General features: G+C 43.4%; 1 long non-coding RNA gene across 1 annotated transcript; it reads left to right on the top strand.

Moving 5' to 3' along the window:
- The first annotated feature begins 75,317 nt into the window (after nt 1-75,317).
- LOC140194706 (uncharacterized) lies at nt 75,318-112,821 on the top strand. The gene is made up of 3 exons (XR_011885271.1): nt 75,318-75,419; nt 103,339-103,419; nt 112,744-112,821. It is a non-coding gene; the product is annotated as an uncharacterized lncRNA (long non-coding RNA).
- The last annotated feature ends 31,358 nt before the right edge of the window (nt 112,822-144,179 follow it).

Here is a 144,179-nt window from a genome sequence, read left to right as displayed (position 1 = left end):
GGCCCTTCAGCCCACAATGTTGTGCCGACCCTCAAACCCTGCCTCCAATATAAGCCCCCACCTTAAATTCCTCCATATACCTGTCTAGTAGTCTCTTAAACTTCACTAGTGTATCTGCCTCCACCACTGACTCAGGCAGTGCATTCCACGCACCAACCACTCTCTGAGTAAAAAACCTTCCTCTAATATCCCCCTTGAACTTCCCACCCCTTACCTTAAAGCCATGTCCTCTTGTATTGAGCAGTGGTGCCCTGGGGAAGAGGTGCTGGCTATCCACTCTATCTATTCCTCTTATTATCTTGTACACCTCTATCATGTCTCCTCTCATCCTCCTTCTCTCCAAAGAGTAAAGACCTAGCTCCCTTAATCTCTGATCATAATGCATACTTTCTAAACCAGGCAGCATCCTGGTAAATCTCCTCTGTACTCTTTCCAATGCTTCCACATCCTTATCTATAGTGAGGCGACCAGAACTGGACACAGTACTCCAAGTATGGCCTAACCAGAGTTTTATAGAGCTGCATCATTACATCGCGACTCTTAAACTCTATCCCTCGACTTATGAAAGCTAACACCCCATAAGTTTTCTTAACTACCCTATCCACCTGTGAGGCAACTTTCAGGGATCTGTGGACATGTACCCCGAGATCCCTTTGCTCCTCCACACTACCAAGTATCCTGCCATTTACTTTGTACTCTGCCTTGGAGTTTGTCCTTCCAAAGTGTACCACCTCACACTTCTCCAGGTTGAACTCCATCTGCCACTTCTCAGCCCACTTCTGCAACCTATCAATGTCTCTTTGCAATCTTTGACAATCCTCTACACTATCTACAACACCACCAACCTTTGTGTCGTCTGCAAACTTGCCAACCCACCCTTCTACCCCAACATCCGGGTCGTTAATAAAAATCACGAAAAGTAGAGGTCCCAGAACAGATCCTTGTGGGAGAGCACTAATCACAATCCTCCAATCTGAATGTACTCCCTGCACCACGACCGTCTGCTTTCTGCAGGCAAGCCAATTCTGAATCCACCTGGCCATACTTCCCTGGATCCCATGCCTTCTGACTTTCTGAATAAGCCTACCATGTGGAACCTTGTCAAATGCCTTACTAAAATCCATATAGATCACATCCACTGCACTACCCTCATCTATATGCCTGGTCACCTCCTCAAAGAACTTTATCAGGTTTGTTAGACACGATCTGCCCTTCACAAAGCCATGCTGACTGTCCCTGATCAGACCATGATTCTCTAAATGCCCATAAATCCTATCTCTAAGAATCTTTTCCAACAGCTTTCCCACCACAGATGTAAGGCTCACTGGTCTATAATTACCCGGACTATCCCTACTGCCTTTTTTGAACAAGGGGACAACATTCGCCTCCCTCCAATCCTCTAGTACCATTCCTGTGGACAACTAGGACATAAGGATCCTAGCCAGAGGCTCAGCAATCTCTTCTCTCGCCTCGTGGAGCAGCCTGGGGAATATTCCATCAGGCCCCGGGGACTTACCCGTCCTAATGTATTTTAACAACTCCAAAACCTCTTCTCCCTTAACATGCTCCAGAACATCAACCTCACTTATATTGTCCTCACCATCATCAAGTTCCCTCTCACTGGTGAATACCAAAGAGAACTATTCATTGAGGACCTCGCTCACTTCCACAGCCTCCAGGCACATCTTCCCACCTTTATCTCTAATCGGTCCTACCTTCACTCCTGTCATCCTTTTTTTCTTCACATAATTGAAGAATGCCTTGGGGTTTTCCTTTACCCCACTCGCCAAGGCCTTCTCATGCCCCCCTTCTTGCTCTTCTCAGCCTCTTCTTAAGCTCCTTTCTTGCTTCCCTATATTCCTCAATAGACCCATCTGATCCTTGCTTCCTAAACCTCATGTATGCTGCCTTCTTCCACCTGACTAGATTTTACACCTCACTTGTCACCCATGGTTCCTTCACCTTACCATTCTTTATCTTCCTCACCGGGACAAATTTATCCCTAACATCCTGCAAGAGATCTCTAAACATCGACCACATGTCCATAGTACATTTCCCTGCAAAAACATCATCCCAATTCACACCCGCAAGTTCTAGCCTTATAGCCTCATAATTTGCCCTTCCCCAATTAAAAATTTTCCTGTCCTCTCTGATTCTATCCTTTTCCATGATAATGCTGAAGGCCAGGGAGCGGTGGTCACTGTCTCCCAGATGCTCACCCACTGAGAGATCTGTGACCTGACCCAATTCATTGCCTAGTACTAGATCTAGTATGGCATTCCCCCTGGTCGGCCTGTCCACATACTGTGACAGGAATCCACCCTGGACACACTTAACAAACTCTGCCCCATCTAAACCCTTGGAACTAATCAGGTGCCAATCAATATCAGGGAAGTTAAAGTCACCCATGATAACAACCCTGTTATTTTTGCACCTTTCCAAAATCTGCCTCCCAATCTGCTCCTCTGTATCTCTGCTGCTACCAGGGGGCCTATAGAATACCCTGAATAGAGTAACTGCTCCCTTCCTGTTCCTGACTTCCACCCATATTGACTCAAAAGTGTATCCTGCTACATTACCCACCCTTTCTGTAGCTGTAATAGTATCCCTGACCAGTAATGCCACCCCTCCTCCCCTTTTTCCGCCCTCTCTATCCCTTTTAAAGTACTGAAATCCAGGACTATTGAGAATCGATTCCTGCCCTGGTGCCAGCCAAGTCTCTGTAATGGCCACTACATCATAATTCCATGTATGTATCCAAGCTCTCAGTTCATCACCTTTGTTCCTGATGCTTCTTGCATTGAGGTACACACATTTCAGCCCTTCTACCTTACTGTCTTTATGCTCTTTATTCTGCTTCTCTTTCCTCAAAGCCTCTCTATATGTTATATCTGGCTTTACTCCATGCACTTCTTTCATTGCTCTATCGCTCTGGGTCCCATCCCCCTTGCAATTTTGTTTAAACCCTCCCGAACCATGCTAGCAAACCTACCTGCAACGATATTGCTTCCCCTCGAATTCAGGTGCAATCCATCCAATCTGTACGGGTCCCACCTTCCCCAGAAGAGATCCCAATGATCCAAAAATCTAAAACCCTGCTCCCTGCACCAACTTCTCAGCCACGCATTCAACTGCCATCTCCTCCAATTCTTACCACCACTGTCATGAGGCGCTGGCAGCAATCCTGAGAACGTCACCCTTGAGGTCCTGTTCTTCAGCCTTCTGCCTAGTTCCAGAAACTCACACTTCAGGACCTCATCCCTCTTCCTGCCTATGTCGTTGGTCCCAACATGTATCACAACTTCTGGTTGCTTTCCCTCTTGTACCAGGATGTCGTGCACCCGGTCAGAGACATCCCGGACCCTGGCACTCGGGAGGCAACAAACCATGCGGGTGTCCTTCTCATGTTCACAAAATCTCCTGTCTGCTCCCCTGACTATAGAGTCTCCAATGACGACAGCTCTCCTCTTCTCCATCCCACCCTTCTGCACCACCGGGTCAGACTGAGTGCTGGAGGCCCTGCCACCGTGGCTCACACCTGGTTGGTCGTCCCCGCCAACAGTATCCAGGACGGTAAGCCATGTGCTATTTCTTTTGAACCCCTGACATAGTGGCCCAACAAATCTGAGAACATGACCAACAAGGTGTACTGGGCAGGTCAGAAATGGGCTAATATCACTATTCTTCATTCTTATAGCATGTGGACCACTGCGGAAATATATGGGGTGCCTGGGATAATGTGGACTTGTGGATCAAGAGACTACCAGGTGATTTGAAAGGTATAACTCATGTATTGGAACATATGTGCCAACTATGAAATGAAATATAGAGGCAAAATTCTCAGGCTTCTCCTAAGGGCTGGGATTTCATTAGATGGATTAAATCAGTAGTTGTTGATGGGGTGTTTGCCTGGTTACAGCCCCTCTTTTATGGATTTATTGCCCTCATTTGCTTGGCAGTAGTTATTTGTTGCACCTTGCAACTGTGTATTTGACCTGTACCCCTTCCCAGTCAAAGACAAAAGAGACTGTCGCATTACTGTTGTGAAATTTGTTAACTTAGCGGCAGAAGTACAATGCAGTACATGATAATAGATGTAATGCCCTGGTTAAGGTTTCTATTGTTATGCTGTGAGGTAGCTTATATTAGCAGTTTTCTGTAAAAGCCATGCCAAGTGTTGCATGCTGGAAAATGTGTTTTGGCTTCAGTTAAGATAAGGACCCTTGTTGTCCAATTTAGGAATGTGAATCAACCAATCAGGATTGTGGGATTTAAGAGGAGGTTGTAGAGAGTTGTGGGAAAGAGTTTTCTCAAGACAGCAGTCTGGTTTGGGGTCTTTGGTGGTGTTACGTACCCCGTAACTGGGTTGCCAAACCAGCAGAAATGGATCACTCAGTTGGAGTCTGGATTACTAGAACTAAGGAAGTTTTATTAAAGAACCAAGCAACACAGTACTCTAATCAAAAGGATAATAAATGCAACAGTTCAGCAATGATAAACACACATGTACACAGAATTAAGTTAACAGGATCAATCAAGCTCTATCGCTGTCTAGGGGTAAGTGACCAGTTTCAAAGTGACGCAAAGTTCAGTTCAATTTAGTTCAGTTCAGTTCGCAGTAATCGCTGCCGTGGCGATGGACAGTGGGGGGGAGGAGAGAGAGAGCAAAACGAATGAATATTCAAAACGGCTTCCACACACAGACCTTCGCAGTCAGCTTTTGGGCAAGTCCTTTGTGAAGTCATCTGAGGTCACCAACCGTGACCCCCTCCGTTTCCAGATACGATCGTTTCTCTGCAGTGAACCCAGCACCCAGGCAAGGGTGGACACACACCAGGTTCCCACCGATCGTGTCTTTCCACCCTGTGCGTCTATGGCCCGGTCCCGCAACCGGCCTTCCAAAAACTTCCCACCGACTTGTGAGAGTCGCACCGCTTCCAGGGTCTCGTTACCTCGGGTGTCATGTGTGCTGCCTTAGCGAACCTGTCCCTTTTTATCCCCCTGCTGGGGTATCGCCTGTCCATCACTTCAAATAGTTCAGGGTTCAAAGGGGGAGCCGATCTTGACAGCTCTCCTTCCCCTTCATTAACATCTCCAAATGCTGCTCCATTGTTTTCCTTATCTCTCTCTCTTCTGAAGACAGGTGGCAGACCAACTGCTAATCCCACTGGTGCCAGCACAGGACGGCTACATCTTAATCTATGTGTATTCTCGTCACACTTCCCCCCTTTAAGGATTTTTACTAGGGGTAAAAATTACAAACATGAATACATTATTTGATACACACAAATACACATCTTTATCAGCTATTTGGTTAATACAGCGAGTTTGAAGTTGTCAACACCTGACAGACAGTCAGCCATCACATTTTCTGTTCCTTTTATATGTGTTATTAATAATCCCTTAGACCAGGCTCCAATTTAGCAAACTTTATAGTGGCCAAAAACACTGATGAATTGCGATCAATGTAACCTCTCATTGGGTTTCGTCCCGGACCACAATAACAAGGGTCGTCCCATTCCAACCTAGGTTTCTCTCGCAAGGGCTTAGTAGGAGGGGGAGGGGTAGTAATCGCAGAGTTATTGCAAAACTTCCTACAGTACCCCACCATCTCCAAGAACCTTCTGAGGGCCCTCTTGTCTGTCGGGGTTGGGATGTCAGAGATAGCCTGCACTTTAGCTTGCATCGCTGCCAGCTGCCCCTGTGTCACCACAATTCCCAGGTAAGTGACCTTCGTGTGGCCGAACTCATTTTTTTCAAGGTTCACTATCAAGCTGGCTTCAGACAACCGTATTACATCGTCAATACACACCTTTGTGTTCGTCAGCCCTTTAGTCACTGAATTACTCATTCTATAGGAATGTTGCTCACTATGCTGACCTAGTGTAACAGACACCACCCAACTTCCCAGTTCTTTGCATCACCTCGGGACAATCAAACACATGTGTGTGAGTCGTTTAATTACTTCTCCTAAAGAGTCGCTTTGTTTGGAGATTAAGGGAGAGACCTTATCAGCAGAGCTGGCCAAAACATTAGCCTTCTCCCATCTGGTCAATACCATACTCATCTTTTCAAAATGTTTTTTTTTCTCTTATCAGGGGGCCCCTAGCTTCATTGATTTCAGCACTAACACCGACTAGGTTTGTTAGCATATCAAAAGCCTGTGACCGTCTTAGTTCGCGTCGGTCATAATCAATAAAATCCTTCCTCCTGGGCAGCCGGTGAACCTCTTTCATGATTCCACCAACTGTTTCCTCCAGCACCGCAAAATGTTCACCGGGGGGTACCTTGTGGGCCAGGGTAAAAATCTCATCCCCATAACTCTTTTTCACCACCCCCCATTCCTCATCTGTGGGTACGGTACTTGGTTTCCCTGTCTTCCTTAGCACTTCCTCCTCCACACAATAGCCTACTAGTTCCCTTGTTAATTCTGCGTCAGAGAGAGCTGTCTCTGCCAAAACCATCAGCCCCTTGTCTCGCTCCTGCGCCTGCACAAATTCCTTCCTGGCTAATGCTAAGTCTGTCTCCGCTCCCTCACTACCTCTTGTTTCACTGCACTCCTTCTTTTCACTTTCTACCCCCTTCTCGTACAAGGCTGGCAGGAACGTCTCAGCTAAATTTACTACCGCAGTCCCGTGATGATCCTGTGAGTCCATGGGTGGGGCCTCAACGCTGGCAGGCTGACCTGTCAATCTCACTGCTGGGAACACGATTCCCCCGGCGAGGTCATTACCAAGCAGGACTTCCACGCCTTTCATCGGTAATTCGGACCTCACCCCGATCGTGACTAGTCCAGAGACCAGGTTGCTTTGTAAGTGTATCTGGTGCAAAGGGACTGTCTCTGTTCCTTCCCCAATACCTTTGACCTTGACCTCCCCAGTCTGGGTCTCTGAGCTAAGCTCTAATACACTCTTCAGTATTAGTGACTGACACGCTCCCGTGTCTCTCCAGATCCGCACTGGAACTGGTTTTAACCCCTCCTTCACCGACACCAATCCGGCCGAGATAAACCTCTCGTGCCCTTCCTGAACTTTGGCAGACCTGTCCTTCCCAAGCGGTTCATTTACCAGCTCGATACAGCCAGTCAAAATCGCCATTTTTCCTTTTCCCATCTCCTTATTTGGGGCAAAGCACCTGGACGCAAAGTGTCCGACTTTCCCGCAATTATAACAGACGACCCCAGGAGACTTCCTACCAGACTGCTCCCGGTCTACCTTATCCTTCTCACTAGTCCCCGGCTTACTTTCTGACTTTTCTGGCGGACTCTCCCCGCCGTCCTGACTACCCTTCTGGTAGCCTTTACTCGGGGCAAACTTCATTTTATGCGTCAACGCATACTCATCCGCTAACTTGGCAGTTGCGGCTAACGTGGCTGCCTCTTTCTCATCTAGGTAGGGTCTCATACCCTCAGGGACACAACCTTTAAATTGCTCAATCAGGATCAGCTGTAGCAGTCTGTCATAATCCCCGTCTACCCCCTTCGAGGCACACCAACACTCACAATATGTCTGCATCTCACGGGCAAACTCTAAATACGTGCGGTCCCACTGCTTCCTCGCATTCCGGAACCTCTGCCGGTATGCCTCCGGGACCAACTCATAAATCCTGAGGATGGCCTCTTTCACCACCTCGTACCTCTGGGCATCTTCCACTGACAAAGCTGAGTAAGCTTGTTGGGCTTTCCCTTTCAGTACACTCTGAAGCAAAACAGCCCACTTATCCCTCGGCCAGTCCTGACTTGTAGCAACTTTTTCGGAATGGAGAAAGTACCGATCCACGTCGGTATCGTCAAATAGGGGAACCAGCCTAACCCCCTGGGTCACTGGAACCCTCTACCTTGGTTCGGCACGGGCCCCTGCTCTGCCCTTATCCTTAACTTCTCCAGCTCGAATTCCCTTTCCCTCTGTTTCTCCTCTCGCTCCCACTGTCTCTCTCTCTCCCTCTCTCTCTCCTGCCTTTCTAACTCTTTCTCTTTCTCTTGCTTTTCTAACTCTCTCTCTTGCCTTTCTAACTCTTTCTCTTTCTCTTGCCTTTCTAACTCTCTCTCCTTCTCTTCTCGCTCCAACTCTCTGTCCCTCTCTTTCTCTTCTCGCTCTAACTGCCGTACCCGGAACTCGTGCTCGAGTCTCAGTTTTTCAAGCTGCACCTGCACCGCGTCTCCGGCAGGTTTTTCAATAAACATCACCTCCAGCTCGCCTTGGGGAAACACACCTTTAGATACATAGTGCTCTACAATAGCTCTGTGTATCTCCTCTCTCCTCATTGTCGACTTCCCCTTAGCAAGATTCAACCGTTTGGCCACAGCTACCAGATCCGATTTCCTGGCATCCTCTAATGCCTCCAAGGTCGGTGCCTTTATAATTTCCTCAGCCTCCATTTCTGCTGTTTGTCTTTTCTTTCTTTCGGGAATTTTGACCCAATCAATTTACTCCGTCCCAAATTTAGCGTTCAAAATCGCGGACGAGAACCCCACTTATGTTACGTACCCCGTAACTGGATTGCCAAACCAGCAGAAATGGATCACTCAGTTGGAGTCTGGATTACTAGAACTAAGAAAGTTTTATTAAAGAACCAAGCAACACAGTACTCTAATCAAAAGGATAAGGGTGGACACACACCAGGTTCCCGCCGATCATGCCTTTCTGCTCTGTGCAGCTATGGCTCGGTCCCGCAACCGGCCTTCCAAAAACTTCCCACCGACTTGTGAGAGACGCACCGCTTCCAGGGTCTCGTTACCTCGGGTGTCATGTGTGCTGCCTTAGCGAACCTGTCCCTTTTTATCCCCCTGCTGGGGTATCGCCTGTCCATCACTTCAAACAGTTCAGGGTTCAAAGGGGGAGCTGATCTTGACAGCTCTCCTTCCCCTTCATTAACATCTCCAAATGCTGCTGCATTGTTTTCCTTATCTCTCTCTCTCTCCTGAAGACAGGTGGCAGACCAACTGCTGATCCCACTGGTGCCAGCACAGGACAGCTACATCTTAATCTATGTGTATTCTCGTCACAGTGGGAACTGCAGAGTGGGGCACAAGGGAAGATACCGCAGAATTCCATCGGAAGGGAAGTCCCCACTGCAAGAAGTGCTTTGTGCAGATGAATGGCTCCAAGGAGGAAGGGCCAATACTCCTGAGAGAGAGCCAGTTCATTCGTTATGTGCACATTGGACTGGTTTAACTGTAATGGGCCCTTTTATTTTCCTTTTCTTTTTCTGTAACTGTTTGTTAAAGTTGACAATTTGGTACATATACATTATTTATAATTTTATGCTGGTGTACGATCTGTTATTTCTGTGCTACTGATAACTGTGTATGACCAGCATTTACACAGCATTCGCTCAGATTGAGGTTCCTTTAATCAGAACATCATGACATTCATGTATGGTTGAACCCCAAATCATACTGACACTAGGTTTATATTACTTATGAAAGGTGGCCTTCTCATCACTGACTCATGTGGCTTCTGGCAGAATTAGCTAATGAACCAAGTCTGTATATGCAACCCAGTGAGAGGGTTATATCTGTGGGTTGCCTGTCCGGACTTTGGGAATGCTGTGTGAATTCTGTTTAAGGATTGATTCAGCAGTTTATTTGTGTATTTAAGCCAGTGTTTAAACCAGTGTTTGTGGAAAGTGAGGTGCATCGTAATTAAGGTACTTTATCATGGACGTTGGTACGTGGCCAAGTGGTTAAGATGTTTGTTTAGTGATCTGAAGGTCGCTAGTTTGAGCCTTGGCTGAGGCAGCGTGTTGTGTCCTTGAGCAAGGCACTTAACTATACATTGATCTGCGACGGCATCGGTGCCAAGCTGTATGGGTCCTAATGCTCTTCCCTTGGACAACGTCAGTGGCATGGAGAGGGTTGACTTGCAGTATGGGCAACTGCTGGTCTTCCATACAACCTTGCCCAGACCTGTGCCCTGGAAACCTTCCAAGGTGCAAGTCCATGGTCTCAAGAGACTAATGGATGCCTATATATAAATATCATGGATGCCCCGGGGATTAAGGTTTGGTGCAATTTGAAAAAGATATCCATAAGTAACTCTTGTGTCTTGAGCAGGGTGGATGTCAGCATTGCTGATGAATTGCTACTGAGAGTGTTGAGCTCTGTAGAAGTATTGGGAAAAGTTGCATTGATTGAAAGGCATTTTGACCAACCAGCTGGTAAGGATGTCGTGTTAGTCCAGGCTACAAGTGATATATCTGAAGTCATGCTCCCTGATGGGAAAGGGGCACCGGGAGAGGCTGGGCCAAGGGCAGTTCATATTTTTAGAGAAGTAGAGAATGTAACTGAGGGTGAAGACTTTAAAGAGAAGTTTTTCTCATTTCTGCAAGATGAGGGAATGGAGTTGTCTAATGGGTCCTTCAGTGATTAATTTAAATTCTGAGCTGGTTTCAGCTATTACATCGCTGGTTGATAAATGCCAAAGTATACCTGTGGAAAGCCAAGGTTATTGTAGGCTGGGAGTGTTCTCCAGAGTCAAGCCCGCACCTGGTGGGGAAGAAGAATATGAGGCTTGGGCAGAGCAGATATCTCAGTTACTGGACGAATGGCAATGCTCAGATAATATGAAAAACAGAGAGGGTTAGAATTCAAAGAGTCCGGCGGCTGATATAGTGAGGTTCCTAAAGGCCGAAAGCTGATTAGCCATATCTGCTAATTACTTCCAAGATCTGGAAGATGCTATTGGCATTGCTGAAAGTGCAGCCAATCTTAGGATGAAGTTTAGGCACACATTCCTGGAGGAAGGAGAGAAGTTGTCTGCCTACCTTTTCAGGCTGGAGAAACTGCTGCATTGTTCGTGCTACAAAAGAGGCATTCAACTGTCTGAGAGAACTTGATTGAGGATGGAGCAAGCTGTGAAGGGTAAGGTGTCACATGACATGATCGCTCTACGTATTCGAATGACCTGCCCTCCTCCATCTTCTACCAGGTAGAGAGGAGGAAAACGTGATTGAGAAGTGGAACATTTCCAAAAGCCAAATAGTGTCTTCAGTGGCCTCTGCTGCTAAATTGACGCCTGATCCACAGAGACAGAGCTTTGAGGGAGGCATGAGGTGGGAAACCTTCAAGTTGAGCTGACTCGATGGATGTCTGCTAATGTTTCAGCTAAATGTGACGTGTCCGATGGGAAACCTGACCCACCTGTAGGACTTACAAAGCGGAAGAATGCTGCTGAAAAGGATCACTCGCCCGGAGAAGCAACCAGTATTTTCTGTTACAAATGTGGAGAAGATGGACGTTTCAAGCGACACTGTGAGGGACAGGAAAATCATTGAAGAATAAGTCAGCAGTTAATAAAACAGAAATGAAAAACTATGGAGGGACCCAGTAAGGGAACAGGCTGGCATCTTGGAGAGGATACATTCCCATCAGTGTATCAAGGGAAATACTAAAGTCCAAAGCACTATTCTTGAAGGCTTAGTGGGACCGAGCTCTGATGTATTCATACAGATTGAAGGTGCTTATGCTAGAGCCATACCTGACACAGGTTCTCAAGTTATTTTGCTTTATAGGTCCTTTTCCGACCAGTATTTGACACATTTGCCATTGATGCCACTCAGTGCCCTTGAGCTTTGAGGGCTTAGTACTGATGAGTACCTGTACGATGGTTATTTGTTGTTAAGACTGAAGTTTTTGGAAGTAGATGTTGGAGTAACTGAGACTATTGACACACCAATGTTGGTCTGCCCAGATCCAGTTGGAAAAGGTGAAGCTTCCATTCTTGTGGGAACAAATACATCCACTGTGAGCAGGCTCGTGGGAAATTGCAAGGAGAGAAATGGAGAGAACTTTTTGAAAACATTGTCCATTCACCCTGTGTTCGGAGCTGCTTTTAAGAAAGTGCAAGTTTCTCCTAAGCGGGATGATAAGCAGATGTGAGGATCTGTGTGTAACACCCAGTCTAAACCTGTTATGTTACATCCTGGAGGAGTAGCTAGAGTGACAGGAATCCCCAAGTATGCTGGAACGCCCAATGCTTTGGTCATCCAGGTGGATGCTCCTGATGATCAGGAGGAAGAGTCGCACTTACCTGCAGGATGTGCTGGTGAGACCTGAAGTGCAGAAACCTTCAGCTGCCTGTGCAAACCGGATGATGGTGATTGTTAGGAACACCTCAGAAAGAGATGTTACCCTCAGACGTAGAATGCCGATTGACCATCTTTTTCCTATGATGGCGGTGTCTAGTTCTCCTGGATCAAGAAAGTTGACATTGAATTCATTCAACTTAAGAGACTCACTGATACCTGAGGAATGGAAAAGGAGATTAACTGAGAAGACGTTGGAACGTGAAGATGGCTTTTCTACTGACAGGTTTGATGTTGGTGGCTCCAGGATTACTTGCCATACTATTAGTGACAGAGGACACACCTTTCCAAGAGAGGTCATACCAGTTAGCACCAGTGGAGATTGAACATATTTAGCAGCACCTGCTTGAACTGAAGGAAGCTGAGTTCAGTCACGGGGCAGGGGGGCCTGAGCTGCTGGAGGGTACGAGTGATAGACAGGGGGTGGCATCCTCTGGTAGACAGAAAAGCTCACAAGAAGGTGCTAAGCAACACACATAACAGTTGCTGGTGAACGCAGCAGGCCAGGCAGCATCTCTAGGAAGAGGTACAGTCGATGTTTCGGGCCAAGACCCTTTGTCAGGACTAACTGAAAGAAGAGTAAGTAAGAGATTTGAAAGTGGGAGAGGGAGGGGGAGATCCAAAATGATAGGAGAAGACAGGAGGGGGAGGGATAGAGCCAAGAGCTAGACAGTTGTTTGGCAAAAGGGATATGAGAGGATCATGGGGCAGGAGGCTCAGAGAGAAGGAAAAGGGGGAGGGTGGGAAAAACCCCAGAGGATGGGCAAGGGGTATAGTGAGGGGGACAGAGGGAGAGAGAAAGAATGTGTGTATATAAATAAATAATGAATGGGGTACGAGGGGGAGGTGGGGCATTAGCGGAAGTTAGAGAAGTCGATGTTCATGCCATCAGGTTGGAGGCTACCCAGGCGGAATATAAGGTGTTGTTCCTCCAACCTGAGTGTGGCTTCATCTTGACAGTCGAGGAGGCCGTGGATGGACATGTCAGAATGGGAATGGGACGTGGAATTAAAATGTGTGGCCACCACGAGACGCTGCTTTCTCTGGTGGACAGAGGTGGACAGAAGGTGCTGAGGCTGAAGAAACTGACAATGAGCTAAGAAGGTCTCAGTGAGTCAGGAGACCCCCAGATAGGCTGGCATATGATGCACTGGGGAGACCCTGACTGTTGTGTCCATCCCAAAAGTCCATTTACAAACAGATTGCGGCTCCTGAAATCACAAAATTCATTTGATAATGGTTCAGTAAGTTCCAAAGTCATGAGGATATGACTATTTTTGGTGGGGGGAGAGCGTAATGTCATGGTTAGGATTTCTACTGCTATGCTGTGAGGTAGCTCATATTAGCAGCTTTCTGTAAGAGCAGTGTGGCACGTGGGAAAGTGTGTTTTGGCTTCGACGAAGATAAGGACCCATGTTGTCCAACTTAGGAATGTGAATCAACCAGTCAGGATTGTGGCATGTGCGAGGATGTTCTAGAGAGCTGTGGGAAGAGTTTTCTGAAGGACAGTAGTCTGGTTTGGGGTCTTTTGGTGGGAGCTGCAGAGTGGGACACAAGGGAAGATCCTGTAGAATGCCGTTGGAAGGAAAGTCCCTATTGCAAGAAGTGCTTTGTGCAAATGAATGGCTCCAAGGAAGAAGGTCCTATACTCCTGAGGGAGCCAGTTCGTTCACGATAGTCTTCGAGGGGAGTTCTGAATGTGACAAGTGCTTTCACGATGACCGTGGGTCCAGCACGTGAGTAAAGAGATACACCATCAACTACTTCATTATGAGCTCCAATGTTATGTGCACATTGACCTGGTTTATCTGTACTGGGCCCTTTTGTTTTTCTTTTCTTTTTCTGTAACTGTTTGCTAAAGCTGAAAATTGTTAAATATACTTTCTTTATAATTTTATGTTGATGTTCAATCTGTTATTTCTGGGTTACTGATAACTGTGTATGGGCAGTATTTACACAGCATTCACTCAGATCGAGGTTCTTTTAATCAGAACATCATGACATTCATGTTTGGTTGAACCCCAAATCATACTGACCCCGGATGTTTATTGCTTATGAAAGGTGGCCTTCTCACCACTGACTCATGTGGCTGTTAGCAGAGTTGGCTAACAAGCCGAGTTACTATACGAGCCCCATTGTGAGGCTTAAGTGTAGAAAAATAAAGAAGTAAATCTATAACAGAAAGTATATATATGCATATTAAATAGTTAAATTAAAAACATTGCAATAACAGATGTAACATTAAAAAAGTGAGGTAGAGTTAATGGGTTCAATGTCCACTTAGGAATCGGATGGCAGAGGCTGTTCCTAAATGGCTGAGCGTGTGCCTTCAAGCTTCTGTACCTCCTTTCAGACGTTAACAATGAGAAGAGGGCATGTTTTGACTGATGGGTGTCCTTAATAATGGACACCGCTGTTCTGAGGCACCACTCCTTGAAGCTGACTAATTTTACTACTTTCTGTAGGTTCTCTCAATCCTGAGCAGTAGCCTGTCCATACCAGACAGTGATGCAGCCTGTCAGAATGCTTTCCACGGTACATCTTTGAGTGTTTTAGGTGACAAACTAAATCTCCTCAAATTCCTAATGAAATATAGATGCTGTCTAGCCTTCTTTGTAGCTGCATCAATATGTTGGGACCAGGATAGATTCTCAGAGATCTTGACACCCAGGAACTTGAAATTGCTCACCCTCTCCAGTTCTGATCCACCTATGAGGATTGGTATGTGTTCCTTCGTCTTAGCCTTCCTGAAGTCCACAGTCAGCTCTTTTGTCTTACTGACATTGAGTGCAAGGTTGTTGCTGTGACACCACTCAACTAGCTGGTATATCTTGCTCCTGTACGCTTGTCCATTTTTGTTCTGAATGCTATTTTGCTTTCTTTTATTGCTTGCTTGTTTTTCTTTTCTCATTGAGTGTTTGACGGTCATTTTTATTTGGGTTTTCTTGGGTTTCTGCCCAGAGGAGAAAATTTCAAGGTTGTATAATGTATACATACTTTAATAGTAAATGTACTTTGAACTTTAAAAGGTGAAATACCTTCAGATGATGAATCAATCTGACATCACACTTGGAGCTGCAGCTGTCTTTGAGAAATTGTAAACCCTGACTAAGGTTTTTTAACTTTGTCTTTTCTGAAGAAGTGTGTATTATTCCAATGAGGCATCATAATTTTATTTTAATTAATACATGAAAAATACTCAGTTAAAATTACTTTGGCAATGAGATTGATTGGTGTGTTCTATTTTATGGAGGTCACTATTTCAGAGTACAGCAACCTGTCAGTAAGAGAGATACCTAGGGGAATTTTAATTTACCCCAAATACCCTCATCACTATCCTGGCCTCTTGTTAATTTTTTTGGAATTGGTGTTAATGTCCTGTTTGATCTCTTGAGATTAGTGTCTTTTAAAATATGTTTTATTTCCCTAAAAGTTAACTGAATCCACTTTAGTACAGGATTTAGAAGCATGTAAAATAGGCACATGGATGATAAAAATGGATGGTTATGCAGGAGGGAAAGGTTAGATCGATTTTAGAATATGTTAAAAGTTCGGCACAACATCACGGCTGAAGGGGCTGTACTGTGCTGTCATATTCTGAGTTCTCTATGTTCATGTAGTTAGCATTGGAAAATTCCACTGCATTTACCATAAATGAGTCATTTTTTGGCCTTTGTGTAATAGAAATAGTGACTGCCAATGAAAGGCATTGGAGAGAACCTTTATCCAGCACACACAAGCTGACAGTATTTGGAGACACACTGGAGAAAGGCTCTCTGACTCAGCATTACATCACTTTTTTTATATGCTAAGGATCAAAGGTAATAACAGGATAATTTCTACAGTTACAATGCATTGATATTGCTTCCTTTTTGAGTTGCATATAATTTTCAATCACCTAGATATTTACACCAACAGCCCCAAAATGAGTGTTAATCACTGCTATCTCTGAGCTGATGCACACATATTCAGAGGGATAGATAAGATAGAAGTAGGAAAGTTGTTTCCATTGGTAAGTGAGACGAGAACTAGGGGACATTGTCTCATGATTCAGGGGAGAAGATTTAGGACGGAGATGAGGAGAAACTGTTTTTCTCAGAGAGTGGTGAATCTGTGGAATTCTCCGCCCGGGGAAGCAGTTGAGACTTCTTCACTAAATATACTTAAGAAACAGTTAGATAGGTTTTTACATAGTAAGGGAATTAAGGGTTATGGGGAAAAGGCAGGTAGATGGAGCCGAGTTTACGGACAGATCAGTCATGATCTTATTGAATGGTGGGGAAGGCTCGATGAGCCAGGTGGCTTACTCCTGCTCCTATTTCTTATGTTCTTATGTTCTCTGCTGTCAAGTCCCAGTCAAGGATTTCAGATTCTGAATAAACCAACAATTGCAGGCTTCAGGCTTTCGAGCTACATAGGATTTCCTGACTGAAGGCACAACAAGGCTTTTGTCCACCATCTGAATCTTGTCAAGCAAGTAACCTCAGGGAAGCAACAGCTTAATTGTTTATTGTTCCTCTTCAGATGTGGGCTAGATCATGAGACCAGCTTCCTGATAATGAGTGCTAAAGCTCAGAACCATTAATGCTTCTGAGCTGGCTGGTCTACACATAGGGTAAAATTCTTAAACTTGCAGACCATCTTACTTCAAATCAGTTCATCAGTGTGAACTGTAATAGCAATTATTTGCAATTCAAGTTGAGAGTTTAGCAAAATTTTGAATTCTGGTGGGTACTTAGAAAGATATTTATAAGCAATATATTTGAATACTAGAAATATAAGTTGTAGGATTATCAGAGATGTTTGATAATGATTGCTACTCATTGCACACAATAGATTCTGCAGATGCTGGAAATCCAGAGTGACATTAATTTCTCTATCTTCCGGTAATTTCCCCCACCCCTCCTTCCCTCTTCTTTCATTCCCCACTCTATTTCCCCTTTTTCCTCTTCTCTCCTCCTTCCCTGCCTATCACCTCCTCTGATATCCCTCCTCCTTCCTTTCCTCCCATGATCCACTCTCCTCTCAGATTTCTTCTTCTTCAGCCTTTACCTTTCCCACTTATTACTTGCAGCTTCTCACTTCACTCCCACTCCCCCACCAACTGGGCTTCACCTTTCACCTTCCAGCTTGCATGTCGTCCATCCCCCTAGCTTCTTGTTCTGGCTTCTTCCCCTTTCCTTTCCAGGAAGGGTCTCAGCCAAACATGTTGAAAGTTTATTCCTTCGCATAGGTGCTTACCTGACCTGTTCAGATCTTCCAACATTTCAGACCAAAAGACCACAAGACATTGAACCCATCGACTGTGCTCCACCATGCTTCTGTCATAGCTGATTTATTATCCCTCTCAATCCCCATTCTCCTTCTCCCTATAAACTTTGACACCTTGACAAATTAAAACCCTGTCAACTACATTAAATATACCCAATCACAGCCTGCACTGCTGACTGTGGCAAAGAATTCCACGGATTTACCACCATCTAGCTAAAGAAATATTTCCTCATCACTGTTCCAAATGGACATCCCTCAATTCTCTGCCTGTGCCTTCTGGTCCTAAGCTCCACCACTATAGGAAACATCCTCTCCACAACCAACCTGTTCAATATTCAATAGGTTTCAATGAGATCCCCCTTGATTCTTCTAACCTCTAGCATATACAGGCCCAGAGCCATCAAATACTCCTTGTATGTTAACCCTTTCATTTCTGGAATCATACTCATGAACATCTTCTGGACACTCTCCAATGGCAGCACATCTTTCTAAGAGGCCCAAAACTGCTCACAATACTCCAAGTACAGTCTGGCCAAGGCCTTATAAAACCTCAGCATAACATCCTTGCTTGCGTATTACAGTTCTCTCGAAATGAATGCTAACATTACATTTGCCTTCCTTACCAGCAACTGAACTTGCAAGTTAACCTTTAGGGAATCCTGCATGAGGATCCCAAATCCCTTTGCTCCTCTGATTTTTGAAGTTTCTCCCATTTATAAAATAGTCCCTGCCTTTATTTATTCTACCAAACTGCATGACCATATACTTCAGTACACTGTATTCCATCTGCCACTTCTTTGCCCATTCTCTGAATTGTCTAAGTCGCTATGAAGGCACCCTCCTTCTTAAACACTACCTGCCCTTCCACCTACCTTTGTATCATCTGTAAACTTGACTACATAGCTATTAATTCCTTCATCTAAATCATTGACGTACAATGTGACAAGAAGCGGTCCCAACACTAAACCCTGCGGCATACTGCTAGTCATGGGCAGCTGATCAGAAAAGGCCTCCTTTCCCCCAATTTTTGCTTCCTGACAGTCAGCCAACCCTCTACCCATTCTAGAATCTTTCCCAGAATACCATGGGCTCTTACTTTGTTAAGCAGCCTCATGTGTGGCAGCATGTCAAACGCCTTCTGAAAATCCAAACAAACAACATCCACTGACTCTCCTTTGCCTATCCTTCCTGTTATTTCATCAAAGAGTTCCAACGGATTTGTCAGGCAAGTTTTCCCCTTTAGAACACCAGCTGACTTTGCCCTATTTTGTCACGTGCCTCCAAGTACCCTGAAACCTTATCCTTATTAATGGACTCCAACATCTTCCCAATCACTGAAGTTAGACGAACTGGTCTACAACATCCTTTCTTCTGCCTCTCTCCCTTCTTAAAGAGTGGAGTGACATTTGCAATTTTCTGGCCCTCAGGAAACATTCCAGAATCTGGTGATTCCTGAAAGGTCATTACTAATGCTTCCACAATTTCTTCAGCAATCTCTTTTAGTACCCTGGGGTGTAGTCCATCTGGTCCAGGTGACCTACCTATCTTTAGACTATTCTGCTTCCAGACACCTTCTCCTTAGTAATACCAACTTCTGCCCCATGACACTGTCACATTTCTGGCATTCTGTTAGTGTCTTCCACAGTGAAGACAGACACAAATTGTAAGTTCCTCTACCATTTCTTTGTACCCCATTATTCCTGCCCTGGTGTCATTTTCCAGTGGTCTGATATCCACTCTCGCCTCTCTTTTACTCTTTATATATCTGAAATTTTTTTTGTATCCTCATTGGCTAGCTTATCTTCATTTCATCTTTTCTTTATTTTTAGTTGCCTTTTGTTGGTGTTTAAAAGCTTCCCAATCCTCTACTTCCCACTAATTTTGGCTATATTGTATGCCTCCTCTTTTGCTTTTATGCTGTCTTTGACTTCCCTTGTTAGCCATGCTTGTCTCATCCTCCCTTTAGAATACTTCTTTATAATTGTGATGTATCTTCCCTGTGCCTACTGAATTTCCCCTAGAAACACCAGCCATGGCTGTTCTGCTGTCATCCCTGCCAGTGTTCCCTTCCAATCAATTTTGGCCAGCTCCTCTCTCATGGCTCTGTAACTCCTTTTACTCCACTATAATACTGATACATCTGATTTTAGCTTCATTTTCTCAAACCACAGGGTGAATTCTATCATATTATGATCATTGTCTCCTAAGGGCTCCTCTACATTAAACTTCCTAATCAAATTTGGGTCATTACATAACACGCAAACCAGATTTGCCATTCGCCTAATGGGGTCAACTACAAGCTGCTCTAAAAGACCACCTCGTAGGCATTCTACAAATTACCTCTCCCCTAATCCAGCACCAACTGTATTTTCCCAATCTAACTGCATATTGAAATCCCCCATGATTATCGCAACGTTTCCCTCTTTACATGCCTTTTCACATGCCTTTTCTATCTCCTGTTGTAATTCATAGCCCACATCCTGGCTACTGTTTGGAGGCCTGTATATATGGTAACTTCTGTCTTTTAATCATTGCAGCTTCTTAACTGTACCCACAAGGATTCTCCACCTTCCGAACCTACAGTATGTCACTTCTTTCTAAGGATTTGATTTCATTTTTTTTTTAACCAACAGAGCCACTGCACCCCCTCTGCCTACCTGCCTGTCCTTTTGATACAATGTATGTCCTTGGATGTTAAGCTCCCAACTATAACCTTTCAGCTACAATTTGGAGATGCCCACAACATCCTAACGGCCAATCTCTAACAGCACAACATGATCATCCACATTATTCCCTATACTGTGTGCATTCAGTCCTGTATTCATCACCCTTTTTGATTTTGGCCCCCTGTTACACTTTAACTCATTTCACTAATTGCAATTTTGCCCTATCATCTGCTTGTCCTTCCTGGCAGTCTCTCTAGACACCGCAACTTAGGGGTAACTACCTCCCTGTAGCTCCAATCTATCACCTTCTCATTCTCCTATATGAGCCAAAGGCCATCAAACTGCAGTTCCAGTTCCTTAACACAGTCTCAAAGGGGCTGCAACTCAATGCAATTCATGCAATTGTAGTTATCAGAGAGACTGAAGATCTTCCAAATTTCACACAGCTCACAAGGAAATTACCACAACCTCTGATCCATTCTCAGTTCACCATATACTAACAGAAAAGAAAACTTTAGAAACTTTCTTTCTTACTTACTTAAACCCTCTGCCTGCGCTGGCTCAAGCCTGTTCTCACCTAACCATTTTGAGCCAAAGCTAGACCACTCTAATAGTGCCCCACTCCAACAATGGCAGCTCCTCTCTCACCTCCTTTCTTGTTTTTGGCCCCGTGCTGGTTGCTGCCCTCTGAAAACAAGCCAGAAAGTACCCAAGTTCTTTTTAACCTAATGCTGCATCACCAAGGTACAGCCTCTCACGCTCATTGCTGCCCACTGAGAAAAAAGCCAATAAGAACCTGTGCTAATTTTAAACCTTGCGCTATGCCATCAATTAACAACCTCTCAAGTTGATTGCCACCTGCCAAGAAAATATTTGTATGTGCTACTGATTACGACTGCTTCAATATCCTCTTTGAATCAAAAAATCCATAGCTAAATAACTATGCTTTATCTGTTCCCTGGCAATAAATAAGCTTCTAATCCAAATACGTTAGATCTGAGTGATTTTTCTGTACCTTGAGTATGCTATCCTGTAGAGGGACATCAATTCCTTAGAAGAGTTTGATAACTTTTGTTATAAATATGCAACACATTGCAACCTAGTTACAATGATCAACTACTTACTTCCATCTGATTTCATTATTGTTATTAGAGGGATATGATTATTTCTTCCAATCAGCAAGTATTGTTAACATTCAGTCAGTGCTTTAAACTTGTCAAATTAAAGACACTGCTTTAAGCAAATAATTATTCAATTCATCACTCATTTGTCCGTCTTTGATTCAGAATGTCCTTCAGGCTGTTCTGGTAGAAAGTTACTATTAATAAAGTAAAACCCGCTAACTATTGCTTACTATTTGTAAATGCTTTGGTATGTAGGAGCCTTGGATTTAATATTGAAATGGTACAATAAGCTGAAACAGACAGATTTTGGAAGTGCAGTTGATTTGCAATGAACTGGTAGCTATTGATACACAGTTGAAAGCTGGCGAGGAAACAGTTACCTGGCAGAGCAAAAATTGTTGGATCTACGTTATGCAATTGATAGATATGGTATATGATGACAAGTCGGGTTCAGAAGACAGAAAGAAATGTGGCAACTAGAAACTTACTGTTGAAAACTTGGACTGAATGCCCTAAGTTTACAAGGAAAGATACCTAATAGGATCCTTCGATGAACTTGGACACCAGAGAAGACAAAGTAGCCAAACGTTACAAGTTGGTGAGGGAGTCTGAAGCCACAATACACAAATTAGTTAAGGTATGCTTGAAACATGATTTGATAAGTATGAACATACATGATTTCCATCTACAGTGCTGCTTTCGAAGTTATTGGGTGTGCCACAACAAAGGACAAATCCATGATTTAGACACCCAAGCAAATACTTGCCTTTGTAGGAAATTTAAATAGTGGATTCTGCAGCCAAAAAATGGGAAGGATAACATATCAGTAGATTTGAGGTTACAAAAGCTGCATATTTTACAAAGAGTAATTATCAACTCTATTTAAGAAATGAGAAACCGTTGTTGCCAGTTCAATACAACGCATGATAAACGTGCACCATACAATGACTTTGGAAAACCACTGTGCTCCTTTATAAATCACAACTGAGACGCACAACATTATTTCAATCACTTAACTCTGTGCTTTCATAACTCTTAATTAATTGCACAACTTTCACAACTTCACAACGTTTACTTTCACAGCTTCCAGTGCTCACAACTTGTATTCAGATATTAGCCACTCTTGATGAAGGACTTCTGAGTCCCTGACTCAGGGTTATCTTCTTGAGTGGTTGAATTCTGGAGGCACTCTTGCTGGTCATCTCATAAAGCAGGTTGTTATAAGCAGTGGATTATTGGCACCCAATTGCCCACCATTGAGAACATCTACCATAAACGCTGCCTGGGCGGGGTGAAAAGCATTATCAGGGATGCATCTCACCCTAACCATGGACTTTTTACTCTCCTCCAATTCAGTAGGTGCTACAGGAGCCTCCGCTCCCGCACCAGCAGGCACAGGAAGAGCTTCTTCCCTGAGGCTGTGACACTGCTGAACCTCTCATCACAGCGCTAAGCAGTATTGCATCCATATTGTACTGTCTCAGTACTTTTATATTTGTGTGCTGTAGCACTTTTTTATTCACAGTTATTTTGTAAATAACACTATTCTTTGCATTTCTGGTCAGATGCTAAATGCATTTCATTGGCTTTGTATCTGTATTTGGCACAATGGCAAGAAAGTTGAATCTAATCTAATCTAATCTTAATGTTCTTTCACGCACCTTCCATACATTGTTTAGTTCTTTATTGCTATTCTGCAGCTTTAATTTCAATCCTTTTCCATAGGAGCCTGTGTTTCCTTAAAATCTTCAAATTGCTGTGAGCTGAATCCTACAATTAGCTACTTGGATCGCAAGTTACCAGAGAGTTTATGTGAGATTTGTAATCTATCAAACAGTATGATCCCACAATATGTCAAGTTCCAAACACCCCGATCTGTTTGTTCTCTGTTCCAGAAAGCTAACAGAGCAATCTTTATAACCTCTACAGGGCTATAACCGTCTCAGCAATATTATCACTTGAGGCTGACCAAGCATAGATTGCACAAACTTCCCTCACTGTGCCCCTTTGTTCTGTTGTTTCTGACATGTCTTCCTGCGCAGCAGAGTATCCACCCATCTCCGGGCAGGATACTTGACGTCGCCCTGGCTGCTGAACCATTTTGCCTTCAGTACTTTCTTTTGTTAAAAAAAAACATTCACGTAAACCCAGTGGCCACTTTATTAGCCATCTCCTGTACCCCTGCTGTTGCCCAGGCGCTTCAAGGTTCCACGTGTGGTGCATTCAGAGATGCTCTTATACACACCACCGCTCTGACACATAGTTATTTGAGCTACTGACTCTGGAGACTGTTGTAGATAAACATCTCCGGAGATCAGCGGTTTCTGAGATACTCAACCCATCCTGTTAAGCACTAACAATCATTCCATGGTCAAAGAACTTCTACTTTCTACTTCTAATAAAATAGCTACTGTGTGTATTATTAATCTTTGATTCCAATAAACAGTTACAGGGAATATAACCCTTTAATTCCTTTTTAATAGAAGTGGATTTGGTTGTGTACTCTGAGGGCTCTAAGTTTTTTTTACCTTTGTTTGTATTCTCTGTTTTTTTAATTACAACTACCTGTGTTGTTGCGCTTCGGTTTTTACGTTAAAAACGTGTTATTGTCAGTTCTTCTCTAGTTTACATTTAAGCTACAATTGTCCGTGATTTCTTCCAATTAATTCTCCGCGACCCTGCAGATGTCTAATTAAGCATCCTTGGACTTTTGCCTCTCATCAGAATAGAATTTCGTTAATGATTCTGGGGTTTTATCAGCTGGGCGCAGATTCTTCCGTGCCCTGGAATTTATTTAAAGGGCTATGCTAACACTTGCTTATTCAGTCGTCTGATTCTTGCCTAGTGTAGTTCTGATCGAGTTATCCAAGGTGTTGTAAATGTAACTGTTTTAGTTCAGTAAGATTCCTAACCTTTCCGAGTCCCTATGTGATCCTGAGCTTGGGTCCGAAGATACAGCGTGACTTTATGACCGAGACACCCTTGGATCTAGCAAGATTCAACATTTGGTTGATTGTGGCACAGTGCGGTAGCCAGTCGGCACGAAGAGATGCTGTAAGAGGTGGCTGTGTCCGTCAATACCTTTTCAAAGATCTGCAGAGCCGGGTGATTCAGGGACATCTCCAACTGTGCTAGAAGGAGTTGAAAGGTCACCCAACCTATCCAGGCCCTAGCGCTTTGACGGGGACCTTCCTGTGGCTTTCTAACTGCTCTTTGCTCTTCGATCCTTTCAAATTTCCACTGATCGGAGCAGGGTACCAGATATGATTTCCCTCCTGTCGGAGAAGTCTCTGGCACCGTGGGAGACAGATGCTCCGGAATGTTCGACACGTTCGTGGGTTCCTTGAGAAGGATCTCCTACCAGCCGGTCGGGTGCCAGCAGACGGCTGGCGGACTCCCTTGTATGCGACAGGGGTTGCGGAATGTGGCCGAGTTCCGGACACTGGCACTTGAGAGCGGATGAAAGCAGCTCCCGTCGCCATGTTCCACAGAGGACTGAATGAAAGGATCAAGGATGGACAGGCCACCCGTCAACGGGCTCATGAGCGTGGTGGACTGACTGACTTGGCTATCCGACTCCAATATCGAATGTCGGAGCGCCACAGGGAGCATCGCGTGAGTTCCCCAGATCTGGCTCCTTCTCCCATCCCCGTTCTTCACCCACATTTCCGACCATTCCAAGTGAGTCATCGTAAGCGTTCCCACCCGCAGCCGAGCAAGACCTGACTCTCCCCTGCTGTGCGGGACAGGAGGATGGGGGAGAGGCTTGCGCCTATTTTGCGGAGAAACGGGGCACTTTCAACCTCCTTGTCCAGAGGTCAGGGAACTCCAAGGGCCTCGAGGAGAGGAAGGTTTGTGACGGTCCGGGAGGTACCTCCTAATCCCACGGCCTTTAGGGTACATGTGCTCTCTTTATTGGCCTGGGAGGACGAGGCCCTTCGGGGATATACAGACACCGACTCCACAGGTAATATTTTGGTTCTGGAGATGGCCCGACTGATGGAAATCTTGGCAGCGACCGCTCTTGATGGTAGACCACTTCAGCCAGGAAAGGTTTAGAGCCCCTTCGTTTCCTGATAGGCGACCATTCTCATTTCACCTCGTCTATTCCCCTGGGATTCTTTTCATCTGGTTGTCACAGCACGGCCCCCGTTATAGACTGGTCTTCTGGTAGTATCCTGGGCTGGGCTTCCCAGCTGCCATAAGGTCTGCCGCTCCAAGCTTTCCGCGTTACCAAGCCTGTCGCCCGTGTTTCCGAGTTTGAGACCCATCTTCTCAAAGAAGTCTCGTCTTCTCTCCCCGCATTCCCCCCTCCCTCCTCAGTATCCCGACCTACTTGAGTTTTTGAGTGAACAGATACCGCCCCCTCGGCGCTTATGATTGTGCCACAGAGTTATTGCCAGAGACCTCTCCGCCACGAGCAAGACTATTTTCCCTATCAGACCCGAAAGGCTGGCCCTGGGCAAGTGTATTCAACAGCTACTCGCCTCGGGGATTATCCGATCCCACACTTCTGGGGAACAGCGTTCTATTAATAGTAACCAAAAGAGACTGAGCTCTTGCATCGACTATAGGGACTTAATCAAAATGAGAATCACTACCAATTTCCTGTAATCAATACAGCGTTTGAATTTCGCAAATCTGGACCCGATGAACGCCTATAAATTAATTCGTATTCGGGAAGGGGATGAGCGAAAGAAGCCGTTACTACCCCGACAGGTCATGATTAGTGATGCCTTTTGGGCTGCTCCACGCTCCAGTTGTCTTTCAGTTCTTCACAGCCTGTTAAATAATCGCCTGTTTGTAAACCCAGAGGAGAGAGCTCCACGTCCCCAGAGTGTCCTATTTTGTGTGTGGGGGGGAGGGGTGTGATTTGTCATCTCCCAAGAAAATATTCTCGTGGACCGTGTGGAAACCCGTGCATTGCGAGACTGCCCTCCACCTACTTCTATTAAACAAGTTAAGCTGATTTTTTTGGGTGGGGGGGGGTGGTGTTTCGTAAACTTTTAAAGGTTTATTTGAAACTTTAGCTAAATGGCGACCCCTCTGCCTAATCTGACCAAAAAGATACCGGGTTCTTTCCGTTGATCCTCGGAGGCGGAGAAAGCTTTTAATAAATTCAAGAGCCTGTTTCGTTACGGCCCGAGTTCTGCGTCCACCTGATCTTGAGCTACCCTTCATGTTGAGGTAGACGCCTCTGATATTGGGGTAGATGCCGTTCTCTCGCATCCCTGTGCTTATTTTTCAAGACTTGTCCCACCAAATGAGGTGAAGTTCGACATCGGGAATGCAGAACTCTTGGCGGTGGAGTTGGCACTAGAGGAGTGGAGGCATCGACTTGATGGTCTAGGCAGCCATTCATCGTCTGGACGGACCATATTGGCTTCTATTCAGGATGCGAAAAGGCTGAAACCCGGCAAGATGGCTGGCCATTGTTTTCAATTGTTTTTAATTTTATTATAATGTATCATTCTGGATCTAAAAATTAGAAAACCTGATGCATTAGCAAGACAATTCGAGCGCCCCCCCCCCCCCCCAGATATGGTGGCGAGATTGGAGCCCATTATACCGGGAGATAAGTTAATGGCTCCAGTCTCCTGGTATGTTGAATCCCGAGTTGAGCAAGCTCTAAAGGGAATAAGTTTTCAGAAGGTGGTTCCCAAGTCGATTATGTGTCCTGCCTAAATTGCGATCTGAGGCTCCTTAAATGGTATCACACGTCTAGGATCAGCGGTTGGTGGCGCTGGTCGTGAATGGTGTGGGGGTGTTGGGAAATGATGTAGGCTCAGGTGGAGGTGGTGGGGGGAATCTGGAAAAGGAACCACAAATGGAAGGTTCGGTGAGTGCAGGTTGGCGGGAGGAAGTTGGTATGAAGCTGAATCTAAATCTAGAACACGGAAAAAGAAACATAACCGGCGTACCAATCGTGAGATAGAAAGCTACGACTGAGGAGGCGGCGCAAAGGGCGGGGAGCGAAGTTTAAAAGGGAAAGCTTCGCGGGAACTCGGCTATAGCGGAACTCTCTCGTTTGTTTGGTGTCTCAAATTTGTTTGGTTGGCTGGCTGAGGTGGACTGTCGAAGCGGGCGGCGGCTGGCGGACCAAGCGAACTGCTGGGGTGTTGTGGGGGACATTCTGTGGGAATATTGACCGACGGCCTGTATAGGTCCGGAACGATATTCGTACACGGTCCCTTGCAAACTCTGATAGGATGGCAGGGAGGGAGACTGATGGTGACAGCAACAGCAGAGTGTGAGTGGGAAGAGGGACTAAGAAAAGGAAGGTGATGGGTCGGAGGTGGGTCTAGTGTAGCTGGATCGGAAAGTGAGGGAAGAGAAGTTGAGGGGAAAGGCCCGAGATCAAAGTTGCTAAATGTCGTAGTGAGATTTGAGGGGGGAGGGGGAGTAAAGAAAATTGATCCGCTTAAGCTAACAAAAAAAAAAAATCAGAGGGCAAGTAGGGGAAGTGAGCCATGCGAGAATTTTAGGAGATGGAAACCTGCTGATGGGATGTAAAACCGAAGAGAAGATGGAGAAGGCAATGAAGGTGACTAATGTTGGGAAAGTCAGTGTCCAGGGTTGTAAGAGTTGGAGCACAAGGGTCAATGGTTGCAAGGGGGTGATCTCCGGGGTTCCCCTCAGCGTTAATATGAAGGAGCTTGTGGAGAACTTGAGAGTGAGGAATAGTTCAGTGAAGAATGTGAAAAGAATGACAAGGGGAGCAAAGAAAAGGGAGACTGAAACCATTCTGGTAGAATTTGAGGATAAGGTGCCTCCAAAGGAGTGATATTTTGGATTTCTAAGATAGTATAAGAGAATATATACCAAAGCCTGAGGTGTTTCAATTGCCAGGAGTTTGGGCATGTGGCAAAAGCGTGCAAAGGAAAGAGAAGATGTGCAAGGTGTGGTGGGGAATATGAATATGGAAAATGTGGAGAGGGAGTGAGACCAAAGTGCTGTAATTGTGGAGGTAACCATAGTGTAGTGTACTGGGGATATGAAGTGTTGAAGAAAAGAGGTGGAGGTACAGCAGATAGGGGTGAAGAAAAAAAGTCTCAAATGCTGAGGCAGTCAAGTTGGCAGGACAGAAGAAAATGAATGAGGAAGGATGTAGCAAAGAGCAAGTGGCAGCTAAAGAAAGGCAAGATAAGAGGAATGCATGGATAGAGAAGAAGAAATTGGTGACCTTTATAGCAGGAGAGGTAAACGCAACTTATGAGATCAAATCTAAAACTGGAAGGATTCAGATTACTGTGAAAGCTGCAGAGCACCATTTGGATATGATAGGATTAAAATGGGAGGATGTAAACGATGAACTCAGGGTACAGTCAAGTCAAGAGACAGTATGTGTGGGTTGATATTACTAATAATGCTGCTACTTCAATGGAATGCAAGAAGCCTGATTACTAATGGACAAGATTTCAAGCAGTTTATAGCTAGTAGGAGAGAAAAGCCAGATATTGTGTGTATCCAGGAGACCTGGTTAAAACCTAATTTAGATTTCGTTTTATATGGTTATGAGGCAGTAAGGTGAGATGGAGGTGGGGGGGGGGGGGTTGAGGAGGAGGATGTGCAACTTATGTAAAGCAAGGTATTCCTTATAGAATATTAGATATAGGAAGTGAACAAGAGTATGTGGTAGTAAAAGTATGGGCTGAAAGGGAAGAGTGGGTGCTTGTGAATTATTATAATCCATGCAAAAGACCAGAGTTAAACAAGCTTGAGATAGAAGGGCAGGATAGTTGTAACGTTGTTTGGTGTGGTGATTTTAATGGACATAATGTATTATGGGAGAGTGACAATAGACATCAATGGTCAGGTAATAGAGGAGTTGCTAGATGAGAAGTATTTCGTGTGCCTAAATGATGCCAGTAGTACTAGAATTGATGTTAATACAGGTAAAGAGTCTGTGCTTGATCTTACGTTGGTATCAAACTTCATTGCATCAGTGTGTGATTGGTTAGTGTATCAAGAAGGAACTGTAGGGAGTGATCATTACCCAATCTGGTGCAAGATAAATATTTCTGCCTCATTGGTCACAGAGAATACAGGTGGGAAATGAATCCTTGAGAAAGCCAATTAGGAGAAATTTCTGGAAAAAAAGTGATAGCTATCTAAGTCAGGTCAGTGATGGAATAGACATAGAAACACTTGACAGCCATATTAAAACAAGGTATAATATCAGCTGCATTAGAATCCATTCCTAAAAGTAAAGAACAAAGAGGAGAGTAATACCATGGTGGGAGGATAAGTGTAAGGAAGCAGTGAGAAATAGAAATAAGGCATTTAAGCTGGTTAAAAGAACTCATAGCTTCCAACATACGATTCAGTACAAACAAGCTCAGGCAGTAGTAAGGAGGACAGTAAGACATGCTAAAAGGACGCACTGGAGAAAGTATTGTGATTCAATCAGAAACACAACTCAAGTAGGAGAGGTGTGGGGGATGATAAAAAGAATGGGAGGGGACAGGAGAGAGTGGAGGTACTCGGTCCTGGTTGCTGGAAATGTGACTGCAGTAACAAATAAGGAAAAGGCAGAGTTGTTGGCAAACACTTTTGTTATGGTACATAGTTCTGATAATTTGTCTGAGATGAGAAGAGGTAGAGAGAGAACAAAAGCTGAAAATATGGAGGCTTTATGTAGGAAAACTAACCTTGATGGTGTGCAAGATGTCCCTTTCAGCATGGGAGAATTAAGAAAGGCACTAGATAGAACAGGAAAGACTGCACCAGGTAAAGATGAAATATGTTATAGTATGATAAAACACTTGAGTGAAGGAAGTCTGGAGAAGCTACTGCTTCTCTATAACAAGGTCTGGGATGAAGGGAGCTGGAAAGGCAAAATAATTATTCCAATAAGGAAACTTGGGAAAGATGCTAGCAGGCCAGGAAACTACAGGCCAATTGCCTTGATGTCACGTGTATGTAAGCTTATGGAACATATGATAAATGAGAGGTTAGTGTACTTGGAAATAGAGGTACGGTGGCTACGTATCAAAGCGGGTTCAGGAAAGGAAGGAATACTATGGATCCAGTGTTGTGTCTAGAGGATGAAATAAGAAAAGCTCAAGTAAAGAAAGAGACAGTGGGTGCAGTTTTTTTGATGTTGAGAAAGCTTATGATATGTTATGGAAAGAGCGGCTCCTAATCAAGCTACATTTAATGGGAATCGGCAGGAGGGGCGATGTTCAATTGGGTTAAGGACTTCTTAAACGGGAGAACTATTCAGGTGAAGATAGGATCAGAGCTATCAAGCCAGTATGTTGTAGAAAATGGGATGCCTCAGGGGAGTGTAGTGAGTCCAACTTTATTCTCCATTTTGATAAATGATATATTTGTAAATATTCCAATGGAAATGGGGAGATCATTGTTTACAGATGATGGGGCTTTGTGGAAAAGAGGGAGAAATATTGAACATATAGTTACGAAAATGCAAGATGGAATTGATTGAAGAGTGGGGGACAAAGAGTGGAAAAGAGGGAGAAATATTGAACATATAGTTACGAAAATGCAAGATGGAATTGATTGAAGAGTGGGGGACAAAGAGTGGAAAAGAGGGAGAAATATTGAACATATAGTTACGAAAATGCAAGATGGAATTGATTGAAGAGTGGGGGACAAAGTGGGGTGTTAAATTTTCAATAGAGAAGACAAGAGCCATGTTCTTTACAAAGAAAAAGCTCGGGACCTAATTTGAATCTGTATGGAAGTAACCTGGAGAGAGTTGAAGGTTTTTGGGAGTGCACTTTGACATGAGATTAACATGGAAAGAACATGTTAGATATGTAGTTACTAACTGTAAAAATGTGATAAATGTCATGAGGTGTCTTGCTGGATTGGAATGGGGTGCTGATTTTGCATCACTGAAGTATATTTATGTAGCATTAATAAGATCAAGATTAGACTATGGAAGTATTGTATATGGGTCAGCAGCAAAATCTGTGCTAGCAGAACTGGATATCATGCAAGCTCAGGCTCTAAGGGTGTGCTTGGGAGTGGTTAGAGCTTCCCCAGTGTGTGCACTCCAAGTTGAGGCAAATGAAGTGCCACTGGGGCTGCGGCGTAAACAGCTGGAGGCCAATTACTGGATTAATTTAAGGGGGCATGGTGATAGCCATCCTACAAAAAGGGTGTTGCAGACATGCTGGGAGAAGGAGAGGACACAAAAAGAAAGTTTTGTCTGGACAGGAGAGCAAACAGCAAAAGATATGGGTGTATACGATAAAGAGTTTTGTCCAAGTGTGGTGTGGCCTGTTAGACATTTCTGGGTATTAGAAAATCCCTCTATAGATTTGGAATTGCTTAAGATTAAACACAGTAATGAGACGGCTGATATACTCAGTGAATATCATCGTTATAGGGAATGTAAATATAAAGACATACAGATTTTTACGGATGGATCAAAGGATCCAGAAACAGGTGCAACAGGGTCTGCAATTGTTGTGGCAAGTTATCGAGTGGAAATTAACAAGAGAACACCTGATTGCTTGAGTGTATATGCAGTTGAAATGTTTGCCATATTGTTAGCACTAGAATGAAGTGAGCAGGCTGATTGTAATAATATTATGATATGTAGCGATTCTATATCGGCCCTTGTAAGCATTAAGGTGGGTACAGCTAGAGGTCAATCCTGTTTGCAAATTCAAGACTGGCTAGACAAGGCAAAAATATCGCATTCATGTGGGTTCTAGCACATTTGGGTATTATGGGAAACGAGACAGCAGATAAGCTGGCAAAGGCAGCAGTCAAAAAAGAATCTGTAGAGGTCAATATCAAACGATCAAAATCAGAGAGGAAGAGCATAGTGTGGAGAAGGATAAATCAACAATGGCAGCAGCATTGGGATAGAGCAATAAAAGGAAGACATTTACATTCAATTCAGAACGGTAGATATGGGAAGAAGTAGGGGAATAAAGCGAAAGGAACAAGTAATTATAAGTAGACTGAGAACTGGGCACAGCAACTTTAATGGCACTCTGGCCATCATAAATAAACATCCAACAGGTTTTTGTGATCTATGTCAGGAGACTGAAACAGTAGAGCATATCCTTATTTCATGCAGGAAATTTGCACAGGAAAGGCAACAAATGTTACAACAATTACGCAAAGTAGGACTGGTAGAGAGTGTTAAAGGGTTATTGGAATGCGGGGAGAGTGATTGGGGAGGAAATGGTTGTTTAGTTTTTTGAGGGCGACAGGACTGGAAAGACGGCTTTAAAGTGAATGGACAATGAGGGGCGATAAATCCTGAAGATGGCAGTAATGCAACAGTGTGGCTGCCAACTGCCGTAAAAACTCAAGGAAGAAGAAGAACTCGGCTATAACCGGCTCACCAATCGTATGTCGAGAGCAGGAAGGTTCTGGCATAAAAGGGAGACACTACCTAGTGGAGTGGTCGGAGTCACAGTTGTAAGGCTTTAGCTCATTAGGGCTTCAGCGAGATAAGTGGACTTCATTTTTCCCATGCATTTTGTTTAGGAATAGAGAGCATGTCTGTAGGGTTAGTACTTTGCTTTGGCTGTCAGATGTGGGAATCCTGGGAATTTTCCAGTCTCCCAGATGGCCACAGCTGCGCCAGGTGCACTGAGATGCAGCTCCTGAGAGACCGTGTTAGAGATCTGGAGCTGTGACTTGATGATCTACTGCTTATTGGGGTAAGTGAGCAGGAGATAGACGGGAGCTACAGGGAGTTGATCACCCAGAGGCTGCAGGAGTTAGATAAGGGAAGAGCTCCGATAGTAGAGAGCATCCCTGTGGCCATCCCCATCAGTAATCGGTATCTCGTTTTGGATGCTGTTGAGCGGGATAACCTGACCGGATGACCATGGCGATTGGGTCTCTGGCACTGAGCCTGGTTCCATGGAGCAGAAGGGAAAGAGGAAGATGAGGAATGCGGTAGTCATAGGGGATTCCATAGTGAGGACAGCAGGCAGGAGGTTCTGTCAGCCTGATAGAGATACTGCAAGGTGTGTTGCCTCCCAGGTGCCAGGGTACAGGATGTCTCGGATTGGGTGCAGAGTATTCTGAAGGGAGAGGGTCAACAGCCAGAAGCCTTGGTACGCATTGGTACCAATTACATGGGTAGAAAAAGGGAGGAGGTCCTGAAGAGAGAATTCAGGGAAGTTGGGTAGGAAGCTGAAAAGCAGGATCTTTGGGGTAGAAATCTCAGGATTGCTGCCTGTGCCACATGCTAATGAATGCAAGAATATCATGATCAAGCATATTAATGTGTGGCTGAGAGACTGGTGTAGAGGGTCGGGCTTTAGATTCCTGGATCACTGAGGCCTCTTCTGGGGGAGGTATGACATATATAGAAAGGACGGGTTACTCTTGAACCCAAAAGGGTCCAATATCCTAGCAGGCAGGTTTAATAGAGCTGTTAGGGAGTGTTTAAACTAATTTGGCAGGGGGATGGGAACTGGAGTAATAGGGCCGAGGAAGGAGAAAACAGAAATAAATCAAAGATAGCATGCAACAGAGATGGTAGGAAGGACAGGCAGGAGATGTGGCATAATCACAGCCAGTGAGATGAGTTACAGGGCAATAGAGGCGTGGTGCAGTTAAAACAGAAAGCAACAAATACTGGACTGAATATGTTGTATTTGAATGCACGCAGCATAAGAAATAAAATGGACGATCTTGAAATTCGGCTACAGGTTGGCAAGTATGACGTTGTGGCCATCTCTGAAACTTGGCTAAAGAATGACTACCATTGGGAGCTGAACATCCAAGGATATACGGTCTAATCTAATCGGAGCAACTGAATGTGGACACAGGAAGCTTCAGGTAATGATCGGCTAAACCTGAGACCATTCTCAAACAAGTAGCCATTTGTTGTGTAAAGGACGTGGACTCTGAACTGATTCTTGACCCTGGGACAATCTAATCAGAGCAATAAACCTGAGACCATTTTCCGAGGAGTAGCTACTTGTTATGTAAAATTCCAGACCTGCAATCGGTAATCTTGTTAGACTCTGGGTTGCCTCATTTAACTGGTTTGGACCAGTCAGAGTGTAAAGGCACAAATACACAAAGCTGGGATGGGCAGAGCCATCAAACAATGTTGGCCGTAGCCCTGAACAATGACCAGTAGGAAAGTGACTCAGGTAGGTCAGGTGACCTTGAGCCAATGGGATGGCGATCCAATGGTTCAATTGATGATGAACAGTATAAGAGTCAGGAGCTCCAAATACGCAAGGGTGATAACTCTCCAGCAACCAGAGACCAACCATCGTGGGTGAAGAGGATCCCATAGACGTGGAGAGCGGGACCACGAGGGACGCCTGGCCACCATAGACTCCTTTCCCAGGTAATGTCTTTTTGTCTTCATTGACTGTTCATAGGGGTCAATGGTTCTAGTAGTGTCAGGGGTTCTAGTAGGGAGCATACAGATAGATAAGAGTGTGAGCCCACCTACTTTTTTTAGTTGAAATATTAAGTTACTTGTCGGTACCTACATATTCTCTGTGCCTCACTGATCATTATTACAAGGGGTGATTCTTGTAACAGGGTGGTGAAACCCCTGTGTATAAGAAAAATAAATCATTAGAAAGGGATGACGTAGGATCAGAAGGTGTAGAGTCTCTATAGGTTGAGTTAAGAAATGACCAGGGTAAAAGAACCCTAATGGCAGTTGTATACAGGCCTCCAAACAGCAACCAGGATGTGGATTACAAATTACAGCAGGAGATAGAAAAGGCATGTCAGAAGGGCAATGTCATGATAAACGTTGGAGATTTTAACATGAAAGTGGATTGGGAAAACTAGGCCAGTACTGGACCAAAAGAGAGAATTTGTAGAATGTTGAAGGGATGGCTTTTTAGAACAGCTTGTCGTTGAGCCCACTAGGGGATCGGCTCTGCTGGATTGGGTGTTGTGCAATGATTCAGAGGTGATAAAAGAGCTTAAGGTTAAGGAATCCTTAGGGAACAGTGATCACAATATGATAGAGTTCATTTTGAAATTTTAGAAGGAGAAACTGAAAGCCAATGTGTTGGTATTTCAATGGAATAAAGGAAATTCCAATGGCCTGAGAGGGGAACTGGCCAAAGTTGACTGGAAAGGGACACTAGCAGGAAGGACAGCAGAGCAGCAATGGCTGGAGTTTCCGTGAAAAATGAGGGAAGTGCAAGACAGATGTATTCCAAACAAGGGTTTTTTGAATGGCAGAAGGATACTACCATAGCTGACAAGTGAAGTCAGAGCAAAAGAGAGGGCATACAAAGGAGCCAGAGCTAGTGGGAAGATAGAGGATTGGGAAGCTTTTAAAAACTTGCAGAAGAAAACTAAGGAGGTCATTAGAAAGGAAAAGATGAATTGTGAAAGGAAGCTGGTGCCTAATATCAAAGAAGACACTAAAAACTTTTTAAGTGTGTTAAAGGGTAAGAGTTGAAGGTAGATACAGGACCAATAGAAAATGATGCTGGAGATATTGTATTGAGAGACACAGATGGCAGAGGAACTGAATGTGTATTTGGCATCAGTCTTGGTGGAAGACATTTGCAGTATACGGGACATTCAAGAGTGTCAGGGAAGTGTAGTACATGCAGTGGAAAATTATGACAAAGTGCTCAGGAAGCTTAATGGTCCGAGGGTGGATAATTCTCTTGAACCTGATGGAATGCACCTTCGGGTTCTGAAGGAAGTATCTGAATGCATTAACAAAGATCTTTCAAGAATCAATAGATTCTGGCATTGTACTGGATGACTGGAAAATTGCAAATGTTACTCTGCTATTTAAGAAGGGTGGGAGGCAGCAGAAGTGAAACTATAGACCTGTTAGCCTGACATCAGTGATTGGGAGGTTGTTGGAATCTATTGTTGGAGATGAGATTACGGAGTACCTGGAGGCACATGACAAGATAGGCCAAGGCCAGCATGGTTTTCTGAAAGGAAAATCCTGCCTGACAAACCTATTGCAATTCTTTGAGGAAATTACAAGCAGAGTAGACAAAAGAAATACAGTAGATGTGGCGTACTTGGATTTTCAGAAGGCCTTTGACAAGGCGTTGCACATGAGGCTGCTTAACAAGATGAGAGCCCATGGAATTACAGGAAAGTTACTAGCATGGGTGGAGCATTGGCTGATCGGCAGAAAACAGAAGGAATAAAGGGATCCTATTCTGGGTGGCTGCTGGTTACCGGTGGAGTTCCACAGAGGTCGCTATTGGGACCGCTGCTCTTTACAATACATGTCAATTATTTGGGCTATGGTATTAATGGATTTGTGGCTAAATTTGCTGATGATACAGAGATAGGTGAAGGAACAGGTAGTATTGAGGAAACAGAGCCTGCAGAGAGACTTGGATAATTTAAGGGAATGGGCTAAGAAGTGGCAAATGAAATACAATGTTGTAAGGTGTATAGTTCCGCACATTGGAAGAAATAAACAGGCAGACTATTATTTAGATGGGGAGAGAGTTCAAAATGCAGAGATGCAAAGGGACTTGGGAGTCCTTGTGCGGGATACCCTAAAGGTTAACCTCCTGGTTGAGTCAGTGGTGAAGAAGGCAAATGCAATGTTGGCATTTATTTCTGGAGGTATAGAATACAAGAGCTGGGATGTGATGTTGAGGCTTTATAAGGCACTTGAGACCACACTTGGAAGTATTGTGTGCAGTTTTGGGCTCCTTATTTTACAAAGGATATACTGACATTGGAGAGGATTGAGAGAAGATTCACGAGAATGATTCCAGGAATGAAAGAGTTACCGTATGAGGAACGTCTGGCAGCTCTTGGACTGTATTCCCTGGAGTTCAGGAGAATGAGGGGGGATCTCATAGAAACATTCCAAATGTTAGAATGCCTGAACAGATCAGATATGGCAAAGTTATTTCCCATGGTGGGGGGGGGGGGTCTAGGACAAGAGGGCACAACTTGAGGATTGAAGGACATCTATTTAGAACTGAGATGCAGAGAAATTACGTTAGTCAGAGGGTGGTAAATCTGTGGAATTTGATGCCACGAGAGGCTGTGAAGGCCAAATCATTGGGTGTATTTAAGGCAAATAGGTTCTTGATTTGCCAGGGCATCAAAGTTATTGGAAGAAGGCAGGGGAGCGGGGATGACTGGAAGAATCAGCCCATGATTGAATGGTGCAGCAGACTTGATGGGCTGAATGGCCTACTTCTGCTATATCTTGTGGTCTTATGGTCTTATAATGGAATGATTTCAAGTGATGGTGAGGCAGGGTGGGATATTTGGGGGGGGGGGGGCAAGTAAGGAAAAAAGATTTCAGGGTACAGTATTGTTTACATTTGACCCAGAACAGTCTTCTATCAATCCCATTAAATTAACTAGAGTTAAAAACCAGCTATAGGGAATACAAATTGTGCTCTTGCTTTAAGAGGTGATGTGTTCACCTTAAGATTAAGAAAGTGTGAGAAGGCATTCTGTTTGAGGACTTTATTTGGGGGGAAAAGTTGATATCTATGTTGCCTGATGAAATAGAGATATTAAAAATGTTATAATGGATGTTCCAGTAGATTTCAATAGATGTTAAATCTCATTTATTGGAAGGCAACATTGTTGTTCATCCTTCGTAGTCGAAGATGACCATGGCTTCAAAGTCAAATGGGAGATTGGTGGCTGTGGGTCCGGAGGTGACTGATGAGGCCAATCCGGGCCCTGAAGGCTCGCCCACATGTGGGACACAAGTGGGTGGGTGCTGTCATGGCAGTGGATGCTGCTCAGGCCTTGCGCACAGCACGCTTTCGTTGCACCTCCATGATGCACCTGACTTCAGCTGCACGGGCTCCTGTGGAGATCTTGCTGCGCCAAGCTGGACGGTCAAGGGCAAGCATCTCCCACGTGTTGATGTCAACACCCAGGCCTTTGAGGGACGCTTTCAGGCAGTCTTTGTAACGTTTCTTCTGCCCCCCGACTGAGTGCTTGCCCTGACACAGTTCTCCGTACAGCAGCTGCTTAGGCAATCGGCTGTCTGGCATTCTGACCACATGTCCAGCCCACCTGGCTTGGGCTTTCAGCAGGAGGGTGTAGACGCTGCAGAGCCCAGCTCGTTCCAGGATTTCCGTGTCGGGGACTTTGTCCTGCCACCTGATATGGAGGAGTCTGCGGAGACAGTTCAGGTGAAAGTGGTTGAGCTGTTTGGCGTGTCTGCTGTAGGCAGTCCCGGTCTCGCTGGCGTAAAGGAGGGTGGTAAGGACCACTGCACAGTAGACCTTCAGCTTGGTGGTAAGGCTGAGTCCTCTCGACTCCCAGACGTTCTCACGGAGTCTCCCAAAGGCGGTGCTGGCTTTGGCAATCCTGTTGTTGACCTCAGCGTCTATGTTCACTGCGCGAGAGAGTATGCTGCCCAGGTAGGTGAAGTTGTCGGCTGCCTGGAGGTTCTGGCCCTTCACCGTGATGCACGGCTCCTGGTATGGCCTTCCTGGGGCAGGCTGGTACATAACTTCGGTCTTTTTGGTGCTGATAGTGAGACTGAAGTTGTCGCAGGCTTGTGAGAAGCAGTCCATTTCACGCTGCATCTCCTGCTCTGTGCTGGCATTGAGTGCGCAGTCATCAGCAAACAAGAAGTCTCTGATGACAGTCTCTTGCACCTTTGTAACTGCCTGCAGGCGCCTAAGGTTGAACAACCTGCTGTCAGTCCTGTACCTGACGTGGATTCCTTCTTCGTAGTTACGGAAGGCATCTGTCAGCGTGGCAGAGAATACCATACTGAACAGAGTCGGGGCAAGAATGCAGCCTTGTTTGACGCCATTTGTCACTGGGAAGGCCTCTGACTCCTCGTCGTCATCCAGAACTTTCACCATCATACCGTCGTGGAACTGCCAGACGATTGTGATGAACTTGCTGGGGCAGCCAAACTTCTCCATGATCTTCCACAAGCCTTCTCTGCTGACCGTATCGAAAGCCTTGGTTAGATCGACAAAGGTCACGAAGAGGTCGCTGTGTTGCTCCTGGCATTTTTCCTGGAGTTGGCGCGGTCCGCGGTCCCACGTTCAGCACGGAAGCCACACTGGCTTTCTGGGAGCAGACCTTGCTCAAGATGTTGGAGAAGGCGGTTGAGCAGGACGCGGGCCAGAATCTTCCCCGCAATGGACAAGAGGGAGATGCCTCAGTGGTTGTCGCAAGACTGGTGGTTGCCTTTCCTCTTGTAGATGTGGACTATGCTGGCATCTTTCAGCTGTTGCGGGACCTGTCCCTTTTTCCACATGGACTGGAAGAGTACAGTCAGCTTTTGCATCATGACAGGGCCTCCTGCTTTGTATACCTCAGCAGGGATTGCATCGGGTCCTGGCGCTTTGCCACAGGAAAGTTGCTTCACTGCCTTCCTGACTTCATCTACTGTGGGGAGGGTGTCGAGGTTCTTGTTGATCTCTACCTGGGGCAGGCAGGCAATGGCCTCGTCGTTGATGTTGACAGGGCGGTTAAGGACGTTGTTAAAGTGCTCAGCCCACCGATCCAGAATCTGCTTCTCTGTCAGCAGCTGCGTCTCATCTGCATTGAGGGGTGAGGAGCCGGAGGACTGGGGTCCGTATACAGCCTTAAGCCAGTCGTAGAAGCGTTTTATGTGGTGGCTGTCTGCATAGCCCTGGATTTCATCGGCCTTCTTGCTGAACCAGCTGTCCTGCATCTCGCAAAGTTTTTTCTGCACCTTCTTGCGTTGGTAAAGGCATCTTTCTTGGCTAGTGACATGGGGTCGTTCTGATGTGCTCTGTAATGTTGATGTTTCTCTGTTAGTAGTGCCTGTATTTCTTCATCATTCTCATCGAACCAGTCTTGGTTTCTTCGGGTTGCTGGTTCGAGATGTTCAAGGGCGGAAGTGTAGACAGCATCTCTGAAGGCCGTCCACTGTTCCTCAATGTTGGTCCCGTCTTCCTGTGGCGTGTCTGGCGGTCTGCCTTCAAGGTCATCGACGAATTCTTCTGCAATCCTGCTGCTTTTCAGCTTGGAGACATTCAACCTCTTTGCAGTCTTCTGCCCTTGGGGTCTTATGGGCAGAATGCGAAGCCTGAACTTGGGCACAATGAGGCGGTGATCGGTCCAGTAGTCAGCACCACACATGGCTCTCGTCACTCTGACATCCATCCTGTCCCTCTTCCTGGTGATGATGTAGTCAATCAGATGCCAGTGCTTCGAGTGTGGGTGCATCCATGAAGGTGACATTAAGGAGGTAGAGATTGCAAGTAGAAATAGGGAAAGGATGGATAGTTTATCTGTATTGATATATTGAGGTGGAACTTCCTGATAAAGTCTGGGATGTTATAATGTACAAGCTTGTATTCCGTCTCTGCTTGTATATTACAAATGTCAGATTTGTTCATGTTGCGGCAGTATGTCGTGGAAAACTGTTGTAAGTGTGGTGGGGAGCAGGAATGAAGCTTGTGAAGGTGTAAAGTTCAATCATAATTGTGGAGGAAAATGTGTAGTTTGGAGGATGAGAAGTGCTTAAGAAGGTAGCTGAAGTTCAACAGGTTAAATACTGTTAAGTGTATCTTGTTCAGAGGCTATGCAAAAAGTTGAACCAAATGGTGATAGTGTTAATATTCAGGGAACAGAATGTGAAGTCAGTGCCTATGTTAGCATCACAGTTGTCTTACTAAAGATGCTTTACTAGTTGACAAACTGAAATTTGTGATGTTTATAATGGATGCGGTGAATTGTACTGCTCAGACATCTAGTTGTATTGAGAAAATAAAATGATGTGCTAAGTTGCTGAAGTGTCTTTGTATAATTGCTTTTATGGATCCATTTGGGAGAAGTGCACAGATGCAGTACCTTGTCATCATGCAAGGCTGCTAAGAGGGTTCCGGGATAAAAGGGAGACACTGCCCAGCGGAGTGGTCATCGAAGAATGGTCGTCGGAGTAGCATGAGTCAAGGTAGTAGGGCTTTGGCTCATTGGGGCTTCAGCGAGAACGGGCCTAGGTGAGGTAAGGAAGTAAGTTATTTTCATATCTTTTCTTCCTCTAACTTAAGAATAGTGGGTATGACTGCAAGGCCAGTTTTCTGCTCTGGCTGTCAGGTGTGGGATACCTGGGAGACTTCAGGCCTCCCTGATGGCCACATGGCACCAGATGCATTGAGCTGCAGCTCCTTGGAAAGACTGAGTTAGGGAACTGAAGCTGCAGCTCAATGACCTTTGGCTTGTTAGGGAAAGTGAGGAGGTAATTGATAGGTGCTACAGGCAGATAGTCACACCAGAGCTACAGGAGACAGTTAAGTGGGTGACTGTCAGGAGAGGGAAGGAAGAGTGTCAGGTAGTGGAGAGCACCCTTGTGGCTGTTCCCCTTAACAATAACTACTCCATTTTGAATACTGGGGGTGGGGGGTGGGAATGACCTACCAGGGGAAACAATAGTGGCCATGCCTCTGGTGCTGAGTTTGGCCCAGTGGCTCAGAAGGGTAGGGAATGGAAGAGGATGTCAGCAGTAATAGCGGAGCCTGTATAGTTAGGGGGACAGATGGATGATTCTGTGGGTGTGGAAAAAGAAGCATGGATGGTTGCTTGCCTCCCAGGTGCCAGGGTTGGTGATGTTTCAGAACTTATCCACAATATTCTGAAATGGGAGGATGAGCAGCCAGGGGGTAATGGTACATATTGGTACCAATGATGTAGGTTGAAAAAGGGAAGTGTTCCTGAAAGCAGAAAACAGGGCTGAGAAGCAGGACCTCAAGGGTAGTAATCTCAGGATTGCTGCTTGTGTCACACCAGCAAGGTTGAGGTGGCGGATAAATGCATGGCTGAAGGATTTGAGCAGGGAACGGGGGCAGGGATTCAGATTTTTGGATAATTGGGATGACTTCTGGGGCAGGTGTGACCAGTACAAGAAAGACAAGTTGCAGTTGAATCTGGGGGGGGGGGGGGGGGGGGCAATATCCTGGCAGAGAGGTTTGCTAATGCTATTGGAGAGGGTTTAAACTAGGTTTGTGAGGTGGGGGGACCAAAGTGAAGAAGCAGAGGATGGGGTGGTTGCTGCACAAGTAGAGACAGCCTTGTAGGGAGTTTGTGAGGAAGGATAGGCAGATGATAGAGCAAAGATGAACTCGGCCAGATGGTTTGAGATGTGTCTATTTTAATGCAAGGAGTTTCATAAGCAAGGCAGATGAACTTAGGCATCCAAGTCTCTGTAATGGCCCCAACATCATAGTTCCACACATTGATTGGCACTCTCGGGCAGGAATGGCTACTGAGTGAGCCAGGCCTTAGGATGGGGAAGGAGGCAAAAAAAGGTGGGGGCATGGCATTGCTAATCAGGAATATTGTCATGGCTGCAGAAAAGGAGGAAGTCATGGAGGGATTATCTACTGAGTCAGTGTGGGTGGCAGTCAGAAACAGAACGTGGCAATAACTATAACTCTAGGTGTTTTTTATAACCCCCCCCCCCCCAATATTAACAGTGACATCAAAGAGCAGACAGGAGGCAGATTCTGGAATGGTGCAATAATAATAGGGTTGTTGTAATGGGAGATTTTAACTGACATCCCCTTAGAGCAAGGGAGTTAGATGGGTTGGAGTTTGCTAGATGTGTTCAGGAAGGTTTCCTGGTGCAATATGTAGATAAGCCAAGTAAAGGAGAGGCTGTACTAGATCTGGTAATGGGAAATGAATGTGGTCAGGTGTCTCTCGATGAGAGAGCATTTGGAAGAAGTGATCACAGCTCTATCTCCTTCACCATAGCACTGGAGAGGGATAGTAGAGAATTTGGGAAAACATTTAATTGAGATAGGGGAAAATATGATGCTATTAGGCAGGAGCTTGGGAGCAGGACTTCTCAGGCAAATGCACGGCAGAATTGTGGCAAATGTTCAGGGAACATTTGCATGGCATTCTGCATGGTTACATTCCAATGAGTCAGGGAAAGGATGATGGGGTAAAAGAACCATGGGCCACAAAGGATGTGGAAAATCTAGTTAAGAAGAAAAGTTCAAAACCTAGGTAGTGATAGTTCTAGAATATTAAGGTTGCCAGGAACGAGCTTAAAAAATGAAATTAGGAGAGCCAGAAGGGGCTATGAGAAGGCCTTGGCGAGTAGGATTAGGGAAAATCCTAAGGCATTCTACAAGTATGTGAAGAGTAAGAGGTTGAGCCATGTGAGGATATGACCAATCAGGTGTGATAGTGGAAGCATGCATGGAGTCACAGGAGGTAGCAGAGGTACTTAATGAATACTTTGCTTCAATATTAACCAGAGAAAAGGACCTTGGTGATTATTGGGATTAGTTGCAGTGGACTGAAATACATGAGTGTACAGACATTTAGAAAGAGGATGTTGGAGCTTTTGAAAAGCATCAAGTTAGATAAATTACAGGACCGGATGGGATATACCCCAGGCTACTGTGGGAAGTGAGGGAGGAGATTGCTGAGCCTCTGGCGATGATCTTTGTGTCATCAATAGGGATGGGAGATGTACCAGAGGATTGGAGAGTAGCAAATATTGTTTCCTTGTTCAAGAGAGGGAGTAGAGATAACTCGGGAAATTATAGATCAGTGAGTTACTTCAGTAGTGGGCGAGTTGTTGAAGATTCTGAAAGGTGAGGTTTACGAGCATTTCGAGATTAGGGATAGTCAGCATGGCTTTGTCGAGGGCAGGTCATGCCTTATGAGCCTGACTGAATTCTTTGAGGATGTAACAAAACACATTGAAGGTAGAACAGTGGATGTAATGCATATTGATTTCAGTAAGGCATTTGATGAGGTTCCCCATGCAAGGCTCATTCAGAACCTAAGGAGGTGTGGGATCAAAGGAAACCTTGCTCTGTGGATCCAGAATTGGCTTGCCTACGGAAGACAGAGTGGTTGTAGATGGTTCATATTCTGTGTAGCCCCCCCCCTCGGCCACCTTCAGGGTCGCTCGGCTCGCTGTCGTCTAGGGAAACAGCCTCGGCCCCGCCAAACTGGGTAATCTGTTTGTGTGGATGCTGTGTGAGGTACCCCACCCCGCCCAAATAACAGACAATACACCAGATGCAATTAAATGATTTCCAGTTTATAGATATACTGGAACTATATATTTAAAAGAGAATAAAATATAAAAGGCGCCACACTTATCAAAGTTCAATCTCTTCGTGCACAAAACTGTTGGAGCTCAAGGACCACCTTCACCCTGTGACCCCTCGGACCACCTTGACCGGCTGCCTGGGACCAACAACGGTGGTCGACCAGACACTCCACACGAGTCCGTCTCCGTCTCCGTCTCCTTGCCGAATGTTCTGCTCGGGGTCCGACCCCGTTAGTGGACTCACAGCACCTCGTCCATCCTCTGTCTCGCTCTCCCGCCTTCTCCCCCAAAACCTTGCGCATACAGTATCTTCAAATACACCAAAACCATAACAACTATCCCAATTGGTTAATAGCACTCTCTTATCACACACTAAAGCAAAAACAAACTGTTAGCGCAAACTTTCTCAGCGTTTAACACAACAAAGCCGCATTCCCCAGATTAACATAAAGATGCCATTTTAATTAGCCTCCACAGTAACATAAAAGTCGAAACCCCCTTACATCTGCATGGAGGTCGGTGACCAGTGGTGTTCTACAGGGATCTGTTCTGGGACCCCCCCCTCCTCCTTATGGGACTGATGGCACCTAATGACGACTCCTTCGCTTGCATCTTTGGAAACAGCTCTATTTCCATCTTTATTATCTCTATTTTCCCATTCAGTTCTTCTGAAGACCCTGACCTGCAGTTACACACTGACTATAGTTCTTTGCAGGAATGGGACCTGTTCTCGAGGTTTCACAAATGGCTGTTATTTGGCATGCCAAGGACATAGCCTAAGAGATTTGCTTGCCTTCAGAGGACTGAGATTTCATGGCTCTGGAGGGTGGGGGTGGGTGCAGGTTGGAGATTGGTGTCCAGGCAGGAGATTCATGCGTCGTGGAGATGGAAGATCTAAGGGTGTGTGCCCTGAGATCTTTGGGCACAGAGCTCAGAAAAAGCGATGCAATAGACTTTTAACATAAGCCAGCGAGTTGTTTGTTATGCCTCTCCTCTCGCTGTGAAACAGACACCTCTTTCTCCCTTATTGGGGGGGGAGAGCCTGTGTTATGTCGAATACCAGGTGAACAAGTTGTCTTTGAAGTGCTGCAAGTCTGTGTCTTTGCTGTTGCTTTGCTTGCACTTGAGTGCTCAGTGGCGGGTGCCAATGCCTTTTCTTTACTGGTGGGGGGAGGGGGATTGTTGCTGCTGCTTACACGCGAGACGGAGGGGAGCTGGGGGGACTTTGGGCTTCTAACATTTAACTGCCATTCATTCTCTGGAGGCACACCTGTTTTTTGTGGATGGTTGCAAAGAAAAAGCATTTCAGGATGTATTTTGCATACATTTCTCTGACATTACATGTAACTTTGAAATCTTTGATCTGGATGAAGATGTAGAAGGGTGGGTTAGTAAGTTTGCAGATGACACAAGTTGGGGTGTTGTGGATAGTCTGGAGAGTCATCCGAGGTTACAGCGAGACATCAGTAGGATGCAGAACTGGGCTGAGAAGTGGTAGATGGAGTTCAACCCAGATAAGTATGAAGTGGTTCGTTTTGCTAGGTCAAATTTGAAGACAGAATATAGTATTAGTGGTAAGACTCTTGGCAGCATGGAGGATCAGAGAGATCTTGGGGTCTGTGTCCATAGGACACTCAAAGCTGCTGCGCTGGATGACAATGTTGTTAAGGTGTATGGTGTGTTGGTATTCATCAATTGTGGGATTGAGTTTGAGCTGTGAGGTAACTTTGCAGCTATACCAGACCTTATTTAGACCCCACTTGGAGTACTGTGTTCAGTTCTGGTCATCTCACTACAGGAAGGATGTGGATACTATGGTGAGTTGTCTGGGTTGGAGAATATACCTTATGAGAATAGGTTGAGTGAACTTAGCCTTTTCTCCTTGGAGTGCCAGAGGATGAGAGGTGACCTGATAGAGGTGTATAAGATGAGGCATTGATCATGTGGATAGTCAGAGGCTTTTTCCCAGGGCTGAAATGGCTAACATGAGGGGCATAGTTTTAAGGTGCTTGGAAGTGGGTATAAGGGGAATGTCAGAAGTAAGTTTTTTCCTCACAGTGGTGGGTGTATGGAATGTAGTGGTGAAGGTAATTACAATAGGGTCTTCTAAGAGACTCTTAGATAAGTACATGGAGCTTGGGGAAATAGAGGGCTATGCAGTAGGGTAATTCTAGGCAGTTTCTAGAGTGGGCTACATGGTTGGCACAACATTGTGGGCTGAATGTCTTGTAATGTGCTGTAAATTTCTATGTGGGAAGCTGTAAATGAAGCTCTGATGGGTGGGGTATCTATTTCAATCTCGTTTTGAAGATATGTAATGGGATTAAGAATTTGGCAGTAGAATGCAAGAAGCCTGATATCTAATGGTCAAGACTTGAAGTTTATTACAGATTTATCAAATCCTCCCAATATTGTTTGTAACCTGGTTGTTACCACATTTAAGTTTTTCTTTGCAGGACTATATTTTAATTGAGTGTTGGGTTAGTTGGCAGAGGGGGTAGTGTTCCAAGTTTTACAGGGAAAGGGATAAGATAGTTTCGGATGTGAATGAAGTGTATGAGGCACTTGTACTAGAAATATTTGATTCAACAAGTAGGGGTATTAAATTTCTAAATTTTTACAACCCTTGAGGAAATTTTTTTGATTTGTTAGGAAGTATGTAACTCTAGTTCAGTAAGGGTTTTGTGGTGTGGGGATTTTAATGTGCATTGTTCACTGTTGTTTGCAGAATGATGGTAACAGTTTGGTTGTAGAATAATTTTTTAGATATTTCCCATCTTGTGTGTCTTAATGGTGGGAGGGATATAAGATTTAATGTTCATGATGGTTCTGAAACTGCTATAGATTTAACTATAGTTCCTATCATTCTGGCTGGAGTGACCGAGTGGGATGCCATGGGAGGTGAAACATTGGCAGTGATCATTTTCCTACTTTTATAAGCTTGGATTTGTGTAGGGAGCAGGAGACCACTTCCAGGAGTTGGAATTTTGGTAAAGCAAATTGGGAGAAGTTTAAGGTTTGTGGTGAATGTCTGTCAGGGCTGAATGTTGAAAATGATGTGGATTTTTGTAAAAGGTAATGTCACATTCATCAAACTGAGTAGGAAGTGATTCCTATTTTTTAAAAAAAAAGCCATTAATAGAAGGGCTGTATCATGGTGGACTGGAGAATGTGCAGGGACAACTAGGGAGAGAAACAAGGTGTTTAGGAAAGTTGAGAAGTATCACTCTGAGTGACCTTGAGTATAAAGGGCAGAGTCCATGGTGAGGAAAATGAAGTTTGCAATAAAGGTTTACTGAGGTCATAGTGTGATGGTATTGGGAGGGATATTAAACTTGGATGTCTGGGGAATGATTAAGAAAATGAGGAGGGAGAGGAATTCATAGGGCTAATAACATTCCAATATTGATTAAAGAAGGTAATGATTGTTACTGAAATGGAGAAGGTTGAGTTACTGGCTTGGTCATTACCTGCAATTTTTAATCAAGATAATTTAAGTGAAGAGGCTAAACAATGTAGGAAAAAGGTTCTAAGTGAATACCCTGAAGCCAGCTGTAGCAATGATTGTATAAGTGATGCAGAGTTTTCTTTGTGTGAATTTAAGAAAGCTATTAATAGTACAGGTCACACAGCTCTAGGCAAGGATTGTTATTGTATGTTTAAACATATTGGTGATACCTCCCTTGATAATATTTTGAATCGTATTTTGCATTTAGGCTATCTCTTTCTTCCCCCCCCCCCCCCCCCACCTCATGGATAGTGGCAGTAATAGTGCTTATTCTGAAAGTGGGGAAACCCCCGTTGGATCCTTATAGTTATAGACCAATATCACTAACATGCCATTTGTGTAACCTTATCGAACATATGGTAATAGAGCAGTTGAACTGTATTTTGGAAAAGAGAATAGCATTTTATCAGAGTGGATTTTGGAAAGGTAGAATGGCTGTGGATTCAGTTTTGTTTGGAAGATTTTGAGAAAGCACTAGTAAATAGAAGTAATAGCAGTTTTTGATATTAGAAAAGCAAATGTTATGGAAGGAAGGCATCTTGATTTAAAATATGGAAATTAGGAGTGAGCAAGTCTATATGATTTTTTTTTTGGATGGTCTATACAGGTGGGTAAGGTGTATTGGGGTTTCTGTATATGGAGAGCAGGACCCCACAAGGCAGAATTTGTAGCCCTTTATTGTTTAATGTTATGATTAATGGTATTTTCTCTGAGATGGGCACTGGGGTGGGTAAATCACTTTTTGAAGATGTAGCTTTATGGAATAGAAGTTAAAAAAAATTCAATTTGACTGTATATAGGATGCATTTGGCAATAAATAAGGTTGAACAGTGGGCAAATAGATGGGGGGGTGGGTTAAGGTTTCAGTAGCTAAAACACAAGTTGTGTTTGACAGAGGATCAATAGACCTGCACTTGATTTGAAATTGTATGATCAAACTCTTGATGTGACAGTGGTAAGATTTCACTGCATATGACTAGGTAATAAGCTGACATGGAAGCACCATATCAGTAAAATACTTGATAAATGTGAAGGAGCACTAAATATTCTCGTGTTTATTCTTGGTGCTACAGTAAAATCTTTGGACTATTGTGACGAGAATACACATAGATTAAGATGTTAGCTGGCCTGTGCTGGCACCAGTGGGATCAGTAGTTGGTCTGCCACCTGCCTTCAGGAGAAAGATGAGGAAAACAATGGAGCAGCATTTGGAGATGTTAATGAAGGGACAGGAGAGTTTAACGGAAGGAGACACGGTCTGAGAGCTGTCAAGATCGGCTCCTCTTTAAACCCTGAACTGTTTGAAGTGATGGACAGGTGATACCCCAGCAGGGGAATAAAAAGGGACAGGTTTGTTAAGGCAGACACACACGACACCCCGAGGTAACGAGACCCTGGAAGCAGTGCGTCTCCCACAAGTCGGTGGGAAGTTTTGGAAGGTTGGTCGCGGGACCAAGCCATAGACGCACAGGGTGGAAAGGCACGATTGACGGGAACCTGGTGTGTGTCCGCCCTTGCCTGGGTGCCAGGTTCACCGCAGAGAAACGATCGTATCTGGAAACGGAGGGGTCACGGTCAGTGACCTCAGAAGACATCACAAAGGGCTTGCCCGAAAGCTGACTGTGAAGAATATCGAAGGTCTGTGTGGAAGCCGTTTGAATATTCATTTGTTTTGCTCTCTCTCCTTCTCTCTCTCTCCCCCCCCCTCTCTCCCCCCCCCCCCCCCCCCCCCACTGTCCATCTCCCACGGCAGTGATTACTGCGAACTGAATTCAATTGAACTGAACTTTGCGTCACTTTGAAACTGGTCATTTACCCCTAGACAACGATAGAGCTTGACTGATCCTGTTATCCTAATTCTGTGTACATGTATGTTTATCATTGCTGAACTGTTGCACTTATTATCCTTTTGATTAGAGTACTGTGTTGCTTGTTTCTTTAATAAAACTTTCTTAGTTCTAGTAATCCAGACTCCAACTGAGTGATCCATTTCTGCTGGTTTGGCAACCCAGTTACTGGGTATGTAACATAAGTGGGGTTCTCGTCCGTGTTTTGAACGCTAAATTTGGGACGGAGTAAATTGATTGGGTTAAAATTCCCGAAAGAAAAGACAAACAGCAGAAATGGAGGTTGAGGGATTTATAAAGGCGCCGACCTTGGAGGCATTAGAGGATGCCAGGAAAGCGGAATTGGTAGCTGTGGCCAAACGGTTGAATCTTGCTAAGGGAAAGTTGACAATGAGGAGAGAGGAGATACACAGAGCTATCGTTGAGCACTATGTATCTAAAGGTGTGTTTCCCCAAGGTGAGCTGGAGGTGGTGTTTATTGAAAAACCTGCTGGAGACGCGGTACAGGTGCAGCTTGAAAAACTGAGACTTGAGCACGAGTTCCGGGTAAGGCAGTTGGAGCGAGAAGAGAAAGAGGGACAGACAGTTGGAGAGAGAAGAGTTAGAAAGATGGGGGGGAGAGAGAGAGACAGTTGGAGCGAGAGGAGAAACAGAGGGAAAGGGAATTCGAGCTGGAGAAGTTAAAGATAAGGGCAGAGCAGGGGCCCGTGCCGAACCAAGGTGGAGGGTTCCGGGCGACCCAGGAGGTTAGGCTGGATCCCCCCTTTGACGATACCGATGTGGATCGGTACCTTCTCCATTTTGAAAAAGTTGCTACAAGTCAGGACTGGCCGAGGGATAAGTGGGCTGTTTTGCTTCAGAGTGTACTGAAAGGGAAAGCCCAACAAGCTTACTCAGCTTTGTCCGCAGAAGATGCCCAGAGGTCTGAGGTGGTGAAAGAGGCCATCCTCAGGATTTATGAGTTGGTCCCGGAGGCATACCGGCAGATGTTCCGGAATGCGAGGAAGCAGTGGGACCGCACGTATTTAGAGTTTGCCCGTGAGATGCAGACATATTGTGAGCGTTGGTGTGCCTCGAAGGGGGTAGAGGGGGATTATGACAGACTGCTACAGCTGATCCTGATTGAGCAGTTTAAAGGTAGTGTCCCTGAGGGTATGAGACCTACCTAGATGAGAAAGAGGCAGCCACGTTAGCCACAACTGCTAAGTTGGCGGATGAGTACGCGTTGACGCATAAAATGAAGTTTACCCCAAGTAAAGGCTACCAGAAGGGTAGTCAGGACGGCGGGGAGAGTCTGCCAGAAAAGTCAGAAAGTAAGCCGGGGACTAGTGAGAAGGATAAGGTAGACCGGGAGCAGTCTGGTAGGCAGTCTCCTGGGGTCGTCTGTTATAATTGTGGGAAAGTCTGACACTTTGCGTCCAGGTGCTTTGCCCCAAGGAAGGAGACGGGAAAAGGAAAAACGGGGGTTCCGACTGGCTGTATTGAGCCGGCAAACCAACCTCCAGGAGAGAGGAGGTTGGATAAAGTTCAGGAAGGGTGCGAGAGGTTTATCTCGGCTGGATTGGTGTCGGTGAAGGAGGGGTTAAACCCAGTTCCAGTACGGATCTGGAGAGACACGGGAGCTTGTCAGTCACTGATCTTGAAGAGTGTTTTAGACTTTAGGTCAGAGACTGAGACTGGGGAGGTCAGTGTGATCAAAGGCATTGGAAAAGGGATAGAAGCCGTGCCTTTGCACCAGATACACCTACAAAGCAATTTGGTCTCTGGACTAGTCACGATCAGGGTGAGGCCCGAATTACCGATGAAAGGCGTGGAAGTCTTGCTCGGTAATGACTGCGCCGGGGGAATCGTGTTCCCAGCTGTGAGATTGACAAGTCAGCCTGCCAGCATTGAGGCACCGCCCATGGACTAGCAGGTTTAATCCCTTTTGCGCAGTAACTCGACGGATGTCGAGGAAGGCTGCAAAGGCTGAGATACAGCTAGCTGAGATGTTTCTGCCAGCCTTGTACGAGGAGGGGGTAGAAAGTGAAAAGGAGGAGCGTGGTGGAACAAGAGGAGGTGAGGGTGCTGAGGCAGACTTAGCATTAGCCAGGAAGGACTTTATACAGGCACAAGAGCAAGACGAGGAGCTGATGGAGTTGGCGGAGATAGCTCTCTCTGACGCAGAATTTGAAAGGGAGCCAGTCGGCTATTATGTAAAGGAGGGAGTACTAATGAGGAAATGGAGACCACGTACTGTGCCCGCAGATGAGGAATGGGGAGTTGTACACCAGGTGGTAGTGCTGAAAATTTATAGGGGTGAGATTTTTAACCTGGCCCACAAAGTACCCCTCGGTGGACATTTTGGGGTGAGGAAGACAGTCGACAGAATTATGAAAGAGTTTTACTGGCCGAATATGAGGAAAGATATTGTAGGCGATGTCATTTATGTCAGGTGGTGGGAAAACTAAATCAGGTCCTGCCTGAGGCGCCCCTTCGACCGATACCCACTTTCGGGGAACCTTTTTCTCGAGTAATTGTGGATTTTGTCGGTCCCCTGCCCAGAGCTGCGAGTGGGCGGGAGTACGTGGTGACTATGATGTGCGCCGCCACCAGGCTTCCAGAGGCTGTGCCCCTGGCAAGCGTCAAGGCTCCCGCAGTGGTAAAGGCGCTTGTGAAATTTTTCACTACAGTGGGGCTACCCAGGGAAATCCAGTCAGATCAGGGGAGTGTCTTCATATCTCACACCTTCCGACGGATGTTGGATGAGATGGGAGCAAAGCAGATTTTGGCCTCTGCGTACCACCCTGAGTCACAAGGGGCGTTGGAATGATTCCATGCCACATTAAAGACCATGATTAAAATTTACTGTCAAGAAAACACTAGGAGCTGGGCTGATGCTTTGCCCCTCCTCTTATTTGCTGTGAAGGACACGGTTCAAGAGTCATTGGCGTTCAGCCCATTTGAGCTTGTCTTTGGTCATCGGCCCAGAGGACCCCTGACCTTACTAAAAGAGCAATGGTCCAGTCCGGCAGTCCAGGTTAATGTGATTGATTACGTTTTAAAATTTTGAGAGGCTTGAAAGGATCTGTGACACTCTCAGACTAGAATGAAAAAATGGTATGATAGGTGTGCCTGCGAAAAAGTGTTCCAAGTGGGCCATCGGGTCTTAGTTCTGTTCCCAGTGGTAGTCAACCCCCTCCAGGTGAGATTCCACAGTCCGTACAAGGTAATTAAAACGATAGACCCTTTGAATTATGTTATCAAAATGCTGGACAGGTGCAAACCCACACAGTTGGTACACATTAACATGTTAAAAGCCTATCATGATCAGAAAGAAAACCTGGTTGGTGTTATCACAGAAATTAATGAGGCTGGGGTGTCAAATGAGATGGGGAAACCCATCTCGAGAAGATGAATATGGTGCTGACCCGATTGGAGAACTCTATTGTTCTGGCTAAGTTTGCTGACAAGGTCTCTCACCTAACCCCCGAACAAAGCAGGCCATTGATAAAGCTAATTCACCAGCATGCAGATGTTTGTCCCAATGGCCTGATGCCCCGAGGCGATACAAAGGGACGGTGCATGATGTTGTGGTCACCTCAGACCAGCCTATTAAACAACACCCCTATAGGATGAACGTGGAGAAGGGCAAGCTAGTGGAGAAAGAAATTGAACACATGCTAGCCACAGATATTATTAGGCCATCCAAGTCGGAATGGGCATCCCCCTGTGTGGTTGTCCCAAAAGCCGATGGGAGCATCCGATTCTGTACAGATTACAGAAAGGTGAATGCTATCACGAAAACTGATGCTTATCCCATCCCAAGGGTAGACGATTGCATCGATAAAGTGGGGAGAGCTATGTACATCACCAAGATCGATTTGCTGAAAGGCTACTGGTGTGTTCCTTTAACCGACCGGGCTAGAGGAATCTCGGCATTTGTCACTCCCTCCCGTTTATAAGAGTATAATGTTCTACCTTTTGGCATGAAAAACTCCCCAAGGACCTTCCAGAGGGTGATTAATTCAGTAATAAAGGGACTCAGGAACACAGAAGCATATATTGATGATTTGGTGGTCTGGAGTGACAGATGGGAGGAACACAGTGTGGCGGTAGAGGAGCTATTTAAATGGCTGTCCAAAGCCACCCTGACAGTGAACCTCGCAAAAAGGGAGTTCGGCCACATGAAGGTCACTTATCTGGGATTTGTGGTAGGACAGGGGCAGCTGGCTCCGATGCAGGCTAAGGTGCGGGCTATCTGGGAGGTCCCCACCCCGACAGACAAGAAAGCCCTGAGAAGGTTCTTGGGCATGGTGGGGTACCATAGGAAGTTTTGCAAAAACTTTGTGGATATTTCCCTCCCTCTCACTAAGCTTTTGCCAAAGAATGCGAAGTTTGTGTGGAACAACCTTTGCCAACAAGCCTTCAAGAGTCTGAAGGTGATTCTGTGTCACCATCCTGTGCTAAATGCACCTGATTTTTCAAAACCCTTCTCCCTAGCAACAGATGCTAGCGACAAAGCTGCGGGGGTGGTGCTGTTGCAGACTGACAAAGAGGGGTTGAGCACCCAGTCGATTACTTCTCCAAGAAATTTAATACCCATCAGAGAAATTATTCCACTGTGGAAAAGGAGTTACTGGCCATCATACTAACATTACAACATTTTGAAGTTTGTTTGGCCAGCACGGAAACCACTGGTAATTTACACCGACCACAACCCATTAGTGTTTTTGGCCACTATGAAAGATAAAAACAAAAGATTGCTAAGTTGGAGTCTGGTGCTACAGGAATTTGATATCAAAATTACACATATAAAAGGAACGGAAAAGGTGATTGCTGACTGTCTGTCAAGGTGTTGACAACTTCAAATTTGCTGTATTAGCCAAATAGCTGATAAAGATGTGTATTTGTGTGTATCAAATAATGTATTCATGTTTGTAATTTTTACCCCGGTAAAAACCCTTAAAGGTGGGAGGTGTGACGAGAATACACATAGATTAAGATGTTAGCTGTCCTGTGCTGGCACCAGTGGGATCAGCAGTTGGTCTGCCACCTGTCCTCAGGAGAAAGAGAGATGAGGAAAACAATGGAGCAGCATTAGGAGATGTTAATGAAGGGACAGGAGAGTTTAAGGGAAGGAGAGCTGTCAAGATCGGCTCCCCCTTTGAACTCTGAACTGTTTGAAGTGATGGACAGGCGATACCCCAGCAGGGGGATAAAAAGGAACAGGTTCGCTAAGGCAGACACGCACGACACCCCGAGGTAATGAGACCCTGGAAGCGGTGCGTCTCCCACAAGTCGGTGGGAAGTTTTGGAAGGCTGGTCGCGGGACCAAGCCATAGACGCACAGGGTGGAAAGGCACAATCGGCGGGAACCTGGTGTGTGTCCGCCCTTGCCTGGGTGCCAGGTTCACCGCAGAGAAACGATCGTATCTGGAAATGGAGGGGTCACGGTCGGTGACCTCAGAAGACATCACAAAGGGCTCGCCCGAAAGCTGACTGCGAAGAATATCGAAGGTCTGTGTGGAAGCCGTTTGAATATTCATTCGTTTTGCGCTCTCTCTTCTTTCTCTCCCCCGCCGCGCCCCCCCCCCCCCACTGTCCATCTCCCATGGCAATGATTACTGCGAACTGAACTGACTTCAGTTGAACTGAACTTTGCGTCACTTTGAAGCTGGTCACTTACCCCTAGGCAACGATAGAGCTTGACTGATCCTGTTATCCTAATTCTGTGTACATGTGTGTTTATCATTGCTGAACTGTTGCATTTATTATCCTTTTGATTAGAGTACTGTGTTGCTTGTTTCTTTAATAAAACTTTCTTAGTTCCAGTAATCCAGACTCCAACTGAGTGATCCATTTCTGCTGGTTTGGTAACCCAGTTACGGGGTACATAACACTATTTATATTAGCTTAATTGGATCTACACTTGATTATGGCTGTGTGGCTTTCCAATGAGCTTCATATAAAAAAAAATTAGTTTAGATATGATACCATCCCAGGCTTTAAGACTGTGGTGTAGTAAGTTTGTCTCCAGATTTCAGCTTTACTGGCCGAAGTGGGACAATTACTCTTGCAGTTATGGAGGTTGAAGGTGATAACATGCTGGATTAATTTGAGGGTGCAGAGAAATAGTTGCCCTGTTGAGTGTTGTGAACATCACAGGAGTATTTTGTTTTGGGTGGTAGGGTTCTTATTGTGTTAGGGATGTGGGTTCGCTGGATTATAGTGTCATAAGAGTACAGCACAGAAACAGGCCCTTCAGCCCATCTGGTCCATGCCAAAGCCAGTTAAACTACCTACTCCATACCTCTACCATCCATGTACCTCTAAACTTCACTTAAACATTGAAATTGAGCTCGCATGCACTACTTGTGCTGGCAACTCATCCCAAGCGCTCACAGCCCTCTGAGTGAACAAGCTTCCCCTCATGTTCTCAATAAACTTTTCACCTTTCCCTGTTAACCCATGACCTCTGGTTGTAGTCCCACCCAACCTCCATGGGAAAGTCACCAGGATCAGATGGATATACGGCAAAATGGTACAAAGAATTTAAAAATGGGTTAATTCCTGTCTTACTCCCCACACTGAACTGGGCTCTGAAAAAGGCGCAAATGCCACCAAGCTGGAAGGAAGCGATAATCTCAGCTATACTGAAAGAAGGCAAGGATGAAATGGAATGTGGGTCATTTAGACCAATACACGTTCTTAATGTAGATTATAGATTATTTACCTCCATGGCCAAACAATTAGGAGAGTTTCTACCCATACTGATACATAAGGATCAGACAGGCTTTATACAACAATGCTAAACACAAGACAATATACAAAGGACACTTCACATTATGGATCATATATAAAAAAAAATAAAATTGAAGCAATAGTGGTAAGCGTGGGTGCTGACAAGGCATTTGATTTGGTTAATTGGAATTTTCTTTACAGTGTTTTGCATAGATTTGGTTTCAATGACACAATTATTAAAACTATACAGGCACTATATGACAATCCTATTGCTAGGATTAAAACAATGGATATTTATCAAATAGTTTTACCTTAGAAAGGGGCACGAGACAGGGTTGTGCATGGTCACAGCTACTCTTCGTATTGTATCTGGAACCATTAGCTCAATACATCAGACAAAATGAAGATATCAGGGGAATTACTATTTAAAGGACAGAGCATAAATTGACCTGTTACAGGGATGACATTTTGATCTATCTAGGGCAACCAACTTGCTCTTTACCTAAATTGATGCAATCCTTTGAAAATATGGTCAATTATCAGGATACAAGATCAACATAGATAAAACCCAATTAATTTCATATAACTATAGCCCACCAAGAGAAATTGAAAGTAGATATCCCTGGGCATAGCAAACAGAGTCTTTCAAATATTTGGGCATCATTATGCCAAAAGATTTGTCAAAATTATCAGAATGCAATTATCAGCCTATATATAAAAAGTTAAGGAAGATATAACAAGATGGAACATAATTCCTTAGTCTCAGTTCAAGGACTGAATCTATTAAAATGAATATACTGCCCAGACTACTATATCTCTTTCAGACCCTACCAATAGAGATTAATCAAAATCAATTCAATAAATGGAATAAAATGTTATCAAGATATATTTGGCAAGGTAAAAGGCCTAGAGTTCATCTCAAAACTTTGCAATTAGCCAAGGGAAAGGGGGGATGGGGCCTACCTTCTCTTAGAGATTATTATTTTGCAGCACAGTTGAGAGCCGTGATATGTTGGTGCAACCCATCCTATGACACTGAATGGAAAAACATTGAGGAGAGGATACTTCCCATCCCCATACTGGCAATTTTGGCTGATCACAACCTACAAAGGTACTTAAATACTATTGATAACCCATGGGTGAAATGGACTCTTAAAATATGGAAAACCATTAAAAAAATAGAATATAAACTAGAGGGAGATATTGCAATTCTTAAATGGTGTGCATATGACTCAGATTTTACGCTGAATAAACTGAATGCTGGATTTAAGGACTGGACAGCTAAAGGAATGACAGTTCTTTGCAATATAGTGAAAGAAGGAACACTGTTCAGTTTTGAAATGCGCAAAGAGAAACACTTATTAGAAAAACAAGACTTTTATCAGTATTTACAGATACGACAGTATATTAATAGGACAGTTAGAAATGTAACCAAGGCAAGAACATGTTTGATAGATCTATTTAGAAAAGCATATAATTCAGATAGTGGTAGTAGAATCATTTCAAGCGTGTATAAGGGTTTGTCAAATCTTAAAACATATTTGACTTCATACATTGAAACAAAATGGGAGAAGGAAGGAGGGATAATTATAGCTGAGAAAGAATGGACAGTAATATGGATGTATCAATGGAAGTGTACCAGTGCACAGAAATGGAGGGAGTTCGGTTGGAAAAACTTGATAAGATATTTTATTACACCCTCTCAGAAATCCCATTATGATAGTAACCTCCCTGTTTGCTGGAGAAATTGTGGAAATCAAAATGCAAACCGTTATCATATTTTCTGGGAATGCCCCATTATCAAAGACTATTGTAGTGGGACATACAATGCCCTACAAGACATCTTTAAATGTGAAATACCCTTGGAGGGTAAGACCATATATTTTGGGTATATACCTGAAGAATGGTTGAAAAGAGATAAATATTTAATGAATATACTGCTGGTGGCTGGTAAAGAGACTGTCACCCGGAAATGATTATCACAGGAGAGCCCAACTTTAAATGTATGGATGGAAATTACAATGGACATTTACAAAATGGAGAAGATAACAGCATCTGTTAATCATAATTTGGAACAATGTTATTCATAGTGGGAAAAATGGTTTAACTACATAACTCCTCATAAGCCTGATTTTATTCTCACAAATCAATTAATATGTTGTTTTAAAAAAAATCACTCCCTACTTGTACATAGTTTTCTCCTTTTGCTTCTTTCTTTCCTCTCTTTTCCATGTGTATACCTCAGATAAATATTATGTGGAAATTTGTTGCAAATATGACTATGATATATATGTACAATATCTGAAATACATCTTATGGAAATGTTTCTTTGATGATGAACTTCAATAAAAAATAAATCACAAAAAAAAGAAAAAGCTTAGTGGCATTTACCCAATCTATACCTCTCTTTATTTTGTATACCTCTGTCAAATCTCCTCTCAGATGTGCCCTTTCTGCTAGGATAATTACATTTGTATATAATATGTTCCACTGTAGCTTTCTCAGTAACCCCAGCTTGTGTTTTTTTTTCCCTAATGGCTTTAGTTGATTATTAGGTTGCATGATTTAACAATGTCTATGGATCCTGATATGCCTGAGGGTCTGCTGGTTCATCACATTCCTTGCCACTATTTCAGTTGGGGTTGATAAGTTTGCTGATTCATTCCTTTAACCATGCTACCATCAACCTGAGAGAACACAGAAATTCTCATGCAGCAGGATTTCTGTATACATGGTTTCCCCACTGGTATTGTTTCAGACAGAGGTCCCCAACTTGCCTGAATTCTGCAAGCATTTTACAAGTTGATTGGGGCTACCTCGAGGCTTTTCTTGGTTCTATCCTCAGAGTAATGAACAGACTGAGAGGACGAACCAGGACCTTGACAGAACCCTTCGCTGATGAGTATCCAGTAATCTACCCTCTTGGAGTGACCATTTAGTCTGGCCCACAATGCCCTTCAACATTCATCATTGGGTATGACTCCTTTCAAACGTCAGTGTGCGTTTTGGGCTCCATTCTTTTCTGATCAGGAGGCAGAGGTTGGGGTCCCTTCAGCTGAACAATTTGTTCATAAGTGCCAACAAAGTTAGCTCAAGACCAAAGAGATCAGCCTGGCAACAGGACAAGGCCAACAGAAAGGACAGGCTGGGTCCCTCTTTCAATATTGGTCAGCAGGTCTGTCTTTCAACTAAAGGTCATCCATTCAAACTAGCAGAAACTACCCCCTCACTTTATCAGTCCCTTTAAAATCACTAGGAAAATTAACCTGGTAACAAAGAAGTTACATCTTCCCTGTTCTGAGGATTCATCTCGCCTGTTATATTTCAACTGAAACTTTTGCATTGCAGCCCCTTGGTCCTGATTCCAAAGCCACCCCCACCACCACCCCCATCCCAAGGGTCATAAATGGCAAAACTGTCTACATCTGCAAACTGCTTAATTCATAGAAATTAAGGAGAAAACTACAATACTTGGTAGTCTGGGAAGGATGTGGTCCAGAGGAATGGTGTTGGGTTCCTTCCAGGAATATTTCGGATCCTGACATTGTTTCAGAATTCTACAAATGTTTGTATTTATACCTACATAATCCTGGGCTGCCACGACCTGGTTCTGTCACAACCTCTGGCTGTTGGTAGATTATTGAGGGCTCTGAGATTTTTGATGTTTGTTTTGTATTCTCTGCATTTTATGACTATCTGTATTGTTGCGCTTTGGGTTTTTGTTATTGTTGGGTCTTCTCATGTTTATATTTAAGCTGCAACTGTTCTTGATTACTTCTAATTCTGAGACTTTGCAGATGTCCAATTAAGTACTGTATCCTTGGACTTTTTTTTCTCATTAGAATGTTAATTGTTAGCTTGTAATTCGAGGGTTTTATCAGCTGGGCGGATTGTTTCGTGCTCTGGAATGTGTTTAAAGGGGTAGTGTTAACCCCTCATTTGCTAGGTTGCCTTGATCCTTGCTTAGTGTAGTTCTGGCTGAGTTCTCCAAGACTTAAGTTCAACTGTTTTGTTAATAAAACTCCTAGTTTCGTTTAGCCCTTCTAAGTCTGTGATCTTGTGTGTGAGTGCAAAGATGCAGCGTGGCTGTCATGGTCCGGTCTGTGGACTCGGGATTCCAGGTCTTCCAGCTGTCCCTCGTTTGGTTGAGTTAATCATAGGCACCTGATTCCCATCTTGGGGCTTGGAATATAAGTGGCCTTGGGGTCAACTGTCGGCTGCTAGTTTGTCTTGTCAAGATTTCCTGGGAGCAACTTGCTGGTGGAAGGCTAGAGCGGCCACTTGCCATCTTTAGGCTGCATTAGAGAACCATTACTTCATGGAGCCTTGTTGTCAGTAGTTGGAGCCATCTTTGCAATATGGATTTGGCTCTTTCCTGGGCTAGCTGAGTAGCTGTCAGCCACTCTGAGCTAGGTAGGGATCTGGCTTTTTCCATAGCCAGTTGAGGTTGCTGGCCGAACTGAGACTTGGAGCTTCCCCAGAGCAGAGATGGAACTGTCTGTTCTTTGGTGTTTGTCTCTTCTTGTCCTTGCCTCTGTGGGGTAAATCAGGCTGTTTTGCCCTTGCCCTGTGGGGGGGATCTGTCTTGTCTTGTCCTTGCCTCTGTTGGGTAAGTCCGGCTGTTCTGCCATTACCCAACAGGTGGACCTGTCCCACCTTGGTGTGGAGATAAAGTTGAGTCCCAGCTTGTCTATGGATGAGTGCCGGCTCTATGTCTATGTTCTGTCCAGTCTCATGTTAGTGTTGTGTTAAAGATGAGTCCCGGCTTTTCGAAGGCTAAGTCCCGGCTCTCCGTTGATGTACAGTTTCCAGTCTGTCTCTGAGCTCCAGCTTCTGAGTTATCAGAATCCGCATTCCAAGATCCCAGACTCCAGCTTGCGGCCTGAAGACTCTAGACCCCAGCCACGTCCTGTCCTGTAGTCATGTCATGTCCTTGCCTGGTTCTGAGGCCCGAGCCTGAGGCAAGACCCAGGTTCTGGGTCCTTGTCCAGTGTCTGGCTTGGAGCCCAAGCCCAGGCTCCTAGTGCATAGTTCCTTGTCCGGTTCCCTGTCTTGTCCATGTCCTAGCCCAAGTCTGTGTTCTTGTCCCTGCTCCTTGTCTGTATCCTATCACATCCCTACTCTAGTCAAGTCCTGTTCCTTGTACTTCAGTGTCTGTGTCTTGCATTTGGGTCCGCTGCCAGTGCCCTCACTGACAGTGGCAGTCTTAAGAATCAGGAGTATTTCTACTGAACATACAGAATCTGAGTTTTATCATCTTTGTGTTCAAATTCAATGAACAGTCTTGCCATCGGTGTAAGAGTACTGCCAGACGATCTGTCTTTTTCACTTTGAGTTTGCTGCAGTGCTCTGGAAAATCTCCAGTTCTGATTGTCATGTATGTGATGTAAAGGATGTAAGATCAGCTCAGTGCAAATCCAAAAACTACGGGAGCTAGAATTTTAAAACCAAATCTATAATCTGTATCTATGTAATTACTGGGTAATTCTACATCTGTGTGTCATAGCAGTGTAGCAGTTAGTGCAACTTTATTACAGTTTGAGTGCCAGAGTTTGGAATTCAATTCTGGTGTCCTCTCAGGAGAGTGTACATTCTTCCCATGAACGCATGGGTTTCCTCCCACAGTCCAAAATTGTACTGGTTAATTGGCCACTAAATTGCCCTGTGAGTAGGCTAGGATTTAAATGGGTGAGTTGTTGGGAGGCATAGCTAGTTGGGCCAGAAGGGCCAGTTCAGTGCTGTAACTCTAAACAAATAAAACTCTGGCTCAGTGGAATGTCATAGCAGCAGCTATGCTTGCATGGTACAACCCTGACCTCAGACTCTCATCCCATTGCAGCATACCACTACAATTTCAATAATGCCTACAAACTGCCACATCCTGTCTATGTGGAAGGCGTTGCAGTTCACGGTTCTAACACATCGCAGCTTTGTTACACTTGATCACCTACAAGAGAAAATCTGCAGGTGCTGGAAATCCGAGCAACACAGAATATGCTGGAGGCACGCAGCAGGCAAGGCAGCATCTACTGGGGTCAGGGGTTGGGGGGGAGGGGGAATTCAGTCGACATTCAGGGTAGAGTCCTGCTGAAGGGTTTCGGGCCAAAACATCGACTATACTTTTTTCATAGATGCTGCCTGGCCTGCTGACTTCCTCCAGCATTTTGTGTGCTGTCAGACTTGATGGGGTATGTTTGTTTGACGTACTGTATTTCCATTTGGTTTGCGTTCATTCTTAAAATGAAGTGGTTACAATTTGTTTTGTGAATGGAACAGATTTTGTTTTAAATCTCCAAAGATGTGATCATGCAGTATTGTTTTCTGATTGACAGGAGAATCTGACTGTTAAACGCAGCTGTGGTTACTGATTTATGGAAGGCCCATCTGGAGTAAATTGATAATAAAGTTTTGCATGATTTCTTCAATGCTATTTTATGCTCTCTGGAATTCCTCATGAGAGTATTGAAGCTATATTAAAACCACCTCTTCTGTTTGTGTCACAAATGATTCCAAATACACCAGAGACCACATTCAAACTATCACTAGACAAGAATGCTGCTGATGGATTCTATGATTCAGTTGAAAAGATTAGTGAGTGACACTTACAAAATGGCTGTGCAAATGAAGCAAGTTTCTGATAGCCTTCAAGTGGATAATTACCAGGAAATTCTATATCTACTCCTATTAAATTTTAATACAGTGAAAGTTAAAAATGAGATGTTGCAATCCAATTTTTATCATCACTGCTGGTGGCTGCAAAACTGGAAATGTTTGACTTTTACTACCTTAGTTTGAATTTTTAAAACGGTTCCTTTTCAATGATCCTTGCTGTAACCAAATTTTTAGGCTTTATATTATAGGCCTTATGGTAATATCAAAACAGCAGACATGAGGAAATCTGCAGATGCTAGAATTTCAAGCAACACACATAAAAGTTGCTGGTGAACGCAGCAGGCCAGGTAGCATCTATAGGAAGAGGTACGGTCGACGTTTTGGGCCGAGACTCTTCGTCAGGACTAATTGAAAGAATAGGTAGTAAGAGATTTGAAAGTGGGATGGGGAGGGGGAGATCCGAAATGATAGGAGAAGACAGGAGGGGGATGGATGGAGCTAAGAGCTAGACAGTTGATTGGCAAATTCTGTCTGGGTAGCCTCCAACCTGATGGCATGAACGTTGACTTCTCAAACTTCTGCTAATGCCCCACCTCCCCCTTGTACCCCATCCATTTATTTACTTATATACACACTCCCCCTCCCTCTCCCCTTTGCCCATCCTCTGGGCTTCCCCCCTCCCCCTTTTCTTTCTTTCTTCCTAGGCCTCCTGTCCCATGATCCTCTCATATCCCTTTTGCCAATCACCTGTCCAGCTCTTGGCTCCATCCCTCCCCCTCCTGTCTTCTCCTATCATTTTGGATCTCCCCCTCCCCCTCCCACTTCCAAATCTCTTACTAGCTCTTCTTTCAGTTAGTCCTGCCGAAGGGTCTCAGCCCGAAACGTCGACTGTACCTCTTCCTACAGATGCTGCCTGGCCTGCTGTGTTCACCAGCAACTTTTATGTGTGTTGCTAGAAACAGCAGGATACTCCCAACTGCCAATTGTACATCATTAACCAAGAGATTGAACAAAAGACCAGCTTTAATTACCTTGGTAGCTTTATATCACAAGATGCTAGAAGTAAAGTAGAAATAAAAAGAAGAATTGCCATTGCCAAAACCAACTTCAGGTACATAAAGCGTAAAAGAGGTGAGAGTACATATCAGAATAATGATGGACAAGGAAATGGTGGGCAAATTAGGTAATTTGCATCAGTCTTCACTTAAAGACACTAGCAGTATGGTGGAAGTTCCAGGTGTCCAGGGTTATGATGTGTGTGGAATTGCCATTACTAGGGAGAAAGTCTTGGGGAACCTGGAAGGTCTGAAGGTAGATAAGTCACCTGGACCAGATGGTGTACACCCTACAGTTCTGAAAGAGGAGGCTGAAGAGATTGTGGAGGCATTAATAATCTTTCAAGAATCGCTAGATGCTGGAATGGTTCTGGAATACTGGAAAATTGCAAATATCACCCCTCCAAGAAGGGAGAGAGGCAGAAGAAAGGGAAATTATGGGCCAGTTAATTTGACCTCAGTGGTTGGGAAGATGTTGGAGTTGATTATTAAGGATGAGGTCTCAGGGTACTTGGAGGCACATGATAAAATGGGCAGTAGTCAGCATGGTTTCAAGGAAAAATCTCACTTGACAAATCTGCAGGTATTTGAAGAAATGACAAGCTGGATAGATGAATGAGAATTCGTTGATGTGTACTTGGATTTTCATAAGGCCTTTGTCAAAGAGCCACGCATGATGCTGCTTATGTTACAAGCCCATAGTGTTCCAGGAAAGATTCCTAGCATGGATACAGCAGTGGCTGATTAGCAGGAGGCAAAGTGTGCGAATAAAGGCCCTTTCCTGGTTGGCTGCTGGTGACTAGTGGTGTTCCACAGGGGTCTGTTGGGACTGACTCTTTTTGTTGTATGTCAATGATTAGGATGATGAAATTGATGGCTTTGTTGCTAATTTTACAGATGATACAGAGATGGGTGGAGAGGCAGATAGTTTTGAGGAAGTAGAGGGCCTACAGAAGGATGGGCAAAGAAGAGGCAGATGTAGACATGCGCTTTCGTAGAAGAAATGAAGAGGTTGACTATTTTCTAAATGGTGAGAAATACAAGAAACTGAGTCACAAAGGAACTTTGGAGTCCTTATGCAGGATTCCGTAAAGGGCTGCTTACAGGTTGAGTCTGTGGTGAGGATGGTATAAGCAATCTTGGCATTCGTTTCAAGAGGACTAGAATGTAATATTGAGATTTATAAAACACTGAGGCCTCACTTGGAGTATTGAGCAGTTCTAGGCCCATTATCTTAGAATGGTTTTGCTGAAACTGGAAAGGGTAAAAAGGAGATTCATAAATGATTCCTGGATTGAACAGCGTGTCATATGAAGAGCATTTGATTGCTCTGGGCCAGTATTCACTAGAATTCAGAAGCATGAGGTGTTAACACATTGAAATCTATTGAATGGTGAATCTTCTCATAGTGGATAAGAAGATGACCATCCTTTAGATGAGTCTAAGACCAGAGGGTACAGCCTCAGAATAGAGGGGCACCTTTTTAGAACAGATGAGGAGGAATTCCTTCAGCCAGAGACTGGTGTGTCTTGTATTCACTGCCCGAGACTGCTGTGGAGGTTAAGACTTTATGTATATTTAAGGCAGAAGTAGATAGATTTTTTGATTGGTCAGGGCATCAAGGGGGATTGCAAGAGACTGGGGCTGATAGGAAAATGGATTACATGATGAACTGATAGAACACACACGAAGGGCCAAATGGCCTAATTCTGCTCTCGTGTCTAATGGTCTTGTCGTCTGCATGGCTCCATGCATGGGAAGTCGTGTCTAACCAATCTTGCAAAGTTTGAGGAAATTAGCAGGAAAGTATATGAAGGCAAGGTGGTGGATGTTGTCTGCATGGACTTCAAGTCATTTGACAAGGTCCTGCAAGGGAGGTTAATCAAGAGTTTCAATTGCTCAGCCTTCGATATGAGGCAGTAAATTGAATTAGACCTTAGCTTTGTGGGAGAAGCCAGTGACTGGTAGTAGATGCTTGCCTCTCTGGAGCCCTGTGACTTGTATTGTGCCTTGGATTGGTGTTGGTTCATTGTTCGTCAGCAATATTAATGATCTGGATGTTGTGGTTAATGGCACCAGCAAATTTGCGGGTGCCACCAAGATTAGGGGTTTTGTTGGACAGCACAGGTAGTTATTGTGGCTTGCAGAGAGATTTGCATCAGCTGGAAAAATGGACTGAAAATGGCAGATGAATTTAATACAGGCAAGTGTGAGGTTTTGCACCTTGGTAGGACCAACCAGGGTAGGTCTTACACAGTGAAGGTAGGGCACTGAGGAATGTGGTAGAACAAAGGGACCTGGGAATACAGGTTCATAATTCATTGAAAATGGCATCAATGTTAGGGTCATAAAGCTTTTGACACATTGTATTAAGTACAGGAGATGCAATGTTACATTGAAGTTATACAAGACATTGAGGCCTAATTTGGAATACTGTGCAGTTTTGGTCACCTACTTACAGGAACAATGTAAAGGAGGTTGAAAGAGTATAAAGAAAATTTACAAGGATTGCAGTCTGGAGGACCTGAGTTATTAAGGAAAGATTGAATAGGAAAGATCAAATGGGTTAAGACTTTATTCCTTAGAATGTAGAAGATTGAGAAGAGATTTGATAGAGGTATTTAAAATTGAGGGGTATAGACTGGGTAAATGCAATCTATACTTTTCCACTGAGGTTGGTTGGGACTACAACCAGAGGTTATGGGTTGAGGGTGAAAGGTGAAAAGCTTCAGGGAAATATGAGTGGAAATTCTGTAAATAAGGTGGATGTTTGGTGCATCACTGCTCTTAATGACGATGATATCTGTGAAATCTCTCCCTTAGAACAAGATAACACTATTGGGCAACGGAATTACCAGTTACACAAGAATAAAAGAGACCCTTTCTATTTTTACCAGTTCAGCTCACCAGGAGCTGAATGCCCTGAAGGAAGTGATTACAAATGCAAGAGATAAGCCAACCTGTTAGTAGTGAGAACATAAACAAGTAAAGCAGTGCCGATGAGACATTTTTCTACTGACTGGGATATTATTGTGTATGTGAAGGTGAAGTGCATCGATGTATTTTTGTTAACATAAAACGGTGTTTTCTTTGCATTTCCTTGAGTTCTCATCCTTTATACTGAGACAGTGGTGTTGATCAGGGTAAGCAGCAGAACAAGAGCAGTGTAACTAAAGTTACCTGACTGAAAATAGAATACATTCTACAAAGGGCATGGTTGCTATATCACTAGATATTTCATTTGCACAGAAAATGACAGCTTGCAAAACATGCACCATCCATAGAACTGTCTATTGAACCATACCGCATATGAAAAGGCCCTTTAGCCCATAAGTATCTGTGCCAACTAATCAAATTTTTAACTAACCTCATCTGTCTGCACAAGGTCTGTATCCCTTCATTCCCTTTGTTTCTCTCCCTGTCACTAACTCCTGGAAGCCCATTCAAAGCATCTCTGTGCACAAATAGTATGTCTTTAAAAATTGCCCCCCTCACCTCTATCATTTGTATGCTGGGGAAAAAGACTACCTACTCCATGCTTCTCAATTTGGTATACTTCTGTTGGGTCACCGATCACCCGCTGGCGCAAAAGGGAAACCAGCGCGAATTAGTGCATCTCTGTTATCGCTCGTTCTCTAGTGCAGGGTCCATCCTGGTAAACCCTCTGCACCCTCCAAATCCTCATTCTTCCTGTAAGTCAGTGACCATGTAATACTCCAAATGTGACCTAACATACATTTTGTACAGCTGCAATATAACTTCCCCACTTTTTATTTTCTGAGATACAGGGGCCCGTAAAGCCATGCCACCCAGCAAACCCACCCCCTCCCTCGATTAATCTGAGCCTAATCACGGCAATTTACAATGACCAATTCACCTACCAACAATTTATCTGCCTACAATTCAATTGATCCTTGTCCTGTAGAATCCTTTGACAATCTACCTCATTATGCACAACTCCACCAATTTGTGTTGCATGCCAATTTACTAATCAGCCCATCCACCTCTTTATCTAAATCAGAAACAAATCCAAATCCTTGAACACCGCTGCTCAGAGACCTCCAGTCAGGAAAAAATGGCTTCCCCACTCTTCTGTCTAATATGGCCAAGCCCATGGAATCTATCAAATCTCCATTTGTCTTCATCATTGGATCAGGCTACACAATGAACCTTGTTGAAAGCTTTACTGGAGTCTATGCAGACAACATCTGCTGCCCTACCCTCATCAATCATCTTTTTTTCACCTCCCTAAAAATAAACTCAGTTTGTAAGACATGACACTCCCTGCTCCCTGCGCTAAGCCGTCCTGACTAAATTGAATAAGTCAGTTTTTCAGTTCAGGCATAGGATCAGGTCAGATCCTATCCCAAAAAAAAACAATAATTTCATACTTTTAATGTAAGGTTTACCAGCCTATAATTTTCTGGTTTGTTTCTACTGTCCATTTTTAAACAGAGGAACTATATTGGTTATTCTCCACCTCTGTGACCTTGCCTGTGGCTAATGAAGCACCTTCAATTATTCCAAAAGACTGAAGTAGGGTAAATATTGAAAGGCTTTTATTCGCAGTAAAATATGACGTCCAGCATGCTGAGTGTCTGCCCTGGACTGAGGGGGAGGAGCAAAGGTGAAATCACCTTTATTCAGGGGTCTGTGGGAGGAGCCACAGGGGCAGTCAGCAGAGGGGCGTGTCCAGACAGTTAACCCAGGTACAACATATATATAGTTTACCACAGCTAAGGATACAAAGATCACTGTCAAGGCTACAGCATTCTCCTCTTGTGCCTTTCCCAATAACTTGGGATCAATCCTATTAGTGCTTGGGGACTTGACCACCTTAATATTCTCAGACCCCAACAACTGTTTCTAGATATCAACATGCAGAATCAGCATCTACCCTCTCTGATCTATTGGCCAGTCAGCTTTGGTTTAAAGGAACATTCCTGGTGTGAAGTACTGGCTCAATTTATCATTCACCACTCTCTGTTTGAAGAAGTTTTTCCTCATCTCGGTCCTAAAATGCTTCCCCTTTATCCTTAAACTGTGACCCCTTGTCCTGGACTTCCCCAACATCGGGAACAATCTTCCTGCATCTAGCCTGTCCAATGCCTTTAGAATTTTATACGTTTCAATAAGATCTCCCCTCAATTTTCTAAATTCCGGCGCGTATAAGCCTAGTCGATCCAGTCTTTCATCATATGAAAGTCCTGCCATCCCAGGAATCAATCTGGTGAACCTTCTTTGTACTCCCTCTATGGCAAGAATGTCTTTCCTCAGATTAGGGGACCAAAACTGCACACAATACTCCAGGTGTGGTCTCACCAAGACCTTGTATGACTGCAGTAGCACCTCCCTGTTCCTGTACTTGAATCCTCTTGCTATGAATGCCAGCATACCATTCGCCTTTGTCACCGCCTGCTGTACCTGCATACCCACTTTCAATGACTGGTGTACAATGACACCCAGGTCTCGTTTCACATCCCTTTTTCCTAATTGGCCACATTCAGATAATAATCTGTTTTCCTGTTTTTGCCACCAAAGTGGATAACCTTACATTTATCCACATTAAATTGCATCTGCCATGAATTTGCCCACTCACTTAACCTATCCAACTCACCCTGCATCCTCTTAGCATCCTCCTCACAGCTAACACTGCCGCCCAGCTTCGTGTCATCCGCAAACTTGGAGATGCTGCATTTAATTCCCTCATCTAAGTTATTAATATATGCCATGCCACTCTCCATCTTAATGAACAGTTCCACCATATTATGGTCACTCTTACCCAAGGGGCCTCGCACGATAAGATTGCTAACTAACCCTTCCTCATTGCTCAAAACCCAGTCTAGAATGGCCTGCTCTCTAGTTGGTTCAGAAAACTATCCCACATACATTCCACAAAATGCTCTTCCTCAGCACCCTTACCAATTGCTTCACCCAATCTATATGTAGATTGAAGTCACCCATTATAACTGCTGTTCCTTTATTGCACATATTTCTAATTTCCTGTTTAATGCCATCCCCAACCTCACTACTACTATTAGGTGGCCTGTACACAACTCCCACCAGCATTTCTGCCCCTTAGTGTTATGCAGCTCTACCCATATCGATTCCACATTCTCCCGGCTAATGTCTTTCCTTTCTATTGCGTTAATCTCCTCCCTAACCAGCAATGCCACCCCCCCCCCTTTTCTTTCATGCCTATCCCTCCTGAATACTGAATATCCCTGAATGTTGAGCTCCCATCCTTGGTCACCCTGGAGCCATGTCTCTGTGATCCCAACTATATCATATTTATTAATAACTATCTGCACATTCAATTCATCCATCCTGTTACCAATGCTCCTTGCATTGACACACAAAGCCTTCAGGCTTGCTTTGACAACATTCCTAGCCCTTATACAATTATGTTGACAAGTGGCCCTTTTTGAATTTTGCCCTAAAAGACAGCATAGTTCCTTAAGGCTAGGCAGAGATAACCGAACGTCAGTTGAACCATGTTGTTAATAGTTCTCTCATCTGATTTTGTGGGCTTCATGCAGAGTTTCATATGGTTCAAGGTTCCAACAATGCATTGGTCTCCTTTCTCCAGAAAAGAGGCAACCCCAATTCTGATATGCTATTGTGAGCCTTCCTCATAGACGGTAGTGCTTGTCTAGTTCTATTTCCAAGCACATTCTAAGGTACTCACTGAAAAGAGAGCACAAAACATGTCTTGCAATTCTTTAATTTGCAGTGCTTAGATTTATTTTGCATATTACTTTATATCTATTAATACAGCACGGAAGATGATCATTTTATCCAAGGGCCCTCAGTGCAACCATCCCATTCGTTCAATTCTTCCTCTCCTTACTTTCCTGTACCACTACAGCTTATTCCTCTCACACTTGCTCCCCACTTCACCTTTTTTTTGCCATACTCAGCCACACAGTCTGAAGTGTAGAGTAAGCACCACTCCAATGCAATATTTAAGTTTGCTGACGACATTACTGTCATTGGCCGAAACAAAGGTGGTGATGAATCAGCGTATAGAAGGGAGATTGGAAAATCTAGCTGAGTGGCGCCATAACAACAACCTCCCACTCCATGTCAGAAAAACCAAGGAGCTGATTACAGGTGTCCCCCGCTTTTCGAACGTTCGCTTTACGAAACCTCACTGTTACGAAAGACCTACATTAGTTCCCTGTTTTCGCTAACAGAAGGTGTTTTCACTGTTACGAAAAAAGCAGCGTGCGAAATAAAATCAGCGCGCGATAAGAGGCAGTGCGCACCCCGAGCAGCCGCTCTCCCCCGGATTCAGAATGGCATTCTAGCTGACATTGCTTAAACACGTGCCTGTGAGCATCTGTTAGCAAGATGAGTTCTAAGGTATCGGAAAAGCCTGAAAGAGTTCGTAAGGGTGTTACACTTAGCGTAAAACTAGACATAATTAAGCGTTTCGATCGTGGTGAACGAAGCAAGGACAAAGTGAGTTTGGCTTGTGGAAGTTGACGAAGATGATGTTGAAGAGGTTTTGGCATCCCATGACCAAGAACTGATAGATGGAGAGCTGATGCAATAGGAAGAGGAAAGGATAACAATCAAAACCGAATGCAGTAGCGAACAGACTGAAAGTGAGGTCGTCCAGGAACTGATCGTGAGGCAACTACATGAAATTTTCACTGCAATAATAAAGTACGACTTTAGTTTTGAAAGGGTACATTGGTTTAGGGCATACTTACAAGATGGTTTACAAAGAACTGTGTGATAGAAAAATGTGTGAGGCTAGCAGTCAAGCATACTGTTGTTTTTCAAGCCTTCCACATCAGCCACAGCAGACGATGAACCTCGACCTTCGACATCGAGGCAGGCAGACATGGAAGATAACCTGCCTGCCCTGATCAGTGATGAGATGACACCCCAGTGTCCCACCACCCCATCCCCCGGGCCGCAGACAGATACCGATTTGCGGAGAATGCAGCGGTAGCTGGGATGCACCCAGCACGTCTTTAAGAAAAAAAAGTCAAAATAAACATGATAATTAACTCGGTGCTGCCCGGCACGTAATTGTTGGCCCAGATCAGAGGCGATTGCAGATTGCGTCGCCTCTGATCTGGGCCGACATTTACGTGCTGGGCGGCACCTAATTAATTAGCTTGTTTATTTCGGCTTTTTTCTTAAAGTTGTGCTGGGTGCGTCCCGGCCACCGCTGGACCACTGCATGCTTCGCGGATCGGTATCGGTTCGTTGCCCAGAGGGTGGGGGCCACTGCACCACCCCAACCTCCGACTCAGCCCAAGACACCATCATCAGTGTCCTCGGCGCTGTCTTCCAGATTCCCGTAAGTGATACGACACAGTACATACATTATTTCTACTTTATATAGGCTGTGTATTTTTATGTGTTATTTGGTATGATTTGGCAACTTCATAGCTTAAAGGTTACTGGAGAGAGCCTTCCTGCTGAGAGCGCTTGCGTGAGATTTTCGCTATGGAGTACAGTGCAGGCAATCGTTGTAGAGAAGTATTTCTACTTTATATAGGCTGTGTATTTATCATATCATTCCTGCTTTTACTATACGTTACTGTTATTTTAGGTTTTATGTGTTATTTGGCATGATTTGGTAGGTTATTTTTGGGTCTGCAAATGCTCACAAATTTTTCCCATATAAATAAATGGTAATTGCTTCTTCGCTTTACACCATTTCGGCTTACGAACTGTTTCATAGGAACACTGTACCTTCGGATGGCGGGGGAAACCTGTATTGACTTCAGGAGGAAAGCAGAACTCTGTAAGCCAGTCCTCATCAGGGGATCAAAGGTTAAGAGAGCCAGCAACTTTAAATTCCTCGGTGTTATAATTTCACAGGACCTGTACTGGGCCCAGCACGTAAGAGCAATTATGAAGAAAGCATACACCATCAGTCACATTAGACCAGTGGGTACTTGAAGACTAGTGATGTTAGCTAAGTGTGGAGATCACAAGATGGCATTGGCCATCAGGAGCCGTGAAAATCCTCACCAACATCACAAAGGACTTAACTGTTGGATCTGGCACCTATATAATCCTCTTCTATAACCATAATAAATCTATTTGAACTTTGCTAACTGCCCTGGAATGCTCTCCCATTTCCACTTACCTCCGTTCATGCCCAAAACTAGATCTAGTACCCACTAGTGCATATTGGGCTTATATGCACTTATTAAACCAAGCTCTGTCAAATGCATTTACAGAAAATTGTTCCCTTTTTAATATTTATTAGGGTACTATCCCAGATTATATTAGAATAGTTGAAATTCCCAGTTTTATTTGTTTTGCACTTTTGACTTGTTGCTTTTTTTCTTCAATTTCCTCTTGCAACATAGCCAGGATAAACAACACAACCTGGGACGTTCAGTTGCCTCTTTTGCCCATATTTTGTCTTTTTCTCTCTGAAACATCTCTGAAGTTTCCTATTCCACTGAAGAGCTAGTTAAAAGGGTTTTTTTTATGGCTGCCAGCCACAATTAAAGGGTGTTTGTCTTGGCCCTGCCTGCCTGGCTTGTATTAATGTCACATGATGCTGTATAGCCCCAAGAACTTGAGCTCCCTGGGTGATTTCTTTAGTTGGTTGAATTTTAACTTCAAAGATAGCATATACTAAATTACTACCAATGCAACACATCCGTGTGAACAAGAAATCCTTCCCTTTGTTTAACTGAGAGCCTATTTTTATTTTCTCTAGTGTTGAGCACCTGTTGGGTATATTCTATACTCGGGAGGAAGTTCTTTGGCGTAAGGTTATTTGTTTATTTATTTTATTAGCAATACATCTTCAGGCCCGTCGAGCCATGCTATTCCAGCAGCCTCCAATAACGCTGATGAACCCTAACCTAATCACAGGACAATTTACAATGACTGATTAACCTGCCTGCTACATCTTCGGACTGTGGAATGAAACCAGAGCGCCCAGGGAAAAACCACACATTCCACAGGGAGGGTGCACAGAGAATCCTTACAGACAGCATCGGAATCGAACTCTGAGCTCCGTCCTGAGCTGTAATAGTGTCGCACTAACCGCTGTGATACCGTGGTGCCCACGGCATGTTTATGGCTGGCACACTCCATTGCCCTTTATACTAACAGTAGGACTCTCTCACTTTGAAGGCTCAGCTGAGTAAGACTATTACACTGAACCTCAGAAACGTTTGATGGTAACTTGGAAAATGTTGGCTTTGTGTGTCACTTTCCATGAGCATTTCAAGATGAATTCCTTATTGCAGTACAGCCGGCCTTGCTGATGTTTTTGTTACTTTCAGGAATATTGTAAATGCAAGAGGTCTGTACGGGCAGGAAGTGGAAGGCCAAGGATGCGGAGGAGATGGCTGAGTCACACGCGAGGCACAAGGACTGAGGTGTCTGGTCAGGCGGGACTGGGCAGCTTCTCGTCAACCTGCTTCAACAACGCCCAGGGCAGGGACAGATGCAAACTCCAGGAAGAGGAGTGAAACTACTGAGGCAGTGTGTACCACCAGGATGGTGGGAATGGGGTAGGGGGAGGTTGGACAAGGTGAGGGTGTGCTGAAGCGGACTATCTCCTGGTCCAGCATCTGGCAGGCAGAACCCCAGTGCATGGAGTTCATGATCCAGGCTGTGTACAATGTCCTGTCCACGAGCCTCTGTGCTTTGGTCAAAAGTGGGGCACTATCATGTCCTCTCTGCCCTGACAGAGGGGCACTGGAACATATCCTGAGCAGCTGCCCAAAATCATTGGGAGAAGGCTGCTGGTGCCATGACCAGGTGCTGGAAGCAGTGACAGAAAGTATCTCCTCAGCCATTAAGAACAGTAGGCACCCCCACCCATCCAGAAAGCTCGTAGTTTTTGACAAAGCTGGAGACCTACCATGCCTCAGCCCAGATCACCAGCAGGCTTGCATACCAGAGCGTCTGACTGGAAACTGAAAGTCGATCTTGACAAGCAATTTTAAAGTTCCCTGACTTCATTGCATCATCATCACTGAGGCCTAACATGGTCATTCTATGAGAAACCTCAAAGCAGTGGTCGTGGTGGAACTGACATTTCCTTGGGAAGACAGGATAGGTGGGGTATTTAAGCGTAAGAAAGCCAAATACCACGAGCTGGTGGAGCAGTGCCTGAGACGGTGGTGGGGTGTAGAAGTTATGGTGAGTGATTGCTGTGCAGAACTTGCTCTCTCCTTGGTACTACGGGGTCTGCAAAGAAAAGAGCCATCAGGACCGTCACAGAGGCTGCTGAGCAAGCCTCCAGATGGCTATGTATCAAGAGGTGTGACCCATGGATAAATGCTGCCGGGGCACAAGCCGGGGCCTGATCATCCCTGGCTGGGTCACCTGGCTGTGAATGTCTGATGTTGGAAGATCCAAACCACCCAGGTTACAGTAGTAATTGTGTCCCTGTGCATCCTAAGATGTATCTCAGCATCAAGTATTTATCATGCATTTCTCTCTCCTGTAGGCTTGAAACCAAATATTTACTTTCCCAAGGATTCGCTGTGTCTTCAGTAGACCTATTGGATATCCTTTCCAAAGGAACACAACCTAGATGGGCATGCTATTGATTACAGAAGTTACATTAGTAAGTAATAAAGCAAATGTGCAGATAGGTTATTTGCCAAGTAAAGATTAAAGAGCCAACACTTCATTTGTGAATGTGATCTCCTGACAATGGAACACACTTGGAAAATGATCACCATTTTGAAAACATGCCAAACTGAATGAAAACAATTCATGCAATTGTTAGTAAAGGAGCTGGATAAAAAACATTAATTAATTGTTGAAACTGAGACTCAGAACTCAATATAATTAAAATGCTGTTTGTCTTTTCAGTGTTACATTTAATGGCATCAAAGAAACATAGAAACATAGAAAATAGGTGCAGGAGTAGGCCATTCGGCCCTTCGAGCCTGCACCGCCATTTATTATGATCATGGCTGATCATCCAACTCAGAACCCCGCCCCAGCCTTCCCTCCATACCCCCTGATCCCCGTAGCCACAAGGGCCATATCTAACTCCCTCATAAATATAGCCAATGTACTGGCCTCAACTGCTTCCTGTGGCAGAGAATTCCACAGATTCACCACTCTCTGAGTGAAGAAGTTTTTCCTAATCTCGGTCCTAAAAGGCTTCCCCTTTATCCTCAAACTGTGACCCCTTGTTCTGGACTTCCCCAACATCGGGAACAATCTTCCTGTATCTAGCCTGTCCAATCCCTTTAGGATTTTATACGTTTCAATCAGATCCCCCCTCAATCTTCTAAATTCCAACGAGTACAAGCCCAGTTCATCCAGTCTTTCTTCATATGAAAGTCCTGCCATCCCAGGAATCAATCTGGTGAACCTTCTTTGTACTCCCTCTATGGCAAGGATGTCTTTCCTCAGATTAGGGGACCAAAACTGCACACAATACTCCAGGTGTGGTCTCACCAAGGCCTTGTACAACTGCAGTAGTACCTCCCTGCTCCTGTACTCAAATCCTCTCGCTATAAATGCCAGCATACCATTCGCCTTTGCCACCGCCTGCTGTACCTGCATGCCCACTTTCAACGACTGGTGTATAATGACACCCAGGTCTCGTTGCACCTCCCCTTTTCCTAATCGGCCACCATTCAGATAATAATCTGTTTTCCTATTTTTGCTACCAAAGTGGATAACTTCACATTTATCCACATTAAATTGCATCTGCCATGAATTTGCCCACTCACCCAACCTATCCAAGTCACTCTGCATCCTCCTCACAGCTAACACTGCCACCCAGCTTCGTGTCATCCTCAAACTTGGAGATGCTGCATTTAATTCCCTCATCCAAGTCATTAATATATATTGTAAACAACTGGGGTCCCAGCACTGAGCCTTGCGGTACCCCACTAGTCACCGCCTGCTATTCTGAAAAGGTCTCGTTTATTCCCACTCTTTGCTTCCTATCTGCTAACCAATTCTCTATGCACATCAATATCTTACCCCCAATACCATGTGCTTTAAGTTTGCACACTGATCTCCTGTGTGGGACCTTGTCAAAAGCCTTTTGAAAATCCAAATATACCACATCCACTGGTTCTCCCCTATCCACTCTACTAGTTACATCCTCAAAAAATTCAATGAGATTCGTCAGACATGATTTTCCCTTCACAAATCCATGTTGACTTTGTCCGATGATTTCACAGCTTTCCAAATGTGCTGTTATCACATCTTTGATAACTGACTCGAGCAGTTTCCCCACCACCGACGTTAGGCTAACCGGTCTATAATTCCCCAGTTTCTCTCTCCCTCCTTTTTTAAAAAGTGGGGTTACATTAACCACCCTCCAATCCTCAGGAACTGGTCCAGAATCTAACGAGTTTTGAAAAATTATCACTAATGCATCCACTATTTCTTGGGCTACTTCCTTAAGCACTCTGGGATGCAGACCATCTGGCCCTGGGGATTTATCTGCCTTCAATCCTTCAATTTACCTAACACTACTTCCCTACTAACAAGTATTTCGCTCAGTTCCTCCATCTTACTGGACCCTCTGTCCCCTACTATTTCTGGAAGATTATTTATGTCCTCCTTAGTGAAGACAGAACCAAAGTAATTATCAATTGGTCTGCCATGTCCTTGCTCCCCATAATCAATTCAAAGAAAAGTTGTAATGACTGGACAGTTCATTGTTTCTTTTGAGTATTGATCCCTTGAGAACTACTAATCATGGAGGGTAGCCATTATTAAAATGGAAGTCTATAAATTTGTTTTTCTTGATTTGAATATGTATTTCAACTTATTTTTGCAATATTATTCTAAGCTTTGAATGCATTTGCATCAAATTTCTATATTATGATACTGAATTCAGACATTTACTTTGATTTTAATTAACCAACCAGATTTAATGATAGTAGGTAAAATTTGAAGCATATTCATTAAATGTACTAACAAAACATGCTTATTTGCTGTCCGTTTGCCCAGTGTGACATGTTGATAAGGTCAAGTAATTAATATCAATTTATCAGTCTGTCACAATGCAGCAAAACAAGCAGACACTATATAATCAATACAAAAACTGCTTTAAGATAAATGTAGCCATAATAAATTTAATTGAATCTGTTATTGACAAAAACTTTGTCCTTTTGAAACAGTTTATGGTATTGTTATATCCTCAGAGTTATATTCTATTTAATAGATTTGATTATTTGGAAAGAATTGGCATTTTTCTTCATTCATGTCTTTCTATATGTTGATATGTATTGGTGGGGTATGAGAAAACCCATGCATTCCATATACAGATGATGTCAGATGGGACTCTGAACTCTGGCCTAAGCTGTAATGGCATCATGCTAACTGCTACACTACGGTGGTACCCTATTGTGTAGGCATAAGGAGACTGGTATTCTTGCAAGAAGGGTTACTATTGCTCTTCTGGGATTTTAATCTCGAGTTGGAGGAAGATGACGACCAGTGTCAGGGCAGATAGGAGTGGTTGTGGGGAAAGATGTTAAACCTACAGAGAAAAGCGGGAATCAGAATGTTGCGCATGATGGGAATAATATTTTGAGTTGCATCTATTGTACATAAGGCATTACATTGTCTGTAAACAGCTGAGCTCGGCATGGATCCGCAAGTGGAATTATGACATTGTAGACCTTAGTGAGACTTGGTTGCAGGAGGGGCAGAACTGGCAGCTCAGTATTCCAGGGTGCTGTCATTTTGGACATGATAGATTGGGAGAGATTAACAGGACAGGAGTGGCTTCTGTTGGCAAAAATACAAAATCGAATAGGGTGACATGGGGTTGGAAGGTGTTAAATCATTGTGGATAGAGCTGAGGAACTGCAAGGGGGAAATGTTTCCTGATGGACATTGTACACAAACGACCCTCCACCCCCCAAAGCTGAAGTAAGGATGTGGCCTGCAAACTACAATGGGAGATAGAAAATGCATGCCAAAAGGGCAAAGTTACAATAGTAGTTAGATTCTGGAATGGTTTTGGAAGACCAGAAAATTGCAATGTCACTCCACTCTTCAAGAAGGGAGAGAGGCAGAAGAAAGGAAATTATAGGATAGTTAGTCTGACCTCAGTGGTTGGGAAGATATTGGAATCATTTAATAATAAGGATGAGGTCTCAGGGTACTTGGAAGCACATGATAAAATAGGCCATAGTTAGCATGGCTTCCTCGAGGGAAAATTTTGTCTGATATATCTGTTGGAGTTCTTTGAAGAAATAACAAGCAAGATAGACAAAGGAGAATTGGTTGACATTTTGTACTTGGATTTTCAGAAGGCCTTTGACAAGGTGCCAACTATGAGGCTGCTTAACAAGCTACAAGCCACAAGCCCATAGTATTACAGGAAAGATTCTAGCGTGGATAAAGCAGTGGCTGATTGGCCGGAGGCAAAGAGTGGGAATAATGGCTGCCGGTGACCAGTGGTATTCCACTGGGGGTCTGTGTTTGGACCGATCCTTTTTACAATGATTTGGATAATGGAATTAAAGGCTTTGTTGCAAGTTTGGGGACGAAATGAAGATGGGTGGAGGGGAAGGTAGTTTTGAGGAAGTAGAGAGGCTAAAAAAGGACTTGGTTTGGGAGAATGGCAAAGAAATGGCAGATGGAATAGATTGTCGGGAAGTGTTTGGTCATGCACTTTGATAGAAAGAATGAAAGTGTTCCCTATTTTCTAAATGGAGTGAAAATACAAAAAAACTAAGGTGCTAGGACATGCACAGTGCACTGAGAAGTGTGGTAGAATAAAGGTATCTGGGAATTCAGATCCATAAAGGGTGGCAAAGAGGTTTTGCACAGTGGCCTTCTGAAATTACTCAATATTTTAATTTCGGAACAAATGGCTGGCAAGCTTGGATGGGTATTAAGAGCTGTGCTTGCTGACAATGTCTGCATCCATGAATTGTAATCAGTGGGGCTTATGGGTTGAAGGGCTGCAAATCCATTCCTTGATGCTGTCAGGAAGGTTGTTCACAAGAACATGTCAAATTTGAAGTAAATGATCAACAAGAACCAATCATACCTATATATGGATAATGAAGGATGTTGCAGCTTTGTTTGCCTGATGGGTTTCATGCAAGCTGTTACTCTAAAGCAATCCACTGGAGTACTGCAACTGAAATAAAAGAGCTGAGAAGGATTTGACAGAACTATCACAATAGGTTACAAAAGATAGGAAAGTGAAGAGTCACCTGACGCTTTGTATTAATAAATCTGGTGTTCATCTGATTTTATAACTTGAGCTAGCATTTTTTTCTGCACATATTTCAGAGGAAAGGCTAACAATGACATATTACAAGGAATGTCTCTCATCTACAAAAAGGTTATAAGACAAAAGGGCATAGGAGCTCAATTAGGTTTTATGGCCCATCGAGTCTGCTCCATCATTTGGTCATGGCTGATTCATTTCCTACCCAACCCCATTCTCCTGCTTTCTTCCCATAACCATTGACATCCTTGTAGAGTCTTAGCAAATTGCAGTATCTAGTCCATGCTAAAACCATTTAAACTGCCTACTCCTATCAACCTGCACTGAGACCAGAGCCCTCCATACCCCTACTATCCATATACCTATCTGAACTTCTCTTAAACGTTGAAATCAAACTCGCATGGACCGCTTGTGCTGACAGCTCATTCCACACTCTCATAATCCTCTGAGCTAAGAAGTTTCCCGTCATGTTCCCCTTAAACTTTTAATCTTTCACCCTTAACCCATGACCTGTTTGTAGTCCCATCCGACACAGTGGAAAAAGCCTGCTTGCACTTACCTTGTCTATACCCCTCATAATTTTGTATAGCTCTACTAAATTGCCTCTCAATCTCCAATGTTCTAAAGAATACAATCCTAACCTATTCAATCTTTCCTTGTAACTTGGGTCCTCCAGACCTGGCAACATCCTTGTAAATTTTCTCAGCACTCTTTCAACCTTGCTTACAGCTTTGGGTGGCACGGCAGTGTAGTGGTTAGCACAACGCTTTACAGTGCGGGTGACCCGGGTTCAATTCCCATTGCTGCTTCTAAGGAATTTGTATGTTCTCCCCGTGACTGCATAGGGTTTCCTCCGGGCTCTGTTTCCTCCCACCGTCCACAGACCTAATGGGTTAATTGCTAATTGTAAATTGTCTTGCGATTGGGCTAGCATTAAAATTGGGGGGGTTAGTGGGCAGAGTGGCTGGAAGGGCCGACTTCACACTGTATCTCGAATCTTTCCTGTAGGTCGGTGACCAAAACTGCATACAATACTCCTAATTAGCTCTCACTAATGTCTTATAGAACTTCAACATAACATTCCATCTTCCATACTCAATACATTGATTTATGAAGACCAATGAGCCAACAGTTTTCTTTACCTCCCTATCTACCTATGACATCACTTTCAACGAACTGTGGACCTATATTCCCAGATCCCTATGTTCTACCACACTCCTCAGTGCTCTACCATTCATTGTGAAAGACCTACCTTGGTTGGTTCTACCGAAGTGCAAAATCTTGCACTTGCCTGCATTAAATTCCATTTACCATTTTCAGCCCATTTTTCCAGCTGTTGCAAGCCATGATAGCCTTTCTCACTGTCCACTACACCCCCAATCTTGGTGTCATCTGCAAATTTACTGATCCAATTAACTACATAATCAAGAACCAATCAGACTTGCTTCAAATATACCCAATCACTTGGCCTCCACAGCCATTTATGGCTTTGAATTTCACAGATTTACCACCGCTGCCTAAAGAAATTCATCTTCAGCTCTGTTCCAAAGGGATGCCTTCTATTCTGAGGCTGTCCCCTCTGGTTGTATTCACTCCAAATATTGGAAACATCTTCTCCACATCCACTCTATCTAGGCATTTTAATAGTTGGTAGGTTTCAGTGATATCCCCCTCATTCTGCTAAACTCCAGCAAGCATGGGCTTGGAACCATCAAATACTTCTCATACATTAGCCTTTTCATTCCCAAGATCATTCTTGTAAATCTCCTCTGAACCCTCTCCAATGCCCATACATGCTTTCTTAGAAATGGGATCCAAAGCTGCTCAAAATACTCCAAATGTAGTCTGACCAATGCCTTATAAAGTTTCAGTATGACATCCTTATTTTTATATTCTAGTCCTCTTGAAATGAGTGCTAGCATTGTACTTGCCTTCCTTACTACTGACTCAACCTGCAAGTTAACCTTTAGGGAATCCTGTAGTAGGACTCCCAAGACCCTTTACGCTGCCAATTTCTGAATTTTCTCCTTGTTTAGAAAATAGTCTATTGTCCTTATCCCTTCTACCAAAGCGCATGACCATACACATCAGAATCATGCAGTGGTAGCCACCACCAGATAGAAAACAAATTAAATATCCTTTCAAAACCCCCATATCTCACTTTTTGTAAAGTCCACCCTTAGGTTACTCATTTCACAATTTCAGCATCTGTTTTTATTTTTCTGCCCAAAGTGGTATATTTATATTCAGAAGCTTGGATGATTTACAGTGCCCACGTCACATTGTGTGGGATAGGTATTTTGTGTGGAAGATGAAGTTGGGTATTCTAGCTAAATTAAGTTGCCTAAGTTTTCTGCCTTTAAACAACACTGCCTGTCTACCAAGATAACTGTAGCAATGCAGTTGCTGAGAAACTCTGACACTTGACTCATTATTTGTGAACCTGGTAGCATAACCAGCGTATCAGTGTCAGATGATTTCTCTTTGCTATTTGTCATCTGTGCCACAGTCAAACTTTCACAGAACTGTGATTTGATGTTCGTTTATATAAAAGCAGGCTCTCCTCTGTCTTTTCAAGGTTAAAGCTTAATTAAATCGAATGGAGGCAGCTGTCATACAGGAAACCGAATGTCATCAGACTAGAGAGGCTGTAGCAGTTTGAGGAAAGGCCGTCAGATCAATGGATTTTTGACCACCTTGCTCAGATGGCACTCACTGGCTCACAAATGAAACACCACTGAAGGACTGGTGATGGTGGATAGGGGCCAGTTGGGCTGCTATTCAAGCATGGAGGCAGGATGCAGAGGTAGAGACTATCTATAATTGAAGGCCAAGATTAGCAGATAGTATCAGAGTATTGAATATATGTGGAAACTGACCAGATTAATAAGTGAGAAGGGAGAAAAGTATTTGTCTGTAGGGGCGGGGGGGGGGGGGTAGAGGAGAAAGACCGTAAGACCAAAAGGTATAGGAGATGAATTAGACCATTTGGCCCATCAGATCTGCTCATTTCATCATGACTAATCCATTTCTCTCTCAGCACCAATCTCCTGCCTTCTCCCTGTGTATCTTCGTGTTCTGACTAATCAGAAATCTATCAATCTCTGCCTTAAACACATCCAATAAGTTGGTCCCCACAGCTGCCCATGGCAACAAATTTCACAGATTTGCCTCTCTCCAGCTAAAGGAATTCCTCCTCATCTCCATTCTAAAGGGACGCCCCTCTATTCTGAGGCTGTGTCCTTTGGTTTTGGACTCCCCCACCATAGGAAGCACCCTGTCCACATCCATTTTATCAAGGTCCTGACAGTGAATGAGGAGAGGATGTTTCCTATGGTGGGAGAGGCTCAGATCTGAGGATACAGTTTCAGGATAGAGGGGCATCTTTTTAGAACGAAGATTGGAAGGAATTTCTTTAACCAGAGAGTGGTGAATCTATGAATGTGTTACCACAGGCAGTTGTGGAGGCCAAGTCTTTATGTATACTTAAGGTAGAGGTTGGTAGATTCTTGACTGGTCAGGGCATGAAGGGATATTTCTTCAGCGGTTTGAACAGGGCACAACTGCGCAAGCGCGTGGAGGTCGGCCGGAGAGAACATCGGGAAGAGTTTAAAAAGAAGATGGATTTACAGAGCAGGTGTCAGAGTAGTGGGAGACAGGGTAGGAAGGTTTTGGCTCAATGGAGCTTTGGCAATAAAGGCCTGGTAGGTTATATGTTTAAAATAAAAACTGAGGGTATGTGTGTGAGGCGGTTTTTTTGTGCTTGGTGTCAGATGTGGGAGGTCCTGGAGATTCCCGGACTCCTGGGTGACCACATCTACACCAGGTGTGTCAAGCTACACCTCCTTGGGGACTGCGTTAGGGAATTGGAGCTGCAGCTCGATGACCTTCATCTGGTCAGGGAGAGTGAGGAGGTGATAGAGAGTAGCTATCGGCAGGTAGTCACCCCGGCACCACAGGAGACAGAAAAGTGGCTAACAGTCAGGAGAGGGAAGGGCAAGAAGCAGGTGCTAGAGAATACCCCATTGTCTGTCCCCCTTAACAATAAGTATTCCTGCTTGAGTACCGTTGGGGGGTGGGGGGGTGGCCTCCCTGGGGAAAGCAACAGCGGTCGTGCCTCTGGCACAGAGTCTGGCCCTGTGGCTCAGAAGGGTAGGGAAAGGAAGAGGATGACAACAGTGATAGGGGACTCTATAGTTAGGGGTTCAGGTAGGCGATTCTGTGGACGCAGGAAAGAAACGTGGATCGTAGTTTGCCTCCCAGGTGCCAGGATCCAGGATGCTCCTGATCGCACCCACGATATCCTGAAGTGGGAAGGAGAACAGCTGGAGGTTGTGATACATATTGGTACCAACGACATAGATAGGAAAAGGGGGGAGGTCCTGAAAACAGACTACAGGGAGTTGGGAAGGAAGTTGAGAAGCAGGACCACAAAGGTAGTCATCTCAGGATTACTGCCTGTGCCACATGGCAGTGATAATAGGAATAGAGTGAGGTGGAGGAGAAATGCGTAGCTGAGAGATTGGAGCAGGGGGCAGGGATTCAGATTTCTGGATCACTGGGACCTCTTCTGGGGCAGGTGTGACCTGTACAAAAAGGACGGGTTGTACTTGAATCCGAGGAGGACCAATATTCTGGCGGGAAGGTTTGCTAAGGCTATTGGGGAGAGTTTAAACTAGAATTGCTGGGGGTTGGGAACTGAACTGAAGTGACAGAGAAAAGGGAGGTTGGCTCACAAATAGAGAAAGCTTGGAGACAGTGCGAAAGGGAGGATAGGTAGGTGATAGAGAAGGGACGCGCTCAGTCTGATGGTTTGAGATGTGTCTGTTTTAGCGCGAGGAGTATCATGAATAAAGCGGATGAGCTTACAGCGTGGATCAGCACTTGGAGCTATGATGTTGTGGCTATTACAGAGACTTGGATGGTGCAGGGGCAGGAATGGCTACTTAGAGTTCCAGGCTTTAGATGTTTCAGAAAGGACAGGGAGGGAGGCAAAAGAAGTGGGGGCGTGGCACAGCCGATCAGAGATAGTGTCACGGCTGCAGAAAAAGAGGAAGTCATGGAGGGGTTGTCTACTGACTCTGGTGAAAGTTAGAAACAGGAAGGGAACAATAACTCTACTGGGTGCTTTTTATAGACCACCCAATAGTAATAGGGATATTGAGGAGCAGATAGAAAGATAGATTCTGGAAAGGTGTAATAATAATGGGGTTTTTGTGGTGGGAGATTTTAATTTCCCAAATATTGATTGACATCTCCCTAGAGTGAGGGTTTAGGTGGGGTAGAGTTTGTTAAGCGTGTTCAGGAAGGTTTCTTGACACAATATGTAGATAAGCCTACAAGAGGAGAGGCTGTACTTGATCTGGTATTGGGAAATGAACCTGGTCAGGTGTCGGGTCTTCCAGTGGGAGAGCATTTTGGAGATAGTGATCACAATTCTATCTCCTTTACCATAACATTGGAGAGGGATAGGAACAGACAAGTGAGGGAAATATGAGGCTATCAGGCAGGAACTTCGAAGCATAATTTGGAAACAGATATTCTCAGGGAAATGTATGGAAGAAATATGGGCAAATGTTCAGGGTATATTTGTGTGGGGTTCTGACTAGGTACGTTCCAATGAGACATGGAAAGAATGGTAGGGTACAAGATCCTTGGTGTACAAAGGCTGTTGTAAATCTAGTCAAGAAGAAAAGAAGAGCTTACGAAAAGTTCAAAAAACTAGGTAATGATAGGAATCTAGAAGATTACAAGGCTAACGGGAAGGAGTTTAAGAATGAAGTTAGGAGAGCCAGAAGGGGCCATGAGAAGGCATTGGCAGACAGGATTAAGGAAAACCCCAAGGCATTCTACAAGTACGTGAAGAGCAAGAGGATAGGACCAATCAAGTGTGACAGTGGAAAAGTGTGTATGGAACCGAAAGAAGTAGCAGAGGTACTTAATGAATACTTTGCTTCAGTATTCACTACAGAAAAGAATCTTGGCGATTATAGGGATGACTTGCAGTGGACTGAAAAGATTGAGAATGTAGATATTAAGGAAGAGGATGTGCTGCAGCTTTTGGAAAGCATCAAGTTGGATAAATCACTGGGACCAGATGGGGTGTACCCCAAGCTATTGTGGGAAGTGAGGAAGGAGATTGCTGAGCCTCTGGCAATGGTCCTTGCATCATCACCGAGGACGGGAGAGGTTCCAGAGGATTGGAGGAATGCGGATGTTGTTCCTTTATTCAAGAAAGGGAGTAGGGATAGCCCAGGAAATTATAGAACAATGAGTCTTACTTCAGTGGTTAGTAAGTTGATGGAGAAGATCTTGAGAGGCAGGATTTATGAACATTTGGAGAGGCATAATATGATTTGGAATAGTCAGCATTGCTTTTTCAAAGGTAGGTTGTGCCTTACAAGTCCGATTGAATTTTTTGAGGATCTGACTAAGCACATTGATGAAGGTAGAGCCGTAGATGTAGTGTATATGGATTTTAGCAAGGCATTTGATAAGGTACCCCATGTAAGGCTTATTGAGAAAGTAAGGAGGCATGGAATCCAAGGGGACATTTCTTTGTGGATCCAGAACTGGCTTGCCCACAGTACAAAGAGAGTGGTTGTAGACAGGTCATATTCAGCATGGAGGTTGGTGACCAGTGGTGTGCCTCAGGGATCCGTTCTGGAATTCCTTCTCTTCGTGATTTTTATAAATGACCTGGATGAGGAAGTGGAGGGATGGGGTAGTAAATTTGTTGATGACACAAAGGTTGGGGGTGTTGTGGATCACGTTGAGGGCGGTCAGAGGTTACGATAGGACATTAGACAATAGACAATAGGTGCAGGAGTAGGCCATTCAGCCCTTCGAGCCAGCACCACCATTCACTGTGGTCATGGCTAATCATCCACAATCAGTACCCTTTTCCTGCCTTCTCCCCTTATCCCTTCACTCCACTATCTTTAAGAGCTCCATCTAACACTTTCTTGAAAGAATCCAGAGAATTGGCCTCCACTGCCTTCTGAGGCAGAGTGTTCCACAGAACCACAACCCTCTGTGTGAAAAAGTTTTTCCTCAACTCCATTCTAAATTGTCTACCCCTTATTCTTAAAATGTGGCCTCTGGTTCTGGACTCCTCCAACATCGGGAACATGTTTCCTGCCTCTAACGTGTCCAATCCCTTAATAATCTATGTTTCAATCAAATCCCCTCTCATCCTTCCAAATTCCAGTGTATACAACCCCAGTCGCTCCAATCTTTCAACATATGACATTCCCACCATTCCGGGAACTAACCTCGTGAACCTGCACTGCACTCCCTCAATAGCTAGAATGTCTTTCCTCAAATTTGGAGACCAAAACTGTACACAATACTCCAGGTATGGTCTCACCAGGGTCCTGTACAACTGCAGAAGGACCTCTGCTCCTATACTCAACTCCCCTTGTTATGAAGGTCAACATGCCATTAGCTTTCTTCACAGTCTGCTGTATCTGCATGCTTACTTTTAGTGACTGATGAACAAGGGCACCTAGATCTCGTTGTACTTCCCATTTTCCTAACTTGACATCATTCAGATAGTAATCTGCCTTCCTGTTCTTGCCACCAAAGTGGATAACCTCACATTTATCCACATTAAACTGCATCTGCCCACTCACCCAACCTGTCCAAGTCACCCTGAATTCTCATAACATCCCCCTCACATTTCACATTGCCACCCAGCTTTGTGTCATCTACAAGTTTGCTAATGTTACTTTTAATCCCTTCACCTAAATCATTAATGTATATTGTAAATAGGTGCGGTCCCAGCACCGAGCCTTGTGGTAGCCCACTAGTCACTGCCTGCCATTCTGAAAAGAACCCATTAATCCCTAGTCTTTGTTTCCTGTCTGCCAACCAATTTTCTATCCATGTCAGTACCCTACCCCCAATACCATTTGCTCTAATTTTGCACACTAACCTCCTATGTGGGACCTTATCAAAGGCTTCCTGAAAGTCCAGGTGCACTACATCCACTGGCTTTCCCATGTCCATTTTCATAGTCACTTTCTCAAAAAATTCCAGAAGATTAGTCAAGCATGATTTCCTCTTCGTAAATCCATGCTGACTCAGACCTATCCTGTCACTGCTATCCAAATATGCTGATATTTCATCTTTTATAATTGATTCCAGCATCTTCCCCACCACTGATGTCAGACTAACTGGTCTATAATTGCCTGTTTTCTCTCTCCCTCCTTTCTTAAAAAGTGGGATAACGTTAGCTACCCTCCAATCCGCAGGAACTGATCCTGAATCTATAGGACATTGGAAAATGATTACCAATGTGTCCACGATTTCTAGAGCCACCTCCTTAAGTACCCTGGGATGCAGATCATTAGGCCCTGGGGATTTATCAGCCTTCAGTCCCATAAGTTTACCCAACACCATTTTCTGCATGATACAAATTTCCTTCAGTTCTTCTGTTACCCTGGGTCCTCTGGCCACTATTACATCTGGGAGATTATTTGTGTCTTCCCTAGTGAAGACAGATCCAAAATACCTGTTCAACTCGTCCGCCATTTCCTCGTTCCCCATGATAATTTCACCCGTTTCTGTCTTCAAGGGCCCAACTTTGGTCTTAACTAATTTTTTCCTCTTCACATACCTAAAGAAGCTTTTACTATCCTCCTTTATGTTCTTGGCTAGCTTACCTTCGTACCTCATCTTTTCCCCCCGTATTGCCTTTTTAGTTATCTTCTGTTGCTTCTTAAAAGTCTCCCAATCCTCTGGCTTCCGACTTATCCTTGCTATGTTATACTTCCTCTTCTTTATTTTTATAACTGTCCTTGACTTCCCTTGTCATCCACGGTTGCCCCTTACTCCCCTTAGAATCTTTCTTTCTCTTTGGAATAAACTGATCCTGCACCTTCTGTATTATTCCCAGAAATACCTGCCATTGTTGTTCCACTTTCATCCCTGCTAGGGTATCTTTCCAATCAACTTTGGCCGCCTCCTCCTTCATTGGTCCATAGTTCCCTTTGTTCAACTGTAATACTGACACTTCTGATCTTCCCTTCTCCCTCTCAAATTGTAGATTAAAACTTATCATATTATGGTCACTACTTCCTAATGGCTTTTTTATCTCGAGTTCCCTTATCAAATCTGGCTCATTACACAACACTAAATCCAGAATTGCCTTCTCCCTGGTAGGCTCTAATACAAGCTGCTCTAAGAATCCATCTCTGAGGCATTCCAAAAACTCCCTTTCTTGGGGTCCAGTACCAACCTGATTTTCCCAGTCTACCTGCATGTTGAAATCCCCTATAACAACCGTAGAATTACCTTTGCTACGTGCCAATTTTAACTCTTGATTTAACTTGCACCCTATATCCAGGCTACCGTTTGAGGGCCTGTAGATAACTCCCATCAGGGTCTTCTTGCCCTTACGGTTTCTCAGTTCTACCCACACTGAGTCTACATCTCCTGATTCTGTGTCCCCCCTCGCAAGTGACTGAATTTCATTCCTCACCAACAGAGCCACCCCACCTCCTCTGTCAACCTGTCTGTCCCTTCGATAAGATGTATATCCCTGAATATTCATTTCCCAGCCCTGGTCCTCTTGCAGCCATGTATCTGTTATTCCCACAACATCATACTTATCAATTTCCAACTGAGCCTCAAGCTCATCCACTTTATTTCTTATACTCCGTGCATTCATATATAATACTTTAAATCCTTTTAAAGTAATACTTTTACTCCCCTCACCTTTCACATCGATTCCTATTGCACTTGGCCATACTGTCCGATCCCTTCCTGAGCTTTCTGCCCCTTTAATTCTGTTGTCTTTCTTAACTTTTCTTATTCTCTCTTTCGCTTTAACTCCATTCTTATATTTCCAGTTCATTCCCCCCCTCCCCACCACTTAGTTTAAACACAACCATGTAGCAGTGGCAAACCTGCCTGCCAGAATCCTGGTCCCCCGTATGTTAAGGTGCAACCCGTCCCTTCTGTACAATTCATCCTCACCCCAATACATATCCCAGTGGTCCAAAAATCTAAATCCCTGCTCCCCACACCAGCTCCTCAGCCACACATTCAGATCCCCTGTCTCCCTGTTCCTGTCCTCTCCAACACAAGGAACAGGAAGCAAACCCGAGATAACCACCCTAGAGGTTCTGCTTTTCAGCCTTCTTCCGAGTTCTCCGAAGTCACGCTGCAAAACGTCTGTCATCTTCTTCCCCACGTCATTTGTGCCGACATGCACCACCACCTCCAGATGATCACCTTCTCCCTTGAGGATGCCCTGCAATTGGTCCGTGATGTCCTGGATCCTGGCACCAGGGAGGCAACACACCATCCTTAAATCCCGCCTGTTGCCGCAGAAACCCCTATCTGTACCTCTCACTATGGAGTCCCCTACTACCACGGCTCTGCCTGACGTCTGTCTCCTCGGCTTTGTTTCAGCGCCAATTTTTGACTTGCAGACCCGTCCGCCTCTCAGACTGGCACTGTCTTCTGTCCAGACAGCTTCCAAGAGGATGAACCTGTTTTCAAGAGGCACATCCCCTGGGGGCTCCTGTACTCCAAGCATCCATCCCTTCCTCATCGTCGCCCCCCCCCCTTCTCTCTTCCAGTATCTTCAGTGTGATGATCTCGAGGCAGGTCCTGTCCAGAAAAATCTCTGTTTCCCGGATGAACCTGAGGTCATCCAGTTGCCTCTCCAGTGCCTCAACACGGTCCTTCAGGAGCTGAACCTGGACACACTTTCCATAGTTGTAGCAGCCAGAGGCACCATCAACGTCCCTAACCTCCCACACCATGCAAGCAGCACACTGAATCAGTTGACCTGTCATTTCTTCACCACTTCTCACCCTCTCCAACTGTGGCATAGTCTCCCTCAGCCTCCTCACCGAAGACTCCTGAGCATTGATAGGATGCAAAACTGGGCTGAGAATTGGCAGATGGAGTTTAACCCAGATAAGTGTGAGGTGGTTCAGTTTGGTAGGTCAGATATGATGGCAGAATATAGCAGTAATGGTAAGACTTTTGGCAGTGTGGAGGATTAGAGGGATCTTGGGGTCCGAGTCCATAGGACACTCAAAGTTGCTATGCAAGTTGACTCTGTGCTTAAGAAGGCTTACGGTGCGTTGGCCTTCATCAATCATGGGATTGAGTTTAAGAGCCGAGAGATAATGTTGCAGCTATATAGAACCCTGGTCAGACCCCACTTGGAGTATTGTGCTCAATTCTGGTTGCCAGGAAGGAAGTGGAAATCATAGAAAGAGTGCAGAGGAGACTTACAAGGATGTTGCCTGGATTAAGGAGCACGCTTTATGAGAATAGGTTAAATGAGCTCAGCCTTTTCTCCTTGGAGCGATGGAGGATGAGAGGTGACTTGATAGAGGTGTACAAGATAATGAGAGGCATTGATCGTGTGGATAGTCAGAGGCTTTTCTCCAGGGCTGAAATGGTTAGCATGAGAGGGCATAGTTTTAAGGTGCTTCGAAGTAGGTACAGAGGAGATGTCAGGAGTAAGTTTTTTTTACACAGAGAGTGGTGAGTGCGTGGAATGGGGTGGTGGAGGCGAAAACGATAGGGTCGTTTAAGAGACTCCTGGTTGGGTACATGGAGCTTAGAAAAATACAGGGCTATGGGTAAAGCCTAGGTTGTTCTGAGTTAAGGACATGTTCCACACAGCTTTGTGGGCTGAAGGGCCTGTATTATGCTGTATGTTTTCTATGTTTCTATGTTCTATGATATGGTGAGACAGTAGGAGATTGGGGCTGAGAGGAATCATGGGTCAGCCATGATGAAATTGTGGAGCAGATATAATGGGCCAAATGGGCTAATTCTGCTTCTATATCTTATGAACTTGGAAGGGGCCCAAAACTGGAAGGGTCTGCAAGTCAAAACTCCAAGTGAAGCCTCACCGGCACTTTATAAAGCCTTAACATTACATTCTTGCTTTTATGTTCTAGTCCTTTTGAAATGAAGCCTAACATTGCATTTGCCTTCCTCACCACAGACTCAACCTGCAAATTAACCTTTAGGGAATCCTGCACAAGGACTCTAAAGTCAATTGGCACCTCAGATTTTTGAATTTTCTCTGCATTTAGAAAATAATAAGCACTTATTTTTTCTATCACAGTGCATGACCATACACTTCCTGACACTGATTCCATATGCCACTTCTTTGCCCATTCTCTTAATCTGTTTAAGTCCTCCTGTAGCGTCTCCTTCCTCAAAACTACCTGCCTCTCCATCTATCTTTGTATCGTCTGCAAACTGGGTCACAAATCATCAATTCCATCATCAATATCACTGACCTTTGACATAAAAAGTGGTTCCAACTCAGACCCCTGTGGAACACCACTCGTCCCTGGCAGTAAACCAGAAAAGGCTCCTTTTATTTCCACTCTCTGCTCCTGCCCATCAGACAATGCTCTACCCATGTTAGTATCTTTCCTGTCACAACATGGGCTCTTAACTTGTTAAGCAGCCTCATGTGTGGCACCTTGCCGAAGGCCACCTGCAAATCCAAGTGCATAACATCCACTGATTCTCCTTTGTCTATCCTGTTTATTACTTCTTCAGAGTTCCAACTGATCCGTCAGGCCAGATTTTTCCTAAAGGAAACCATGCTGATTTTGGCTCATTTTAACATGCACTTCCAAGTACTCCAAAACCACATCCTTAACAATCAACTCCATCTTCCCAACCACTGATGTCAGACTAACTGGCCTATAGTTTCCTTTCTTCTGCCTCTCTCCGTTCTTGAAGAGCGGAGTGACATTTGCAAATTTCCAGTCCACCAGAACCATGCCAGAATCTTGTGTAAGGGGTTTCTTCTTTTATGTTACTGCGAAGGCTAACAAAATGGCTTCTTTGTTATGTTATGATAAAAATGGCTTTTCTGTAATAATAACTGCGATGTAAGGAGTTCTCTCTCTCTCTCTGCTTGTTTGGGTTATATTATTGATAAGAGAGCTAATGAACCAATTGGGATATATGTTATTCTTTCTTGTGTGTCTGCAAGCTATTGTTTTTCGTGGGCTTTGGGGCAGAAGGCGTGATGGGGACAGGGAGAGGAGGCGCGATGCTGTAAGCTGGGCGGTGGAACGGACCCCGAGTGGGAGTCCGAGGCTCAGGGTCTTCAGCAAGGAGAGGAGACGAAGACAGACTCGTGTAGAGTGTCTGGTCGACCACCATGGTTGGTACCAGGCGGCGGGTCGAGGAGGTTAGAGGGGATCGAATGGTGGAAAGAAGACTCCGTTAATTGGGCCCCAACTGTGTGCACGAAGTGGTTGAACTTTGATAAGTTTGGCACCTTTTACTTTCCTTTTATATTTTATCTCTATTAATTACATAGTTCCAGTAAGATCTATAAAGTGTAATCATTTAATCGCATATGGTGTACTGTCTGTTATTTGTCAGGGTGGGGTACATCACACAGCATCCACACAAACTTGATTACCTAGTTTGGCGGGGCCAAAGGCTGTCCCCCCCAGACAGAAGCGAGCTGAGCGAGCCTAAGGCTTACCGGGGGCTAAATTTGGGGGCTTCGTCCGTGATTGGATTCAGTGGGGTGCTGTGTGATTGCCCTGTTTAAATCAGTGCTGCTGTGTGTTGGTGGGATTGCGGTTAGTAATGTGTGTCTCTGTGGGATTGCTGGTTATTACTGCAGGTGTGTTGGGTGGGGTGACTCTTGGTACCCCGGAGGTCTTTGTCGAGTACAGACTAGTGCTGACGAGTTGGTGGTGGGACTGCCAATGTCTATTGGTGCCCCAGGTGAGGTGGGACCATGGGCTGTCCATACTGTTAGGAGAAAGAGGAAAAAGTGGTCTGATTCAGAGGTAGTGTCTGCGAATAAGTGTTCCAGCTATGGCAGGCTCCGCCTGGCTTTTAGGATATTGTCCATCCCTAAAGGGGCAGAGGCGTACGAGACGTGGGCGGAGTGGATCTCTCAGTTGTTAGATGAGTGGCAGAGCTCGCTTGAGGGGGAGTGACAGGGTTTGGTTGAAAGTTTGAGTAGGTGGGCCATTGACGGTGTTATAACTGTTCGGGTCAATTACCCCGTAGTGACAGCTGCCAGTTATCTGAAAGCAGGGGAAAATAAGTCTGGTTCGACTGGAAGTAAAATGCAGTGCCTGGGGGGCTTTCCATTCCTGTATCAGGAGATTGGGGAAAAGCTTTCAGTGTATCTTCTCTGGCTAGGGGGGCAGCTAAATTTCTTGCAGTGCCAGGGAGATCATTTAAGGGGATCAGTCCCTCCCTCAGTTGTTCAGCTGATCAGAGAGGTGACGGGAAACTTAGTGGAGGCCCAGTGGGGGAATGGCTTGGGGTCTCTGGGGAAGCACATTCCAAGCAAGGTACCAAGGAACTTCTGAAAGGAACAGACCTTATTCCTGACGGCTTAGAGGGACCACGGCCCCGTGTGTCGTTACGGATAGATGGAAGCTATGCTAAAGCCATCCTCGACACCGGGGCGCAGGTCAAGTTGTTGTACAGTTCATTTTACAACCGGTTTCTGAAGCATTTACCCTTGACAACATTAAGGGCACTGGAGATTTGGTTGCCAGTGATTACCCAGAAGATGACTATTGGTCAGTGAAACTGGAGTTCATAGGGGCATTGTCTGTGCACGCAGTGTTTCGAGCTGCTTGTGAGGACGAGTGAAGCAGCCTTGGGCCGGTACTGAATTTAAACGAGAGCCGATTGTGGTACGGCCTGGGGGAAGTATCTGAGGGTGAGACCCTCTTAGTAGACGCTGCGAAATACCACGAGGGAGGGGAGTTGACCGCTGAAGACACCTCGGTGAGAGAGAGGTCGCAGTGACTGGACCCTGTAGCCGTGGAAGATGTAGGCAGTGTGTGTGTGGATTATTGGAACCTGAAGGAAAAGAAACGGGGCCCTGGACATGGGACAGGGGGCTCCGAGTTTCAGTGGGGGCATGAGTGAGAGATTGAGAGAGGAGTTGGCAAGCAGACCCGAAGTATCCCCAGTAGTGTCCGAGCCTGAAGGGTTTAGGTGAGGGGGTACGGAGGTCTCGGAGGATTAGGAAACTCCCAGACAGGTAGCTAGGTGTTCTTGTACATCAGTCACTGAAAGCAAGCATGCAAGTACAGCAGGCAGTGAAGAAAGCTAATGGCATGCTGGCCTTCATAACAAGGGGAATTGAGTATAAGAGCAAAGAGGTCCTTCTGCAGTTGTACAGGGCTCTGGTGAGACCACACCTGGAGTACTGTGTGCAGTTTTGGTCTCCAAATTTGAGGAAGGACATTCTTACTATTGAGGGAGTGCAGCATAGGTTCACAAGGTTAATTCCCGGGATGGCGGGACTGTGATATGTTGAAAGATTGGAGCGACTGGGCTTGTATACCCTGGAATTTAGAAGGCTGAGAGGGGATCTTATTGAAACATATAAGATTATTTAGGGATTGGACACGCTGGAGGCAGGAAGCATGTTCCCGCTGATGGGTGAGTCCAGAACCAGAGGCCACAGTTTAAGAATAAGGGGTAGGCCATTTAGAACGGAGTTGAGGAAAAACTTTTTCACCCAGAGAGTGGTGGATATATGGAATGCTCTGCCCCAGAAGGCTTTGGAGGCCAAGTCTCCGGATGCTTTCATGAGATGGATAGAGCTCTTAAAGATAACGGAATCAAAGGTTATGAGGATAAGGCAGGAACTGGATATTGATTGTGGATGATCAGCCGTGATCGCAGTGAATGGTGGTGCTGGCTCGAAGGGCCGAGTGACCTGCTCCTGCACCTATTGTCGATTGTCTATTATTGTCTATTGTTTGAAGGAAGTGGGAGGACCAGTTCCACCAGACAGAGGAGAGTGGTGGTGGAGGAGAACTGGTTGGGTCTGGTGTCCAGAAAGAAGCAGAGAGCTTTGAACCCCTCCTGATGGTGGCTGGAAGTGCAAAGGGACTGGAGTGTGTTAAGTGTCATGGATGTAGGTACGCAGGAACTGAACTGGTGGGGATAAAACAGAGCTGAGGTATGCAGATGTAAGTTTGGTGGGGCAGGAGCAAAGAGAAACAATGGGTCTACCTCGACTGCTGGTTTATGGATCTTGGGTAGGAGGTAAAAATGGGAGGTGCGGGGTAAGTAACTATAAGGATTGTGGCAGTGGATGGGATTAGATTAGATTAGATTATGAGAACATGCAGTCCTTTTTTATTGTCATTTAGTAATGCATGCATTAAGAAATGATACAATGTTCCTCCAGAATGATATCACAGAAACACAAGACAAACCAAGACTGAAAAACTGACAAAAAACACATAATTATAACATATAGTTACAACAGTGCAAAGCAATACCGTAAATTTGATAAAGAACAGACCACGGGCATGGTAAAAAAAAATCTCAAAGTCTCTTGAAAGTCCCATCATCTCACGCAGACGGTAGAAGGAAGAGAAACTCTCTTCCTGCCATGAGCTTCCAGCGCCGCAAACTTGCCGATGCAGCACCCTGGAAGCACCCGACCACAGTCCGACTCTTGAGTCCGTCCGAAAACTTTGAGCCTCCGACCAGCCCTCCGATACCGAGTACCGAGCGCCATCTCTGCAGCGCGCTTCGACCCCGGCCCCGGCAACAGGCAATAGGCAAAGCCGAGGATTTGGGGCCTTTGTCTCCAGAGATTCTCTATCGCACAGTAGCAGCGGCAGTGAAGCAGGCATTTCAGAAGTTTCTCCAGATGTTCCTCTGTGCTTCTTACATCTGTCTCCATCAAATCAGGATTGTGCACGGTACCTACTTACAAATACGATATCATTTCAGAGCAGCCACGTGCGCTGCATCGCGCCGCCATCTTCTCCTCCCCTGGTGATCCCCAGGGTTCATATGATCAGTGAAAGTGTGGGTGACAATGGCCTGGTGCTCTTCAGTGGGGTCCTGTTTGAGGGATATGTAAGAGGTGGTGTCTGGGAGTTGCCGCCTAGCCTCAGCAAGGTAGAGGTCAGTTTGCCAGACTACTACTGCACCCAGTATTGATTCTTGAAAGTTCATTACTAATGTCTCCACAATCTCTTCAGCCACCACTTTCAGAATTCTCGAGTGTACACCATCTGGTCCAGGTGACTTGTCTATGTTCAGACCTTTCAGTATCCCAGGCACCTTGTCCCTGGTAATGACAACTTCATTCACTTCTGACCCCCAACACTCTCGAATTTCTACCATACTGCTAGTGTCTTCTACAATGAGGACTGATGCAAAATACTTATTCAGCTCATCCACCATTGCCTTGCCCCCCCATTACAACCTCTCCAGCATCATTTTCCAACAGTCCAATATCTACCCTTGCCTCTCTCTTATACCTTATATATCTGAAGAAAGTTTTGTATTCTCTTTAATTTTACTGGCTAGCTTACCTTCATATTCCATCTTTTTCCTCCTCTGACTTTTTTTGTTGCCTTCTGTCAAGTTTTTTTTTAAAAGCTCCCCCATCCTCTAACTTCCTATTAACCTTTGCTCTATTATAGGGCCTCTCTTTGGCTTTATGTTCTTTGACTTGTCGTGTCAGCCATGGTTGTACATCCCTATCTTTGGAATACTATTTCTTCTCCAGGATGAATCAATCCTGAGCTTTCAAAATTGCTGCCAGAATCTCCAGCATTGCTGCTCTGCCATCATCCCAGCTCCACTTCCATTCAATTTTGGCCAACTCCTCTCTCATGCCTCTGTAATTCCCTTTACTCCACTGTAATACTGATGCATTTGACTTTTAGCTTCTCAAATTGCAGGGTGAATTCGATCATATTATGATCACCGGCCCCTGGCCCTTAAGGATTCATTTACCTTAAGCTCTCCAATCAATTCCAGTTCATTGCACAACGCCCAGTCCAGAACAGCTGATCCCCTAGTGGGTTCAATTACATCCTACTCTTAAAAAGCCATTTCATAGGCATTCTTACAAGTTCTCCCTCTTGGGATTCAGCACCAACCTGATTTTCCCAATCTACCCCCGTGACTATCATAACATTGCCCTTTTGGCATGCATTTTCTATGACCACATCCTTACTACTGTTTGATGGTCTGTATACAACTCTCATCAGGGTCTTTTTACCCTTGCAGTTCCTTAGCTCTATCCACAATGATTCAACACTTTCCGGCCTTGTGTCCCCTCTTTTTCTAATGATTTGATTTTTTTTTAACCAACAGAGCAATACTGCCCCCTCTTCCTTCTTGCCTGTCCTTTTGATGTTAAGCTCCCAGCTATAATCTTCCTACAGCCATGATTCAGTGATTCTTAATGTCATACATGCCAAACTATAATTGTGCTACAGGTTCATCTGCATTATTCTGTATACTGTGTGCATTCAAATGTAACACCTTCAGTGCTGTATTCATCATCCTCTTTGATTTTGTCCCCCCTTTACATTTCATCTCATCCCATTGACTGTAATTGTTTTTCTATTATCAGCCTCTCCTTGCTAGGACTCTCATTGCACACAGCCTCAGTATGTAAACCAACCACCCCATCCTCAGCGCTATCACTCTGGCTCCCATAGCCCTACCAGTTTAGTTTGAACCTGCTCCCACAGCCCCAGCGAACCTGCTCCCACAGCCCCAGCAAACCTGCCCGCAAAGATATCGATCCCTCTAGAGGTTTAACCCATTCCTTTTGTATAGGTTGTACATTCTCCAGAAGAGTTCCCAATGATCCAGAAATCTGAAACCCTGCCCCCTGCACCAGTGCCTCAGCCATGCATTCACCTGCCTAATCATCCTATTCTTACCATCACGGTCATGTGGCATAGGCATCAGTCCAGAGGTTGCTACCCAGGAGGTACTGTTTTTCAGCTTTCTACCTAGCTCCCTAAAATCTCTCTAGGATCTCCTCACCTTTCCTACCTATGCCTTTGGTGCCAATATGTACTAAGACTTCTGCCTGCTCACCCTCCTTTAGAATGGTGTGGACCTGATCAGAGACATCCCTGACCCTGGCACCTGGGAGGCAACCTACTATCTGGGTGTCTCTGTCGTGTCCACAGTATTTCATCTCTGCTCCTCTATCCATGGAATCTCCTATCAACTTTGCAGTCCTCTTCACCTCTGTTCTCTTCTCAGCCACAGTGCCAGAGACCCAGTCGCTGCAGCTCCACCCGATAGGTCCCCTCAACAGTATCCAAAGTGATGTACTTATTATTGAGGGGAATCTGCACTGGGTGCCCATTTCCCTTCCTTCTCCTGATAGTCACCCAATTACCTGCCTCCTGCAAGCTAGAGGTGACTACCTTCCTGTAGCTCCTATCCATCACTTCCTCAGTCTCCTGGATGAGCCTAAGGTCATCGAGCTGCAGCTCTTGTTCATTAACATCTTCTCTGAGGAGCTGCAGTCAGTGCACCTGGCACAGATGTGGTTATCCGGGGGGCTTGAGGTCAATCAATTCACACAAAGAACACAACATTAACCCTGGAGCCATTCTCACTGCACTAATTGTGCCTTAACATTCAAAGATGAAGAATAACGAAGAAAAAGAAACTTACTAGGTACTTGCCTCACCAAAGCCACTCCAACACTAACCCACTCACACAATTTGTCCTGCCTTATTTTTATTTATCGTTCACCCTGTTATGGATTCTGTTCACTGCCTGGGCACAGTTTAACTCCAAAAATTGCCATGAAGCCCTGCCTTTTTTTCAAATCTTCATTCGCGGCCCTGTATGAAGTTGCCTTTTCTTCTTGTGCTCCCATTCACTGATTTGGCACAGTCGGACTGTGTTTTGCAGGGCAGTTAGCATCTTGATGAAAGGTCGTACCTGTAACAGGCATCACGTTTAGTTGTGAAGTCAAGATCTGGGGAATTATAAAAAAGAATTGTAGAGCGGGTGATGGTCTGAAAATCAGAGGATGGTTCATCAACAAATAGTGGCACCTACTTTATTGGTAGAGCTTGTGACAAGGTTAAGTTTGCACATGAAGGAATGGAGTTCTGTAAATGGAAGAGTGGGTTGTCTACAGGAAGTTAATTCCTGGGACCATTATTGTAGCACTGGTTGTAAGCATCTCAGTCATGTCCATGTGGATTTAGAATTCTGATGACAGGGTATAGGATACATAAATGGTGAGGGGTTTAAAAAAAAGAACAGTATGTTGAGCATGAAATTCATTGTGTAAGGACATAAAGGTAAGAACTTTGAGGGTAGTTGTTCAGAGTCGAAGCAGATAAGCAACAGTAGGAAAATAATGGAAAAAAGGTAACTGGAAGGAGGAGTGGGATCAGTTAACTCATCAGGGGAGATGAGTTATTAACTTCAAACTTTCTGCATAATAACTCAAAGAGTTAAACTGCATGTGCCTGTAACGAGAGCTGTATAACTCATCTCCTTCTACCCTAGGCCACGAACTTATTAATCACCCCTGCTGTGGACACTTTCTGGAGGTCCAAGATCCATATGCTCCACGACCGCTGGACTAAGTGTGTAAATGTAGGAGGGGACTATGTCGAAAAATAAATGTGCTAGGTTTTCTAAAATTGACTCCTTCTACCTTAGGCCACAAACATATCAATCACCCCTTGTAATACAAATCAAGTCTGCATTTTCTCTTTTGACTGTACCTCATCCTCTCTTCACAACTCATTTTCTATGAGTTCCAAAAAGATTGATACTGAAGTTTGGGAAAAAGCACAGGCACATTCAACGGCAGTAAACTTATTTGAGCTGACATACCTGGATGAAAAGTGATAAACCAGTTCATTGGATGTCAGCTTCTCCAAAGTTCCACGTTTTGGTAAAATAACATGTCAGCTTTGCAAAGATTCTTGGAAGGATGCTCTTATGAAAAGTGTTCCTAATCTTAAAACTAAATCTGTCTTTGTCAGAGTAGATATGAGCTATCAAGGGAAATAAGCAGTTGCTTGATAGCCTTAAAGCCATATTCTCTTTTTAGTTAGATTCCATTCTTCAAAAGACATTAGCATTTACATGCTAATTTGTGGATTGTGCTATTCTTTTGGAATAATAAATGAACCAAGCAGCATCCCTGAACTCCCAGTTGACTGAACCTCCATTCAGTTGCCAGTTTCAAGTAATTCTGACTGATTTCATGATTTATTTTATCTATTGAGATACAGCACCGAATAGGCCCTTCCGTCCCTTTGAGCTGTGCGCCCTGCAACGTCTAATTTAAAACAAACGAGGAAATGTGCGGATGCTGTAAATCTAATTAATCCCTAGCCTAATAGAGTCATAGAACAGTACAGCAGAGAAACAAGCCCTTCGGCCCATCTGTCCATGCCAGACCATTTAAACTGCCTTCTCCTCCATAGCCCTCCAGATCCCTATAACCCACATAGCTATCCAAATGTCTTGAAAACGTTGAAATCGAGCTCGCGTGCACCACTTGTGTTGGCAGCTTATTCCACACTCTCACAGTCCTCTGAGTGAAGAAGCTTCCCTTCATATTCTCCTTAAACCTTACACTATTCACCCTTAACCCATGCCCTTTAGTCATAGTCCCGTCCAACCCCAGTGGAAAAAGTCTGGTTGCACTTAAACTATCTATGTATACCTCTCAAAATGTTGTATACCTCTATCAAATCTCCACTCAATCTTCTATGTCCTAGAGAATAAAGTTCTAACCTGTTAGGCAACCATCGACTACCACTCTCTGGCTTCTCCCACAAGGCCAATGTCTGATCTAATTTACCACCTCATCTTGAAGACTGAGTGACTGAACCTTCTTGACCAACTTCTCATGCGGGACCTTGTCAAATGCCTTGTTGAAGTCCATGAAGTCAACATCAGCTGCTTTGCCTTCATTAACTTTCCTGGTAACTTCCTCAGAAAAACTCTGTAAGATTGATTAGACATGACCTACCACACAAAAGCCATGAACCACACCTATCCTTTCCCATATTTACTTTGAAACTTAAGACATTATGATCACTAGGTGCAAAGAGTTCCCTCACATAAGCTTTTGTCGCCTGCCCTGTCTCATTCCCTGAAACCAGATTAAGTATCAAACACTCTGTCATTGGAACTTCTATGTACTGATTAAGGAAACTTTCCTGAACACATTTAACAAACATTGCCCCATCTCTAGTCCTTTTACGGTATGGGAGTCCCAGTCAATATGCGGAAAGTTAAAATCACCTCGTGTAACAACCTTGTGTTTCTTACAACAGTCTGCAATCTCTCTGCAAATTTTTTCCTCTAAATTTCTTGGACTGTTGAGTGGTCCATAATATAGCCCAATTAACCTGGTCATACCTTTCTTATTCCTCAGTTCCACCCATAAAGCCTCACTAGATGAGTTCTCCAGTCTGTCCTAACTGAGCACTGCTGTGACATTTTCCCTGACTAGTAACGCCACACCTCCCATTCTGTCACGTCTAAAACAATGGAACCACTGGACAATTTACATTGAACCTACCAACCAGTGCATTTTTGAGGAAACCCATGTGGCCAAGGGGAGAATCTACAAACTCCTTAGGGACGTGGCAGGAATTGTCCTCAACCGAAATGCATTGCATGAAAAAAGTCTTAAAATAATGTATAATTTATACATGCAACTGTGTCTTCATGTAACAGATATTAGGCACTCAAAATGAAGCATGTTATCACTTCCATCCAGGTATTTTTAACCATCTTTGTTACATGTATAAATTAAGATTTTTTTCATGCAGTGCATTTCAGTGTTTAGTCAGGTTCCAAAGTTTTTGTAGTGACTAAAGCAAATGAATATGTACAAAACATTGTTTTCAAAATGCTCAAAATTAGATGACTAATTCTTTTGTTCTTTCAGGGCAGAGGTCTCAGAAGAACTGGAATAGTTATTTTTAGTAAAGTATAAGTGCAGATATTTCTATTATCAGCTGAAGATAGTATTGCATTATACTGCAAAACATTTAACTGAGGAAACAAGGTTTCAACCTGTTTGGGTGGTATTAACTAATCTATGTTGTAATTCAAAAAAGACATTTAAAATGGTAAAGCAAAAAAAAGATGTATCTTTGACTGCATTCCAAAATGTATAGAAAGCAATTTCTCTGCAATACTGCAGTCCCTGCTGGTTAATGCACATCTTCAAATGTGCCTTAAGAGACTCCAAGCCATCTAGCTTAGAAGCTTATGCAAAACCAAAGTGCAACAGATTTCAGTTTTCTAATGTGAAAACATTGCCCTGGAGTCACTTTAAGTGCTCATTGCTACCAAATGTCTTAGATGATAGTTTTAAAATTTATTAGATTGGCAGAAACATTTCAAGTCTATAGAAATTCACTTGTAATTCAATTAAAACACAAATTACAGAGATTTATGTAGTGTAAAATATGGAATACACATACTTAAGATTTTTTAATAGATTTGCAACTTATTAAATAGAATGAATTTGTATCTTTTGCAGCAGCCATCCCTGGTATCAAGCTGAGCGGCTCTCAACTCAATATGCTAAGGCTGTGCCACCAGACTTGAAGTAGAGTGGAAGGTATGATGCATCTCATCTTTGACTTTTGCATTTCAAGGTTGGTACTTGAAATTTGACTCTTCCAGCCATACAAAACAGAAGTGGGCCCTTCAGCCCACCATGTTTATCCTAACCTTTAGGTATCTATCCATATTAATCCCACTTTCCAGGACTTGGGCCCTAGCCTTCAAAGTATTCATGATTCACGTGTTCTTCTAGATACTCTTTAAATGTTGTAAGAGTGTCTGCCTCCACCATCAATACATATAATGCATTCTAGATTCCAACCACACGCTGGGTAAAAAGTCCCTAATTCAGATTCCCTCTAAACCTTTTATCCCCTACCTTAAACCTGTGCTCTGTAGTTTTCTCTCAACACCAAGACAAGCAAACACAGTTTATCCAGGTGCTCCAACTTCAACTGCATCCTGATAAATCTCCTCTTGCAGTGTAGTCCTGTCCTTCCTAGAGTGAAGCAAACAGATCTCTGCACAGTACAACTAGTGATTTACGAAGCTTTATAGCCTGTTATATTTTACCCCACCTCCTCTCACCCAACCCAGCACCAATGGAGGCGGTTGTCATAGTCATAGAAAACTACAGCACAAAAACAGGCCTATGCTGAACCATTTAATCTGCTTACTCCCATTGACCTGCACCGGACCATAGCCCTCCATACCCCTCCCATCCATGTGCCTCATCAAACTTTTTCTTAAACATCGATATTATAATGTCATCCACCACTTGCACCCTGGATGTGCATTCCACTCACTACCCATGAATGAAGGAGTCCCCCCTCATGTTCCTCTTAAACATTTTACCTTTCAGCCTTAACCTTTGACCTCTAATTCTAGTCTCAACCAACCCCAGTGGAAAAAACCTGATTGTATTTACCCTGTCAATACCCCTCATAATTTTGTATACCTCTATCAAATCTTCCCTGAATCATCTATACTCTAGGGAATAACCTATTTAATCTTTCCTTATAACTCAGGTCCTCCAGTCCCAGAAATATCGTTGTAAATTTTCTCTGTATTCTTTCAATCTCATTTGCATCCTCCCTGTAGATACGGGACCAAAACTGCACACAATACTCAAATTAGGTCTCATCAACTTGTTATACAACTTCAACATATCATTCTAACTCGTGTACCCAATACATTGATGTATGAAGGCCAATGTGCTTAAAGCTTTCTTTGCAACTCTATCTACCGGCAATGCCACTTTCAATTAATTATGGAGCTATATTCCCAGATACCTTTGTTCTACAGCTCTCTTTCGTGCCCTGTCATTTACTGTATGGGACCTATCCTGGTTTGCTTTCCCAAAGTGCAACACCTTACCCTTGTCAGCATTAAATTCCATCTGCTATTTTTTTTTTTTTTAGCCCATTTTTCCAGCTGGTCCACATCCTGCTACAAATTTGGATTGTCTTCCTATCTGTCCTCTACAACCCCTCCATCTTGGTGTCATCCTCAAATTCGCTGATCCAGTTAACCACATTATCATCTGGATAGTTGATATTCAGTAGATTACAAACAACAATGGACCCAATATCGACCCTTGTGGCACTCCACTAGTCACAGGCCTTCGGTCAGAGAGGCAACAATCTACTACCACTCTCTGGGCTACTCCTGCAAAGTCATGTCTAATCCAATTTACGACCTCATTTTGAATGCCAGTTGACAACCTTCTTGTTGACCAGTCTGCCATGCAGGACCTTGTCAAATGCATTGCTGAATTCATATAGACAACATCTACCACCTTGTCTTCACCGATTTTCCTGGTAACATGCTTGAAAAACTCTATGCAATATGTTAGACATGACCTACCATGCATAAAGCCATGCTGACTATCCCTAATTAATCCATGTCAATCAAAATACTCATATATCTGGTCCCTTAGAATACCTTCCAAAAAGTTTCTCACTATTGATGTCAACCTATAATTTCGTAGTTTATTATTGGAGCCTTTTTTAAACAGCAGAACAACATTAGGTATCCTCCAAACCTCTGGTACCTCACCTGGCACTAAGGATGATTTAAATATCTTTTCTTGGGTCCCTGCAATTTCTGGTAAGAGTGGGCAGCCAGACGTTTTGCTACACATTGGCACCAATGACATAGGTAGACAAGGTAAGGAGGCCCTGAAGAGAGATTTGAGGGAGCTAGGTAGAAAGCTGAGAAACAGGACCTCCAGGTTAGTAACCCCTGGATGGCTGCCTGTGCCACACGCCAGTGGAGGGAAGAATAGGATGATTTGGCAGATGGATGCATAGCTGAGGAACTGGTGTAGGGGTCGGGAGTTGAGGTGTTTGGGTCATTGGGATCTCATCTGGAGGATTACAAACTGTACGAAAGGGAGGGATTACACCTGAACCTGAGGGGGTCCAATATCCGATACACTTGCGGGAGGTTGGCTGGAGTCATTTGGGAAGGTAAGGGGATGGGAACCAGAGTGATAGTGCTGAGGATGAGGTAGTTGGTTTACAAATAAGGGCAATGTGTAGTGAGACCCCTAACAAGGAGAGGCTGATAATAGGGCAAAATTGCAGTCTACAGGATCAGTTGCAGTGTAAAAGGCAGACAAAAATCGAAAGGTGAATTCAGGACTAAAGGTGTTATATTTGAATGTGTGCAGCATATGGAATAAAGTAGATGAACTTGTAACACATTTGAAGATTGGCAGGTATGATGTTACAGACATCACTGAATCATGGCTGAAAGAAGATTCTAGCTGGGAGCTTAATGTCCAAAGATATGCATTCTATTGAAAGGATGGGCAGGAAGGCAGCAGGGGTGGCATTGCTCTGTTGGTAAAAAATGAAATCAAATCATCAGAAAGAGGTGACATCAGGCCAGAAGGTGTTGAATCATTGTGGATGCAGCTAAGGAACTGTAAGGGTAAAAAGACCCTAATGAGAGATGTATACAGGCCCCCAAACAGTGGTAGTAAGGATGTGGTCAACAAATTACAATGGGAGATAGAAAATGCATGCCAAAAGTACAATGTTACCGTGGTCATGCAGGTAAATTGGGAAAATTAGGTTGGGGTTGGATCTGAAGAGGAGGATTTCTAGAACGCCTATGATATGGCTTTTTAGAGCAGCTTGTGGCTGAGCCCACCAGGGAATCAGATATTTTGGACTGGATTTTGTGTAATGAACTGGAATTGATTAGTGAGCTTAGGGACAAGTGATCATAATGTGAAGAATTTACCCCACATTTTGAGAAGGAGAAGATAGCCAGATGTATCAGTATTACAGTGGAGTAAAGGGAATTACAGAGACATGAGAGAGGAGATGGCCAAAATTGATTGGAAAAGAACACTGGCAGGGATGATGGCTGAGCATCAAAGGCACAGGATATGTACATCCCAAAGAGGAAGAAGCTAACAAAGGAAATCAAAGCCAACACAAAAGCCAAAGAGAGGGCATATAATAGAGCAAAAACTAGTGGGAAGTTAGAGGATTGGGAAGTTTTTAAAAACCAACAGAAGGCAACTGGAAAAAGTCATTAAGAAGGTAAAGATGGAATACGAAAGCAAGATGGCCAATAATATTAAAGAGGGTACCAAAAGTTTCTTCAGATACATAGTGTAAAAGAGAGGTGAGAGTGAATATCGGACTGCTGGAAAATGATGCTGGAGAGGTAGTAATGGGGGACAAGGAAATGGCAGACAAACTGAATAAGTATTTTGTACCAGTTTCACAGTGGAAGACACTAGCAGTATGGTGGAAGTTCCAGGTGTCAGGAGTTATGAAGTTGTCATCACTAGGGTGAAGGTTCTTGGGAAAATAAAAGGTCTGAATGTAGATAAGTCAACTGGACCAGATGGTATACATCCCAGGGTTCTGAAAGATATGGCTGAAGAGATTGTGGAGGCATTAATAATGATCTTTCAAGAATCACTAGGTACTGGATGCTTCCAGAAGGCTGGAAAATTGAAAAAGTCACCTCAATCTTCAAAAAGGGAGAGAGGCAGAAGAAAGGCAATTATAGGCCAGTTAACCTGTCTTTAGTGGTTGGGAAGATGTTGAAGTCGATTGTTAAGAATGTGGTTTCTGGGTACTCGGAGGCACATGATAAAAATACATCATAGTCAGCATGGTTTCCTCAAAGAAAATCTTGACAAATCTGTTAGAATTATTTGAAGAAATAACAAGCAGGGTAGACAAAGGAGAATCAGCTGATATTTTGTACTTGGATTTTCAGAAGGCCTCTGACAAGGTGCCACACAAGGTGCTTTACAAGTTATGAACCCATTGTATTATAAGAAATATTCTGGCATGGATACAGCTGTGGCAGGAGGCAGAGTGGGAGCCTTTTCTGGTTCGTTGCTGGTGACTAGTGATATTTCATAGGGGTTTGTGTTGGGACTGATTCTTTTTACATTATATGTCAATGATGGAATTGAAGGCTTTGTTGCAAAGTTTGCAGATGATATGAAGGTAGATGGAGGGGCAGGCAGAAGGACCTAGAAAGCAGTTTTGGGCCCCTTTTCTTAGAAAGGATGTGCTGAAACTGGAGAGGGTTCAAAAGGGCTTCACAAAAATGATTCCAGGATTGAACAGCTTGTCATATGAAGAGCATTTGATGGTTCTGGACCTGTATTCACTAAAATTCAGTAGAATGAAGAGTGACCTCATTGAAAGTTATCGAAAGGTAAATGGCCTTGATAGAGTGGATGTGGAGAAGATGTTCCCTATGGTGGGAGAATCCAAGACCAGAGTGCACAACCTCTGAAAAGATGGGCGCCCTTCTAGAAAAGAGATGAGGATGCATTTCCTTAGCTAGAGAGTGGTGAATCTGTGGAATTCTTTTCCACAGGAAGCTGTGGAGACCAAGTTTTTGTGTATATTTAAGACAGAGGTTGATAGATTCTTGATTGGTCAGGGCACGAAAGGATACAGGGAGAAGGCAAGAGACTAGGGGCCGAGGAAATTTCGATCAGCCATGATGAAATGGTGGAACATGTTCGATAGGCTAAATGTCCTAATTCTGCTTTTATATCTTATGGTCTTATATCTGAGATGTTGTGGCAATGTTCATTGTTCAGAAGGCATGGTAAGAGTATTGATTACAAATTATCTGTGGATTTATCTTTTTTGTATTTTTTTGATATTTGGTAATTTTTTAAATAAACTATAAGATATTGCTTTTTGGTTCGATAACCTCTCTTCCAGTTACATGCTCACTAGCCTTTGCTTGGTTATCCCAGTTGAGGCATTGTTGGGACATCAACTAGGCTCACTGCTTTGCTGGCATATGTGTGATGCTAACGTTCCATTCGCTTATGAATATTTAGGGAACACTCCTCAACTTGTGATCTCTCCTCTCACTGGTAGTTAAGTAATAGTAACTAATATTATATAATTGCACTTTGATTTATATAAGACTTTTACTTTGAATTAATGTTAGTGTATCTTTCTTACCACGATACATGAAAGGACTAGTCTTCACTCTGTATAGGTAATGAACAGGCAGTATGCCTCAAATCGATACTGCTGCTTGTGGTGATAGCAAGGCCTCACTCAGTTGTTCCGTAAATTGGGGCTTTTTATCATTTGCAGTAATCAAATAGATTTTGCTGTTGCAGCTCAGTGACTGTGCAGGGTGCGTTGTTGGTCAGCTTCAGCTCTGAACTGCAGCCGAGAGGAGGCAGTCATGTTCCTCTTGGTCGCAATGAGACCTGAACTTCCCCGCTGTTTGTTAACGTTGACAGACCTTCTCTAGTCCACCAGCCATGGCTTCCTTCATACTTAATATTACCTAAAAATTATGGCTGTAAAATGACATCCTACCTGAAGCCATCACAGATTCTACCTGCTGGTCTCATGACCTTAGGATGATAGTAGCCTTGACATTTTGAAGCTACTTCTGCTTGGATGCATCCAACTTTTTCAATTCAAGTAGAAGTTAAACTAATGGTCAGGAGAAGCAGAATTAGAAATCAAATCTTTTTGTTGCACCAGTCTACCTCCTCCTCTTGTCTCTTTCCATTTACATATGGATTGTAAAGCTTAAAAGATGGTCTTGGAAAGACCTCAGCCAAGCATGGGCCTCGCTTGAGCGATGGATCAGCCAAAAGCTTCAGACCTTTACTTTACTTTATTGTCACCAAACAATTGATACTAGAGCGTACAATCATCACAGTGATATTTGATTCTGCGCTTCACACTCCCTGGAGTACAAATCAATAGTAAATATTAAAAATTTAAATTATAAATCATAAATAGAAAATAGAAAAGGGAGGTAAGGTAGTACGAAAAAACTGAGAGGCAGGTCCGAATATTTGGAGGGTATGGCCCAGATCCGAGTCAGGATCCGTTCAGCAGTCTTATCACAGTTGGAAAGAAGCTGTTCTCAAATCTGGCTGTACGAGTCTTCAAGCTCCTGAGCCTTCTCCTGGAGGGAAAAGGGATGAAAAGTGTGTTGGCTGGGTGGGTCGTGTCCTTGATTATCCTGGCAGTAATGCTCCGACACCGTACAGTGTAAAGTGAGTAAGTGAGTCCAAGGATGGAAGATTGGTTTGTGTGATGTGCTGGGCTGTGTTCGTGATATTCTGCAGCTTCTTCCAGTCTTGGACAGGACAATTTCCATACCAGGTTGTGATGCGCCCTAGAAGAATGCTTTCTACTGTGCATCTATAAAAAATTAGTGAGGGTTTTAGGGGACAGGCCAAATTTCTTTAGCTTTCTCAGGAAGTAAAGGTGCTGGTGGGCCTTCTTGGCAGTGGACTCTGCTTGGTTGGACCAAGTCAGGTCATTTGTGATACTGACCCCGAGGAACATAAAGCTTTTGACCTGTTCCATTAGCGCACCACCAATGTAAATGGGGTTGTGTGGTCCGCTACTCCTTCTGAAGTCAACAACCAATTCCTTCATCTGGCTGATGTTGAGGGATAGGTTATTGTCTTTGCACCATGCCACCAGGTTCTTAATTTCCTCTCTGTACTCAAACTCATCATTACCCGAGATACGGCCTACAATTTTAGGACCTGAGTATACAGATGAATTTTAATTCACATTTTTACTGTCATACATTGTTATTTCATTTTATATTTTCATCAGAGATTTTGTTACTATCCTTCTAATAATGAATTGTGAATAGTTATTTCTCCAATCTCTTGAAGTGCATATTGATTCTACATTACATTCTAATTCTAAATGTTAGATGATATTTGACTTGGTAAATGAAGTGCTTAATTTTTAACTCCTTATCTGCACATTTTCCTGCAAGTAGAAGTAAAATTCTTGCTTGGACATTATGCACTTGGGTTAAAAGGCTGATACACGGGTCTGATAAGTTTGAAACAGTGTATTGTTAAAATTGCAAAAAAATCAATTTTTGGCAGGTGTCAGTGTAATGAAAAGTTGTGACGAAGAAAAGCAGACTATTTCACAAGAAAGGACATGTAACTGAAGAATTTTTATTAATACCTCAGGAGCAGAAAAATACTTATTTTATTAACTGTTTTTGAATAAAGCATTCTTGCATAAAGTCTTTCAATTCTCATTCTATAGGATGACAACACAGCAGCAACACTAAATGACAATGTCAGAGGTTAGAACAATATGATTCAGAAACCCATTGCAAGGATGATAGCTTCATCATTTTCTAAAGTGCCCTTGACTGTAGGCAAATTATAAGTTAGTTAATTATATAGAGAAGTTGAGTTTGTGCTCAGTTCATTAAAATTTTACATTTAACTTGAGGGCGACAATTTAAACCATGGAAAGGCAGATGTGATTAGACAACAGTGAGAACAATTTTTTCTTCATGCAAAGAATGAGCAATGTATAAAAAGTAAATAAATTGGTGACTATGAGTGAACTTCTTATCAATGAGATAAGACATTCCTGATTTTTGATTTATCTTTTTACCTTATGTGATAGCTTTAAAGTATGGCAGTCCCAATTTCAATATATCTGTATGCTTAATTTAAGAGATGCTCAAGAGGATAATGTATCTTTGAAAATTGTTATTGCAGAGCACTTATATGTAGTCAATAATGCTTGCTGTGTAATTAACTCAAATATCCTGATATCCACGCTGTATGGCAAACATATGGATGTGCTCTGTGATTAGTTGTTCGAACTTAACAGAATATGTCTAGTCCATTGGTTTACTGGATGGCTGTTCTTCGTGAAGGAGGATTTTAATGAAAAAGTACTCCCGAAACCAAGCTTTATATAAACAAAGTTTATGACATTTCTAGGAGTAAAATAATAAGAAAATAGATATAACAGGTATTAGCAAACTTGGCACAAGAATTTGTAAAGAAAACAGTTTACAACATTTGGTTCTGATTTTCGCCTATCATCAGTGCACTTAAGCAATATTTGAAGGTGGAGATTGGTTTAGTAATATTAATGGAGTTAATTCTACCTTACCCAACATTAAAAAAGTATTGCTGTGCTAAACACAGAAAGCAAAACAAAAACATTTCTACTGTGTATCTAAATAAAATATCAGGCAGCATCCTTAAAAAGAAAAACAAAAAAAATTCTGGTTAAAAGTCTTATTTTTGTTTTCATAAATAATATTGAGAGAAAACAAGTTAGTTTTTAATTTGCAGGATGGTGGTTGACAGACTGATGGGACAAAGGGAGTGCCTTTGATAGTCTGAAGCATGGTTGGCCTTGAGGATATATTATAGAGGTAATTTTCTAAGAAGGTTATTAGGGGTGATTGGAGGGAGAGAATTTGAACAAAAATGTTGTGATGAGGGCAATTACAAAGTGAGTGAGAACACAAACAAAGGAGCATAAAGGATGTGAAAATAGAACTGTAGGACATGCCCAGCTGGCCACACTGTGCAATTGATCAAAGAAAAACTAAGTCAATGTGACTTACACCAGAAATGGCTAATTTTCGACGGACAGAGGAAGCAGTATTGAATTCTCCAACTTCTGCTACCTGAGTCTGGAAGATTGTACATAATGCCAAAAGGTTTAACATGAGAGCTAGGAGATTCAGAGGGAATCTATGCGAGATGTTGTGACTGTGATCTAAATCACTGGAGAGACACTGAGGCTGGTGATATAGTAGTCTTTATTCAGCACAACGATCAGGCATCATTCTGGAGACATTCTCGGTAGAGGGTCACAAACCCAAAGGTACATTACGTTTTTATACCTTTAAGATCAAAAGTAATAGTAGGTGATTCAATACAATTTTAGTAGTTACAATGGCATTGTTTACTTCAATACTTTGGCTTAAAAAATGGTTCCTTTCAGATACATAGTGGAAGCACATTGTAATTGATTCAACACCTTTGATAGTCCAAACGCCTTTGGGAAAAACTAATTAACACAAATATTCTAAAATCTTTTGATGACAGGGAGCTAGACACCCAAAATTAATGTTGTCAAAGCTGTCTCAGAGTCTGCAAATATGGTAAGTACACAGAAACTATTGATGACCTATATCTGTGACCATGTTTGATATGGTAAGTGACAACATCCATCTGGTCTGCTAGCTTGCACTCAAATCACAATGGTGGAAATAACTTAGCCCATGTTGCCTGGTTTGATGCAATCCAATTAATACAACCCCATTGTTTTAACATTTGGCTCTTGTACGTGCAATCTCTCAGTCTGTGGAGCAACCTGTGCTTTTAATTTCAATTTACTGCTTGCAATTTACGAAAAAAAACTGAAGGCTAATGGCAAACTTCCTGAACTTATTTATATTTACAGAACTGATGCTTGGTTCTTGTTTGAGTTAATATCTGCCATACTTACTCCCTAACAGGATTTTTTTTTCCCAAGCAGGGTAGTTGCAATCAAATGTGCTGTCTGGAGCGGTGGTGGAGCCAGATACACTCACAATTTTTATGAAACAGCTAAACAAGCATTAGAATTGCCAAGGCACAGAAGTTTGTGGACCTAAGGCATGGAAATGATTTAGTGTAAATCGGTACAGCAAGTGGCATGAATATGAACCGAAGGACCAAGGTGGAAAATAAAAGAAAGTTCTTCAAGCTTGCATCAGGAATTCTGTATTGAGCATGTGCTGAAGAATTGGAATAACAGGCAACAGGAAGATCTGAGTTACCTTCATCCAGCCCAGGGGATTTATCCACCTTTAATCCTGCTAAAGCATCAATTACTTCCTCTTGATTTATAGAAGCTTGATCTAAAATGTCACTTTCCCCTTGCTAAATTCATTTTCGGTCATTTTGCCATCAAAGAGGTGTGAAGGTGGTTTACCTGGACTGGTTCCTGTGATGAAGGTTTTAAAAAAAATTTATTTAGGTACAAAGCAGAGAAGGCCCTTCTGGCCCTTCAAGCCACGCTGCCCAGAAATCCCGCGATTTAACCCTAGCCTAATCAGGGAACAGTTTACAATGACCAATTAACCTACCAACTTTGGACTGTGGGATGAAACCCACATGGCCACAGGGAAAATGTGCAAACTCCTTACAGGCAATTGAACATGGGTTGCTGCTACTGTAAAGCATTGTGCTATCTACCATGCCGTCCCATAGAACATAAATATGGAACACTACATCACAGTACAGACCCTTCAGCCCACAATATTGTGCCAACCTATTAACCTACTCTAATGTCAGTCTAATCCTTCCCTCCTATGTGAAGAGAAAGAAAGCCCTTAACTCCGAGCGGAGTCTTTGGGACACCGTCATGACAGTGTTTTTTTAGCAGCCTTTCTTATTTTTACAAGGCCGAGTTGCGAGCTCGACACTCAACCCAGTATGGCTGGAAAGCGTGCAAGGGAGCCGGCTGGATTCAAACTCGTGAGCCTTTGCTCCAAAATCCAGTGCTGATGCCACCACGCCACCAGCCGGCTCCCTCCTATGTAGCCCTCCAATTTTTCTATCATTATGTGCCCACCTAAGAGCTTTTCAAATATCCCCAATGTTTCTGCCTCTTCAACAATCCTGGCTGGGCATACCTTGCACCCACCACTCACTGTGTTAAAGAAAAAAAACAAACTTACTTCTGACATCCACTGTTATTTTCTTCCTATCACTCCTGATATTAGCCATTTAGCCATTTCCACCTCGGGAAAAAGTCTCTGGTTATCTACTCAATGTATGCCTCTTATCTTGTACACCTTTATCAAGTTGCCTCTAGCATGCTCAACTATCCTTGTAAGACATTCTCTCTAATCTAGGCAGCATCCTAGTAGATCTCCTCTGTACCATCGCTACATTTTCTACATCTTTCCTCTAATGAGGTGACCAGATCTGAACACTACACACCAAGTGTGAACTAACCAACTATGGATTTGCAACATATGGAAAAATTGAAGGGACCATGCCTGTATTGTTTAGGATTTATAAGGATGGTAGGTTATCTAACTTCAACATTAAAACTATTACAAGGCTTGAAAGGGTGAATACAGGGATGTTTTTTTCCCCAAGCTGAGGTGCCCAGAACCAAATGCCACCTTCTCTGACAAGGTATGTACGCCATTTAGGACATAGATGAGGGGAGATTTCTTCTCCAAACTTTTGGAGCCATTGGGAGGAGTTGGGGTTATTTGAAACAAGATGTATACAGTAGGTTTCTGGATGTTAAGTATGGTTATATATGGTTGTTATATGTTAAAGTAATGAAGGGTGACCTGATGTAGATTGGGAGACTGCTTTGCCGAGCATCTATACTGTCTGCCAGAACAAGTGGGATCTCCCAGTGACCACCCATTTTAATTCCACTTCCCATTCCCATTCCGATATGTCCACCCATGGCCTTCTCCACTCTTGTGATAAGCCCTCACTTGGGTTGGAGGAACAACACCTTGTATTCAGTTTGCATAGCCTCCAACCTGATGGCATGAATATTGATTTCTCCAACTTCCGGTAATGCCCCCCACCCCTCCTTCACCACTTTCCATCTCCTTTTCCCTCCCTTGCCTTATCTCCTTACCTGCCCATAGCATCCCTCTGGTGCTCCTCCCCCCTTTTTGTCTTTCTTCCATGGCCTTCTGTCTCTTTCACCAATCAATTTCCCAGCTCTTTACTTCATCCCTCCCCCTCCAAGTTTCACCTATCACCTGGTGTTTCTCTCTCCCCTTCCCCCACCTTACAAATCTACTCCTCAACTTTGTGTCTCCAGTTCTGCTGAAGTGTTTTGGCTTGAAATGTCGACTTTTTTCTATAGATGCTGCCTGACTTGCTGAGTTGCTCCAGCAATTTGTGTGTGTTACCTGGTAATATTACTGCTTGTAGTATTTATTTAAAGAAATTCTATTGTTGCAAATACTTATTACCCAAATTTCTTAATTGAAGCATATTAAAAATTAATTAGTAATAATAATAGTTAACTAAATCAAATATGCTTTGTCTACAGATAAAATTGATAGTGATAATCATGCATTTGTGAAAGAGTTTGGACTTAATTTTAACTTTGAGCAAAATCACAGGGGTCATTCAGTATATATTTCTCCACATTTTCATTTAAACAGAACAGATGTTCATCAGTACAGCAAAATTACCAAAATTGTATATTGAATATGATTGACTGATATTGTGGGTTAGCCACACACAGGACTTCTGAAAGAAAACAAAGCCTTCATAGGAAATGCATTTCACCATTATTTTGTTGTTATTTGTCCATTTCTCACTGGAAGATTGATCTGGCACAGTTCAAAATACAGGTAGCATCCTTGTTAGCCCTTGGACATCCTTAGAATACTGATTTATTTATCAGGACACATTATAATGGATGAGTAACAAACAACTACAACTCCCAAGCATGATCTTGAAGTTCAAGTTGAGTGAGTAACTTAATTAGCATATCTTGGCTGAGCTGCTGGAGGTTTCTCAAAATGCACACCAAGAAATTTTTTTGTTTTGGGAGGCCAGAAATGCTCCACATTGAGGGCAATTAGATTAGATTAGATTATGAGGACACACAGTCCTCTTTTATTGTCATTTAGTGCATTAAGAAATGATACAATGTTCCTCCGATGTGATATCACAGAAACACAAGACAGACCAAGACTGAAAAACTGACAAAAACCACATAATTATAACATATAGTTACAACAGTGCAAGCAATACCATAACTTGATAAAGAACAGACCATGGGCACGGTAAAAAAAAAAGTTCAAAGTCTCTCGTAAGTCCCATCATCTCACGCAGACGGGAGAAGGAAGAAAACGGTCCTTGCCATGAGCTACCAGCGCCGCAAACTTGACGATGCAGCATCCTGGAAGCACCTGACCACAGTCCGACTCTGAGTCGTCCGAAAACTTCGAGCCTCCGACCAGCCCTCCAACACTGAGCACCGACCACCATTTCTGCCGAGTGCTTCGACCCCAGCCCCGGCCACCAGCAACAGGAAAAGCCGAGAATTTGGGGCCTTCCCTCCAGAGATTGTCAATCGCACAGTAGCAGTGGCAGCGAACCGGGCATTTCAGAAGTTTCTCCAGATTATCCAATTATCAACTACATTTCCACAAGCACTTTAACCCATTGGCACTTAATGCCTATGCTTTCTTAGATGAGCTCCGATCCCTCTGATATGACACCTTGGTCCAGCTTGTTGACTGCTCAATTATCAGGTCTTCCACAGAGTGAAAGCTTCAGTACTGCTCCTTGCTCATAGCCTGAGTTTAAGGTCCAAATGATGGCTTTATTTATTAACTGGCATAGAAATGTGTTTTTTTAATTTGTGAGCTTGATCAAAAGGATCTTTTAGTGAGAGAAAGTGGGGATGCACACTCTCCCCACTATGAGCATACATGTGAGGGGTCAGAGGGGAATTGTAGGTCAGAGGATGGCAGCCCTCATGTATTGAATTTGGACGGAGAAAATAAAGTTGTTTAAACAAAAGAAAATCTTATTTTGGTGTTTGGCATTAACACATTAGTTAGTTTTGGCAATCAAAATCAGATAATCACCTTTAATTGCTTGTCAGAGGAGCAAAGCGAAGTGATGATGGTGCTAAACAGTGACTCCTTTGCTTTCATCTTCAGAAACAGCTCTATTTCTATCTTTGATATCTCTGTTTTTTTCCTTTTCAAGGTTCTTTTGAAGACCCTGACCTGGAGTCATACTCTGACTTTGGTTCTTTGCAAGAATGGGACCCACTCTCAGAGCCTCACGATAGCTGCTTTTTGATATCCCAAGGACGTGGCTTTTTTGCTGGTGGGGGTGGGGGGGGTTGGGGTCATTGAGGTTCTAACGTTTAATTACCATTCAATCTTTGAGGCACTCCTCTGTTTTCATGGATGTTTGTGAAGAAAAAGAATTTCAGGCTGTATATTGTATACCTTTCTCTGACATTAAATGTACCCATTGAAATCTATTATTGCAAAGTTCACACTCAAAATAATTTCAAAATTTTATAAGCAGTGATCTTGAAAATCAGGAGATCAACCAAACCTGTTTTGAAGCAGCTATTTGCAAAGAGTGTACAAAGTAATACATTTCCTGGTTAACAATTTGGTATCTAAAAACCCTTCAGCAAGCAGCAAAATCTCTCAAACCCGTTCAATATCAGGAACCACCATTGCATGAGGTCTAAAAAGAAACAACGTTATAATAACAAATACTTTATTCCACTGCATCCATGTTAATATAAATATACCAGTGTCTTAAAACTCAAATTTCCATAATTTTTGCACTTGTGATGATTTCTGTTCAGGCATGTCTGTTGAATCTCCAGCTGTAGTCTCATCAGCACTGTCTGTGTCACAGTTGAGCAACTCTGTTGGGTCCTGAACTGCACTCTCTGTGTTATGTGATGTATCTGAAAGTGCTTTTCATTTTTTGTGTCATTCTCCATGGATTCTCTTCAGTTTGTGCTTTACTAAGTCTGGAATGAATCTCTCTCACATATGTACCTCCATGTCTCACAAATACCATAACTCCCTCATGACCAATGACAACTCCAGGACCTTTTCATAATGTACAGTCTGTCCTTTTTACAATGCACTTTGTCCTCTGTCTCATATTTGTCATCTGTAGTACAGACCTGTGCCTTCAGTACTCTTTAAACTCTCTCTGAACACTCCGCTTCAGCGAAAGCTTTCCTTGATGCATGCAGTGCTGAAATGTAACCCGACACGTTCACTCCTTGTAGTGCCCTCTAGAGCAGGTGGCTTGTCAACCAGTACAGAGGGAAGGCTTGGATTCTGGCCAAACACCAATTGGTATAGGCTATAGCCATGTACATTGTGCATGGTTTCTTCGCCACAAGGGCCAGTCCAGGGTTGTGTTCCAATCACAGCAATTTTCTTTACCTTCAGCATTATTTCAGTAAGCATTCGATTATACCACTCCAGAAGTCCATTACTCCAAGGTCTGTATGCCGTTGTTGTCTCTGTTTCAATGTTAAAGTTATCCACCATATCTCTGAGTTCATCAGTATTAAATTCGCCACCATTATCACTGAATACTTTCCGAGGTGGGCCATGCACACTTATCTGAGAGTCTCTTGGTGTTTACAATGCTACCAGCACTGGAATGTGAAAACTCGACAATGATGTGGAGATAACAGGAATTCTGCAGATGCTGGAAATTCAAGCAACACACATCAAAGTTGCTGGTGAACGCAGCAGGCCAGGCAGCATCTGTAGGAAGAGGTGCAGTCGACGTTTCAGGCCGAGACCCTTCTTAGTCCTGACGAAGGGTCTCGGCCTGAAACGTCGACTGCATCTCTTCCTACAGATGCTGCCTGGCCTGCTGCGTTCACCAGCAACTTTGATGAATGATGTGGAGATACCACACTCCTTGCTCCAGTTCAAGTAGGTCTACGGCTACAGTTTCATTGTATTCCAATGTTAGTGGCAGACCAACCCTGCAGGCACTGCAGGAGAAGGACATGATGGACGCAGTGGGGTGTTTCCCCGAGCAGGCTGTCCAGTTCGTCTGGCAAAATGCCTTATCACCAGATCTCACCAACAGGCACCAGGACCTCGCCTGGCTGGTGGTGAGAGGGGCCCTCCCAGTCAGATCCCTCCTGTACACCCGGAACGTTGTCTCCACACCCCACTGCCCACGGGAGGACTGCAGTGAGGAGGAGTCTGTGACCCACTCTTCGCACACTGTCAGTTCGCAGAGAGGGTGTGGAGGAGGATGGACGGGCTAGTGTCATGTTTCATCCCCAGCAGCTGCGTAACAGACGACTCTCTGATCTACGGGCTGTTCCTGGGGATGCACACGGAGACCAACTGGCAGATGCTGCTGGCAGATCATCAACTCGGTGAAAGACGCTCTTTGGTTGGCCCGAAACTTGATGATCTACCAGCACATGGAGATGTCCGTGGGAGAATGCTGCCGACTGGCACATTCTCGGCTACAGGAGTACGTGCTGAGGGATGCACTGAAACTCAGTGCAGCCACTGCAAGGGCCTGATGGGGAAGGACCACGGTATAGGTTTCTCCACCCACGGGAGTGGGAGGGTTCAGGTGGCAGGGAGTATACCCCTCAACAATGGTGTGGTAAGGTGAACAACTGGAGTGCCACGTGGGTGGCTATAAGTATGGATATGTACAGACTATAATGGAAACGTAGGTAAAGGATGGAAAGTTACTGAATGGTTTATTGTATATAATTTTATTTTTGAATAAAGTATATTTTGAAATAAAGAAAACAGCAGGCTTAGGTTTGAGTTTTCCAAACTTTTGTCATGTCTCACAGCTGTCAATTACTTGTTTTGGAATGGAAAAATAATATGCACCTTTGTTTCCTGAACTCCTGGGCGGTTTCTGAAGTATGTCAGTCAAAGTGTGTCCAGACTGCTTGTGAAGCTTGAGCAACACTTTGTGTTTCTCATCTATGGTCATGTTTTGTGTGACAGTCAGTACCTCACTCTCACATTGATTCTCAGTAATGTCTTTATTTAGAATGTTCACACAGCATGTCCAGAGGCACTGGCTGTTGAAATGTTGTTGTTTGGTCATTCTCCATATCCAGTACTGCCCCTGCTTTCTTTTGGGAAGTTTTACTCAAGAGTAATGGAATGTTCACTTGTACCACCTCCATTTTGATGTAATATTTTGTCTGCCCTATTTTTGTGGGAATTTTCACTCTTTTTGGTGGAATGTACAATTTTTCTATCTCCAACTTTGAATGCTTTGTTGCTGGGTGTATCTGTGTTCACCAGTTTATGCACTTCATTCTGATTTAGTTCACCTACGTAGCTTTAAAGTCATTTTTCTCCACACACTGTACATGCTGATTCAATAGCAATAGATCCTAGAGATTCTATCATCAAAATCTCTCTCAGATGTTTCTGCATTAGTAAGTGATTTCTTTGCAAACAATATGATATGACATTCTACTACATCTTCAGATTTATTACTTTCTTCAGTTAGCCTAACTTGTTCGTTTCTATGTGGACAATTTCTTGCCCAGTGGTAAGCACTTTGTCCTACCGCATATATCATTCTCCTGCTGTACTTGTTTTGCGGATTTCTGCCAGGCTTAACTAGCCGCTCTGGAGCTATGTTTGCTCTACTCTTGTTTCTGCTCAGTGAAGTATACTGTCTCCTGACTCAAACTAATTTTGACTGTTGTCTTGGCGGACTTTTCTCCAAAAATCCTCTTTCATAGATGCAAATGTAAGTTCTACATATGTGGTTAATGCCAGAAGTCTGTCTTTTATGTCTAAACTTGCAGTGTCCAACAATTTGGAGGATCAGAGGGATCCTGGGGTCCGAGTCCATAGGACGCTCAAAGCTGCTACACAGGTTGACTCTGTGGTTAAGAAGGCACATGGTCCATTCACCTTCATCAATAGTGGGATTGAGTTTAAGAGCTAAGAGGTAATGTTGCAACTGTATAGGACCCTGGTCAGACCCCACTTGGAGTACTGTGCTCAGTTCCGGTCGCCTCACTACAGGAAGGACGTGGAAACCACAGAAAGGGTGCAGAGGAGATTTATAAGGATGTTGCCTGGATTGGGGAGCATGCCTTATGAGAATAGGTTGAGTGAATTCAGCCCTTCCTCCTTGAAGTGACGGAGGATGAGAGGTGACCTGATAGAAGTGTACAAGATAATGAGAGGCATTGATCATGTGGGTAGTCAGAGGCTTTTCCCCAGGGTTGAAATGACTAGCATGAGAGGGCATAGTTTTAAGGTACTTGGAAGTAGGAACAGAGGAGATGTCAGGGGTAAGTTTTTTTCATGCAGAGCGTGGTGAGTGAGTGGAATGGGCTGCCAGCAGTGGTGGTGGTGGTGGAAAAGACTCCTGGATAGCTACATGGAGCTTAGAAAAATAGAGGGCTATGGGTAAAGCCTAGGTAGTTCTAAGGTAGAGACATGTTCGGCACAGCTTTGTTGGCTGAATGGCCTGTATTGTGCTGTATGTTTTCTATGTTTCTATTGTTCAAATTTAAAAGCTACTACTGCATCAGGAAGTTCCATTTTGTATTTACGCATGCGAATGCACTTTTGTTCGAAGTCAATAATATAGTCGGCCTTATTTCTGAGCAGTCTCTGGAAATGTTGTCGAACTCTGAATATGCCTCATAAATCCAATCCTTTTCTTCCTTCAGAAAAACAGAATCAAATGTATTAATCAGTGTATTTGTACCATCATCTTTGTTCAAGTCTTCCACCGGAGTCCCCATCCCAGTTTATCTCACTCTTCCTGAAAGAGACAGCCTGCCAGGTCACGCCCATGCTTAGACTGGACCCAGAAAAGCTGGCAATTGCGAAGGCTGAGTTTGTTAACATGAAAAGATTTCGCATTCTACCCTGGTCAAATAGCCCCTGGGCTTTGCCCGTTCAGACGGTCCCTAAGTCTGATGGTGGTTGCCACCCATGTAGCGATAACAAAGGCTTTGACGAGGACCCCACCCCACCCCCACCATAGTTACCCAGTCCCACACATCCAAGATTTTCCAGTATACTTAGCTGGAAAATTAATTTTATCCAAAGTCAGGGCCACCACAGCTGTCTTGTGTGCTTGGAGGACATTCCCAAAATGGCTGTGATAACCGTTTGGCCTCTTTGAGTTTCTGTGCATGCCATTAAGGCTGAAAAATGCAGCACAGACTTTCCAACAGCTGATGGAATCTGTATTAAAAGACTTAGATTTTCTTTTTGTTTACCTGGATGACATACAGTTGAAGTCAGATTTTTACTTACACCGTAGCCAAATACATTTAAACTCACAATTCACAATTCCTGACATTTAATCCTAGAAAACATTCCTTCTCTTAGGTCAGTTAGGATCACTATTTTATTTTAAGAATTTGAAATGTCAGAATAATAATAGAGAAAATGATTTTTTTCAGCTTTTATTTCTTTCATCACTTTCCCAGTGGGCCAGAAGTTTACATACACATTGTTAGTATTTGGTAACATTGCCTTTAAATTTTTCAACTTGGATCAAATGTTTTGGACCGCCTTCCACAACCTTCTCACAGTAAGTTGCTGGAGTTTTGTTCCATTCCTCCAGACAGAACTGGTGTAACTGAGTCAGGTTTGTAGGCCTCCTTGCTTGCACACGCTTTTTCAGTTCTGCCCACAAATTTTCTATCGGATTGAGGTCGTAGCTTTGTGATGGCCACTCCAATACCTTGACTTTGTTGTCCTTAAGCAATTTTGCCACAACTTTTGAGGTATGCTTGGGGTCATTGTCCATTTGGAAGACCCATTTGCGACTAAGCTTTAACTTCCTGGCTAATGTCGAGATGTTGCTTCAATATATCCACATAATTTTCCTTCCTCATGATGCCATCTATTTTGTGAAATGCACCAGTCCCTCCTGCAGCAAAGCACCCCACAACATGATGCTGCCACCCCTACGCTTCGTGGTTAGGATGGTGTTCTTTGGCTTGCAAGCCTCACCCTTTTTCCTCCAAACATAATGATGGTCATTATGGCCAAACAATTCAATTTTTGGTTCATCAGACCAAAGGAAATTTCTCCAAAAAGTAAGATCTTTGTCCCCATGTGCACTTGCAAGCTGTAGTTTGGCTTTTTTACGGTGGTTTTGGAGCAGTGGCTTCTTCCTTGCTGAGCAGCCTTTCAGGTTATGTTGATATACCATAGAAACTGGTAGCACGAAAGCTTGTGTGACATGGCCTTCGAAAGGATGTGCATGATTGGACTGCAGCCCATTTGGAGTGCCAATGAGCAACAGTTAACCCTCATGTTTAAGTGCCATTGGCATCTTTTTAGGTCCCTGAGTGATGCTTTGACCATGTCGATGTGGACCTTGTTGGTCCTTTTCCCCCATCCTGCAGTTCCATGCACCTACTTACCATGATGGACTTCATCACTAGATGGCCAGAATTCATCCCTATAGAATCAACAGAGCACCAGACATAAGTCAAATGTTCTCCTGCACCTAGGTTGCTCGGTTTGGCACGCCATCTGATATCTCCTCTGACCGTAGTCCCTAATTTATATCAAACCGCTAGGCTTCAATGGCCCAGAACATCAGCGTTAGGCTATGTCATACCACAGCGTATCACCTGCAGCCCAATGGCCTGTGTGAGCGGTTTCACCGCTCCTTAAAGGCTGCTGCGAGGGCTTCCCTGATGGATGAATGTTGGCATGATTGTCACCCGTGGGTCCTGCTGGGGCTCAGAACAGCTCCAAAAGAGGATCTGCAGTCGTCCATGGCTGAGTTGGTATATGGGCAGCCGTTATGAGAGCCAAGTGATGTTATTTCTGACACCACGAGTTCCTGCCTGTTGGGCCTTGGGCCTCTCAACAGCACTCCACCCTCCTCAGTAAACTCAATTACCTTGCACCTATTCCTACCTCCCAACATGTTGTACAGCACTCTTGGGTTCCTGTCGACCGACATCCCACCTCATTTGTTTTCATCCGCCATGATGCACACCAACATCCCCTTAGGCCATCTTACAGGAAGTGGGTAAAAAGAGCTATCTTTCAGCCAGGATGGCGATCGAGAGTTTAAAGGCAGAGTTTCTCTGAGTTGGACGGTCGGTGCCAGGGTGTGTGTAAAACAAAGAGCTAACTTTCAAACTGGACAGCAGTTGAGAGTTTAAAGGCAGAGTTTTGCAGCCGTTTCCCTGAGTTGTGGAGCGACCAATCAGCAGGAGGGACTCATTAGCAAGCACCAATAAAAATAGCACAGGTGCAAGCGGAGTGGCCATACTTTTGGCGTGTGCCAGTATTTGGAATCGCTTTGGCTCATCACGCTTGGGTGAGGTAAAATATTCTGTACATTACTCTCTTTCTGCTCCTGAGAGAACGCATGAAGCAACTGGAGCTGCAGCTCGATGACTTTTGATTCATACGGGAGAATGAGGAGGTGACAGACAGGAGCTACAGGGAGGTAGTCATCCCTCGACAGTAGCAGATAGGTATCAGGGTGACTGTCAGGAGGTGGAGAGGAAATACACAGCTGTTGCCGAGTGCACCTGCAGCTTTTCTCCTCAATGTTATGTTGAGAACTTTAGATATTGCTGGGGGCGGAGGAGCAACCTACCAGAGGGGAAACACAGTGACCGGGTCTCTGGCACTGAGTCGGGTGCTGTGGCTCAGAGCAGTGAAGAGTACTTCAGTGTCGACAGGAGATTCCCTAGTTAGAGGAACGAAGATGAGGTTCTGTGGGCGTGATAGAGACACCTGGATTGTTTGTTGTCTCTCTGGTGCCAGGATCAGGAATGTCTTGGATCATGTCCATTGCATTCTCAAGGGCAAGGGTGAGCAGCCAGAAGTCTTGGTACATATTGGCACCGATGACATAGGTAGACAAGGTGAGGAGGTCCTGAAGAGAGATTCTAGGGAGCTAGGGAGAAAGTTGAAAAACAGGACCTCCAGGATTGTCATCTCTGGATTGCTGCCTGTGCCATGTGCCAGTGAAGGTAGGAATAGGATAATCTAGCAGGTGAATGTGTAGCTGAAAAAGTGGAGTAGGGGTCAGGGTTCAGATTTATGAATTATTGGGAACAGTTCTGTACAACCTGTACAAAAGGGACGGATTAAACTCGAGAGGGTCCAATATCTTTGCGGGCAGGTTTGCTAGAGCTATGGAAGAAGGTTTAAACTAAACTGGCAGGGGAATGGGAACTGGAGTTGAGAATGCGGTAGTTGGATAACAAACAGAAGTAGTGTGTCATGAGACTCCTAGCAAGAAGAGGCTGTGGATAAGGACATATTACAGTCAATGGGATGAGATGCAATGTAAAAGGGGGACAACATCAAAAAGATGATGAATACAGGAACGAAGGTGTTATATTTGAATACACACAGTATACAGGATAATGTGGATGAATTTTTGTAGCACAGCTACAGATTGGCGTGTATGACATTGTAAGCATCACTGAATCATGACTGAAGGAAGATTATAGCTGGGAGCTTAATGTTCAAGGATACACATTGAATCGAAAGGACAGGCAGGAAGGCAGAGGGGGGCAGTGCTGCTCTGTTGGTTAAAAATGAAATCAAATCACTAGAAAGAGGTGAAGTAGGGTCAGGAGGTTTGAATTATTTAGATAGTGCTAAGGATCTGCAAGGGTAAAAACTCCCTGATGAGAGTTATATACAGACACCCAAACAGTGGCAAGAATATGGTCTATAAATTACAATGGGAGATAGAAAATGCATGCCAAAAGGCAATGTGCAATAGTCACAGGGGACTTCAATATACAGGTGGATTGGACAAAATCAGTTTTGTGCTGGATCTCATGAGGGTGAATTTCTTGAATGCCTCAAGATGACTTTCTAGAGCAGCTCGCGGCTGAGCCCACTAGGGGATCAGCAATTCTGGACTGGGTGCTGTGCAAAGAACCAGCATTGATTAGAGAGATTACCCTTGGGGGTAAGTGATCATAATACAATTAAATTCACCCTGATATTTGAGAGGGTGAAGCTAGAAGTCAGATGTATCAGTATTTGAGTGGTGTAAAGGGAATTACGGAGGCATGGAAGAGGAGTTGACCAGAATTGAGTGGAACAGAATACTGGCAGGGATGACAACAGAGCAGCAATGGCTGGAATTTTTGGGAGCAATTTGGAAGGCACAGGATATGTACATCCCAAAGAGGAAAAAGTATTCTTAAGGCAAAAAGACACAACTGTGGCAAACAAGAGAAGTCAAAACCAACATAAAAGACAAAGAAAGGGCAGAGAATAGAGCAAAAATTACTGGGAAGTTAGAGGATAGGAAAGCTTTTAAAAACCAACAGAAGGCAACCAAAAAAGTGATAAAGAAGGTAAAGAGTGAATCCAAAAGTAAGCTAGTCAGTAATATTAAAGAGGATACCAAAAGTTTCTTCAAATACCCAAGATGTAAAAGAGGGGTGAGAGAGCATATCCGAAGGTTAAGAAACAACGCTAGAGAGGTAGTAATGGGGGACAATGAAATGATGGATGAGCTGAATAAGAATTTTGCATCAGTCTTTCCTGTGGAAGACAGTAGCAGTATGGTGGAAGTTCCAGGTGTCGGGGTGTTACGTAACCGGCAACAATGAATATCAATCGAGACAGGTTATATAAAAACAACCAAACATTTATTAAACACGTATAAACGATAAGGGAAAAAAAACAAAGGAAACCTTTAACCAGAGGTTAACAGGTACGCAGCCGTTCACCAACTCCACTCGGCTCGGGTTCTTAAAGCAATACAGTCAGATATAGTTCTTAGAGCGATAACTTTGAAAGTCCAACAGTTTTACACATTCAATTGGGAGAGACTTCTCTGTTGAAAGATTTCTTCACAGACGCACCTTTACTGCTGGTTCTGTCCACAGGATTCACGATGCCGAAAATAAACAGTTTAAATCGACTGACCTTAAATTCTCTTTAGAGAGAGAGAGAGCACCTTTTTGCATGAACTCATTGCTCTTTCCGGCAACAGTTATCTCGATGCAGGTAGCTACTCCTCCAACGAAGACTCAATAAGATCGATTCTTTATTAAACTGCCAAACTCCTCTCGATCTTGTAACTTTGATGAATTCTTCACTCCTCCTTCAACTGTTGGAATTGAGTAAATTGGCACATCCAGCCACAAATTTCCAGTCCAATAATATACTATATCTTATAAGAGAACGCACCCTCGGTTTTAAAAATGAAACTGAATCACAAAAACAAACATGCAACAGAAACGGAGGCTCAACACGTCCTACCTGGAAATCTACAAACTCAAAAACCAACTACGTCACCTGGGTCGACCCTTATATAGTCACAGGGCGTGTCATCATGTGACCTCGCATCGGCAGGAAAATCACATCAGGTGACCTCCAAAAGACCATTACATCATTCTCACAAAAAAAACAGATCTCCTTGAGCATGTAACAACTCCCTCCAAAAAAAAAATTGGTCCCTTGAAGAACAAAATTTTAACAATTTATACAAAAATATACACATGTATAAAATTTACAAAATACCCAATATATACAATCTTATCTTTCAGCCCTTTACAAACTAACGTACAGTAGGAGTGTTACAAATGATAAAATATCACTCCAAAAAAAACAAATTTTCATTGTACATTTAACATCTAGACAGTCAGCAATCACATTGTCTTTACCCTTGATATGAGTGATCAAAATATTGTACTCCTGTAACATTAAACTGGATTATTAAATTGGAGTTTAATTTCCTTAACCCTTTTCCTTAATAGTCACAGTGGCAACTTCTCTCTCATAATACGGTTTTATCATATTTATATGACACAGCTGTGTTGTCTTTCTCTGATCTGGGGTTTTTACCACATAATCCATCTCATTTACCTTCGATTTAATCTCATAAGGACCATGGAATTTTACTTGGGTTCATTTGCACTGGGAAAGGCACCAACACTTTATCTCCAGGCTTAAATGACCTCATCTAAGCTTCCTCATCATACCATGTCTTCATCTTCTCTTGAGCTAACTTTAAATTTTCCTTGGCCAATCTATAAGTTTTGTACAATCTGTCTCTAAATTTCAAAACATAATCTAACAAACTAGTGTGTACTTCTTTATTAATCCACTGTTCCTTCAACAAAGCCAAAGGTCCTCGAACTCTATGTCCAAACACAAGTTCAAAAGGACTAAAACCTAATGAATCCTGTACTGCCTACCTTACTGCAAAAAGTAGTAAATATATACCTTCATCCCAATCCTTTTCATTTTCTACACACTATGTCCTAATCATAGTTTTTAGTGTGGAATGAAATCTCTCCAAGGCTCCTTGCTTTGCTCCCAGTTTATAAACTATCTGCTGAAACTACCCAGACATAAAATTACTACCTTGATCTGATTGTATTTGCTTAGGCAATGCAAAATAATTAAAGAATTTTATAAGAACTTTTGTCACAGTTTTAGCTGTTATATTCCTAAGAGGTACTGCCTCTGGAAACCTAGATGCTGTGCACATAATAGTTAATAAATATTGATGTCCAGTTTTAGTTTTTGGCAAAGGACCTACACAGTCTACAATGATTTTTGAGAACGGCTCACCAAATACAGGAATTGGTTGCAGTGGGGCCACTGGAGTAACCTGATTAGATTTACCAACAACTTGACATGTATGACACGTTTTACAAAATGTTGCCACATCTTGTCTTAAACTAGGCCAATAAAAATGTCTAGAAACTTTGTTCATAGTTTTCTTTACCCCTAAATGACCACCCAAAGAAATACTATGAGCCATAGTCAAAATCTCATTTGGGTAAATTTTAGGAACAACAACCTGATGATTAACTTCCCATTCCTCACTAGCAGGAATTGTAGGCGATCTCCACCTTCTCATTAATACTCCATTTTCAAAATAATATCAAACTGGTACTTTTCCAATTTCACTATCTGGAAGATCTTGTTCTTTTAATTTAACTATCTCAGGATCTCTACCCTGCCCTGCTATCATCTCCTTCCAAGATAGAGACAAATCCTCCTGATCAGACTTACCACCAAAATCCTGATCAAATAAGGTCGGCAAGAAAATTTCTGATACATCCTCAAAATTCGAATCTTGATTTGAACTGTCATGGGTAACAACCTCATCCTTTACATCAGTCTTTTTAGCCATAGCTCTTGTTACAACACAGGAAGAATCTGTGTTAGAATCCCTCTGTGATTCCTCAGAATTTGAATTTATTGTCAAATGCACTTCAGGAAAAACTTGTCCACCTGTTAAATCATTCTCTAACAAAAGAGAAACATCATTCACAGGTAAACTGGATTGTAATCCTACTTTAACAACCCCTGTAACTAATCCTGACCTTAAATTTACTCTATGTAAATGTACTGGCATAAGGGCACTCCCTACGCCTCTTATATAATTTACCTCACCAATGTCAGACTCATCACTAAACCTTAGCACACTATCTAATATTAGTGATTGTGAAGCTCCAGTATCTCTAAGTATCCTTATCGGTACTGCATTGGATCCTTCTTTCAAGGATACAAATCCTTCTGTTATAAAAGCTTCCTATCCGTTCTTAACTTGGTCAGACTCTGACACATCTTTATTAATATTTTCTAAACGCTGTAGCTTTACAGGTTTTTCCATATTCTGCACACAAGTATCTGGGGCCACTTCTTTCTCTTTCCATTTCAATCGGAAGCAATTAGCCACTACATGTCCAGGTTTCTTACAATAATTACAAATAATACCAAAATGTCTTTCCTTCACATGTCTCCCTTCATCCTTACTTTTCTCACTGACTTCAGATTTACCTTGACTCTCTGTGCCGGTTTTCCTTTTAAAAATTTTACCTAGAGAAAAATTATTCTTGTGAATTAAAACATATTCATCAGCCAACGTAGCAACCTCCTGCAATGTAGCAGTGTCCCGTTCATTTAAGTATGTTCTCACTTCAACAGGAATGCTTCTTTTAAATTCCTCCTGCAAAATCAGCTCTTTCAATTTATTATACTCCCCATTCACATTTTTAGAGGAAACCCATCTCTCAAAACATAGATTTCTCATAGGCAAATTCCACATAAGTTTTTTCCACAGATTTCTTCAAACTTCTAGGTCTTTCTCTATACGCTTCCGGAACCAACTCGTATGCTTTTAATATATTCTCTTTAACAATATCATAATCCAGTGCTTGTTCAGCATTTAAAGCTGTATAAACTTGTTGTGCCTCGCCTTTAATTACACTTTGTAACAACACTGGTCATTGGTCCTTCGGCCACTTTAAACTCAGAGCAACTGTTTTGAAATGTTGGAAATATGCGTCCACGTCAGCTTCATTAAATGGAGGAGCCAAAACAACCTCACGACTAGCAATGAATTGTTTCGTTGAACAAGAAGACTGACTCCCAAACTTTAATTTCTGCATCTCTAATTCAAATTTCCTCTGGTTTTCAGCTTCTCTTTCTTCAAATTCCCTTTTTTTTATTAGCCTCTCTTTTGGCCATTTCCACTTTAAATGTTTCAAACTTTAACTGTTCAAGAAGCAACTGCATTTCCAGATTACTCAGTGGAAATTTATCTAACACCTCCTGATCAAACAATTCCACATTAACATAATGTTCAGCAATTTTCCTTTGTATGAAAGCCTTGGTGGAATTTCTCATAATCCCTTTAATATCCAAACTCTTAGCAATCAGCAATACCACAGGTTTTCTCGCAGTCTCTAAAAATCCCAAGTCACGCGCCTTCAAAAAATCGTCAATATCCATTGTTGCCGAATACAACACACACACCAATCAAACCAAAAAAAATCAGGTATTCCCCTTTTCCAAGTCAAAATGTCAATTACCAGCACTTAAACTCAAAATCGGAACACTTCCTGGCCGAGCCCCAACAAATTATGTTACATAACTGGCAACAATGAATATCAATCGAGACACGTTATATAAAAACAACCAAACATTTATTAAACACGTATAAATGATAAGGAAAAAAAAAGGAAAACTTTAAACTGAAGGCTAACAGGTACGTAGCCGCTTACCAACTCCACTCGGCTCGGGTTCTTAAAGCGTTAAATGCGAAAACAGTTCTTAAAGCGATACAGTCAGATATAGTTCTTAGAGCGATAACTTTGAAAGTCCAACAGTTTTACACATTCAATTGGGAGAGACTTTTCTGGAGAAAGATTTCTTCACAGACGCACCTTTACTGCTGGTTCTGTCCACAGGATTCACAATGCCGAAAATAAACAGTTTAAATCGACTGACCTTAAATTCTCTTTAGAGAGAGAGCACCTTTTTGCATGAACTCATTGCTCTTTCTGGCAGCAGTTATCTCGATGCAGGTAGCTACTCCTCCAACGAAGACTCAATAAGGTCGATTCTTTATTAAACTGCCAAACAATGCCGACTCCTCTCGATCCTGTAACTTCGATGAATTCTTCACTCCCCCTTCAACTGTTTGAATTGAGTAAATTGGCACATCCAGCCACAAATTTCCAGTCCCATAATATACTACATCTTATAAGAGAATGCACCTTCCATTTTAAAAATGAAACTGCGTCACAAAAACAAACACGCAACAGAAATGGAGGCCCAACACATTCTACCTGGAAATCTACAAACTCAAAAACTAACTGCGTCACCTGGAAATTGCAAATGTCACTCCACACTTCAAGAAGGGAGAGAGGCAGAAGAAAGGAAACTATAGGCCAGTTAGACTGACCTTTGGTTGGGAAGATGTTGGAATCAGTTGTTAAGGATGAGGTCTCAGGGCAGTTGGAGGCACATGATAAAATACACCACAGCAAGGTTTCCCCAAGGGAAGATCTTGCCTGCCAAATCTGTTGGAATTCTATGAAGAAAGAACAAATAAGATAGAGAAAGGAGAATTGTTTGATGTTGTTTATTTGGATTTTCAGATGGCCTTTGACAACATGTCACACATGAGGCTGCTTTACAAGCTACAAGCCCATGGTATTACAGGAAAGATTCTAGCATGGAGAAAGCAGTGGCTGACTGGCAAGAGGCAAAGAGCAGGAATAAAGGGAGCCTTTTCTGGTTGACTGCCAGTGACTAGTGGTGTTTCACAGGGGTCTGTGTTAGGGCCGATTCTTTTTACATTATTTGTCAATGAATTGGATGATAGAACTGATGATGATAAAATGGCGGAGCAGACTCGATCGGCCGAATGGCCAACTTCTGCTCCTTTGTCTTATGGCTTCGTAGCAAAGTTTGCAGATGATTGGAAGATGGGTGGAGAAGCACGTAGTTTTGAGGAAATGGAGAGGCTACAGGAGGACTCAGATAAATTAGGATAATATAAAAGCAAGGATGCAATGATGAAACTTTATAAAACTAAGTGTCGTCTCACTTAGAGTATTGCGAGCAGTTTGTTGCCTCTACCTTAGAAAGAATCAAAGGTCGAATTTAATGTCAGAGAAATGTATACAATATACATCCTGAAATGCTTTTTCTTTGTAAACATCCACGAAAATGGAGAAGTGCCCCAAAGAATGAACGACAGTTAAAGGTGAGAACCCCAAAGTCTCCCTCCATGCATAAGCAGCAGCAAGCAACGATACCCCCTCCCCCACCAGCAAATAAAAACCATCGGTCCCGTCATCAAGCCCAGCATGTGCTAAGCAATAACAAAGACACACACCAAAGTTACCCCAAAGGCTTCGCATTTCATCAAAAATTTGACAAACCACAGGTTTTCTCTTTCCCTGGCAAGGGAGAGGAAGGTGTCCCCCATTTTCATAGCGAGCGGGAGACATAACAACAACCCGCTGGTTTATGATGTTAAAAGTCCATTTTGTTGCCTTTTTCGGGCTCTGTTTCTGAAGATCACAAAAATCTCTGGCCTTTGGGCCCACAGTGAAAGATTTTCCGGCCTCCCCGACGACACACGAGTCTCCTGCAGTGACACCGACCTTCGATCCGCCCGCCTCCAGAGTCCCGAGATCTTAGGCTTCCAAACACGATCGAGACTCTCCGGCCAAACCCTTGGCATGTTGAGTAACGGCCAGTCGTGGAACCCCGAGAACGGGCCCCATTCCCACAAAGAACTGAAGCCTGTGTGTAACTCCAGGTCAGGGTCTTCAAAAGAACTCTGAAAGGGAAAAATAAAGATATTAAAGATGGAAATAGGGCTGTTTCCGAAGATGCAAGCAAAGGAGTCGCCGTTAGGTGCCATCATTCCTCCTAAGCTCCGTCTGAATGTCCTGAAACTGGAGAAGGTTCAGAGAAAGTTTACAAAAATGATTCCAGAGTTGAATGGCTTGTTATATGAACAACATTTGATTGCTCTGGGTTTGTGTTCACTGGAGTTCAGAAGAATGAGTGGTGCCCTTATTGAAACCTATTGAATGGTGAAAGGCCTTAATAGAGTGGATGTGGAGAGGATGTTTCCTCTGGTGAGAGGACACAGCTTCAGAATAGAGGGAAATCCTTTTAAAATGGAGATGAGGAAGAATTTCTTTAGCCAGAGAGTGGTTAATCTGTGGAATTCTTTGCCATAGTCTTTATGTATATTAAAGGCAGAGGTTGATAGATTCCTGATTGGTCAGGGCCTAATTCTGTTCCTATATCTTGTGATCTTATAGTCTTAACTTGTGGGTCTCTCCTTTTAAATTAATGAGCTGATGTAGGGTTCTGCTGAAGTGAACTACGCCCTCATATTAAAAAAAGCACCAGCGAAACACTTGCTTCCAAGCTGAACACAAAACAAGCTTTTCTGCTTCAACATCATTAAAGGCTCATTTCTTTACTGCACAGAAATGTTGAAACTATGTAATAGCAGTACACACTGAAGACTGTGTTACTGTTTGCTATTCAGATCTTCCATTTTTTTTTTGTTAAGGACCATTATGATTGAGTGAAACCTGTTTTAGTTGTTCCTCGTTCCCTTGAGAGAGACAAATAAGATTACCAGAAGATCAGGTAATCAAAAGTTTAAAAATAAATTGTCTCCCTTCATCCTCACCTATTTTTAACTCCAAGTGAGCCAGCAAATTTTCAGAGAAATTGCAGTGATAGTTTTTACTAATTCAAAATTATGATCTCATACAAACATTTTTGTTATAAACCTGAATCTATAGTGTGCGTGCAAGATGGCATGCACTAAAATTTTGTTGTATTGCCCCTCATTGCTTTAAACCCCACCCAAAATAAGTAATGGGTGATTTTTTTTTACAGCCCATGAGAAGAGGGCATGTCCTGGGCGATGGGGGGGTGGAATCCTTAATGATAGATGTGCCTTTTTGAGGCACCACACCTTGAAGATGTTCAGGATGCTGGTGAGGCTAGTGCCCTTGATGGAGCTGAATGTGTTCATAACTTTCTGCAGCTTATTTCAAATCCTGTGCAGTAGCTCCCCGCTCCCCATACCAGATGGTGATGCAGCCTGTTAGAGTGCTCTCCATAGTACATCTGTAGAAGTTAGCAAATGTCTTTAGTGACATGTCAAACCTCCTCAAACTCCAAATGAAATATAGCTGCTGTCATGCCTTCTTTGTAATGGCATCAATATGTGGGCCCAGGATAGATGCTCAGAGATGTTGACACCCAGGAATTTGAATTTGCTCACCCTTTCCACTTCTGATCCCTTTGAAGACTGGTGTGTGTTTGCTTGTCTTACCCTTTCTGATTTCTTTGGTCTTACTGACATCGAGAGCAAGGTTTTTTGCTGCAATACCACTCAACCTGCTGATCTATCTCACTCCTGTATGCCTTCTTGTCACCATCTGAAATTCTGCCAACAATAGTTGTGTTGTCAGCAAATTCACCGATGGCATTTGAGCTGTGTCTAGCCACACAGTCATGGTTGCTGCGAGAGTAGAGCAGCGGCTAAGTGCACATCCTTGAGGTGAACCAGTATTGATTATCTGTGAGGTGGAGATGTTGTTTCTAATTGGCATCATGGTCTTCTGGTGAGGAAGTTGAGGATCCAGTTGCAGAGGGATGTACAGAGGCCCAGGTTTTGAAGCTTTTTGATCAGAGCAGTAGGAATGACTGTGTTAAACACTGAGTTGTAGTCAATAAACAGCATCTTGACGTAAGTATTTGTATTGTCCAAGTGATCCAAGGCAGAATGAAGAGCCAATGACATTGCATCTGCTGTAGACCTGTTGTGGCGATAGGCAAATTGCAGTGGGTCATATCTGTAGCTTATTCTCCCTTTCAAAGTGAGTATAAAAGGCATTGACCTCAACTGTGAATGAAGCATTGCTGCCATTCATGATGTTAGGTTTTGTGTTGTAGGTAAGTAATGGCCTGCAAACCTTGTCAGTGTTGACGTGCATCCTATTCTGCCTCTAACATCAATCAGAGTTGTCCTTTTACTCTTGAGATAGTTGTACCTGGTTTCCTCGTACAGACCTGCGTCGCCAAACTTGAAAGCCCAGATCTAGCCCTCAGCAGACTATGAATCTCCTGGTTCATCCACAGATTTTGATTCAGGTGTATTCTTATTGGACACATGCATCCAGTGATGACTATGGTATATTCATTCAGACTTGAAGATGAGTCCCTGAATACAGTCCAGTCCATAGACTCGAAACAGTCCTGTAAGCACTTCTCCTCCTCCCTTGGCCATACCTTCCTGTTACTCTCTATAGGTGATGCAGTCTTCAGTCTCTGCCTATACTCGGAGTAGAAGTACAGCCAGGTGATCAGAATTTCCAAAGTGTATGCATGGAATGGCACAGTAAGCATTTTTGATGGTAATACAACAATGAGTCCAGTGAGCTAACTCCTCTGATTCCACAAGTGATAACTATTTAGTGATTTTTTTCAATCTGGCCTTTGTTTAAATCCCCCAAAATGAGGGGAAAAGCACAGGGCGTGCTGTTTCATACCTGTTGATTATGTCCCTCAGTTCATCTGAAGCAGGGGTTTCCAACTTTGGGACTATGGACCCCTTGCTTAATGGTATTGGTCCATGGCATAAAAAGGTTGAGAACCCCTGATCTAGAGCCTTTTTGACATGGGCTTGAGGTGGGCTGTACCCTGCTATCAAGATGGTGGCTGAAAACTCCTGTGGCAGATAAAATGATTACACTTGATTGTTGGATGTTCCAGGTTGGGCGAGCAGGATTAGGACAGAACTACCATGAGGAGTTAATCATAAGGTATACTCCACCTCCTCTGCCTTTGAAAGATTCAGCAGGCCTATCATGAAGCTAACGAGCTGTATCTGGAATGGTGGGGGATAGCCAAGTCTCCATGAAACATAAAGCACAACAGACTCTGAAGTCCCTCTGATACAACAATCTTGCTCTGAGGTCTTCAGATTTAATTTTCTTGAGACTGTATGTTAGCTTGCAGAATAGTCAAGGGGAACTGCACTTATGACCGGAGACCGCTGTCCAAGATTCTACAACTTTGAGTTGTGATAGACTTTTTTAAACGGTTTAAACATGTTGCTCACTGTATCGTCCATGGCTCTAGCTGTGGATTTTTCATTGGAGCTGTGCACACAAGTCACATTTTTAACTGTGCCACCAGACACAGAGAGAAATAATCCATGTAGTTTAGTCTCCTCATGAATATTCATGCATGTCATTGTTTTCTGTGGTCAAGTCTAATTACAGGAGTAGACATTGATAAAACTCTCAAAACAATCAAATATAAGCCGGATGTAAAAATATTTGTTATTGTTAGTGTAGCAGCAATAAAGGTCGCACTGAGAGTAAATCATGTTTATTTTCCTTCCTTTGATCTTCTATGAATATGCATGAAAGTTAATAATTTCACATTCTCATTTTGTATGTTATATGTACGATAGCAATACTGTTTAAAATTTATGCCATTTTCAATTGTCTTTTTGAAAGATTAATATTAATTTTTGAACAGGTTTTCTAAAATGCTTCACTTATTTTAATCTGTACCCTGTTATACATTAATAGTAAAACAATAAATACAGGTAAGTAAGCAAAAAAAAGGATTAATGCGGTAGTGTTCATGGTTTCATGGTCCATTCAAACATTCGACGTCAGAAGGGAAGAAACCATTTTTGAATCATTGAGTGCAGGTCTTCAGACTCCTGTGCCTCCTCCCTGATAGTAATAATGAGAAGAAGGCATGTCCCAGGTGGTGAGGCTCCTTATTGATAGATACCGTCTTCCTGAGACACCTCCTCTTGGATACATTCTTGATGGTGCCCTTGTACAGCTGCAGTAGTTGTGTAGTTGGTCCAGTCTAAATTTTGGTTGACTGCCCCTTTTCTTCCAGTCCCTTTCAGTGAGCAGTCTTTGAAGTGCTATAGAAAAATAATTAGCTGTGATGTAATGTATTGTCCTAGTTGAAAGTTATACTGACTGTTTACAGAAAGTAGTGGACTCTGCCCAATATATCATGGGCACATCCCTTCTCTGATATTTACATTATCTACAGGAGAGACTGCCTCTTGAAGGCAACATCCATTACCAAAATCCTCACCATCCTTTCACAGCTACCAGGAAGTCCCGAAGCCTAAAGTCCCACACCACTAGGTTCAACAACAGTTACTTCCTTCAACCATTTGGTTCTTGAACCAACCTTATGCATATGACAAAAGCTTTACTTTAATGGAAAACGTTCATTCACACTCTTTAAATCTCAACCTGGCTCTCAGATGCAAATCTGGGAGGAGATTAAGGTATTTTGTATTTTTATGAAATTGGAATAGAAATAATATAAGTATGGATACTTTTTTTCCCAAGTTATTTCTTTCCAAGGAGTTAACACATGCCTTAAGGGATTTCAATTTGCCAAAAGTGGTGTCAGATGATAAACCTTTTTTTTATAAGACTTATTGGCAATCTGTTCCCTAGCTTGAAAATTCCCAGAATGTTAGAACAAGAATTTGAACAGGTCCCCAGGCAATCCACTTTGGAACTCAATTTGCAGCCTGAAGAGAAGTTCATCGTCAAGGTATGAAGTTTTCCATTTTCATAAAACCTTCAGTTTTCTTTCACTGGTGGGGAAGCAGGAGCAAGATTATACATGGAAAAATGTAAAGTTGTTTAATTTCGGTGCAATGAATGTGTACCATCTCATAATTTTCTTGCAATTTTTATTTGTCTACCCATTAAATATAGCTTTTATTCCTTAAAACAAGCAACTCAAATAAATACCCTGAAAAGAAAACAGATTACAACTCCCAATTCCAATAACTTGTTCAGTAAACCAAAAGGCAAAGGAGTTTCCATTGTTTTACTTGTATTTGGGAAAGCATGTGCAGGCTTGATTCAAAAGTACTGCCACAAAGAAAGGAGACAGTATTCCACTTCTATCACTTGCAGTCAGTATCCTACATGGAGAGCAATTCATGGTTAAAACATTTAGGCGTCAAGTCAACAAGGATGACGCTTCGATTTGAAAGGGTAACAAAGTGAGCTGTTAGTGGTTTCGTATAGAAAATACAGAAAAGAAAAGTGAGCAGTAACAGATGGCTGATCTGTGCCCAAGTCAGTGCTGACATTCTCCACCCATGATCGTTATCGTGTCACCCCAACTTATTTTAAACCTGTGATGTGTACATCATCTTTTCACAACTGAACTTTTCAATGACCTAACTCGTTTATTCATTTTATAGGATCGGAAAACTGTTTGCAAAGTGCCAGACTGGGGGCGAATGGAACCATACAGCGTAACCTGAGCCAAATTCCCAAAATTCTTTTCATAGCAGAAGAAAGAATTATTACAGAACAAAATGAGATAATAAGTTTCACATTGGAGCTCAGATTAAATTGTAATACAAAGCCATGAAAATGCAGAACTTTAATTATATAGCCAGCTGTAGCTGTCATTTTCTAAAATAAAAATCAGTTTTCGAATCCCCTTACAGTTTAAATAATCATTATCAATGTTTCTTTGATCCCAGGTGGCTCAGCTGGGAGAGGTGGTAACTGTTCAGTCTTCATAGTAGAGAGTGTTGGGACAGGAACAAGTTGGGTAAATAAAGTAGCATCTACTAAATTGCAAGCTTCCTTAGAATAGCAGTAAGACAAAATGATACTACTTTTTTAGAAAAGCATTTCACTTATAAAGTACCTTTCAAGTTATTCCAAAGCACTTTTGAAATGTGAGGCTGTTGAATTGTAGGAAACATGGCATCCAATTGCAAATGTCCAAAGTTTTACTGTTTTGTAGTTCTTGAGATGTTGAATGGCATGAGGGGCCAAATAGCCAATGTCTACCTCTTTAATGATGCTATGTAAAGGGACCTTCAACAACTTGGAGATTAGTTGCTGGATAATGGTTTTGAAGATGTTTCAATTTTATAAAATTTTACATCATTTTGTAAGATGCAATTGTAGATGCTAATGGATTTTTGCTGGTGTATTATGCACATAATAGTCACTCCCAAACATTGTTCCATTGGGAAGAATCCCCTTGAAATACAGTATTGTTAAAAGAATAAGCAGAGAGAAGGAGAGCATGACAGTCTGATGGATGGATGAGGAATAGCTGGAAATGAATGGAGTAGAAGCTGAGTGAAACAGGCAATCAGCGAGCAGATATGTTGTGCAGTGTGTTGAAGAACAATTTTGCTAGTTGTACCTCATTGAGGAACTGTGTGAGATATCTATTTCAGTAAGGAATATCTTTTTCAATTCATTTTATTAATTTTATTTCCCTAATACTGATTCTGATATTTTCCAATCTGATCCAATGATAGTTTGTATGAGACATTCAGTAGTAATGTTTTTATACTTTAAGTATTAGAAAGTTTGACATTTTTTATTTTTTATTAATGTTATCAGACTTAACTGGACTCCCTGTGACCCTGTTCACCTCCTTTTTCCTAATGCACATGGTAGATTATATTCTACTGTTATCACTGATAAATGGACTCAGCCATACTTTTTTCCTCAACCATACTTTATTTAGACCATAAGACCATAAGACAAAGGAGCAGGTCGGCCATTCAGCCCATCGAGTCTGCTCCGCCATTTTATCATGAGCTGATCCATTCTCCCATTTAGTCCCACTCCCCCACCTTCTCACCATAACCTTTGATGCCCTGGCTACTCAGATACCTATCAATCTCTGCCTTAAATACACCCAATGACTTGGCCTCCACTACCGCCCGTGGCAACAAATTCCATAGATTCACCACCCCATGACTAAACACATTTCTTCGCATTTCTGTTCTGAATGGGCACCCTTCAATCCTTAAGTCATGCCCTCTCGTACTAGACTCCCCCATCATGGGAAACAACTTTGCCACATCCACTCTGTCCATGCCTTTCAACATTCGAAATGTTTCTATGAGGTCTCCCCTCATTCTTCTAAACTCCAAGGAATACAGTCCAAGAGTGGACAGACGTTCCTCATATGTTAACCCTCTCATTCCCGGAATCATTCTAGTGAATCTTCTCTGTACCCTCTCCAATGTCTGCACGTCCTTTCTTAAATAAGGAGACCAAAACTGCCCACAGTACTCCAAGTGAGGTCTCACCAGCACCTTATAGAGCCTCAACATCACATCCCTGCTCCTATACTCTATTCCTCTAGAAATGAATGCCAACATTGCATTTGCCTTCTTCACTACTGACTCAACCTGGAGGTTAACTTTAAGGCTATCCTGTACGAGGACTCCCAAGTCCCGTTGCATCTCTGAACTTTGAATTCTTTCCCCATTTAAATAATAGTCTGCCCATTTATTTCTTCTGCCAAAGTGCATAACCATGCACTTTCCAACATTGTACTTCATTTGCTACTTCTCTGCCCATTCTTCTAATCTATTCAAATCTCTCTGCAGACTCTCTGTTTCCTCAGCACTACTGGCTCCTCCACCTATCTTCGTATCGTCAGCAAACTTAGCCACAAACAAGGAGAACAGCATGGCCCCTGTCACCCACATTGTTCTGAACCCAGGACAGAAAAATGCTGTTTTTATACAGAATTACCTAATCAGTTACAGATTTTGATTATTTGGTAAGTTGTGTATGTTTGAACTCGTTATTTGCAAGATCAATTGCCATTCACAATAGAGATGTTAAAGGTCAATAGAAACTACAAGCTGGCAGCCAATTATACTTTGAAGTTAGTAAGGCAATCTTCCCATGTGTGTTTCACATCTTTCTGTTGTATTCCTATCTTGCCTGCCCTCTACTGTGTAAAGGGAAGCTGTGTTCTTCAAAGACTTTTCTAGGAAAGGTCTTACTTCAGAATTCCCATTTGTCTTGGTTCAGTACAACTGCCCCAGGCTATTCAAAGACTCAATGCAGTGAACAGTCCATGTACTTGGCAGCACACCGTCCCAGAACATCGTCATTGATGATGAAGTAAATGCCAGGATTGCCAACGCAAGTGTTGGCAGATTTTACACCAACACCTGGACCAGAAGGGGCATAAGTCTACAGATGAAGCTTAAGGTATATAGAGTCATAGTACTTTCCACTCTGTTTTACACCTGTGAACCATAAACTGTGTACCAACAATATGCCAATAAGCTGAACCATTTCCACACAGTTTGCCTCAGAAAGCTTCTCAACATTAAGTGGCAAAACAGAATCCCTGACACTGCAGCACTTACCAAGTTGGGCCTGCTCAGTATCTACACCATCCTGATGAAGTCCCAGGTATGCTGAGCAGGCCACATAGCTCGTATGCCAGACTGCTGGCTGCTTAAGGGACTGTTTAATGGTGAACTACTGAAAGGAAAGTGTTCCTGTGGAGGCCAAAGGTAACACTATAAAGATACCCTGAAAACGTCACTAAAAGCCTTTTGGCATTAATCCAAACACATGGGAACATATCGGTCAGGATTGGATTGAGTAGTGTTCCTACACCTCCCCCCCACCCCCATTAGGTTGCAGTGACACATAAGACAGAAAGAACAAAGCAGCAAAGAGATGTAGGCTGGCTAGGAAAGGCTGAGCCAGCGATCTCCACCCAATGTGTCTGCCTTCGTTTGTCCACACTGACGAACAACTTTTCAAGTACGGTTTGCCCCCTTCCTGCCATCTGCGTACCCACAGACCAGTCTAGCCACAACAAATCACAGATTACTAGAGTGGTTCTCATCGTTACATGATGGACAAACAAACAAATGTTGCGTGGATGTTGTCTTTAACCCTCGCCTTTTTGCAACTCCCACAATACTTTTGAAAAACGCAGCTATTTTTGAGGTCCTGATGTACAGTAGCTTTGTGTGATAAATCCAGCATCATAAGAAAAATTAAAACATGGCATCAGAAGATTAAAGTAGGTTTTCAAACTAAAGCTAGTTGTGGAATAAGATAATGAAGTGATATGAAGAATATGAGGGAAAATTAGATTAATAGAGTAAGAGTGCTATGGATGTAATGTTTAGGAAAGTCAACAGTACAGTCATGTCATTAAAGAGGAATCATCTTGAATGCACTTTTAAATAATAATTGTAAAATTCATATTTGTGCATTGTGATTTTCTTGATGACCACTTTTGAAACTAATATTTTTTTCTATGTATTTTTCTATGTTTTTACTATTGAAGACATTATACAGGACATATATACAGTAAAGATGAAACAGAAACTTGTAAGGAATAATCTCAGCCCAAAGGCAATCACCACAGATGACATGTTTGTCTTTATACATCCTCTGTCCAGAGAGTGGAAAGATGGCAAGTGCTTATGTTAATATCACAGTACTACCAATGAAGCTACAACTGAAGGTGATGAAATTCCGAAACAAAGTTGAAAATGCTGAAGCACTCAGCATTGTTAGAAAAACTGTCAATGTTTCAGATTCTCATGAAAGGATATTCATCTTTCACTATTGCCAAGCATACTGAATATTTCCAACATTTGCTATTATTGCACCAAAATTAATGTTTTTGAACAAAAGTTGTTTTTCTTGTGTGCCAGAGACTGGGCGACCACCTTTTCAAGTGGTTGTCTATGAGTGGTTCCCCCATGTCCTTCTCACAGTGCAGTTTGTTTTTCACAAGGCCGAGTTGCGAGCTCGACACTCAACTCAGCACGGATGGAAAATGTGCCCGGGAGTGGTCCAACTGGATTCGAACTCGGGAACCTTTGCTCTGGAGTCCGGCGCTGATGTCACTGCGCCACCTGCCGGATTCACTGCCCCACCAGCCAGAACAAAAGTAGTTCTGACAATATAAGTGTGGTCTGACTTTAAACACAGGAATGCTAGAAATGGGGGGAAAGGGTTGATCATGTCTTCTCATTCTTGCGTTCCTAATCAGAAAGATTGAAGCAGTGGTGGCCCCAACGTTGCATTCCAACTTTGTCCACAGACCCTTTGAATCCATTCTTAAATCTCTGTCAGTCTCTGCCTTGATTATATTCAGTGATCAGCCTCCACAATTTCTGGGATAGAGATTAAGAATCCTCTAAGGAAAGTTGTTTCTCTTCATCTCTATCTCAAATGTGCACACCCTCCCTTAGAATCAATAACCCTTCGTGCCCCACCAGCGAAGCCATCGTATCAGCATCCACCCTGTCAGTTCCTCTTAAAATCTTGTGCACTTCAATAACTTGCCATTAATTCTTCTGTACTCTACTGAGTTTAATTCAACATGCTGAGCCTTTCTTTATATGCCAACCATTCCATCCCAGGAATTCAGTGGGTTAGGCAGCATCTAGGGAGAGGAATAAACAGTTGGCATGTCGGGCTGAGACCCTTCATCAGGACTGGAAAGGAATGGTGAAGAAGCCAGAATAAGAAGCTGGGGGAGGGGTTGGTGGAAGGTGAAACCAGGTGGTGGGGGAAAGGTGATGAAGTGAGAAACTGGAAGAGAAGGGTATGAGAGGTCACCTATAAGTCTGTCAGAGTCATAAACTGTGTCGGATGCTCCTGGTATGGCATTTTCTACATTGGTGAGACCCGAGGTAGATTGGAGGACAGCTTCATTGAGCACCTTTGCTCTGCCTGGTGCAAAGGGTGGGCTTTCCCAGTGGCTACCCATTTTAATTCTATTTCCCATTCTGACATGTTGGCCTGTGGCCTCTCTTACTGCCCTGATGAGCTACTCTCAGACTGGAGGAGCATCTTGTATTCCGGCTGAGTCGTCTCCAGCCTGACAGCA

The sequence above is a fragment of the Mobula birostris genome, chromosome 3, assembly GCF_030028105.1.
Source record: "Mobula birostris isolate sMobBir1 chromosome 3, sMobBir1.hap1, whole genome shotgun sequence".
Classification (NCBI taxonomy): Eukaryota; Metazoa; Chordata; class Chondrichthyes; order Myliobatiformes; family Myliobatidae; genus Mobula; species Mobula birostris.
The sequence above is the reverse complement of the archived record's forward strand: the minus strand, read 5'-3'. Positions and strand labels throughout refer to the sequence as shown.